The 122,056-nt window shown below is 36.0% G+C and overlaps 5 protein-coding genes and 2 long non-coding RNA genes across 12 annotated transcripts; 2 read left to right on the top strand and 5 right to left on the bottom strand.

Moving 5' to 3' along the window:
• Window positions 1–2,542: 2,542 nt before the first annotated feature.
• On the bottom strand, window positions 2,543–8,022 carry LOC121325197 (enoyl-CoA hydratase, mitochondrial-like). Its single transcript, XM_041267539.1, has 8 exons — window positions 7,833–8,022; window positions 7,067–7,264; window positions 6,398–6,525; window positions 5,904–6,003; window positions 5,285–5,389; window positions 3,716–3,835; window positions 3,346–3,413; window positions 2,543–3,247 (listed from the first exon to the last, which is right to left on the bottom strand). Exons 1-8 carry the CDS (start codon window positions 7,921–7,923, stop codon window positions 3,182–3,184), a joined length of 876 nt encoding a protein of 291 aa, XP_041123473.1. The 5' UTR covers window positions 7,924–8,022; the 3' UTR covers window positions 2,543–3,181.
• Window positions 8,023–14,057: 6,035 nt separating this feature from the next.
• LOC121325495 lies at window positions 14,058–18,058 on the bottom strand. 2 transcript variants are annotated; one of them, XR_005951346.1, is made up of 6 exons: window positions 16,904–18,058; window positions 16,525–16,581; window positions 16,124–16,214; window positions 15,638–15,699; window positions 14,814–14,916; window positions 14,058–14,309 (listed from the first exon to the last, which is right to left on the bottom strand). It is a non-coding gene; the product is annotated as an uncharacterized LOC121325495 (long non-coding RNA). The 2 variants fall into 2 exon arrangements; XR_005951345.1 differs by having other exon boundaries at window positions 16,525–18,058.
• Window positions 18,059–19,376: 1,318 nt separating this feature from the next.
• LOC121325794 (peroxisomal N(1)-acetyl-spermine/spermidine oxidase-like) lies at window positions 19,377–30,327 on the bottom strand. Its single transcript, XM_041268839.1, has 7 exons — window positions 30,068–30,327; window positions 23,809–24,298; window positions 23,359–23,558; window positions 21,302–21,557; window positions 21,017–21,129; window positions 20,480–20,634; window positions 19,377–19,977 (listed from the first exon to the last, which is right to left on the bottom strand). The coding sequence occupies exons 1-7, from the start codon at window positions 30,225–30,227 to the stop codon at window positions 19,822–19,824; spliced, it is 1,530 nt and encodes a 509-aa protein (XP_041124773.1). The 5' UTR covers window positions 30,228–30,327; the 3' UTR covers window positions 19,377–19,821.
• A 2,198-nt stretch (window positions 30,328–32,525) lies between these two features.
• Window positions 32,526–71,607, bottom strand: LOC121325615 (ras association domain-containing protein 4-like). 5 transcript variants are annotated; one of them, XM_041268428.1, is made up of 12 exons: window positions 71,463–71,605; window positions 54,405–54,487; window positions 52,273–52,348; window positions 42,425–42,570; window positions 41,470–41,490; window positions 39,313–39,407; window positions 38,650–38,822; window positions 36,721–36,792; window positions 36,226–36,277; window positions 35,319–35,440; window positions 34,799–34,896; window positions 32,526–34,165 (listed from the first exon to the last, which is right to left on the bottom strand). In XM_041268428.1, the coding sequence occupies exons 2-12, from the start codon at window positions 54,461–54,463 to the stop codon at window positions 34,096–34,098; spliced, it is 984 nt and encodes a 327-aa protein (XP_041124362.1). In that variant the 5' UTR covers window positions 54,464–54,487; window positions 71,463–71,605; the 3' UTR covers window positions 32,526–34,095. The 5 variants fall into 5 exon arrangements, 4 of the variants coding, with proteins under 4 accessions (XP_041124362.1, XP_041124359.1, XP_041124360.1 ...); XM_041268425.1 differs by having other exon boundaries at window positions 36,691–36,792; window positions 71,463–71,604; XM_041268426.1 differs by lacking the exon at window positions 41,470–41,490 and having other exon boundaries at window positions 36,691–36,792; window positions 71,463–71,603.
• On the top strand, window positions 65,170–68,451 carry cxcl18a.1 (chemokine (C-X-C motif) ligand 18a, duplicate 1). The gene is made up of 4 exons (XM_041268430.1): window positions 65,170–65,275; window positions 65,362–65,494; window positions 67,081–67,158; window positions 68,184–68,451. Exons 1-4 carry the CDS (start codon window positions 65,209–65,211, stop codon window positions 68,263–68,265), a joined length of 360 nt encoding a protein of 119 aa, XP_041124364.1. The 5' UTR covers window positions 65,170–65,208; the 3' UTR covers window positions 68,266–68,451.
• Window positions 71,608–77,170: 5,563 nt separating the features above from the next.
• tmem72 (transmembrane protein 72) lies at window positions 77,171–87,559 on the bottom strand. Its single transcript, XM_041267880.1, has 5 exons — window positions 87,079–87,559; window positions 82,082–82,148; window positions 81,343–81,414; window positions 79,619–79,764; window positions 77,171–78,705 (listed from the first exon to the last, which is right to left on the bottom strand). Exons 1-5 carry the CDS (start codon window positions 87,146–87,148, stop codon window positions 78,275–78,277), a joined length of 786 nt encoding a protein of 261 aa, XP_041123814.1. The 5' UTR covers window positions 87,149–87,559; the 3' UTR covers window positions 77,171–78,274.
• A 3,538-nt stretch (window positions 87,560–91,097) lies between these two features.
• Window positions 91,098–98,515, top strand: LOC121325198. Its single transcript, XR_005951323.1, has 3 exons — window positions 91,098–91,313; window positions 92,843–92,899; window positions 97,609–98,515. It is a non-coding gene; the product is annotated as an uncharacterized LOC121325198 (long non-coding RNA).
• The last annotated feature ends 23,541 nt before the right edge of the window (window positions 98,516–122,056 follow it).

The raw sequence follows: 122,056 nt of genomic DNA, 5'->3' as shown, positions 1-122,056 counted from the left end.
ACAAACGCGATTAAAGCAACACTGCAGTTTGAGCACAAGAGGAGTTGAATGCTCCACTTGATTTCAATTGTTCCTGAAAGCGTTTCCAAGAGAAACAATCATTTGGGATAAAGTGAAAGTTGCATTACTGATAGGGAAATCAAGAAGCATTTAACTTTTGTATGTCTTAATTCATCTTTATAAAATCCGTGGTCCGAAATCTAAAAGAATTCAATTTGTCATCCTGTTCTGCTAACATCAAGAAATTGCATTACAAAAAAAAACAAAAAATGACACAAGACAAGACAATTAAACGGACACTGTAGACAACAGTTTCAAACTTTCAACTTCATCGAATAGCTGATGGAGTTAAAGAAGAAAATACACGAGAATAGGAGTTCGAGGAATATTCCACGCAGTTTATTTATTTATTGTAAATCCACATTTACAACCCCCCCCCCCCCCAAAAAAAAAAGTCCTAATTGTCCGTACTATCTATCGATTACAACGTTTTAAGCTATTGCAGGCGGTTATTAATGTGCCTTATTGAAAATTCCCAAACCTTTGGAAAACGGAATTGACGATAATAATAATAATAATAATAATAATAATAATAATAATAATAAATACTGGTGGGGCACATGCAACTTTCAGTTTCAAAACAAGTGCAGCACTTGAGACAGATACTGAACTTGCAAGTTTAGACTCTGAAAAGAGGTCCGTTCATAAATACTATATGACAGGTCTACTCTTAATTTACCATCTAGAGACAGAACTAAGAAACACAACACTACAGGGGCGGATCCAGGAGCGGTTAAGACCCTCATGAAGGAGGGGGATACCCGATACGAAACATACCGTTACAGTAAACAGCATCCGCCCATAATTCTACGTAGTATTTCATAAGTAAACTCACGTATTTTGCTATTTTTTTGGTATCTGATTTTTTCCACCCCCTCCCCAAAAAAAAACGAATTAAGAAATATAAACTAATTTGTTGTATAAGTAATGTCGCAATCTCTTTTTTATTATTTAAATTTGTTATATTAATACCCATGGGATTTTATCTTTCCAAAAAAAAAACCCATTTGATTACAAAACAAAATTAACGCTATATATATATATAATGTTTCAAACATAGCCTGTACACTCCCGCTCTTCCCGTCTTAAGTACTGCAAAAGTGTTTGTCAAAATGATAACCAATATATTTGTGTTTTAACTAAATCCTGCCATCTTGTGGTGAACACAAATAACTGCGGTTACAAATGCCAGGCTGCGTATGTCAAGTCATCCGAATCACCAATTACGATAGTTACTGCAAAAATTAAAAGTACAGCTTAATAACCCAACGACAGTATCAGCTTTACATACTGTATTATTTTATAAGATCTAAAGGACAATACAATTATGCTGCAAGAAGTCCAAATTTCCTATGCTTAAAATGATAAACCGATTGATCACAAAGAATGTCCCTTGCAGTGTAGTTGACAGATTTAAATTTGGTATTTAAAAAGGCACAACAGAATAATAAAATATATCGATATACAGCAAACACTTATTCTCTTAATATTACAGACACTGCCTTTTAGATACTTCAATATAGCATTGTGGAACATTGGTTCTTAAAAAGCAGTGGGGACATGGTTTGACTGCATTAAGTATAAAACTGCTTATACTGTACAAGACAAGTAAACACATTTAGAATAATAATCTTGCTCCATTAAAACAAAGCAAAATATATCTGGTTAAGAAATTCACAGGGAAAAATTGAGCTCCATGCCTAATTCTCCAATTACTCTGTAATCCGAGCGCAGTAAATGAGAAAAACAAGATAAACATGACATTAAAACCACGCTGAGTAACAAAACTTTAATCAGTGAAAAAGGCTGGAACCTTGCTCTGTATTCAATCTGTAAGGGTTGAAATGAAATCACCTTCAGCCAATAACCAAGGACTCTGAGTAATTAAGAATCTAAAGACCTTTAAAGGTACAGTCATGATACTGAATTCACTCTGAAATACTCATCTTTAGAATGTACCACCACTCGTTAAAATACAAGAGACCCCTTTAAGCAGTACAGTTCTAAAGCAGCACTCTTTATGTCTGTATAAATGACATGCATTATTAATTACATACCTTAATAAAGGTGGTGCTTTGGTGGCAGTAAAATAAAAGCTGAGAAAAGTGCCTTTGTCATAAATTATAGAAAAATATAATAAAACAATTACTTGACAGGACATGCTGACTTTTAATTTGGGGGATTTATCCTATCAATAATTACTGAGCCCACACTTTCATACAAAGATCTGTTAGAAAAGTTAAAATATTGCTGTTATAATTTGATTCCACTTATTCCATTCCATAACCTGAACTTTCTACCATCCACTTCATTCATTTTATTCATTTTTTTTTACTGAGAGTGCTTAAGGGGAAAAAAAAGGGACACACACATTTTTACTCCTTCAGGTTACAGATTATTGGCACAGTTAACTTCCGGCATTTGACATCTGGGACTAGGGAAGGGTTCTTAAATATGCAGACAGAAACCAAAACATTTCCAATGAGGTGTTGTCACAATCTTTATTAATAACTTCATCATCTGAAGCCAGCATACATTTTACATTGATCAATATTCAAATTGTGCGAGTAAAGTCCCTCTAATTAGGGAACACAAGGACTTGGGGCTACGCAACTATGACCACATCTGAAAGTGAAGGGTTTAGTCCTGAATTAGCCTAGAATATATGTGTTAGCCCTAAACAAATGCTCTAGTGCAGACATCAGACAATTTTACCATGGGGATCCTAGTTGACAGCTGGCTCCCAGGCTCTGGAGAGCTGTCCAGCAGCAGTGAAGAACACTGTCAATCAGCTTGATCAGAGAGGGGGACGCAAAGAATGAAAGCCATTAAAACTGGTTAAGTCTAACAGTTTCATTAGGATAATTTATATAAATAGAATACAGTTTTTAAAATGAGTCAGTTGTTAAGCAATAATCAGTTCTAATATGTATTTTTGACTGAAAAATAAAAAAAATGTAAAATGTGTAATACTGATTTTATTATTATTTTTTCTTCTGATGGGAAGCAAAAACAAACCTAGAAGTTTAATTCAAGGCCTCTGAAGTCCACTTCAATGACTGCTTTGGAACGGCTCCTCGAATCTGAAGGCTCTGAGGAAATTTTTCAATGTTGATGGACTTTACTTGTCAGTAAAGGCAGCTTTTCTCTTTTCCACAAATGCAGTCATTCCCTCCTTTCGGTCATCCTAGAAACAAATAATAATAATAATAATAATAATAATAATAATAACAACAACAGAGGATTAGGTCGCCTTAATTAAACTGGGCATTGTAATCTACTTACTGTAGCAAAGGTTGCATGAAATAATCTCTTTTCCATTCTATTTCCTTCAGCTAATGTCAACTCAAATGCTGGAAAAGGAAAACATATTACATTTATTTGACAATGTGGAATGTGCTTAAAGAGCACAGAATGTTGGTTCTAGTTACAGTGTACCAGCAGCTTGAGCTACGATTACAGATAACCATAACCTGAAATAATGATTATCTTGTAAAGTTGTAAACTTATGTATATTATACATAGCCACAGTAAAAGGCTTACGACATCTGACCTTAGCAGCGTGAAAAGAATGCAAAGGACAAAAATGTAAAGGCACATAGAGCAACAGGTTTTACTTATTTAAAAAAAAAAAAAAAACAAGATCCTTACTTACCAGCATTGACAGCTTCCTTCGCCATTATACAAACAAGTTTAGAGGTGCCAGCAATTTTTTCCCCACATTTGATTGCTTCTTGTACTACCTGGTCTGCAGGATACACTTTACTTACAAGACCTGAGGATTAAGTTTGCAAATAGTAAATTATGTTCAATTTTAAGGATTACCACCCCAATTCATAAGACAAAAACACTGTTACCTGTGTTATTCTCCTGACCACATGAGCTCCAGAGAGCTAACTAAAAAAGTAAATATCTAATAGGGCCCATCCCAAGCACTTACATTAAATATATGTCACAGACAGACAGGCACAGTATAATCCCAGGTGACCCTTACAAACTAAACCCTGATTTTTGTTCAACTTTTTGAAGCCAGAGGTTTCCATGCCACATGTGGAATTAGTTTAGGGAAGACAACCATGATGTACAAATAATCTGACTAATATGTGCTATAAACTGTTCAATTTGGAAAGGTTCCTCTAACCTGAAGACTCTCAGAAAACTAGAATAACTTGTAAACATAACTTGAACGAAGAAAATGTACTAACGAAGTTGGGTTTCAACGAGTATGCATATTAATTATTTTACATGCAATGTCATTTAAAATACAGCATGAATATTGCTTAGATAAATGGTGTTCTAATATCAAAATGTTTAAAATGTTTTGAAATGTACACGCCTCTTCATGTGCACCTTCACATGTGCCAGTCTGGTTTGTGCTGCGATACTCTGCAGGAGATGCCATCTGATCTGAAGCACAGTTATGGCACAAAGGGTATAGCCCTGTTTCTATGATGGAGATGTATCCAATTACAGTCAAGCCCTCTGTTGATAAACACAAGCTTGGCTCAGTCTCCACCAAACTGCCAATGCATAGAAGGCACAGAACAGACACACTTATTTTAGGTTTAACTATCTTTAGTCTGTCAGAGAAAATACAATCAGGCCAATAGTGCCTGTTCCTAGGAAAAATAGAAAGTTAGATGTGCAACATATATGAAAATATTTACATATACATACATACATACATATATATATATATATATATATATATATATATATATATATATATATATATATATAGAGAGAGAGAGAGAGAGAGAGAGAGAGAGAGAGAGAGAGAGAGAGAGAGAGGTGTGTGTGTGTGTAATAATATATATATATATATATATCATGTACCATATATTACACTGTGTAACAAAAAAAAAATTTTTTGTTCCTGGGTAGTAAGTGTTATTTCCTAATTGCTCATGCCTCAAAAGTATAGAACATGGCTATTATTCCCTACAAACTTTGCTTTTGTGACCAGGACAGTGATATTTCAAAATATCACTATTTCCAATGGGAAAATGGGCAAATGTGTGTCTTTTCGTTCACATAAAGTCAGAAAAAAACAACATATGAATCCAAATTAACATGTATTTATACTAAAGTAATACAAATATGACTACAAAAGATTTAGAAGCGAGTAGTTTTTCGAGATTTACAATTATACTGTATTTACAGTATAATTGTAAATCTCGAAAAACTAAAATTGTGTTACATAGTGTTATTAATCAGTCCATACCTGCCAGCTTAGCTTCTTGAGCAGATATCCGGTCGCCAGTGAGGACCAGTTCCATAGCCAAAGACTTGCCTACAGCTCTTGTTAGCCTTTGAGTTCCTCCAGCACCTACAAATAAACACTATTGTAAACCAAACTGCAAATACTGTATGTTTCATATATATGGATACATACTCAACAATGAACATCCGATGTGAACTTTTACCATCATTTCTGCCTCTGTACATTTTACAGTGGAAACTGATTTAGTACTCAGTAATAATTATATTCTGTCAGGACAAACATACATCAAATGAACTAAACATGCAGTCTTTAAAATTCATACAGCAATGGAACACTACAGTTTCCAGGGTTTATAAATTTTCCATTACACAGTGACACCTAGTGTTATTTTGTGATACTACATTCATATACAATATCCCTTTCTCTGTAATTTTTGAAATCGCAAGACACATCACTAAAACAGATTTTCAGTATTGTGCTATGGTAGGACATTCCTTTGCACTGAATTAGTTTTACTGAGCATTTGCAGACTAAGTTCAATATGCACATATAATATTATTCATGAAACCATCAGGACAGCAAAAGCATCAAGAAAACTCATATAATTATAATCATTTACCTGGAATGGTTCCCAGAAGGATTTCTGGCTGTGCAAACTGTGCCTTCTCCCCAGCGTAAATAATGTCACACATCATAGCCAACTCACAGCCTCCACCCAGCTATGGACAATAACACATCTTAAATTAAACACTTAAATACAGTAAACTAAAGACTTAAAAACCCTTTCTGACATGACATCCTGTTATTTTGAATTTGAATTATTAAAACACAAAACTACTAACCAAAAATAACTTAAGGTAAAACTAAATGACAATTTACTGCAAGGCTATTTAACATTTGGAACAGTATAAAAACCTGATACAAGGTAGAAAACATAACAGTGAAACATCTTCTCACTGCCCAGTCTATTGCAGTTCCAGGTCTTTCAATGGCTGGTTGCTGTCGTATGTTTGTTTTGTATTATTCTGCCCCCAAGTGTCTAAAATGATACTGTATTTTTAGAGAAGACTGTTGTCATTCCTGTGGATAAGACTGTTCTTAAGACACATTTACCGCAAATCCATTCACAGCTGCAATGACAGGTTTTCGAACGAGAGACACTTTGTTCCAATGAGCCAGGAAATTACCAGCATAGCACTCCTGGAAATTTCTGTTCTGCATCTCCTTAATGTCAGCCCCAGCTGAAACAAATAAATCACCCACTTGATTTAAATGACTTGTAGCATATTACATGATTGTTATTATTTGCAGAGCACGACTACAGAGTTAATACGAGGCAAGTGCAATGCGGAAATGAAACCTACCATCGCGTGACTTATCTTGGTCCATTTAAAGTGTGGTGAAACACAGAGGGTGAAGGCACATCCCAAGTTTTTAAAACATAATCCAATTAAATAGATACAGGGTAGGAGCTACCTTTTTCAATTTAAAAAGCATGCAATGAAAACACAATGTAAAATATCTCTGCTTTGGTAGTAACCAAACAACTATCAAGAAGTTTCAAATCCAGAACAGCAAAACAGCAGCAACCAGCATGTAATGTGCAAGAAATTTTAACATATGTAGGTCACTGCAGGTACATTCCTATGAGATAATACATAAATTAAGGTTAAAAACATTTTTAGTAGTGGTATATGCAATATGTCAGAAAAGAATACTTTGTTGCTGAGACACTATTCAGGTCTAAATTAATATGGCAAGTTTCAAGTCCATCTACAGTACCTGCAAACGCTTTATCGCTGCCAGTAATGACTATAGCGCCAATCTGCTTATCCTCGTCAAAAGCATCAAGCGCCTGTCCCATCTCCGTCATCAGTCCATCACACAGGGCGTTCAACGCCTTCGGAAGGTTTAATTGAATAAACCCCACATTCTGTTTCTCCCCCTTCTTGTCCACAATGATGTATTGGAACTGCCCACCTGGATACAATTACATGTATAAAAACAAAAGTTAACTATTTTCTATACTGTAATGTACATTTACAATAAGTTTTTTTTTTAGTTTTTTTTAAACACGCCTTTTCTCAGTTCACGTGCATGTTTGTGAGTGACACGACACACACCAAGATTGTAGACAGCCTACATGACAATGTTTTTGTTAACTCAGTAAAGAAAATGGTCATAATGAGGTTGGGAAATGATGATATGTTTGTAAATGTTGTATTGTAAAAGATTGATTTGGGTGGTAAATGTATACATGCAAATATCCTGTGACTTTTTATGTTAATCACGTAAACTGATGACATTACATACATCTAACACGTTGCCGCTGTTCTGGTTATCCCTGTGCAGAAACAGATCATTACACCTACGAGTTGCTTAATGAGCTAGAAAAAATACATACAAGTAATTTCCAAGCGGTACTCCTCAATAATTTTAATGCAGACCGTAAGGGGATACAGAAAAGGAACTGAAATGCAAGTACAGTGTTGACATTGCAGGAACAACTAGTGCAAATGCCCTGGGAGTGAGTGTACGTAACCCTTACCTGAACTATATGTCCTTGCAGCAATGCGGCTACAAGGCGAGGTATTTGTACGTTGCAGGAGCAGCGCTGCTGTTCTACAAAACGCCGCCATTGTATTTTAAAGCAATCTCTATCAATTTGTGAATTTGACTTTCGAACAAACAAACTCACGTCCTACAGACAACCTAAGATCTCGCGATATTTCTTTTTTGACGTGGCTGAGGGGTGTGTTGGAGGCGGAATCTGAGCATGCCGCTTGTTGTCCAGTGCAGTTGAGCAGGAGTGATGTTTGACTCATGCATAACATATCAAGGGTACTGATAAACAACAGTAACTGACCTTGGTACAAACAAAGTGCTCAATCTGGGTGTCATATAAAATTGCAGAGTTCCACATGCACAAATTGAAATGTTGACATAGTTTAGCTTTCCATGCACTAAACTTTAATATAGTGGGTTTAAAAAAAAAAAAAAAATTCCAGATAATTTACATTACATAAAAAATATAGGTGCGTTCTACATTTTTTCCACACAGAAAATATTTTCTCGGAAATACTGTTTTTATAATTGCAGCATCCTGTCCACCAAGAGTAAATAAACACCCGCACACTAAATAAACTCCAAAATAAATAATTGTATTTATGAAAACACCATGCCAACAGGTCAACTCCACATTTCGACCTACGAGAAACCATCAATTGTGATGAGTCTAGTTTTTTTTTTTTTTTAATTTGGATAACAGTGCTGTAACCCACAAACACACCATTTGCTAAGTCAGTTTCAACATCAGGGACGCGGAGTAATAGCGAAATGAGCCTCGGTAACATGCTCAGTTCAGTTGAACGAAATTGACTGCTTGCTTAGGCCTGAAGAAATATACAAGAAAACACATGATACTTGTGAATGTGCAGTTTTACATTTTCATAGATTACCGCTTTCAGTGCAGTTGTCCAGATTAAGAGAGGAGTGAACACACACACCGTTGGAATTGATCGTTGATGCTCAGGTACGGTTCTTGTTTTTATGTTCGGTGTAAAATTTTCAAGGCGTAGGAGGGTAAACGCACTGTTCAAAAAAATGTAACTCTTTTAGGACAAAAATAAAATAAAATAAATACCAATAGGAGCTGTAAACAGCGTTGGATTTTATAAAGCCACCAGGCGGTGAGGTGAGTAATACATTACTGAATTATTAATACAGTAAAAAAATAAAATAAAAAAATGGCTGAAGTCTTGTAATTTTAAATTGTATGGTAATTTGTGTATACCCAATGCTAAATGTTATATTATTAAGGTTAAACGTATGTATAATTAGGCATTCATATGCTGAGTAATGCAACACCCACTAAACATATGTATAGTATAGCCTTTCACACTGGCTATTTACAAATGGTACATTTGTTAGACGGTGGTCCACATCTATCATTTATAAAGGTTAATAATGCACGAGTTATGTACATTCAGCACAATTGCAGGGTTTGTTCCTATATAACTGTATACTAATATATGCATCTTACTGTAATATATACATATGACAGCCTGATCACAAACCATTATTAATTAAAAAAAAAAAAAAAAAATTATCAATCTTACAAGTCGAGCTACAAAAAAAAACAAAAAAAACACTGGAGGTTTTTTTTTTTAATCACATATAAATTAGGCACGAGACTCTGCCGATGAATATTGCATGTTTTGACCTAAAAACCAAACCAGGCAAGCTGGGAATGAAGACTTTTGCGCTACTAAATGAAATTGTTGTAATTTAAAGCATCTCAACCTGACATGCATATTTGTAATTATAGACAATTATAGACTGAATTTGAGTCTTATTGTGGAAGACTGTTGCCAGAGGATAGTGGGCAATAATGCACAAAGCCATTCCTTCAATTCACTGCAGTCCACGAATGACTAGGCCATTTTGGATGGTACCAAACAGGTTAAAATTTAAAATTTAAAATTAAAAAAAAAAAAAAAAAAAAAAACTTCTCAAAACAATTGCTGTTTTAAGTGATTTTGGCAGCATGACATATGTAAGCAAAAAAAATATAGATACCTCTTTAATATTACATCCTTGCCTCATCATCCAATTGTTTCTGTTACATTTATGAATGTGCTTATTATGTTCTGAGGTGGGTAGTTGTATTGCCTTGCATACAAAAAAATGCAATGCTTAGTGTATCTTTCCTCAAAACTTATGTTATCTGGTTGTTTTTTTTTTTTTTTTTTTTTTTAAACCATTTAGATATTCAAGTTCTTCACAATGAACAGAACTACAGCAACCTGCTGGATGGTTATGCTACTGGCGGCTTTCTTCTGTGAAACTGTGATCTCAAAGGGGGGAAGGGGAGGAGCCAGGGGCGCTGCCCGGGGTACTGCTCGTGGAACGCGGTCTCGGGTGAAGGCGACGAGATACAGGTCTTCAGGGTCAACTCTGAGGGTGGCGGCCGCAGCGGCAGGAGGGGCTGCTGCTGGCGCTGCAGCTGGGGGATGGCTGGCATCATCTCGCTACCGTTCGGGCGACAGCTCTGAAATGTATGGCAGGCAGTACGGGAACAGGACGGATGGTGACTACAGTTACAGTGCCAGAACATCCACCTCGGTCCAACCAAGATGTTCTTTCACCACCATTACATCAGCCCTCTGTCTGATTAGTGTCTTCAAATATGTCAGCTTCTGAAAGTCTTGCATTATTAATGGCCTAATCTCCCTCGTGGAAAAGTATCTTAAGGACTCTGAAGTTTTTTTTAAAACTAGTTGAGCATATCTCTAGACAAGTACACTGATTCCCAGAACAGACCTCAAAAGATCTACATATTTTGTGTCATTCTGTAGCTAAAGACACATTACTCTGCCAACAAGTCCAAATCCTGCTTCAGACTGGACATTGTGATCTTTGTGCAACCCCCTTTGTCCAAACTCTTTAAAAATGAATCCAAGACCATTTTTATTATAAAAGAATCCTATACGTACCTAGTATTCTGATGGATCTTTGATAAACCATTATAAACTGGCTTGGGTAAACAGAGCACTAAGCTTTTGTTTTCTTGCCCTACTCAGGTTTTTCTGCTGGATAATCGCAATAAAACACTTCAAGGTGTATGTTTCCGTGACATTATTACACATCTAGGTGATATAGTGAAGTAATTTCACAACAATGCATACCTTGTCTTTCTAAGTAATTCTTAAGAATATTTCAGTACTGAGCAGGATATTTCATAGCTGTTTCTTTATAAGATAGTTTTAGGATTCTTGAAGGATTTTGATACCAAGCTTTTAAAGCTTACTTTTCATTACCTTGCTTGACCAGGAAAGTAGAAGCCTTACACCTGAAACATGTCCCATTCATGTCATGTACATACTGAGTCACCATGCAGACACATACACTAACCAGTGTTTAAATGTTTCTGTCTGTTGAGCACAGGGAGGTTTTGTATTTGCTATACAAGAAAGCCTGTATAAAGCATATATGCTTGCAACATACTGCAGATGGTAATGATCAAAGATTTAAATTAAAGGTAGTAAAATGGCTGAAAGGATACAACTGTATTTCTTATATTTCATATAAAGTAGCTAACTTTATTTATTCTTTAAAGAATCGAACGGGCTCCTTAGACATGCAATATCTGGAACCCTGAACCCGTTTTCCACTAGGGCTGGTTGCAGTTGTGCTTCATCATTTTCTTTTTAAAAGTAGTCTATGAAGCATTCATTTTGAAATCAACCTTTGTATTTCTTTATCATTAAAACAATCTGTAAAAAATATTCTGCAAGTAACAGTGTTTCGATGTAGGGTAACATACTACGTGAAAGTACTTTATATTTAGTTTTAGATTTGCAGTTAATTGCCAGAAGTAGGTGTTGCATGGAACAATTGTGTATGTTGGTTGTACTGAAAATATTAGTTTACCACTATTTAACATAATCTTTTTAGGGTCATTTATTGCTAACTGTAAACTAAGTTTAGTAAATTACTTGTGCACAGGTTAAATATTCAATAGTATCACACATAATTTTTTATTTTGCATAATAATGTCAAGATGCTGTTAACTGTAGTGATGTATTATGTGCCTACTGCAGCTTATACATGGAGATATATTTGCTGTTACAATCACATTTTAATGTACCTCTAAAGCTGGTATATGTTTCTTTTAAAAATAGCTCCAGACATCTCTGCATCACTTAACCTGGTATTTTAACCACAGTACAGACTAAATTAGCCTCCTTCACAAGTATTGCATTACCTTCACTCCCACATAGAGGGCAGCAGTATCCATAATTACTGTAAAACACAGAACATTGCCTGTTACACATTTTATAGACAGTCCATTAAATTCCATGTGGTGCTAACAGCTACAAACTGACAACCTTGCACTTTGCATATACATGTATACGTGATACCTGCACTAGTCACTAGGATTTATAATAGCAGTGAATTTCTGTAAGAACCACAGGAATTAACTGTTTCAATCCTTCCAGCAGCGTTCCCGCATAAATAAAATGAAAACGTGAACTACCAAGGCTTTCAAATTGCTATTTTTCTAGATTCTAGATAAGTTATCCTCATAATAAAATGACATTCAACTGTAAGTTTATCCCTTTTTTAAATTATATCTAATAGAATACTGTAATTCTGGGTGTTTTTTTTTTTTTTCTGCTTTATAACAGCATGCTAAAATATTAAATAAATATCATTGAACATTTAGTGTGTTCAGTAACACACTGCAAAAAGTGGCAAGGCCAAATTATGGCTAAATAGTTTATTTGGGAACAAAAATGCAGCCGAAATGCACCGATTACTTTATGCTTTTTAATCTCACTGAAATATAGAGGCTTTTTACGAGGGAGCTAAGATCAATGACACAAATATTAATCTATTTCTATAAACATTCAAAAGTAATTGTATTCGAATAATGATAGCAGCACATTACGTGATACCTTGATGAAGTTATTTTCTGTCAGTTGTTTGGTATGAAGTCTTTTTCAGCTGAATGTATGTGCGTTCAGGGTCAAGTTGTGTATAGACTCAATTACAATTTTGTTACATTTATAACTAAAGATATGTACGGTTGTGTAAACAGAAGTTTGCTATTGCATTTTAAAAATGTGGTCAATATTTTATAGCACCCAATGCCTAATAAAGTTAATATAGTGTAAAATATATTGTGTATATTAATACAAATAGAGCAACAAACTGGTAAATACAATTAATGTGCCACTTGCCATACTTTATTCTTCAGTGGTGTTGTAGATAAATGGTTATTTCTGATCACATGCTGGAACATTGATCTTTCTCCAGATCTTTTGTTTATCAGAACAATTTTAAATATGTATCTATTTTAAATGATGTGTTTTGTTGTTTGTATGTGATTATAGTTTATATAGTTGTAAAAATAAATAAATAAATAAATAAATAAATAAATAAACAAAATCTTAATTTCTTGTATTTTTGGTTTCTTTTTCTGAAAACGTTTGGGCTCTATAGCACTGCTGGCATTAAAGAGATAAACGATTGCATGCATGTAACACGCTGAGTTTCACAGAACAGAGAGCGTGAGAGCGAGCGTTGTTATTAAGATTAACCACGGTGTGGATCATTACAATAGGACCCTGGATATGCTAAGCCACAATTGTGTTATCTTTTATACTTTGTTTTTTAAATCTAAAAATTACAAAAATCTAAGTTACAAAAGCTATCCTTTCTAGATTATAAATGCAGCTTACGTCGAGTTATAAACTAGTATGTCATAATATATATATATATATATATATATATATATATATATATATATATATATATATATATACACACACACACACACACACACACACTGGCAGGCACAATCCATCTCTAATAAATATGGCTTAAGAAGGCATTGAAGTTCAGCAGAGGGAAAAAAAAAATCTTTACCAGATAAAATAGGATAAACAGGTTAATCTTGAAATGTAGAGTATGAAACAACTGTTGTTATTTCTGGAGTAGAATCAGATTATCTCTTGTGCATCACATACAGACTAGATCACACTTAAAATAGCTGTGTTAAAATTTTTCCAGTGAAAAAGACAAGTTGATTTCTGTGCTTATCTGATGCAAACGAATATTGCACATAGATGGACTTATCTACTCATTTGACCCCTCCCCAGTCCAAAGTACATGGCTAATAGATACACTAAGTTCTGAAGGCTACCTTACTGTATTCTACCATCACGTGAGAAAGAGAACTCTGAAAATGCAATACAACAACTGGACATGACATTTAAATAATTATTGTTTACTTTATGCTTTTACATAAAAATAATTCTATTTGCAAGAACTCTGTTATATACAATGACTTGTATATAGTTGGTTCTCCAGTTTGTTTCACGATGTAGACACAACAGCTTATCTTGGTCCAGAGTTTGGTCAATCAGTCCATCATCACCCTACCTAGTTCTCCTTTCCTGAAAACTCGGACAGAATCATAGGCTGCAGCACTAGTTTGGCACTGTGACAGTGATATCCCCTGAAACATAAAACGAGATATGCTATGACACAGCAATTCAAAGCTCAGAAGCCTCCATTTCAAAAGATTTGTTTTTTTACAGTTTAAATATACACACACAGCTCGCTGTTGTGGTGTTCATATTAAATGCTAGACCACTTTTATAAATCTTATTCTGCAATTACATTATAAAAACTACGCTCTCAAACCCCCTTTCTCATTATTTGCTCTGTTCATTAGATTTCATACAGTAGAACTTAAAAGTTAAAAACACACAGGGAACTGAGGGTGTCCATAAGTCTGGAATGTCTAGAACTCTGAAACCTATTACTTTCAAAGATTTACTGTGTCCTGTATTAATAAAAGCCTGAACTTGAGGAAATATAAGAGCTATGTTGAACTGGAAAAAAAATAACCAGTCTGACTTTCACATCATTTACAGATTCCCTGTTTGGTGTGTGTTTTTGGTTGATCAGTCATGTAAAGGATGTTCTAACAGAGCCGACAAACAATTCAGTAACTCACCTACTCCAGTGATGGCTTTAACTCTCTCCAAGTTTAACTGTACTCTTTTTCAAAACATGCTGAATGTCATCACAAGGCTCCCCAACTCATACTTATCACATAACTGGAAAGACAGTAAAGTGTTAACATTAATAAAATCAAAACTGAAACTGTAATATATATAATCTCATATTTATAGATTTACCTTAATTTTTCACGTCTATTCAGTGTATAAAGAATATATTCTGCTATGACATCTTCACCAACTAAATGGTCTAATACAGTTCCCGTGTCAAGAAAAATAAAATAAAAATAGAAATTCACATCACATACATACGCAACAGAAATGAGGTAATTAGTTATACAAATGTATACATATTGTATGTGGGTGGAAATCTAGATTTTCACAAACCTGTCCTTTTCAGACTTTTATTACATGTTAAGATATACAAATTCTGAGAAAAAAATTTGGTTTGATTAAACACATAATAACCTGTAAAATGTACGTACGAATGATAATATTCATAACATTTATTCCACAAAAATATCAAAATACAGTAAAATGGTCTCCTGCGCAGAATGCTGCTGCTGTACAATCATATTGCAGTTTGGCATACTTTTTAGATTTCAGGTTTTACAACATTTTTGGAGGCTAATTGGATTGGTATTATTAAAAACCCACTGTACAAAGGATAATTTTACAACTACTTCAAAGACAAGGAAATATATATATATATATATATATATATATATATATATATATATATATATATATATATATATATATATATATCACACACACACACACACACACAGAGTGCTCATAGACACCAAACTGTGTTTACCTGAATTTTAGACACGCTAGCTTTAGTTATACCAGGGTCCCCTCCAACTTTGGAAGCCTTTCCTTAAAAGAACAAAATAAATGATGTGCATAAATTGATAATTTATTACAATAAACCCCATAATAACAACTGTGATATGGCTTAGCTTAGTTTATTCACTGTGTGCCCGCCATGGCCAGCACAGGTACATCTCCACAGTGCAAGCAGAACTACTACAAAGAGAGACCTCCTTTGTCCATAATCAAAAACAATAAATAATTCCACAAAGGTTACTTACTATACAGCCCTGTGTTTTAGCCCTGTGTATGAATAGTATGACTAAGTTACTGCCGGTATATCAAATGATATGTAAGAGTAAATAATGTAATTGTGTCAGTTCTTTTAGAAAGCAGTCCCCAAATGTTTTGTGTATATCTATTTCTAAGGCTATCTCATTCACTCTGAATATAGTTAAGTTTCTGAAGTACATGAAATTAAAGTAAATACCTTTTTATATGCGTTCTTCGTAAGGCATTAACAAAAGAATATTTCCCAACATTTGGTATGCCTATTACCAATATCACAAATCCAAATCCACCTGGAGATAGTAAAGAAAAGAAAATTGAAAAAAATTACCAGTTAGCAAACACACTTGTATACACTCTTTTTGCGGTTAAATAAAAAATAAAAACACAAAACAAACAGTTTGGTCATTTTACATTAGTTATGAAGTAAAAAAAGGCTATGTATTTTTTTGTCCCTAAATGTGTGTCTTGCCTTCTGATTTAAAACACAAACTCCTCATCCTGTGGATGATTAGCATGTTAGTAATTACAAATTGTGACCTGGAAATACAAGAATCTGATAAATTTATCATTACAAAATACAGGTCAAACTGAATTACTGACCTCTGTCCTGTGAAATTGGGGGCTGCTTTCAATTAACTCTCTAACCACTGGAACCACCTCAAAGAAAGAAGAAAAAAAGTGTATTGCATGAGCTAGGTCTGTTTAAAGCACATTTAGACTCTTTATAATTGATAAAATAATTGTGTGTTTATGATCATCTAGACATTATAATATCACAATTTATTTTATTTTATCAAATTATGTTTTAAATTATATAGCTATAAACTATATACACTATAACACACTATAAGAAACAATTCTTTGACAAAGGTTTTGACTAGAAGTCTCTCAATGGACCTTTCTTTTAGTGTTCCTATTCAAAATGAAATAACTCTCAGTTAAAGCATTGTTAATCAGCATGGAACTTCAATATTCTCACCTTCACACTCATCTCTCTGTGTTAGGCAGTCAGCAAATAGAACATTGCCCACGCCTTCCCTTTTCAGTTATTTGAGAATTCTCTAGAACATTAACATAAATATTTAAAGTATAACTGTACAAAAACTGCAGAAATGATGTGTGATAATATACAACACTGGTCAGCACATATAGTGTCCCCCATGTTTTCTTTGTTGAACTGAGATACAGTAATTAGCGTTTTATCATGACTTAAATTATGCGCTGCTTGTTTAAATACTATTAAAAAAATAAAACCACTTACTTGCTTCTCTGACAAATCTGCTAAATCTATTTTGTTCAGCACTAGTAAATGTGGCTTAAAATCTAAACTTTCCTGAAAGACAGGATTACGGCCAGAGAACGGAATGTGATCTAGTTAAAGAAGCACCAAGACAAACGAAAGCAAGTCCTGTCTCTTAACTAGGAACAATGTCCATACAGTTTTATATGTACACACGTTTATATCTACTTGCCCTTCTTCCAATGTACTGTACATTACTAATACTGCATGTTACCCTGTAAAAGCACAGCTTCTTCAAGATCTTAAAAAAAGGATATTCTGGCATCATAAACTTCTATTATAGTTAATAGAACTCACCTTCATCTGTCTGAGTCCTAGTACAACAAAGTAAGAAACCAACATTTAAGACAAGGCCTAAATATTCGTATAGGACAGTGCTTTAATGTAGGATTATTATTATTATTATTATTATTATTATTATTATTATTATTCTTAGCGATGCACAGTGTGTTCACTCGTGAACAGTACTTAAGGGGTCTAGTACAGCCTTGCGGGAAGTTACATCTGGACTATATTTTTATGTAGCAATTTTTCAGAGCTGTGGTACAACCCTAAGCACTAAATGCATTTGAATTGTATGTTCACTGATCAAAGTCCCTGTTAGCAGCAAGCTATACAGGCTAATATAAACAGCTGGCTATAGGTTGTATAAATGTACTTCAATATACTTGTGTGTGTGTGTGGGGGGCGGTCATGAACAGTAAACAGAGCTCAGTAGTAGTACATTATGTGCATGCATTACATTGGAGGTGTCTGACCAAAACAAATTCCATGTTTTAGAGGCAAATACAATTAGCAACCAACAATGTAAGCACACTTGTTTGGCTGCTTGTACAATCCTCACTACAATTTTATATATATATATATAGGGTGATATATATATATATATATATATATATATAATATATATATATATATATTATAGCGGCTATTGAGCTATATATATAGATATATATATATATATATATATATATATATAATATATATATATATATATATATGGAACTTGCCGAATATACCAGTAGATTTGAAACACTTGTTAGGAACTTCCATAATGTTGGTCCTGTTTCAGGAAGATACATTTGAGGAACAGCAATCTGTTTATTTATATTGAATGAAGGCGGTAAACCACTGTGACAGAAATAGAATGAGTTCTTGGTTGCAAACCTTCCTCTCGACCTGTGAGGGTGCTAAATAGCCACAGGAAAAGTATCTGGACGGGCTGGCCTGGCAGTTCGTTTGCGAGGTCGGGAAGTCGATCAGCCTGGATGGAAGCGACTCTGTTGCAGGAATATATTGACCCGGAAGCTAAACGACACAGCTGTAATAGTTTACCAAGGGATCATGCGGGGTAGCATAAAAGGGGCCAGAGAAACGCTAATCTTTTGCTTCGCCTGGGTTATACACATAACCCTGGAAAGACTGAGAGCTGCAGTAGAAACTGCCGAGGAATAATCATGAGTGTTTGTTTGTTTCGTTAGTAATTGTCTTGTTTACTGTATCACTAGACGGCTAAACACGTTCTGGAGCTGTCGCTTTTGGGCCAGCACAAGCCGGAACTGCACTGCATGAACTGTCGCCAGAGAACCTGTTATCACCCACCACGAGAACTACTACACGCAACCGGGACTTGTGATCGTGCTTTAGTATTGTGGGGCGGATAACGTTTATTGTTTGGGACTGTAAACCCGTTTGTTTGGCTCCGCGCATTACATTGTTGTGTATTGCTGGAGCGTTTTTCTTTTTGGTCACCAGACCCGGATTATAATTAAAACCCCCGTTTCCTACCGGATTTCAATTGTGTGTGATTTCTTCTGCACTGCATCACCTCTACACCTCTTCACAATCACAAAGCACACAAATAAGGTGTGCATACATATACATAAGCATGTTGCTTGAAAAGTGTGCACTTCCCTCCCATCTTGTCAAGATCCTTCAAACAACATTACCTACTGGCATCACCTGCTAAGAGGTTCGATTGGAGCAGGTGTTACATACTTGTAATGTCACAGCCAAATCTGTAAGTCTTTAATTGGCTGAAGGAGGGCACTCTAAAATCTGTAATGGAAACCATCCTGGAAATTACTAAAGAATATCACCCTGTCTTTGGTATAAATAAGATTTTGGACAGACCACAATCTTTTGAACAAGATTATAGATGGTGTTTTTCTTTATTATTGTATAGCATTTGTGAATTACCAAGGATAAAAAAAGCAGTGCAGCCTGTTACAAGAACAATGTATGAAAGCATATTTAAACGTGTGATGCTAATAGAGATGTTTCAGTTTTTTTGTGTGTGTTTATTGTATTTAATAAAAATCACATTTACTGGTATATGTTTAATAAAATGATATCTTTAAATCAAATTCTTCAAACCAATTTGGATTATAAAGCATACTTTTGAGTTGCTTGTGATTTATTTATTTGACAATGCCCTTAAGATTTGTGGCAGAATACAAAAATTAAAATAACAATACTAATTATTATTATCATTATTATTATTATTTTCAGGCTTAAGGCACTGGAAAGCATCCTGCATGTCTCATTCTTCATTCTCTCTCTGCCAGTAATTCATTGGATATGGAAAGTATAGGTGTTCACAGCTTTGAAGTGAAGCTTTGAGATATTAGAGGAGATTGAGTGTAATGAGAGATCAGTCTGTCCGCTTCTCTCCAGCCAGACAGCAAGGCACCATGGGTAGTTGAATAAAATGATCGATGTGTGGCTTCTCCAGCAAACAGAACCTGTAAAGGCTAAAGGGAGACAATGAGGTTTATTGTAAAAGGTTTCAGTGTTACATATGTATGAATCAATCACTTTTCACAGGTCAAGAGGTCCAACTTGAATTTAGAAGACATTTTTCTCAGGAAAAGATATAAATGGGTGCAACCTACTGTTAACACATTTTTTATTAATTGGATGAAGACAGTAGACTGAGGATACTGTTGTATTGGTACCATAAAAATCCACTAGAAATGCAAGTTGTTACAGTCTACAAGGGATATTCAATATGCAAAACTCAGTTAAAATCTGAGCAGATACAAGAGTGTGATATGTACATATGGACGGACAGATTCCCAGATTCTGATACTCAAAAACTCTCTGATATAAAGAATTTCATACCTAAGTGGTTCTGCCATTATAAGTAAAAATGTAATTCTGAAATATGTACTGGTTACTCATCTAGATATTCAAACTTGGTATTCCAAACAGAAATGTGCTCTTGCCGTTCAAGGAAAAACAGAAACCAAGTACCTTTGTATCTGTTTCGTGCAATGGGAGCGGCCGTGCAATGTTTTCTATGTCACTTCCTGAGCACCCGACTGCCACATAGCTGTAAGAACCTTTAGTGTATGGGTCGCTGTGCCATTTCGACTGAAGAATCCTCTTTACAGTAACTGATGGATTTCCTAAACAGTGGATACATAAAGAATGCTCTGTTAGTGGACATCTTAATGGAAGTATTTAATACTTTACATACTTCTTGGTACTCTATAACCTATTCACTACAGTATTCCCTTATCATTGCCCTAACCATGAATAAACTTAATTTCCAAAGTACTGAATCATGAAATACCAAGGAAGCACAGATAATGAACAATGCATTAACCAGCTAGCAAATCAATGGATGAGGTTATGCCTAAAATCATTCTACTGCTTGATTAGCAGATGTACTGTAAGAAAACAGATTTAAGGTGGAAAGCTATTCATCTCAATAAAGCCAATGTATTGGTCAAACTTTAAAATAATAATTCAAGGACCAATGCAAAAAGAAATGAACCAGTAAGTTACCTGTACATTTGCGAATGATCTGAGTCAAGGAGTTTTTAACTTCTGTATCAGAAAGGGTCTCCATGTACTCTGATTCATGGCCTGCAATCCAGCCACAGAGAACATGACCATATCTAAGTGAGGACAAAAAATTAATAAATAAATATTATAATGCTGTGTTAATACTAAGATTTCTCACAAATGACAAGAAAAAGAGTTTTCTCCAACCAAACAAAAGTAATGTGCATGTTTCTGGTTAAAACAGTCTGTGCCAGAGTGTTTTCCTGTGCCTTTCCACATACTTGCCTTTCAGGTGGGTGCAGGACTGTGAAACCAAAGAGTTTCTTCATCCAGAACTGCTTAACATCAGGATTCACATCAGCTAGGGAAGTCTCATCCTCCCAAATCAGATTAATCACCTCACAGCTGGGCTCCCAGAAGGGCTCCTCAAACTCCAGAAATATTTTATTATTTGTCCCAAAGCCCATCCTTTGAATAGAGTGCACTTTACTGAGAGGTAGAGGAGGATTTATAAATGTCTCATAGTGCTCTTTGAGATAACCTAAAATGATGGAACAGGTTTTATTTATTTTTTTATTAAAACAGGGCAGCATATTATTAAGACTGTCAGTCAGTTTAGATGTTAATTTAACTAATAGAAAGGATTCAACTGCTGTCTTGGTTGCATTGCAAGACATTTAGTTTACAACTTTAGTTCGGGAGGATGGACAAACCCCCACACAATTATCACGTCATCGAATTGAATCATATCATCTAACGAATCCAAAATGAATAATTACCGCCACTATAAATAACCTGTTTACTAGCCCTTCCTTTCGCATTCGCCATGGAGGTAAACTGGAGCTCTCTCCAATTTGCTGCAACACTCGTCTTGCTACTCACTCTTCAGCTCCAGACATCAAGAACTGGACAGTTCCAAAACTCCAGCAACAGCTTTGCAATAACAACATCCCTTTCAGCGCCTCAGCACGCAAACAGCAGATATTCAACATTTACCTTACCTCTACAATCAAGTCTCAGTCGCTCCCACTATCAGTTCTGATCGCGGCCTCCCAGGACCTTCCTGCCATACAGCTTTCACTGCTCTCAGCCACCATGGGCGCAGACATCCTACCCTCCCTATCAGGTTCATCAGGCGCTCAAAAATTCAGTTTATCAGCAGGTGTTCAGATGGCTTCTGTAATGCTCCATTCCTCTTGTCTCTTCCATGGGCGTCCAACAGGCCCACACTTTGTTACCTCCATCTTTTCTGTCTACTGTATGCATTCAATAGGCCCCCACCACGCTCCCTCCTTCTCGTCTGTCCTCTGTGGGTGTCTTACTGGCCCCCACATCCTCTCCCTTTCCCCCCCCCATCCAATGTGGATGTCCAACAAGCACTTGTAGCCCTCCTCCTGCTTTTCCATCCTCTGTTCAACAGCCTTCCTCAATCCTTCAATCCTTCCAGTCCTTCAATCGTTCTCCTCTCACGGCCGGCTTCCTCCAGGTTTTTTCTCAGCACTGCTGTTCCTCAACGCACTTAACTCTCTGTTCACAACCCTCTCTTTAGTTCCCAGATTGTCTGCCTGGAGGAAAGGCAATTCACTTAGCCATGAATTCCCAGAGGTTTATTTCCCCTGAATAATTAAGGGTTTTGTTTTCCTCTCCTGTGTGCTAAATGTTTCCTTGAAAATCCAAGTGTGCACTTTAAATTCACCTTTCACAGCTTTGAGCCCGCACTCTTTTCTTTTGGGGGTCTCTGCCTCGTCCATTGGCCAGGTAGCAGATCCCAGTCTGAGCTAGGTGTTATGCCACAACCTGAGCTAGGTGTTATGCTACATTGTTTGTTCACGTTCATTGCTGTGCAATAAAGTCTTTGCTTTGCATACTTATCAATAAGGTTTGTTTAGCTAAATTAATGCATCGTGTGGTTTGTCCTGAACTACTGAAATTTAGTTTACAACTTTAGTTCGGGGTGACGGACAAACCTCCACACAATTATCACTTCATCTAATTGAATCATATCATCTATTGAATCCAAATGTAATAATTACCGCTAGTATAAATAACCTGTTTACTCGCCCATCCTTTCGCATTCATTCTTTCGTAACACACCACTCACCCGCATCTCCTGCCTTAAAATCCTAAGTATAAAATCTGTTTCGTCCAATGGCCAGGTAGGGGATATCTGATCTAAGTAAGTGTTATGCCAAATTGTTTGTTCATTGCTGTGCATACATCATCAATAAAGTCATTGCTTCGCATACCTCAGCAATAAGGTTTGTTTATCTAAGTCATTGCGTCGTGGGATTTGTCCTGAACTACTGAAGTCATATTTAATGTAATTGTCCTAAATCTCTTACCTAATGGGACAGTGACAATGACATGGTTTGCAGGGACAGTTTCTCCATTTTCACATTCCACCATCACAGGGAATGTCTGTTCCGGAGAGTTTGCACCTCTGAATGACCCGTTCCAGTGGACACATTTAACTGGGTTGTTGTATGACACAATGCCTTCTGGTAGTCCTTTCATCATGGCATCTATAAGACCTTCATAGCCCCTGGAAGAAAAGGATATGCATAAAAGATAGGTAATTTAGTGTCAAAGGGATAAAGGCACAAACCAAAACATTTGTCTACATGATTTTCTTATAAGTTTCACCTTCTTTTATTAAGTGTTTGAAGTTATGGAACGATTGTTTTAGCCCTCTGCTTAAATTATTAATTAAACAAATAAAAAATTTGTTTGGAAGCTTTGGGAATTAAACCAATTGGTCCCACTAAAACAAGAGATTCTAATACGGTACTTACCCAGGAAAAGTGCAATCCAAGCCAGGCAGTGTTTTGTAACCCCCAAAAGCTCCAAGTCCTACTAGATCCATACTATGAGTTCCATTGACACAGCACTCCAATTTCAGCATCATGGTCAGCAAGGCCAGTTTCAGTTTTTTGGTTTCCGCATCGTCTTTCCATTCCACAGCATGCTTCACAATTTCCTTCCTTAGAAACTCCCCAACACTGGGGTAAGGCTCCTTTTCAGTTTGGAAAAACACTTGACTTTTTTCCAAAAGAGTTAAGAAAAGTTGACTCACAGGCTTTGTTAATTCTGGTGTGAGTTTCTTCCCAGAACTCGAGTAAAAAGAAGATTGGAAAGAGGGGTGACCCCCTACATGAAGCGCCTGGTTTTCCTCTGACATGGCTTGGGCGTCCAGCAGCCCATGCTCACAGGCCAGCTGAAACACAGGGTTTGCTTTTGATGGACCATGGATCCAATTGGCTCCGATCTCCACTATCACATTTCCTAATGAATAAATAAATAATAGTAACCAAAAAAAAAAAAAAAAAAAAAAACATCACACCCAATCGTAATAAAAGGAGATTCCAGATTAATAGGTTGCGCAGCATCCATCCCACGTGACAACCTACAGCTCTATTAATATAATGTGCTTAATTTGGTGTAGACAACACAGGCAGAAATTACTCTGTAATCGGTTTGACCTGGTTTTAAAAATAAAAGCCTTGTTAAGGTGAAGTGCTCTGTCACACGTAGATAGTCATGTTAGTCTTTTTCTAGTTGAATACTTTCTAAGAGCCAGATTCCTGAGGTTAGGCTGTGCTATGTTACCGTCACCTGCTGGATTAATTATGTCCTATAAACAGGGGTTCGCATAACTGGTACGCATTTAAACCAATTAAAAAAAATGAGGATTTCCATTTGTTTAAGACGCAAAGGCGTACCATCTGTAAATTTAACATGAAAGCATTTTTCACAAAGACAGCGAGGGTGCTCACGCTTGCAAGGTGAGCCATACCTGCCTAAACTCTTGATTCTTCGTCGTCTATGCCAACGATCTCTGGGAAGATTTCAATTTAACTACTGTCCCTCCCTGCTAGCGCTATCATTGGCTGCTTCAAGTTTTTATTAAAAAATAGAGACTGATAGGTGGAACCACTCCAGTTCATACATATGATCAAAATGTTTTATTTTAATGGGCACTTGAAACCACCAATGATAGCAGGGACCTCCACTAAGCCATCCACTCAGAGAAGCTAATGTGTTCAACAACACTAATAAAGTGTCTGGGCTTTTGCTTTTGAATCCCAAGAGCGGCAAGTTGATTGTTGTTAATCTTCACCTTATTTCCACTCTGCTCAGCGGTGACTTGGTGGGTAACTCGACAGGTAAAAGTTCCAGTCTTTGGCTCTGGGGTTGTTTTAAAAAAAGCTACTATGGATTTTTAGTGTCCAGTTTCATTTATTTTTTCTTTAGTATAGTATGCACTTCCGATGATAATACAAAATAACGGTTTGAAATGCAGCAACTGAATGACGTTGACTATTTGATTTCCATTGGTTAATTTGCCTTGCTACTGTGTGTAGAGCACTACTGTTGGATGACAATGACGGGTGAGTGGAATCCGAGCCTGATCCACTTTATACAGCCGAACTTCATGATCCAGCTCCAGTGAAACCAAACTCCATTCCTTTTTTTAAAAAAAAATTGAAACTCATGTTAATACAATGTGCCACTTAAGTGTTAGACCAAGATTTTTTTTATGTCAGTTTGCGTAAAAATGATGCAGCACACATTTATAATTTTAAGTATGTTTAAAATTTCCAGAAGAAATCATTGTAAATTCCGGGGAGGACAACTGAAAGTGCAGTCCCAGGGGGAAATAAAAGCAGAAAAGAGGAAATCACTCCATTCATATCGCACCCTGTTCTTACAGGTAGGTTTATATAGCACAATATGCTTTTTCTGGCATGGCAGGGTGAAGCAGGAAGGGCTGAGGAGAGAGCGGGAAGGATTGTGGAGAGAGTGGTGAGGAGAACTCTGATTGGCTTGCTGGGCGCAACTTTTGAAGGAGAGAGAGAGAGAGAGCGAGACAAACGTTATCAACAGGATTTTTCATTTGCAAAATATTATTTTTTACTAAGGTATGTAAAATGTCCCGAACATGCGTCTAGATCTATATCGTGAGTGCAACGTGAACCTCACAGTAATGATGTACCTACTTGGAAGAAAAGATGTTTGTATATGTTTCGTTCTTGTGCCTGAGCCATACGTCGATAGAGCTACTCGATATTTTTTTTTTTTTTTTTTTTTTTTTATGGGCCCCTAGGTGGAGAACGTTATTTCTGTTTACTCTCGTTTTTTTTTTACTGACATTATCTAAAATGTGTTTATGTCTGTGTATTAGCGAAATCAAATAAATATTAACAAAAAAAAACAAACAAAAAAAAAAAACAAACAAAAACAAAAAAAAAAAAAACTACAATGCATTTAAGCAAAATAAATAAATTTGCAATAAAACTCAAAACAAGCAAGGGACTGTTAGAACGCTACTATACCAGTGTTTCTCTTTTTTCATCACATTGCTACTTTTGAACCACTACGTATGTGAGTGCATGTTGGTTATATAAATTATATAAATGTGACTGGTTTATTCGGGTAAAAAAATTTAAGAAGCAAACATAAATGAGTGGTGTATGTACATACAATAATATACAACCTTAACTCTACAAACACAATATTGAAAATTAATGGGTTTATATACCTATGCAGACCTAAAATGCGCATAGGCCGTATGCAGCCTACTGTAAAAGAAAAGAAAAAAAGTGTAACAGAAATGTGTCCGTGTACAGGTATATAATAATAAAAACAATGACAACAATTAATGAGTTATTGTTTTCTTTGATCTCTCCTAATGCTGTCATGCTATGTAAATTAAGGCAAAAAACAAAAAACAACCCCAGTCATATTTTAATCAAAATTCTACATGACTTTGCATAGCCACTTAGATTTGCATTATCTTCAGTGAATACAACTATATCGTAATTTATCCTACCCTTTCCTGCAACTCCGGTTGAGAATTTTATTTTGCGTCGCTGTATTTGAATATGTATAATATATCTTTCATACATGCATGTGAATTTATTATTAATTGACTTACAGCCCACATCGCAACCAAGATATGTAAAATATATATTTCATGTATATGCCTAATCAATCTACATACCACGTCACATACTGGAGTGCTCAGAAAAGCGTTTCGCCACGTGGATTCTCTTATACAGTACATTACTAAAGTCCTACCTATTTCACTGCCGTGAAAAACGTGACATGGATCGTGAAATCCATTCTTCACCGTGAAAACTGTCTATTCTGTATACTATTATCATGCACATAAATCCAATTAAGTTGTGTGTATTGGTCCAGGTTCCTGATGTGATTATACGCGTTTCAATTTCAAACGGAAAACTGGACAGGACTTATTGATTGACGCTTAATAGCAGCCAATAACCACTCTGGGCTCTCCTCACTGATTGGAAGATATGGGCATCTAGGGCGGGTTCAGTATCCTAGGAGATCTCAACTGATATTGTTAAGCTAGTGAACATTTTGCGAGTGTACAAAATGAATTTAAAAATCTACAATAACAACTGCAGCGGATCGTGTACAATAATTTACCAATCTACTGTTGGCAAACTATTGTGTACAACCTGTAATGTTTCATTGGATCACATACGTCGAGCTACGATTCAGCGGCATTTAGACTGAGACAGCTATCAAAAACGAACAAGGTTGCGGATAGTGCATTGCTTCAAAAAACACGTGACAGTAGCAACGTTAAATATTATTAGTTTCGCTCAAGGCAGACGGCTACAGTTGGGACTGATTTAAAACAAAATAATATGTATAAAATACATTAACAAAGCAGGTTACTGTTGATCTCTGCATCATCATCCTGTATTTGTTCACAGACGCATATTCTCAGTAACTTTTCGAAGCAACAACAGATTACAAAACACATTTTTTATTTCATGGAATATTCGATTTCATTAAAATATTACATTTGTAACTTAGTTTACGGATCTGGGCGGGCTCACAGTCGCCTTTGGGCCGACTCAGGGCCAGAACTATTTTGTTGTCTGGGACACTAAATGCATTTTCTATTTAGGGTTTATATTACAAATATATGATTTGGATTAGATATCCGACTTCAAATATGTTGAGTTTTTACATTATTGTAGTGTTTTGTGTTCTTTTTGGGACAGAAACGAGACTCCAACAGAGAGCAGATTAAGGCTGAAGCTGTTTATTTATGTACAATGAAATAAAATCATAAAGTAGGGGAACCGGGAGTCGAAAATGAAAATATATTATTACAATTGCTGTTTCCTTTTCCCTATACAGGCCCCATGTCCATCTCTTCACACACCCTTCTCTCATTCTTATTCAGTGTTGCCAAGTCTCACGAGAAATAAAACGGCACAACCCTTCAAAACAAGCCCGTACAGGTGTTTATGCAAATTCCAACCGCGACTGAGTGATTATTCTAAGTGGACTTGGCAATGTGCTCTTATTTTCTTGAATCCTCACCATCTTTCTCGTCCATGCACCCCCTTATATACCCTCGCTTCCCCCGCCCCCCCTTCCTCCTCCACATCCTTTGCGCCAAACGTGCACCGCAATCCCGCGACACACAAATTCTCACAGATTTATTTATAAATAGAGACGATAATTTCTTAAAAATAATCCAAAGATATTTGACATACAGTGTATTACCTCTCACCAGAATCCTCGTAATTTTCTGCATTCCCAAAGCATATGTATTAATTTTCCATGTTCACTGTAACATTTCCAACAATTTGAGTTCTGTTTGAGATTTGATCTGTATATTTCATATGGTATATAATGGCAGCGGTTTACAATTTTCAATTGAATGGAGCGAAGCTTAGCAAATTTCAATATTAGAATTGATATGGCTCCAAGCTTCCTGCGAGATTTCAACCTGCATATCGTTCTCCCATTTAATTTTAACAGACTCTTTATTTATTTATTTATTTATTATGTGTGAAGCAATATAAATTTGTAAAAAACGGATTTAACAATTTATTGTATGGGCATAACACATTGTATAACATACATACACACACACACACACACACACACACACACACACACACACACATCTATATATATATATATATATATATATATATATATATATATATATAACTTTCTGCTTTCTGCATTCAGAATGCTTTAGCTGCACATAAATACTTCTGTCTTAATTATTGGAAACTATATTAGCCTTGCGATTTCCAACCCTGCCTGGAAGTTCATTTTCTTTGACTTGCTTGTAAAACATTGTCCATGTCACAAGAATTCTCAGATATTTTGCCAAACACAAAACAGACACACAGACTTGGTGTAATTCATCACCTAATTAGCATGCATTTTTTATATTAAGAATGGCGTTTTTAATATCAAGAATTGTATTTTTGATATAAAAAACGTGATTACAATACTGATATCAAAAATGCAATTCTTGATATCAGCAATTGAGGATTAAATGTTAAAACGTCTTCATTTTCAGTTATAATTCGTGTGCACGATTCATCCGTTGACGGAACTGCTGAACGCTGCTGCAGGCATCAAAATAAACTACAGCAAATCAACATGCCTCTACCTGATTTAAAAATAATAATTATAATAACAAATATATTAAAAAACGGTTTCCTATGTGAGACCATTTCTGCAAATGTCTCTGCAGAACTGTGAATTCTGTAATAATTTCTGTGATCGTACAATTGTGTAATACTGGTAGGCTTAGTGATTAAACATGTTCGTTTACAATTAGAAAATAGTCTAGTGTGGTATGTAATTATGTACGCATAATAAAATTAAAGTAGGCGAGTAGAAAACGTCTTTATTACCCGTTTCATACATGCTAACATTCAGACAATTAAATTGTTAAACATTGAACACCTGATTTGGTATGTTTAATGTTTATAAATAAGGGTTAAACTAACGTTTGGGAAGGGTGGCCCACAAAGGTCGTGCACCGGGGCCCATCTTCCTTTTCCTCCGCCACTGCTCTGGGCGGTATCTCACACAATATCACATACAAATACAGCCCTAACTCATTTTATTTGAGCAAGTTTCAAGCGTAGCCATTTTAAATTAAAATAATCAATTAGCTGTAAATATAACTATTGAATTTGGTTAGCACTTTCTAGTCCTCGGGGTTTCAGACGAGCCCTCACCCTCCCACACACTCACCGAATGTAGTTGTTTTAATCCTTCCACCACTTCTTCCGGTAGCTTCGATTATTTTAATGTTTTTAAAACCGTACTTGGTGAGTTTTTGGGCAGCTCCTATACCCGATATACCACATCCAATAATCACAATAGGCAAATCTGTACCCAGGAGCTTAACCATGATGACTGACTCAGGGAGCTTCTGTTCTGTACTAGTTACCTACTTCAATCGCAGTTGTGACAGATGAGCAATTTTCCGCAGTAAAAAGAAAAAAAAAAGAAAAAAAGAATGACCTGTAGTTACCTACTTCACATTGAGACAAATAAGTAGGGGTCGTAGTTTTCCCCAATAAAAAAATTAATTGTTCGATTAAAACAAACAAACAAATACATAAATACAATAAATACATACAGAAAGAATAATAATAAAATAAATCACCGTTATTCTGCGATTAAAATAAAAGGGTAAAATTGTCTCCGCCCACTCCCCCCCTCACCAGTTAGCTGACACACACACACACACAAACAGGACTATTAATACAGTTTGTTTTTACAGGAAGTATTTATTGGTACACTTTAGATTCGTAGGAAGTTATAAGCTCACCAGAGTACCATATGGTTTCATATACCATATTATATATTAAATCAATCAGTAATATAAACAAATATACGTACCATTTTACTTTAAACATTACTAATACGTCTGTGTACTAATAAATAGTATTTATATTAGCTGATCTCGAGTTACATTGTTACTGTAATGTACACTCAGTATCCAGTGTAAATGTAAATTTGTTTAATACATTTGAACATAGGCACAACACGCAGACAGCCATGTTAAGTTCTCCTGCTATTTTCTGTTTGAAGGACCGTCTAACAATTACAAACCACTTAGGGACCGTCTACATTTTACAAACAATATTTGAGCAGTATAATACTTTTAATTTAATGCTAAGTATACCACACTCACCTGGAAGGTTATTGCCAAACTCATTGATCCGATGTTTAGGGGTGATTTTTTAATTATCGTTTTCGGCATCTTTAAACAGCTTGTTGAGTAGTACAAACGCACTGGATGAAGTAAACTACAGCTATGTTTTAGCATGAATGTGACGTGAATGTGTCTCGTTCACCAGAAGCAGTTTTATTGACCCAGTATGTTCACTAAATTTAAAATTCCCTTTATCAAATCACGTGTCAGCATTTATTGCAGAGTTGATGTCAATTATTCTGGCCATTGACAAAACAGAAGAATTTAAAGAAACGGATATTGTGATTTGTACAGATTATATAAAATCAATACACACATAATCGGAAACAGCAGACGAAATTATTCATAAGTTTGTATGTCTCAATTTTTTACCAGCTATGTCGAATTATATACATATAATATATATATATATATATATATATATATATATATATATATATATATATATATATATATATATATGGCGTAAAAGTTAATCTTTCCATGTGGAAAGTCCCAAACTACATTGGATAATAAAGATGCTTGTTAGCCCACAACGTGTTAAAATTCCTTTAACACATGCTTATAGATTGAAGGCCAGATACTTCATTCCACCCGAAGCATCTGTAGCAGTTCATCATCACCAACTGCTGGTGAAGGTTGTGTGGGTTTGGTGTGTGTGTGTGTGCATCTTCCTGTCCATCCCACATTGAACATATGCCAAACAGGATTTAGTTCCAAGGACTTTAATTCCCCCTTCAGTGACTGTTGCATACATCTGGTTTTATGGAGTGTCACAGTGCTGTAAGCCATGCCTCAGACCAGAACAGCCTGTATGGTCCCCTCAATGTAATTTTATAATCCTGCCCAGTGCTGCTATACCTGCCTAGAGCCATCAGGACCATTCTGTGATCATCTTAATTCTTTCAACATTCATGTTATAGACAGACTCTGTACATGGGCATACCTGACCCCAGTTTAGATTTTTTTGAGAGGATATATTTCATACATTTCTACGCAGGCCTGCAGTATTTAATCGATATATACGATTCCAATAGCCAAGATGTGTGAGTTTATAAAACATGCCAACCCATTTCAAGAGGGGACCATGAGTGTATCATCTTTAAAGCAGCCTAGTCAATGGGAAAATATCTTCCAATATTTGTGCTTAAGAATAAAATGCATTGGCATCAATGCTATAACACAAACATATTTTTTTAAAACTGAAAGAATTATAAAATCAATGTATGCTAATAGTACCACACAATAAAATACAGATTTGGTGATGTAATGATGTAACATGTGAGTAAGTGACCACCTTTTTCAACACTTAATTTCAAAATCACTTACCCTTTTCCCTTTACAAACACAGAGGCGTATTAGCATTTGTAAACACATTTCCCTTCAAGGACAATCCATTTTAGTATGCATTGCAGTTTGCTGAAGAAACACAACAGTCAGTGATATCTGTATAGAGTATAGAGTACAAGGAATGATACAAAATGTAGGTACATAGAAATATGGAGGCTTTATTAAAGTACATTGTTAAAAAGATGTACACTGGTATTTAGTCAAAAATAGGTATGCAATATTTACATTTAGAATACAAGTAAAAGCAATGTTTATAAAAAAAAAAAAACTTTATTAAACCCTATTAGATACTCAAAAAGAGTGGCATTTCCTATGTTTTGGACAGGTGCTCAGTTAATCAAACATCTATATCTTAACTTTAAATATTGCTGCTTTAATATTACAACAATTTACACGAATTAAGATTTTAAATCACACAAAGCAAAGTTCTTATCAGACAGAAACATTTAAAAAATGAACACGTAACCCTAGGAGACAGGTTCCTAACCTCATTCCTCAAAGACCTGTAACATCCTGTTTTTCGTTCAAAGTCATTTCTTTTTTCCAAAGTTTGTATTGTACTCTAGTGTACATATAACAATACATGTATTCACAGTCATTACATACTGTATTTATATGTGCACCGGAAAGCAATGCAAATGTAAAACATAATTTAAGCTTCAGTTTGAAACAAAAACCTGCACTGTTAGGGTTCCTGAGGACTCAGGCTGATAAACTAGGACAACAGTTTACTGCAGTTTACCATCTAATACACATATATTATGCCAGTACATTAATCTTACACAAGTGCATTTAAATGACAAAGAGCTGACAAAATATTTCCAGTAAAGCTGACCTGATATAATTTACTGACATTTTCCTATATGAAAGATGCACGCATTATGGTGAACCTGTATTTTCCTTTAAGGACATATTTTCCTAGGAATTAATTAACAAAACACTGACTAAAGCCTTTATACATTTTTCGTTGATTTCCCTTCAGTTACATGATGAACTCCGCGAGTCGTAGAAAAAGCAGTGATTGTTTACTGGGATGCAGAGCCAAAGCGTGAAGACCAACTTCCGGAAGCAAACTCATTTCATGCTTTGGCTCTCCTAAGAAAATATTTGATAGCTGTATTTCCTAAAGTGAAGCACTTTTCTACCATGCATTTTAGCATACTCTTAATTATACACAAATGATTACACCCAAAATGGACAATTATAATTTTACATACAGTAGTTTTAAATACGGTTTACATGTTTAAGTAATTTGGACAGTAACTCCTTTCAAAAGAAAGGCACATTCCCCATTGAAACTTTGGTTTGGTCTGGTCTGTACATCTGCTCTCCAGAGCTACTGTTACAATCAAGCTGTCAGATGTATTCCATTTAATGATGGCTTGTCTTATACCTGTTGTGTGATGTGTAAAAAAAAAGCAAAAAAAAAAAAAAAAAAAGAATCCAGCACTGAGCTGGCTCCCTGTTGCCATTTCATATTTTGTGTCCACACCTGAATTAGGACAGGAATTACGGTTTGAATTACAATCTGTTTGATTTAAAAATTTACGTTTCTGACAATACAATGAAGAACTGTAATAACTCAGTGAGGCTCCAGATTTGTCTGTTATTGGGTGGATCAGACTACAGAAAGTGAAGCACAGACACACTCAACCGTAATTTTGGAGTTTGTAACGTTCAGTGTTAACTGTGTTTAAATTTAATCTGCTCAGAAATGATTGCCTTTCTCAGCTATGTCCTCCAACTGCTGCTGGATCATGGATCGCAGTGCACTGTACCTTCAAACAAAGTGGGGAAAAAAAAGGTTTAGTAAAGAAACTTAGGAGTAAAAACAAAAGTATTCCCTGATAGCCCTATCCACTGCTATAAAAACAGTAGCAGTCATCCAAAGCTCATTTTATTTACATTTATTCATAATTTGACATATTTAACAAACTGGTCAATCCGGTATTCAAAGTGGGAGCTAACTTGAATGTAATAGTTGCAATGTTACAAGCATAATCTGAGCCAATCAACAGGCTTCTTGTCTTGTGCGCAGTCATGTTTGGTATCAGATCTCACAACAGGTAATTTTGACCCCCTGCTGGCGAGATCTGATAACATAAACACAATGAACCTACTGTTAACATTAGTGAATAAAGGAACTGTCATCACCCAACATTACATTTTACACTAGCAAGGTGCAGTTAATGAGTTTTGCTCCTTAATTGCATGCATTGTCCACAAATATTGGCTTACTGCATTCTACATACAAAATCTGCAAATGATGTGACAGTGAAACACTTTTGCAATTTCTGTTGCAAAAACAAGAAGTCAGTGTCATGCATTTAACGTCCGACATGCGCTAATGTAAGACAATAGAGTTTATTTTTTCAAGAATAAGGATTCCTATTTTCAATTAAATATCTTACTTCCTTGTTAATTTTGTAATTTCTCTCTCCTCCTCTTCTTTTAATTTTTCAACAAAACTGTCAAGTAGAGGCATTTCAAACTTTATATACTGAGCAACCTAAAGCAGAAGTCCAACAAAAAAGCAACACTGTTAGAACTACTGATTATTAATCTGTAAACAAGTAATTACATAATTTAGTTGCATTTTACATTTAGAACACTTAACACAGTAGCATCTCAAGGGCATGGCCGAGTACACTGAATGCAGCAGGTACATGCCTCACCTATGGACTATAATACAGCTGCAAAACATTTGATAAAATAACAGAGAACTCTCTCCAGGAATGAACTGAGAAACAGAGACAAAGCCAGTGCTAACACCATAAACTAAAATTGTGAAACTAAAGCTGAGAACTTCTTTTTGTGGGATAAATGCAACTGAAGGGATTTCTAGTTAATCCCTTTATATAAAAAAATAAAATAAATAAATAAATAAAAAACCCTGTCCTACTGAACATTTTAAACAATCATAAAACTCACATCATAGGTGACTTCTTCTCCCAGGTCTGTTTCCATTAGGAATATCTTTGCTATTTTTTCACAGGGACCATGAAGTATTCTAGATATCAGCGGGTATTCTGTGTCTTTTAGTTTGGTTCGTTCTGAAACATTGAAAAGTATTTAATTAAATGTTAATAATATTGACAGGTAAACGCATATAGTGTACAATGTCTTTAATGTTCACAGGGACAAACTGATTAATTTATACACCCCTGTATGCTGAATATATTTCCCCTTTAAATTCAAAACAGAAAAAGCAAAAGAAAACAAATATGATTTACAGAGCGATTACAGGTGTGACAGGATTACGTTCATTTTATAAGTTAATATTATTTGTTAACCCAAAGAGTTATCCTTAAATAGCTGTTATTACGAACACAGCTGTCAAGTTATCTGGCACTGGTTTTTCACACTGATATTATTTCTTTGTGACTCACAAGTTATTCACTGAGTACATTGCTTATTCCCCTGAAGTGGAAGAATAACTCTTCTCACGTCTACTCACCACCTATCAAATTCAGATAGAGCACTGGAGTTAGGTGCATACGATAAGAAATGTCATTTGAATCGAAAATAATTAAACTTGAGGTGTAGTCACAGTTTATGAGACTGAACATCTGTAATCTTGTTTAATATATTGTACCTGAAGAGCAAAACTGGAATCACTGTCGCTGGGTTTGTCCTTTCTATTGTCTTATACTATTTATTGCAAACATGTGGTAACAGCATTAGTACTTCTGTGTGAACGGTGCCAAACATCAAAAGGCATTTCCACAACCAGTATCAAGCGTGAAGATACTTGCTGGTTTACATGCACATGAACTTTTTAAAACGGCATATTTGGCACTGGTCTTGCATCCTGAGTCGGATAAAACACAGAACTTACCTCCGGTTTCATGAAGCAAATACAGTGCAAATTCATCAGACGTATTTTCAACCTGTAATCGTTAAACATAGTTGTGTACCAAAATATAAAATTCAAAAGTAATACGTAAGAGCAATTGTTTCTTCACTTTTTATAATATTAAATGCTGAAATACTGACTGCAGAGCAATGACAGTAATAGTAAGGACAGTCAGATACTTCAAAGAAAACATTAATTCAGATATGTACTAACTTCATCACAACAATATAACAACATTAAGAGTTTGCATATGTATTATTAATTATAATATTTTTAGAATTAATTGGCAAAAAGTTTATTTTTAATAGTCATAGGTTGGTTTCAAAACTGATGTTAGTATTTTTATGAATCTAAAATTCAAAACTAATCACTTGTTTAAAATAAATAATTCTATATAGTAAATGTTAAAGATCTAAAAAAAAAAAAAACAAACAAACAAAAAAGTACCCGGAATTTGTTAAGAAGTAAATTCAGTACTTGTGGTGTGGTCATAGTACTGTTCACTCTAACATTTGTCATAGATCCATAGGCAGGAGTGAACACTGAAGTCTGTAAAACAAGAGTACATTTGGTTGCTGTAGGTCAATGAAATAAAATGGGAAATGTGTGCATAGATACTGTATACACAATGTACATCAGGCTTTATTATTCTTGATTCATCCTGATAATTACTCACTGCAGTACATGGATCCACAGATGAAACATGTAACCTGGTAAATATTTCACATGTGTTAAAAATATAAACAGTGCCTTCTGTGATCCTTCAGTACAAAATCAGTCACTAAAGAGGCATTTTCAAAAGGATAACAGTATTAAAATAATAATGAAGAATGGCAGGCAGTGTTTTGCGTAACTGCAGTGTTTTAACATTCAAAACCACAAATCCATTTCACACACTATCACCTACATATCTTGATGAAGTCATTTAAAATATTGTTTGTAATAATGGCAAATATATGACTTGTTTTCTTGTTCAAGCAGGAATCAAATAGTTTATCTGGCTGATATTTCAAACAATAAGTTGGAATGATGATCTTCTTCTACAGGAGATCTAGTGTGATTTAGAACTCAACCTGAATAAAGCCAAACCAAATATTCTTTTGGAAACTTGAGCTTATAATCATGTTTTGTTGCGTAACTATGTCTTCTTTGTTTTCTTGTTGTGTCTTGACTTGTTGCTTTAACTGGAGTTTTACTTAAAAAGGTAGCGACCAAATTATAATTCTTGTAATCAGGAGTGCTAACTGATGCTTTAAAAGTCAATTTCTTATGCATTATTATTAGCTTTATTAATATAATGTCTATTCCTCATTTATTGTGTTGACAATCTTTTGGGTTTTCTCTGGTTTTAATTGAGGATTTGCTAATATTTTGAATACACAGCTCTAGCTAAACTGCTGCTCCATCATCCTGGTTCCTTTTCTGCAGGTTACGTAGTCTAGACCATCGAAGTGAGTCTAAACTGATTCTGTCTTGCATAGAGCTGCAAATGTCAAACTGCAGTACAAAACACAAACAAAGAACCCAAAGATCACCAATAGAAGAACAGTGTAACCAGTGACAATATTGCTGCTGCTGTTAAAAGGTAAGAAATTGATTTTAAAATAGGCATGCCCTTTGCCTTACAGCTTTATTCTGTGAGACAGCTTGTCTTCCACACCAAAAAGAAACACTGCTTCCTTTCTGTTTTTTAAACAAGTGTTTTAAGACCTCTGTGTACTCAATGAACTTTGCAACCTCAGATATTATTTATGGCAGTGTCAAGTGATCTCTCTGTATCCGTGTTTATTCTAGTTGCACTGGTGGTGCACCGGCGTACATGAAAAGCTGCATCCTGACAGAACAAAACATTCATACACAAATACTGTTAATACCAGAAATGTCTGTTTTTGTGAGAAAAAAAAAAGACAGCATCCTCGGTGTCACAACAAAGTGAATTTACTCACTGTATGGCCACCACATATACACACATTGGCAAATGACTTCATCATTTGGCAAATTAAGACGAACAACCAAGATGTGTGACACAAATGAATGGTTGTTTTGGAAAAACACATAACTTAGATTAAAAGACAAATATAGTGTTGTTGGAGACAGCTTTGTTTTACATTAGCAGTTACCAAGACAGAGGTACGATATGTGTCAGGCAAGTGGATGGATAGGCACATGCGGTATATGCCTGCCTGTAAGAATATATATAATGGTCAGATAATCAGCATTACTTCCTTTTATAGTAGCATTACTGGACACAGTGGTAGGCGTGGACACAGTGGCAACAGAAAAAGAATGATTAGGTATTCATGCAAGCCACCTATAATGTCTATAATGTCATGGTAAACCAAGAAAGACCAAAACTAGCGTGAGTAAGATTATTGACTTGTAAACAAATGATATATTCCTCTTTACCTTGTGGTTATAAAAATGACCATTGATGGAAAACCTATGACGTTTAATCCTCTGCATTTCTCCTGAAGTTCGGTATTTGGATCTTCTCTGTACATTCATGAAACTTGCATCACTCTTTGTTCTCATTAGCTGAGGAGTCTCCTCTTCTGTGTTGGTCATTTCGGAGTCTAAACCTGTGCAAATAAAGTGATTTAAGGCTACTGTACAACACACATTTTAAAACATTCTTAAAAACAGCTAAATCTACTACTATATTGCTACTAGAAAAAGTAAACTTTTTCCTGGCGGTTAAAAATAGAACTATATACTGCGCTCTTAAGGTGAAAAATAAGTACTGCCTCAAGATGGCTTCCCATGTACATGGACCTCTCAGAACTACATTTCCCTCATGCTCACTGGTAAATCCATCTCAGCTACATACGTGAGCAGGAGGATGATGGGAAGTGTAGTTCTGAGAGGTCCATGCAGGTACATGGGACGCCATCTTGAGGCAGGGAATGCAATTTAAAAGTTAAAAACAGGTCAAAATGTAAAATAAATAAATAAAACATTACACACACCTTACGTAAACAGTTGTAGCAACACATGGGAACATGTAACACAAAATAAAATGGTCTATGTGCTTTTTAACTATTCTAACAAGTGCTAATGTACAGTACTTACTTGTAAGATTCGGTGAAAATATTTCAGTGTTAACAGAATTGTTATTGGACTCCAGCATATTTTCTTTTTGAACAGTCTGTGCAGCCTTTTCATTTCTGAACAATAAGAACATTACATCAGGGAAAATCATATCTGTAATTTGTCTGTTTATTATTGATTGATTGATATGACAACAAAGACATTGAACCATTATCCTGCCATAAACAGATTACATTTTGTGTTTTACTAATAATGGAATCTCAGTTCACAACATGCAATCAATTGGTAACCTTTAAAACACTAAGAGTATTATTATAAACGTACCTTTCATTTTAAACTACTTTTGATCATTTGCTTTCTACAAGGACCACTGTAAGCTATCTTCTGACAAAATAAAATGGTGGAAAAAAATCCAGATTCTAGGAACCTTGATGATTTCGCAAACTTTCAAAGCATTCCCTTTATCTGGCTTTTATGTTGCACCTCCCTTTAATCTTTATGGCTTTGATATTGCTTTCACTTACATTGAATGAGCAGTTCCTCTTACATCCTGGCACAGCACACTGTGAAAAGGCCATATCTTGAATGCTAACAATCTTATCAAATGATGATACAGCACCATTTTAGACTGCATGAAATGACCTTCGTTTTTTATTCTGATGTGCAACTGACAGGTTTATACTTGTCAATTAAACTTACACTGGCTTGACTAGCACTGTAGTTAACCAGAACTGCAAGAAAGCAGCACAATGTGCTATAAACACATTTTTACTATAGACAGATAAATAAATGCAGTTAGAAAGAATGTATTGGATTACAATTATATTTAGGTTCTTAATTTATCTTATTCCTATGGAGTTCCATTGCATGTTATATAGTTTTTTGACAGACATGTAGCATTAAGGTTGCATTTGTCAAATTTATTGAATAGGTTAAACACTCAGCTAATTGATGCCTGGCAGACTAATATAATGATAACAAATACAAAAGATTTAAAGTGAACTGATTTTCTTTCTCCACAGAAAGTAAATGCATCCATTTTTTCATACTTTAAGAAAAAAAATCAAATAGCTGATTAAATCAGTTCTAGTTTAAAAGGACTAAATGCGACTGACCCAGGTGCAACATGAAACAGCAGCAGGTACTGAATCTGCATGAACAGCCTGAGGGTTTTGTTGGAGTTGTATCCTCACAAACAAGCACTGATAAATCCAGCCATTAATCACACATGCTTTTGTAAGTAAGCTTGTACAAGAGACACACAATAACATGCAAAAACACAAGTCAGCTACACAAGACAGATGTTAACAAAGTCTTTTGAAGAACAACCAATTTCTTCCGTAGTTTTGTTCGAATTAGATGGCATTTGGTTCCATAAAATCTTGTTTTTTGTTCCAAATGTTTAACATTGTTTCGGAAATGTTCCCTAGTCTATTCTGGAATGTTATTATTAAAATCAGAAAAAAAACAGTGTTTCTCATTGAGGTTGACGGACATGCTGTACTGCGGTAAAGGTCTTGCTGTTGCTATATGCTTAACTAAGCTTGAGTTGAAAGTCTTCATGGAAGACATATGGAACACAGATGTTACACAGGATATTTTAAAGTACAAATGATTTTGTTAAGGGATTTCCGCTGTAGTGCTGAAAACACCAGAAAGCATGGCAATCTATCATTTTTTTGGATTCCAGGTGGCCAGGGCAAAGGCAAAGTGGACAGCTGTGTACTTCATAATCAACGTGTTATTTTGGGACTTACTGGCAATATACTAGCCACAATGAAACCGTTTACCATGCATGTACAGTTTGACTTCTTTCATTACAAACTGTGTATGCAGGTATATCATTTTTTTTTTTTTTTAACCCTGCACCCACAACATTTAGTTCAAAATTAAAATTAGTCAAAACTATTCCTGAACTGGAATAGGTAAGTGAAAGGATCTTTGTAAAGCAGTCTTATCAAATTATGTTCTGGAAATCTATTTCCATGTTGCTAGAATAAACTATGCTTTCAAATATCAACATAGTTTTTTTTTCATGCACAGCTTGGGATAAGTACAATCTTAATCATATGCTTTTGTTCAATGAGATTAGGAGGCAGAATTGCAACATACATGGAATCCCAGGGTATTAATTAATTCACCCATCTACCACCTGCAGAAACCAGAAGATCTACTTACCCATCATCCCAGTCCATCTGGCTGTGGGCATGCAAAACGCATCAGAATATATTTAAAGAATAGACCATAATCTGTTCAAACTGAAACATACAAATTCTATCACTGTGAATATCAGATTAACTTTTGTCAATGCCTTCCCAGCAATCAACTGTGGTGTGGTAAAAACTTGGGAGGGGGCAATGGGGATTCTCACTAACCAAGTCTAAAATATGATACATCAGGGGTTGTTTTGCCAGTAGTTTGTCACTCGGTTTTCCAGGTCATGTTAAAAATATAAAAATTCTGCTTAAAACATGTGATAAGAGTTACTGTATACCATAAAGAAATAGGACACCCTGTGTGTCATGAAAGGATTGACCTTGACAGTTTACAACATTTCTAATTTTATGCTGTTTATGACTCGTCTTACATTTAACTGCCCTTGTAAATCAGATAAGCCTTGCTTCAGCAAACATCAGGTGACATTTGTTTACCTGGTGAGTCACTGCATGTTACCTTACTTGTTGTAAATAATGGCTTATATATATTCTACATAGATGCAATGCAGGCAACAAAAACAGTGCAGAAACAGCTGAAGTGTGTTATTAAACTAGAGTGGATAAAGATTAAGCAAACATTAAAAGCAACATCTAGCTTTGGTTATTGATAGATTTTTTTATTAGACAGATTCAATAAAATAACAGAGCTGCTAAAATATTTTCTTCGATGGCAGAATTCAATAAGTTGTAAATTAAAAACTAATGGAAGGTTACAAACAGATTTGTGCTTTGTTTGTTTACACAGTGGTGTGTTGAGGACCTGTGCACCAGTGTCTGAAGGTTTGATAGAATAGCAACATAGAACAGGGACATTTCATAAAAAGTATTCTTTTAATTCTGAGATAAAAAAAAAAAAAAAAAAAAAAAAAAAAAAAAAACAGCTGCATGTTTAATGCGTACCTCACCCTGCTACTCACCTGTTTAAACCAGTCTGGTCTAACCTCCATGGCCCAGTACATGAGAAATGGACTCGCTCATTGTCATCATGCATCTGAAGTCTGATTGGCCTTCGAAGACCCCAGGAGATGTTAAGCAAACCTTCAATGATTAATTCACCTTCTTCCTGCAGCAGTACAAAACATGAATTCAGAATTAATAATACGAAAGCCAGGAAATCCTGCTGGCTGAAGTCCACTCTAGTTGCAGCGCAGGTCTACGTGCACAAGAGCAGTTAGGCTGATCACGCACTCACATTTTAGAATAGGAGTGGTCTGGAAACCTGGGCTCAATCAAATTCACATCGACCAAAAGCTAATAACTGTCACTTCTATGAGGGAAAATGAAGATGAGACTTGTGACGTCGCAGACTACAAAGTGGTGTCTGAGGACATGTAGGCCTTGTTGAGGTTTCTGAACTTGGTATTAAAGTTGTTTTTTATCTATTATATACCAATTGTAAACCGGCCTCACTCTCTGCGGTTCGTTTGCCCCTTTTAAGACCCAGAACTTGAATTTTCAGCGCATAGACAGACTTTTAATACTGAGAAACAAACAAAAGTTTAGCTCTTACTACACATACAGCAGGTCCCTGTCTGACTCGCAGGACAGATAAGCTGTTTACCTGCCATAAAACAGAAAAATAATACACAAATGCACAAACAAACACTTTGCGGTACTATGTTTGAAAACCTTGATTACCTTTTGAATACCTTTCTCTCTACGATTTACGACCAGGCTCTTCCTTCGTCAGCAGCCCTGAAGAGACTGTCTGCTTTCTTTAAATACCCTGCACCTGGCTCAAATTTACAATAACAGCCAGGTGCAGGTGATACTAATTACATAATTAAATAAATAAGTACATGTTTCTGGCATGTGTAGTCCTTTGCTCTCCCGGACTACATATATACACACACACACACACTGCACAAAAGAAATGCAACACTCCGATCTAATGCATTTAATCAGACATTTTAAACATAGATACCAAACAAAATCACAGAAAACGTGAACAACAATTCAGATCAAAGAATCATGTTAAGTTTTTGTAAGCTGTCAAAATTAAAACAATACAAAGTTAGTATCGGGTTTGACCACACTGAGCCTTAAGCGTGGACCCACAGACCTGGATAGACTGCTGTGGGATCTTCCGCCACTCTTCCTGTTCAGCTGCAGCCAGCTGGCAAAGGTTGGCTGGTTGCGGTTGCCTCCTGTGAATGGCACTGGTGATTGGGTCCCACAAATGTTCTACTGGACTCAGGTCAGGAGAAAAAACTGGCCCCGCCAAGACCTTGACATTGTTTTCTTGAAGTTTTGCAAATGTAAGCCTAGCACTGTGTAGTCTTGCATTGTTCTGCTGGAAAATCAACACTTCCAGATTGGCTTGTAGGAACGGAAAAACTGTTGCCTCAAGGACTTCGTCAATGTATCACTGAGCAGTAAGGTTGCCCTCAATCTGCACAAAAGGCAGTCTTGTGATAAAGGAGATTCCTCCCCACATCATCAAACTTCTACCGCCCTACTAGTTGGCTTGAACAACGCAACAGTCAGCATAACGCTCACCACAACCCTTGTCTCCAAACACACGTTGTCTTCTGTCAGGTCCGTCAAGGGCAAAAAGACCTTCATCGGTGAACAAAACGCCACTCCACTCTCTGCCGCCACCTCGGATGTTCTTTGGCCCACAGAAGACGACGATTTCATCTCTCAAGTGTCAACAAGTTACCCCTGAACAGTCTCCAAGCATGGAAATCATTTTCATGTAGACAGCCAGCTACAGTTATTCTGCTGATGAGCAGCTTATTTCTTCCTGGAATTTCTCGTGCTGTAGCCACTGCAGTCTGAAAACGATTATGCAGATAGATCAGTCGGATATGACAGTCCTGGGCCGATGTGGTGACCCTCTGCCTTCCATGACGGGGCCTGTCACTCACAGACCTGGTTTCCTGGACTAGTCTGCTGATTGTTGAAGGAGAACATCTCATTCTCCAGGCAACTTCTCAGACAGGCTGCCTTCAATCATGCCGACACAACCAACCAGTCTTTTCAAATGACTAGTTATACAGATTCTTAAATCAACTCATTTCTCACTTTAATGAAAAATGAACAAAAACAAAATAAACTCCTAGCTCCTTTGGAGCGCTAACTAAACATTTGTAAGGAACCTATTCTACTATTGAACTGGACAGCTAAGCTGTTTACCAGCTGAAAAAACACAGTTTTTAAAGAAGACAACAACATTTTATAATAATATAAATGTTTTGGTTTTTTTTTGTATTCAGTCGATGAAGGATTTATAGTCTGAAACGTCCTGATAATTGATTTGTAATCAATTATTCTGCCTTTTTAAGTACCTAAAGTATCATTTTTTTATATATATAAATACACACACACACAGAGAGAGAGAGAGAGAAAGAGAGAGAGAGAGAATCACAAAATGGGCCTTATTTTGAGCTGATATACTGCCAACACCATCACTGCAACTGAAGTTTGCATTATTGCACAGAATCCCCCAAAAACTTGAGTTGAAAATGAATACTTTATTTATACTCGTAATCCCCAAGGTCAGTTCATCTGGTATGGAAAAATCACCAGCTCTAGTTGTTGTGTTGATAACCAACGCAAATCAAATCCTGAGCTTGAGCTACATTCAAATATGAAAAACACTTTAGCAGATTTGGCAGACTTTCCTAAATCAATTTAACTTGAGATAAACTTGAGCTGGATGCCTCATGAAATATACTATAGTATTACATCCCAGTTTAGTCTCTTGGGAGATGAACTACATTTTAATCTTTTCTTCTAAATTGGATTTTCTTAAAACGGCATACAAAAGTATTAGTATTACTTGGTATTGAGGGGATACATAAGTTGGAGTAGTACAGTATTTCATTGTTTGAAGTGATAAAGTGTCTTTAGTGCTTGCTTTCCAATAAGCTGCAGACTTTACATTGGATCAGTATCATGGCTAGTAGTGATAATGAAGAAGAGGACTGTATGCAGAACAGCACATTTCCATTGAAAAGGACAGGCCTGGCATTCAGACTTCTATTCATGCTATCACTTTTGTCCTGATGATATACTGTAGGGACTTTTAGTAGGACTTGGCGCCTTCAAAAGGTTATAACACTGCACACTATCAGTATCTTGCTGTAAGGCCCTATTTCAAGTACAGTACACGCCAAAGGTATTTCATTGTGTGGCAATGATTATTTCACTCAAAAGTGTGAACTGTAGACATTCTTCCTGTTACATAACATTTTTATTAGTTTTCAGATTAACACACCCAAACAAATTATTTTTTTAAATATACTGCTGCTGAAATTTCCATATATTTTGTATAAAATGTGTAATATGCGAAAAAAAAATTATTTGGTGGTGGATTCCTCAAAATAGTTTTCACTCATATTTTGTCATTCATGTCTGCAAATAAAACACATCCAATTATGCACATGCCGTCTTTAGAGCAAATATTTGCAAAACTGATAAGCAGGAGGTAAATGAGACAATAACTTTATAGTACATTAAATTCAAAAGAAATGCAAACTCTGTAACAGCTGTTGAAATGCTGAATCCATGGTCAGCTTCCACACCAGGTTTTGCTTGGCACGCACGCACACACACACGCCCTCCTTCTGTGTTCTGAGGTCAGAGGCACAGCTATTTTTGTTGTCTGTTATCCTTGATTTAAAACTCGTCACTGGGGTAACAGTATAAAAAGCTCTGCCATTCACTGTTGTCCTGAGAAAATATTTCTGTCTCTAACAAGTACAAGCTACCTCCACCATTTACAAAACACAAGCTGTAAAAGGACTGCATTATTTGGGCACCACAGTATCTCCAATAAGGTAAGCATATTTATATTCTTAGCTGGTTATTTTTTGTTACTGATCAGTACAATGTTACATCACTGTCATGTTGTACAGCCTAAATATAGTCATTTTAAACACATTTTTAAAAAGAATACTGAATGCTTTCTACTTCTACAACTAAAGACTGTAGTTCTTTTTATAATTATTGTACATAAATGGTTATTAACCCAAATTGTTCAGCTTCCAGTCAGTGTTTCTGGAGAAGCTTGGTAAAGGTAACAGCTAAATTCAGAGCATTATCTTTTATAATATTTTGGCACATCAGTTTAGCCTGAATCAATAAAATAATAATATGTGTTGCTATAGTCCAATAAAAGTGAAAACTTCAGTTCCCCAAAATAATGTGCATCCTGGTGCTCCCGAAGGGCGCATTCAGTAAAGGCGCTCTATATCCTGGAGGTCAATTGGCGACTACTAAACGTAATTTAAAAAAAAAACAAACAAAAAAAAAACCTTAGTTAATCAGTTTAATACAATATATAAAAACTGGTTTGCCCATGGCTTCATGTATATTTATTATAATGGCAATATTAAAAAAAAAAAAAAAAAAAAAAAACAACAACATTTCCTCATGCGTTATTGATTATTTATAGATTGAAATATACGTCCTACTCTCTTTTGACCAGTTGCCTACAATCAGTGAAATGTATGAGGAGAAGTCTCAAGGAGGTGCCGCTCCCTCTCGCAAGGAGGATGCCTATCCCCTTCGCACTCATCCCAGTCACTGGATGAATATTTCATGTCCATTCGTCAGCTGGCCCAGCCCACGTCTTCATCAGGGAGCAGCAATCCCCTCAAAATGCAGAGGCCTCTGAAAACAAAAACCAGCAGCAAGCCTCTAACGAAACATTCCAGCTCAGCAACTCTACCAAGAAGCAGCACACGGGGTAACAATGCTCTCATGCCAGTGTGCTTGGACGATGTTACATTTACAATCGGAAATCACACGGAATGTAAAAGCCAAGTGTTTCTAAGCACAAGGGACCCACTGGATTGGCTGTTTGCACAATCACAAAACAATTAATCTTCTCTTAAAGAAAATATTCCTGCTGCTATGTGTCTCCTCCGAACAATATACCAAATATACCTTTTTTGGTATTAAACGTTTCAAAACGTTGGCCACTGTGTCAAAAGCTAGAGGACAATCCTGACTCGAAAGTGCACTCAGAGAGCTTGAACACTCAATTATTTATGTAATAAGATTTGCTATGCAAATGTGTTTGCATTATTAACCAGTATTATATTGGAATAAACATTGTAGAACAACCTTTATTGTTTAGCTATATATTATACATAGGCGTATATATATATATATATATATATATATATATATATATATATATATATATATATATATATAGAGGAACAACATTATGGTAATCATGTCATGCCCATGCTGTCAAACACCTACAAATACCTCCAATGTTTTGATTATAGAACCAATGATTTTATATTTGTTAATAAAATATTATAATTACATTTTTGTAAATACTATTTATTATTTGAGTAAACCTACACTGGCTCAATGCAGTGACTAGGGGAGGGAATCTAAAATTACAAACTAAATTCCATTCCACAGATAATCCCCATTGCATAGTAACTTAATAATTCAAAATACCAATAGACTTTGTGTTTCACATACTTAATTCAAACGTAATTCATAACCAGAAGGGTATGGCGTTGTAATATTTGTACCATTCTATGCAGGTAGCAACACCATAACCTTTTGTTATCCCCTAGGTAGCACCATTCACTATTTGGGCTATTATTATGACAACAGTGTATTTTTATTGTTCAGTGTTTTTTCCTTATCTAACTCTGGAAGATCATATGATCACAAGAAACACAAAGACGACCGTGTTCAACAACCCCTGAACAAAAAGGGTTTGTTTGAAGTGGCATACATGGTGTGGGTAGAATCTATTTATAATTAAAATCCAAGCAATTTTAAACTGTCACAACACTCATCATAATGCACTTCCATCCTTACCATTACATCACCCTGTTATAATGCCAACTTTGCATTCCATCAGCTATTCCTTCTAAAGTTCTCTAATATAAAATACGGCTATCCTCACAATCCGCTATCAGTCAATGCACTTACATTAGCTAAACAAATGTACATGAATGCATTACAGTCTCACTCGCCAACAAGATACTGACGACCAATTAAAAAGTAGAAAAGCACTGCTAAACCTTCAACATGTTCTCCTCCATATTGTTTACTCTACAGACATTTTTTGTTTAATTGCTAACATTTTTGGGATCGTTAAGTTCCCCTGTTTTATTGCCACCCTCGCTAGTTTGTCTCTTGTCCCTTGAATGGAGGTTCACAAGGGTGGAATCAGAAGTTGAAAAATAAACCATGACATTTTGTTTTCAAAGTTAACCTTGAAATGGACAGTGGAATTCAGGAAAATGTTGACATACGGCACCAAGACCAGATTTCCATTACATGAGAGTAGATATCAAAACTTCATGCTGATTTGAACTCGACTCTTGCCAAGATAAGCACCAACTAAGATGTAGCTTTACTACTACTAGTAGTTGGTTGTTTCCTAATTTAAATAAAATATGGAACAAGTCCCAAGATTTGTTCTGATGTTCAGTCTGCTAGATACCAGATGCCATAGACAAGAGGTAACTGAGTGACATGCCCATCTTTTGATTTCTAGAATCCTTAGATGCAATTCTAAAACTGCCATATTTGATAGCTTGTCTAAAGTCAAAGTTGCACAACAGTGTAGGACAACTTTTTGGTTTATTAAACACTTCCTCTCTCTCTTGTATGACAGTTCAAGTTCACTTCAGACATCGCCACAGCTGTGTCTTAAATAAACAAACAGGAAAGGAGGAAATTCTGTTCGCTTTGCAAGGACATCCTTACCCTGCTGTGGTGGGCAGAGAGACAAGGAGCACCTTGTTAACAATGCTTATTCTGGCTTCAAAAATACTTCAAGATGTGGCATTTGGAAGCACTTCCATGCTTAGATGTGGCAAAGAGCTCTGACTACAGGATATGGCACTTCAACAACAGAGCATCTGCAAAAAACAACTCCATAATGCATTACTAATAGTTTCAAACACAATTAAAATGCACATATTTAAAAGAAAACACACACACACACACACACACTAACCCCTGCATGAAATGTATTTCTAACACAGCTCTGCTGCCATCCACTGGCGAGAACAATGCGCTGGATTTGGATTCCAACCAATGTAAGGTATTGGGAGTCAAAGGCAAGAAGAAACTGATGCAGGTCTGTTTTTGAGGTATGCATTGAGATAATACCATGGTCCAGAAGTAAAAAAAAAAAAAAAAAAAAAAAAAAAATATTAAAATAATAATTTTACCTTTTGGATCATCAAAATAGATGGACTTTAGACCATGGGCTCTATTTTCATTATCTAAACAGGAACCGTTCTCAAACGTGCACACCTGCTCTATTGCAGACCTCTGGCACCTCAGTTTGTTTTTGTATTTAATGATGCTGGGAAACACTACCAGGATTAATACAGCAGTGTTTTCATCAGCCACTGATTCTATCGTTTAAACAGACTGCTGTGCGTTGTTGGTCATAATAAAGCTGTGGATCTGCTTCTGTGCTTTTAGAACCACTACAGCAGTGTTTCTCAACCCTGGTCCTGGGGGACCGCCTAACCTGCTGGTTTTTGTTCGACCTGAATGGAACTAATAAATTAGTCTAATCTGAGTTTTTCAATTATTGTAAACACTCAGGGTTTCAAGTGAAGTATAAAATTGTATAAGGAACATTAATTCTCCAACTTTCTACAGTTTATAGAATAAAAAAAAGCAAATCATTGGTTCAATTGAGCTCTCAACTACTCAACTGAACCCTTAGTTGGAACAAAAACCAGCAGGGCAGAGGGTCCCCCAGGACTAGCATTGATACCCACTGCACTACATTATCTGTATTGTGCAACTGCTGTGAAAAAGTACAGAAAACAGCAGGAAACAGGGACATCATCTTTGTTTTACATCTACAGTATCTGATATTACACAAACATTACCGACGGAATTAATAAATCAAGAGGATGCTAAACCATTCCACAGGGATCAGTACTAGGTCTTCTGCTATTCCTAATCTACATTAATCACTTAGATTCTGGTATAGTAAGTAAACTTGTTAAATTTGCAGTCGACACAAAAATAGGAGGAGTGGAAAGCACCGTTGCAGAGGCAAAGGTCATTCAAAATGATCTTGACAGCATTCAGAGCTGGGCAGATACATGGCAAATGAAATTTAATACAGAAAAGTGTAAGGTACTACACGCAGGCAAATAAAAATGTGCATTATAAATACCATATGGGAGATAATGAAATTGAAGAAGGAATGTATGAATGTCCAATATGTTAACATAACATTATTCAGCTGGTTTCATTTGACTTTATGAAGCCAAATGTGTTCATTCTCTAGGATGATGCAAAACGTTTGGTCACAGCTGAAGAATGTGTTCTGGAAATGTCCACTTATTTGAGTCTTTTGGAGACATGTGACCTTGGTACTGTGTCTATCAGGATAGGCCAAGCAGAGGATTCTCTACCTGGGCTGCCCACCCGTGGTGTCAATGGGGTGGTAACAGAACCCACTATGGGGCACATGCCCAGTAATTCATCTTTTTTTTTCATTTTTCTGTTGCATTAATTTAATTTGTTTTTGCCTTTCATATTTATATTATTACTGTCTTACAAAGTACAACAGTTCCCCCAAAACTATAGCTAATACTTCCTATACAAGTGAAAAATGGCTTCAAAAGTTAGGTCTTTGGATAACTGCATGTAGTTAAAAATCTACTAGAAGAAATTGGCAAGTATTCAAATACTCTTTAAAAAAAATCTAGGTTGTCAGCAAATTATTTAGTATTATATAGAGGCTCTTTTCAAAGTAATATATAAAAAACCTAGACAAGACATTCCTTTTTGCAATAATGGAAAATCCCAGCTGGATTGCCCTTGTACTGCAACGAACTGCAATCACCTCTGTGACAAATTTTTTGGCAAACAAAGCTGGGAATGTCCAAGGAATTGGTTAGTTTAACATTACATTGTTTAATATTACACCAATGTATAATATAATTGTACAGTATATAGTAGTAAAACCCACCAGATAAATGAAAACATATAGAGGGGCTGTGTAAAAGATTTAACAACATCAGTCATATGTAGCGCATACAAAGCACTTAATCTGGTCTTGGCTCTGAACTTCAAAAACATAGATGGTACTTTTTCTACCAAAGACCACAAAAAACAAAATGCATATGCTACAAAACAACTCAATGAGCACATAGGTTCTGTAAAGTTTATATATATATATATATATATATATATATATATATATATATATATATAGACACACACACACACACACACACACACACACACACAGTTCCCGTTGAAGCTAAAATTGTTACGTGCAGTGTTATTATAGGAATTCCACTGAACTATAAAATCCTGATTGAATCTATTTATGTGAAACCAACTAGTACCCCTCAACACACAAATAGATAACATAGAAAAACATAGATTCAATCAGGATTTTATAGCTCAGTAAAATTCTTGTAATAAATAAAAACAGTGGGATCTGTTTAGATGGGTTTCTCTTTGCCCAGGCAGGATATACTGAATTGCTCTTATTCATTTATTCACTTTCAGCTAAATTCAATGTGAACCTGGAATTCTATCTGACCCTTTTTATTTGATTCCCTCATGCCAGAAAGTCACATGAGGTTGTGAGCTCAAACTGCTTGATGCAATACTACTATACAGCATAGTGAATTAAGGTTCAAATACTAAATTACCACGTTTAGTCTATTGTAGTTCTGAATACTTTCAGGATGCAGCACAAACCTTGAAACTAGCATTTTTTCAGGATTTAGTATCATAGACAGAAACATAAAAATAACTATAGCATCTATCAAACTTCATACTGTACCTCTCGGTTCCTTAGCTGGAAACTTTTACCTTCATGATAACAGTTGTATGTTTTCAGCAGTGATAAAAGATCTGACCTAGAATAAGAAAAAACAATTTAAAAAAGGGCAGGAATGAACTCATCTTGGATTTCCCTTCATCATCTCACATACAGAATCTATACAATAACACTTCTGTTCTTTTATCATCAATAGGGATCCAGGTCATAAAACAAGTGGGATAACACTAGTAACACCATAATGCTTTACATCTTTAATAACTTTCAGTGCATTAAAGCAGCATGTAATAAAGAACAGTGCAAAATAATATCACAGGTGAGCCAATCACTGGAAAGTTCATTGAGATTTATGTTTGGACTGTGTTACTGCAATGGGTCTAGGAATTTTTGCATAGACATTCAATAAAAAATAACCCACTGTTGTAATCATTTAAACTGATTTTTGTCTTATTCAAACACTAGATTTACTTTTGAGATACAAATTCTTGTTTTGCTATTGAGATGATTGTAACCATACCCATTAAATCCAATACATTATGCAAGTTGTATGGTTTGCCAGATGTATTAAAGAACTATTGAGGTATCGATGTTTTTTCTCTACAATCTTTCATTACAAGTTTAAATTCAATTTTAGGGAATGTATACCGAGTAGCTGCCCCAGTGGTAAATAACTGGATCAGATAAGTTAAACACTGGGAGGAGTTTCCATGTGTGTTCTAATTGTACTCGAGACATTGTGCTCGAGCCGAATGAAAAATGGCCCTATACATTTCAGGTTTCCATTGGATCAGTTTATTTTACTGGAGAAGACCCTCTTTTCACCCGACGTCATTAAAATGAAGCGGAAAGGAGGAGGTTGATATACACATCAGCCGTGCGTAGAGTCCTCATGCTGTTTTCTCAGACAGCCTCGGGAAATTATGGTTTCCATGCACAGAGAATAGGTACATGAGACAATCTCACCTGGAAATCCATGGTTGTCAGGTGACATCTTGCTTGAGTGAAACTGTTTAAAGCACAGTGTTAAGCTCATGTAACACAGCTGCTATTTGTAAATGCCTCCTGCCTGGTGTTTAATAATCTGTTTTACTGCTCTTGTCCAAATTGTTTTTCAGATGTCCATTGGTGGGGTGGTATATCATTAGTAGTGAATAATATTTCAACTAATTTATCATACGATTTATTCATAAAGGAAAAAACTAAATAATTAGCTCTGAGTTATGTAGAAACTGTCCAACCCATGTATTGCAGATCAACATGGGTGAAAGCCAGCGGAGACATAAGATTATAGAGATCTGTGCCAGACACCTTCCACGTATGCTCACAAGGCTGTCTGGATTGGGAACAGTGGACATTATCATGTGAAATGCAGGTTTCCATGTGAAAATAGGCGTGGATTCCACATGTTTTACATCATGCTCATGAGTAAATGAGATTTACCCTGTTCTGCTCTGTGGCTGTTATTTTCGGCCACAGACTTGGTCATCTCGAGTTGTTCTCCCAAACGTGCACGTGCATCGCCGCTTCACGTGTAAATAACCACACATGGAAACTCCACCAATGAGTGCACGCTGACAGGCAGCAACAACTGGCCTGTCCCAGTACCCACCTATACCAGCAGATGTCACTATTACGCTAAGTACACCATCCACTAGATATATCACGGGTGTCAGGGATCAATATAAATCTGTATATTGTTGCTAGGGAGCCGACATCACTGCCTTGTGGCTTTTTCTAGTGCATTGCTGCCACATGTGAACACCTCGTTGGCTAAAATAAAAACGCTTCAGCAAGTAGATATTTAATTTGCTTTGTGCAATACGTGTGTATATAATAACAGTACGATATTAATGCTTTGTTTTTCATTGTTTTGTATATTGTTGTTTGTGATGTGCAGTATGAAATAAAACAAACAGTAATTCCCAGTGCTTATGTATATTGCAGATAAGGCATACGTAGTTAGACAGTAAAAATAGGGAGCCAACTCCAGGACCGTGATGTATCCAAACCTGCAGTATAGCGAGGGACGATATAACGAGGGGTGGGTGTAATTTGAAGGATTTAACATAGGTCTAGGCTCTAAATGTCAAAGATCTGTTATCTTACTCTACAGCAAAACAAAGACCAATACCCACTTTGAAATGGCTTTATCTTCACTGATTTTCACAAATGGAGCTTGCTGGTAGTTGTCCATCTTCCTTTCTTCTTAAAGAGTCAACTAAAAAACAGAGCAAAGAAATGAATAAGAAATGAACTGCTACAAACAGGCATTTGTTTTAAAACTAGCAGTTAATTAACAGTTAAATTCAACCTTTGTCAATGTGGCCCTACAATGGTGATAGTTTGCAACAGTCACTCCTGTACAATTAGGAATCTTGTGACGCAAAGGCATGAATCAGACTGAACAGTCTGGGATTTCTGAGGAGGCATGGATCCAATGTCCCAAAAACTTGTGTGGTTTATAGGAAATCACAAGACAGATTCTGGAATGTATCCAGATGCTCTCGTCATATAAATCATGCCGGTGCAACAAGCAGTAGGAGGAAAGTTCTTAACTGTAGGTAACTGTCAGTGTTAACAAAACATGTTTGTGGTTTTTTTTTTTTTTTTACATTCTTTCAACATTCAATCACTTAGTCAATTTAATTAGGATCTCTTATAAGTAAGGCTTCTTTAAAAATGCTACTAAGCTTACCATTATTGCCAGGGCTGTGTTTTTGTTACAGTAAAAATGGCTTTTTTCATTGTATTTCACGGTCCAAAAATTGGTATTTCAAGACATTTCACGATGACTGGGTTCTGTGAAGCCAGCTGTACATATTCATAATTGCTTCATAGTATTAAACATATCATTATGTGTATTCTCTATCATTATTCATTGTTGTTTCTACTATCAATATTTACCATGATAACTAAATATTCTAAAAATACGGGATGCTACACTTAACAGGCTACAGTAATACAGGGTTCATAAACTATGTAGATAGGACATTAGAATTACTTTACATGATATACTGTATATGATTTTTTCTACTATTAATTTGTCAGTAAACTTGTATTGTAATAACCTGTTATTCCTTACTGATAATCAGCTTTTTAACATACATCCTCCACCAGCGCTTTGAAAATTAAAAATTAAAGATAATAATGACATACATCTACAGTATGCATAGAATAAAGAATAAGCAATGGCATTTTAAATTAAAGTTTTCTAAGTAATTCTACACATATATACAACAACATAAGTGTGACAGTCTGACAGATGGATGTACAGATATATTGCTATATCCCCAGAATATAGTACTCTCAATAACCTCAGTTAAATAATGTTGATACCCTTATCCCAAGTTGAGGATAACATGTTTGCAGAGGTTCTATAAAACAATCCTTAACTACTGTATAATGTGTCCAAGTGATTCCCATTCAGAACAGGATGTAAGATTAGATGCTCACAATTTTATTTATTTTATAATAAAGCTGTACAATAGCAAGAGTGCAATGCAAGCATGTCTTAAGAATGGGAAATATCAATCTGAGTGCACCCTTAAAATGGTTTAAAATTCTCGGCAAATCATATCCTGCCGTCATTTGATCCAATAGTCTGGAAATTCCATTTATGAAAACATCTGTCTTTTTTGGGAATATTCCCAAATCCTTCAAACTGAAACAACTTTGGAATTTAGAACTAAAAAGTGAGGAAAATCTAGTTATCAGTGTTAACCCTTTTTGTTTGGACAAGTAGCGTTTTATGTTTTTGTGGGTTTTTTCCTCATAAATTAACTATATATATATATATATATATATATATATAATATATATATATATATATATATATATATATATATATAAAATACACAAATCACACACACACACACACATAGACAGACACACACGTATATATACATATATATTCCTGTCAATGTCGGCGATGTCAGCAGGGCCAGATTAACCTTTTGTGGGCCTGGCTCCAAACAGATTTGTGGGCCCCCATTTTTTCCCCTTGTAGTAGGGGGTTTGTGGAAGCGCTATAAAAGACAGGCGATTGAGACAGAAGTTGTCTGACACACAGGTGCGTGGGTTTTATTTACAATATTTACAAATTTGAGTGGTAGATGCAGGTGGCTGCACCAGCAATGGTAGTCCAAGTGCAGAAGGACATACACATAAGAGTACATAAAATAAATTATACATACAAAAATACAAAACAAAACACTGTGGGTAAAAACAGCTAACAAAGGTCAAAGCTGGCCAAAACACCAGCCGTGAGCTTCTCCCACTAAAAGGGAATCGTCAAAATTCAAGTGAACTATCAGGGCTTGAAATTATTTATATATTTTATATACCAAATCAACTTGATTTAAAACAGCCAACCCTGTAATAGAATAAGACTGTTCACTCTTTCTTGAACCACTATAGCACATAAAGCACATTTCATCCTTTTTAAATGTGAAATAGACCTTTCACCACTGTTTGAGACTGACAGTGTCAGGTAAATGCATAGTGCAAGACATTTGGAAATTCCATTTTTAACTTAAGCATTTCATTATGGTCAGCATTTGCAGTGGTGTAGGCAGAGCTTGTGATGATGGCACGGAGGTAAGCCCCTTAAGAAGTGAGCGCCACTGTAACCATTCATCAAAACTCTCTTCATTGAGGTCATCTGAATAGAATTCGATTTCATTTTCAAGAGTCTCTGTAACTGCAATACTGTCAAGGTCATCTGTTCAAAAAGAAAAACGGTTGTTTATTTCTGAATATGCATGAATTCTTCTGCTGAGATGGCTGACAAGCGAGTCAACTATGACGTAGAACAAGTCCACTTTGAACTTTTCTTCACCAGTCAGCACAACAGCAGGTTCTTCAGTATTGTTGTTTTAACTGGAAGTTAGCTGTAGGACTTAAAGACATCGCAGAATCGTGGCATTTCTCAAAATTGTTCCACTGTAGCCGCTACACTGCTTTCTCGTTGACTGCAATTACCTGAGCTTGTACCCCAGAATAAGTGCTGGACATGTTATTGGCATTGTTGTAGGTTTGACCTCTGCAGTCCGTAGATTGATATTTAGTTAGTCACTTAAGACTTGTATGCGATGTAACTGGAACAAACTTTAAGAAGCGTTCCATGGGTGTATGGTTATTCAGCACTTACTGCACAGTAAATGTCAGCTGATCAGTATGGCTAATATAAGGTGTGGAATAGACGCTGAAGGAAAAGTATGAAGCTGTTTTTAGCTCATCAACAATGTCCTGATTTACTTGTCTGGACATGAGCTTGATGAACTTGATGAACATTGGTTTTTACTTCTGCAACTTTGTGGTGAGCTTCTCATTTTGTCTTGTTCGTCGTGAATTGTTTTTTCTTTTTAGAGAAATTGATTGTTTCGAGTTTAAGTTTGCAAAAGAATAATGTATAATTAATGGTAAATGTACCTTTGTTTGACAATAGGAAAACACATCACATTGCAATTGATGGCATCTGTACCAAACTCCCTCAGCGTACCACTTTCTAACATTACACAGGTGAAGTTTGGGTACAATGTACCACTTTATAACACCACGCCGGGAGTCTCTGCAATACATCAATCGAAGCAGTGAGCAATGTGGCAGCGCAGTTAACAAAGTACCTGCTTATATGAGTCAGTTGCACCAACTTCAGCTTAAGGTTTACGCTTCAGCACGGCGCTTAAAAGTTTTGTTTTTTTTTCACGATTTTGTGCAAATCACTTGCTCAAGGCGATGATTCTTCATCACTTGCTCTCATCCCTGTGTGTCAGGCACTGATGAGGCTGACAGTGACACAGTGATGTCACGCGCCTGTAAATGACTAGATTGCGCAAGAAAAACATAAGATAAAACGACAGAATGATCTGTGGTACTTAAACGTCTTTTCATATATATATAGTATATATATATATATATATATATATATATATATATATATCACCTTCTTCAAATATACATATTCTCTATGGAAATGTATCGCAATGTGTACAAAAAAAACAAAGTGGTTATGGGCCCCTGCCGAGTGTGGGCCCGGCGCCACGGTTAATCTGCTACTGGATGTCGGTGTAAAGACACTATATTAGTGAATCTATATAATGACACTACAATAAACATTATCAGAGTGATTATGTGCGTAACTTGACATGTTGCATGTCTTGTTTTGTTCAGTTTAGTAAATGGTACATGATATGTTAGAAGTAGTATGTGCTGTTGTGTCAGAGCTGGCAGCAAGTTTGCAAACTCATGTAAGCTCCCCTTACTCGGGTACCTTTTACATTGACTCAGCATGTTCCTCATTAGCAATAAGTAGAAAGAGAAATGTAGCTTCTTCCAGTAACAGTCTTGAGGCACTAAAAAAGCAGCCTGTCAAAATCTCCAGATGGTTTATCCACTCCTGCTTTTTTTTCTCCAAAAGAACGCTTGATAACTATCCAAGAAAAAAAACTGGAAATCCCAATCTCTTAGAGGAGGGGAATACCAGGAAGCCATGTGACCCAGTGGGATAGGCTGAGTGCAGAATAAAAAGGTTCAGTTAACTTGTAGTGGAAAAGAAATTCATTTCAGCTTTCTGATTTTACCATGGGCTTCACACTTCAAACGTCGAGCCTTGTATTGGCATTAATAGCTTGCACTCATCTTTTTAAAGGTAAGATTAAAAAAACTGCATTTGGTAGAATAAAATGTTTTACTTTTTGTATTCATATCAAATCACTTAACATGTACAGTGCAAAGAATGAAATGAGTATTAGTCACAGCTCGTGTATAACAAAACCACTGAAGCTTGAAGTAGAAAGTTAAGCTGGTAGGTTGAAAAAAATGTAAACCATTTCGGACTACAAATAGAATGATTAGGGTTGTAATCAATAATAACATTTAAGTAACTACAGTCATTATGTTCATTTAATGATTTAACTTTTTTTTTTTTTCCATAGCACAATTTGGAGAAGCAGTGTATGTCCCAACAAGATGTCAGTGTCTACAAAACAGAATATCTATCAGAGAACCAATCGTGGATTTTACTATAACTGAAAAGGGAACACATTGCAAAAATGATGAAATCATGTAAGTTTCTATACCACCTGTAATTTCTCTATTGCATAGATCTGAATGCTACACTTTTTTTTTGTATTAAATGGTTGGCACAAAGTCAACTGTTGGTTTAATATCATAACAGTAATATTGGTTTAATATAAATTCTAATGATTATAAATTTTAGGAAATAGCACTTTACTAATACCTTTATATGACTACTTCTATAAAACCAGATGTGTCAAGCTACTCCCTGAACTACGTATTTGATAGATTTAAGAAAACTCCAATTAATGTTATCCAACTTGAAACAAAGTGTGTATTAATTTACCTAAAAATCGTGCACATTGATAATAGGATTTTCTTTAATTATTTTCATTCCATTATGTTTAGATTAACTTTGAAGGAGACGGGTCGTCAGCAGTGTTTGAGTCCAAATGGGAGACAAGGCAAGAGGCTGATCCACTGCTGGAATAACAGGTCAGTGCACTTTCACTGCTCGAACCTGTGCGCTACAGATTTAATAGTTGCATTGCCAACTAATCAGAGTGAGGGTTCAGCCATTTGAGTGAAAGGCTACTTTCCAATTTACAAATGCAATGCTCAAACAATGATGCTCAAATCTTTCTAAAGTACACAGCATATGTATGTACATTTTTGTTTAAGGTGTAACTGGTTTCCAAGAATTATGTTAGATTCATGTATGAAAACCCCAAATTGATGCTACTTCACAGTGTGAAGGAAGAGGGGCTTCCAGTTACTCATGCTGTGCTGTAATAGGCCGAAAATGAGCAAAATAAATACAGAAATTTCCTTTGGTTGTAAAATATGCAATACCCTGCAGTGCAATTGAGACAGCTTTGGGACAGAAGTGTTTCGAATGATAGTCACAGGCTGCTGTAAACTACTATTTATGCTAAAGAACAAGGTGAATACCTAAAACAAAATGACATATTAGTACTAGTGTGTGAGAAGTTCAGCAGTCGTTGCTGAGATCCAGTCCTTCTCAGTATTAACATGCTTGTGTTTCTCTTCTTTCAGAATAAATACAGATGAAAGCAGAAAGAATACATGCATCTTGGCAAGACCACCTCAAAATCAAAAAGATGAAAGGTCATGAATACTCAGCATTCCTGTGGGTAAACTAGAAACCATGGAAGAAGAAGAAGAATGCAGCAGTATACAGAAATGAAAGATGCCAACTGTTGCTTCAAATAGGAAAAGAGAGGCAGGTCTCTTCCATTCAGGGTTGAGGCCCACTGGTGGAGCAGGGTGGACGAGCACAGAGGCAGCCAAATGTGCAGAAAACTGAGTCTCAGGTGTCTATCTGAAGCCTTTCACACACAAAATTTAGAAATGTATTATATGTGCATTACTGGAAAATACGACAGTATGATAAGCAACTGATTTTACCTGCGGGTTTCAGGGGTTTTCATATGAAAATTGTAACCTTTAGGTCATATTTATATTTTTATATTATTTATGTAATTTGCTATGTTATGCTTAACATCTTTTAAAACTGTATGTATTTATGTGTATGTTCAGTTGAAAATAAAACCAAAAACAACTTGATTGATATTGTTTTCTGTACTTACTATGCAGATTTCCAAACACACAGATATATATATTAGTGCTGTGTGATTTTCTGCATTTATGCATATTTTTGACTATGAATGTTATCAGATCTTCAACCAAAATCTAATATTAGATAAAAGGGACCCTGAGTGAACAAAACACACAATTTTGATACTTATGTAATTTATTTATTAAAGTTATGCAACACTCAATGCCCCCGTGTGAAAAAGTAATCACCTCCATAGACTCTATAATTAACACAAATAACTGCAACCAAACGCTTCCTGTATCCTGTATTGATCAGTCTCTCACAGCGCCCTGGAGGAATTTTGACCCACTCCTTTATGCAGAACTGCTTCAACTCAGTGACATTTATGGGTTTTCAAGCATAAACTGCTCATTTCAGGTCCTGCCACAACATCTCAATTTGGCTGGACTTTGACTAGGCCATTCCAAAACTTTAAATTTCCTGTTCTTCAACCATTCTGATGTAGACCTGCTTGTGTGTTTCAGATCATTGTCTTGCTGCATGACCCAGCTGCGCTTCAGCTTCAGCTCACGGACAGATGGCCTGACATTCTCCTGTAGAGTTCTCTGATACAGAGCAGAATTTATGGTTCCTTAAATGAGGGCAAGTCGTACAGGTCCTGATGAAGCAAAGCATCCCCAAATCATGACACTACCATCACCATGCTTGACCATTGGTATGGAGGTTCTTACTGCAAAATGCAGTGTTTGGTTATCGGCAGACATAACGGGGTTCATGTTGGCCAAAAAGTTCCACTTCCAGTTCTAAGTTCCATAGAACAGGTGCTTTTTGGCAAACTTGAGACGATCATTCATGTTCTTCTTAGTGAGCAGTGGTTTCCGGCTTGCTACTCTGCCACGAATCCCATTTTTGCCCAGTGTCTTTCTGATGGTGGAATCATGAACACTGACCTTAGCCAAGGCGAGAGAGGCATGCAGATCCCTGGATGTTGTTCTAGGGTTTTTTGTGACTTCCTGGATGATTTTATGCCTTGCTCTTGGTGAGATTTTTGCAGGACGGCCACTCCTGGGAAGATTCACTACTGTCCCAAACTTTCTCCATTTGGACAATATGGCTCTGACTGTGGTTTGGTGGAGCCCCAGAGTCTTAGAAATTGCTTTGTAACCCTTTTCAGACTGATAGGCATCAACAACTTTTTTTTCTGGAGGTTTTCAGGAATTTCTTTTGATCGTGGCATGATGTGTCTCTAGAACCTGTGTGCTGACAACTTCACTCTGATGGTAAGGGCCAAAGTTAGTCAGATTTATATTGGGAAGGGCTGGCCCAAATCAGGCCTGATTGTTAACCAAAGTATTCAGACAGCTTACCCTAATTATCCCTTTAACTGGGCTGAGTTAACTAGGGGGGCAATAACTTTTTCAGACCTGAAGATTGCATGTTTGATTACCTTGCACACGAAACAAATAAAAGAAGCACCAAACTTTGGTGTCATTTTTTCTCTCAGACTCCCTATACTACACAACCCACAAAAATATCTCACCAAATTCAATGTGAAAAATGTGCAAAAATGCAGAAAATCAGACAGGTGGAAAATACTTTCAAGGCACTGTGTGTATATATACAGTGGCTCTCAAAAGTATTCACCACATTTTATGTTACAACATGTGTTTTATTAGTGTTACAACATCGAATCAAAATGGATTTAATTAGGAGTTTTTGCCACTGATCAACACAAAAAAAGTCCAGAATGTCAAAGTGAAAAATAAAATCTACAAATTGTTCTAAATTAATTAGAAATATAAAACAGAAAATAATTGATTGCATAAGTATTTGCTATGACACACCTAAATAAGCTCTGGTGCAACCATTTGTCTTTAGAAGTAACACAATTACCTGAATGGAGTCCACCTGGGTGCAATTAAGGTGTTTCACATGATTTCAGGTTAAATACACCTGTCTCTGGGAGGTCCCACAGTTGGTTAGTACATTTCCTAACAAAAACTACATCATAAAGATAAAGGATCATTCAAAGCAAATCCGGAATAAAGTTCTTCAAAAGCACCAGTCAGGGGTAGGATATTAGAACATTTTCAAAGCACTGAATATCCCCCGGAGCACAGTAAAGTCAATTATTAAGAAAGGGAGAGAATATGGCACAACTGTGAATCTGTCTAGAACAGGCCGTCCTCAAAAACTGAGTATCCTGGCGAGAAGGGCACTAGTCAGGGAGGCCACCAAGAGGCCTATGGCAACTCTAAAGGAGTTACAGCCTTCCACGGCTAAGCTTGGAGACACGACAACAATAGCCCGGGTGCTTCACAAAACTGGCCTTTATGGGACAGTGGCAAAAAGAAAGCCATTGTTGAAAAAAGCTCACATCAAATCTCGGACAGAGTTTGCGAGAAGGCATGTGGGAGACTCTGAGACCAAGTGGAAGAAGATTCTATGGTCTGATGAGAATAAAATAGAGCTATTTGGCCTCAACACTAAACGCTATGTTTGGCGCAAGCCTAACACTGAACATCATCCTGAGAACATCATCCCTACCGTGAAGCATGGTGGTGGCAGCACCATGCTATGGGGATTCTTCTCTGCGTCAGGGCCTGGAAAGCTTGTGAAGATAGAGGGCAAAATGGATGCAGCAAAGAGAAATCCGTGAGGAAACCCTGCTTTAGTCTACAAGAGACCTGGGACTTGGGAGAAGATTCATCTTAAAGCAGGACAATAACCCAAACATACAGCCAAAGCCATACTGGAGTGGCTTAAAAACAAAAAGGTCAATGTCCTGGAGTGGCCCAATTAAAGCCCGGACCTCAATCCAATTGAGAATATGTGGAAAGAGTTTAAAATTGCTGTTCACCAAAGGTCCCCATCCAACTTGACGGAGCTTGAGCAATTTTGCAAAGAAGAATGGGCAAAAACTCCCAGATGTGCAAAGCTGGTAGAGACTCAAGGGGGTGAATACTTATTCAATCAATTATTTTCTGTTTTATATTTGTTATTAATTTTGAACAATTTGAAGATTTTATTTTTCACTTTGACATTATGGACTTTTTTTGTGTTGATCAGTGGCAAAAACTCCAAATTAAATTATTTTGATTTGATGTTGTAACAAAATAAAATGTGGAAAAGTCCAAGGGGGGGTGAATACTTTTGAGAGCCACTGTGTGTGTGTGTGTATATATATATACATATACACACATACATACATATATGCACATATACTCACACACACTTGCATGGACGTTATCTATCTATCATGCATCTATCTATCTAGCACAAATAAGATTTTAAGAAGTAAAACAAGTACAAATCTGTAAATGTGCCATCAGATAGGGTGTGTGCATTCACTGTATAAGATGGCACAGTGATAAGTGTCATCTGTTATATGATTGTAATGTGTTGAAAATATCAATTTCTGTGGAGTTGGCCCTTTCAACCCAACACATTGTCTCTGGTTCTAATCTTACAATCAACCTACTCATGGATTAAATACCTCATGCACTAACATGATACACATGAACCCAAATGGTATGACACCGCCCTTCGTGAGGTGAGCTATGTCTCCCTACAGTCCACACACATTTATTCAATAAATGATTCTGTGAGCACTCCTCTTGTGTGCTCCTTATCTAGCACCCTCATTCTGTAATCAGTGATGAGGTGAATGGATTGCTCTGAAGACAAGCTTTGCCTATGTGACAAGCCCCCGCTACCAGTACAGTGAATGCTTGTGATGTCTTTAGTATGTCTGAGAAATGCTTTTTGTTTGGCATGAATGACAAGTTCATTGTGCTACATATAGTGCAAGTTCCAATTACAATCCAATTTATACAGTATTTAGGGTTACTCAATTTTTTTTTACAATCTATTTCCCATAAGATAAGAGTGTTTTATAGTTAATTATTTAAGGCACATTTCCATGACAGTATTATGCTTGACAAGAGAAAGCATGGTGGAAAACCAATAAAAGGCTGTGGGCCAAGGTTTTTACATTCTGAAGGAACAATGGTTGCTATTGTGGCCACTTCATATTATTGAGAAATATGACATGAACAATTTAGCATATACAGTTGACATGGCATAGGGGCAACCCAAATGTATCAATAATCACCCAAAACATGTTTCTTTAAGTAGGATTGGTAACTGTTAATAAAAAATAAATAAAAAAAATAAAAAGTTAAAATGACCTGCTTTCTGAAACATTTGCCAAACGTAATAAGAAAAGCTCTCAATTCCAGTAAATCATGTGATTATGAAATCACTTTATATGGGCATGCAGGGTGCTTAAACAAACAGTACAGACCAAGCAAGACATACAAATCTGTAACACAAGATCGGAAATGTTTTCCAAACTCCCAGCAACAACTGCAACTTTTCTTGTATTCTTAAGCTTGCATATAAGTAAAGGTAAGAGATATATCTAATATGCAATACATTTATTGACATTATATGGCTGCACTTTAATATATGGCTCAAAATCTTTTTGTTCCCAGATCAGATGGCTAATGCAACCTCTATTCGTGACAGATGCGAATGTGTGAATACCATTGACTTTGTTCCCTATAGAAAGATAACTTTTTTCGCTATAACTGAAAAATCATCATTTTGCAAGAACACTGAAATCATGTAAGTAATTAAACCTTGTAACAGAGTTCTATACTGTAGCTTGGCAGTTACCCATGCTTAACCTGCACACAATAAAATGTTAAATATTATAATAAAAAAAATACATTGTACTATACAGTAACTTAAGTATAATGTTTTCAGGGATAGTATTTCTTAATTACTATTTTGAAATACCTGCATTCAGTTGTATTTATCAACCTTTTCAAAGTAATTAATAAAAAATCTGCTTTACTGTAACACAAGCTTAGTCAGAAGAAAATACAATAAATATCTGCAGCCAGTCAATACAATAAAATGTGCAAATCCGTAAAACAAAAGGTCTGCTTTAACCAATGTTAACTGCAGGATAGTAACATGAATTATTTTGAATGCAATAAATGTAGAAATTTACAGAGTTACATGGACAGCTGGTAGCTTTCTCCATGTCAGATTCTAATGACCGGATCCAGTCATCTCAACCCTCCCTGGCTATTTATTTGATTGCAGTCAACTTCGGGAGCTTTGACATGCAAATATTTAGGTCTAAAACTGACTGCAAACTGTAATACGTTATCTGCACTTGAAATCAAAGCTTGTTCGTTTCAATGAGTCATTCTGTTTTGAATAAACGGGAACAACATATTCTGAACAAAAGTCTTGCAACTTTAAATGCATTTTATAATCAAAATAAGTTTTAGCTTTTTCTCCAAATTGCCCTCCATTAGCACATTATCTGTTTATTAAGAAAAGATCTTAATTAGAATCTGTTGTTTTTTTAGGACCTGAACTATTTTTTTCTGGCTAGTTAAACTGCATAACCCTACTATGCTGCAAGAATAAGAAAACAAATATTTTAAATGTATTCACTTTATTTACATTAAGCAATCCTGATTGAATAATTCAATCCTGTATTGACAAATACATGCAACAGACTCCTTTGTTTGCAAACGCAGTATTTAAGGTAAAAAAAAAAAAAAAAAAAAAAAAGATATGCGTATAAAAGCAAAAATAGAATGTGGACTGAGAGCTGAAACTGGAAATTCATATAGGGTTAAATTAGGACCTGTTTGTTGGCGATATGCCGGTAAGGATTTCAATTTAGAAAAGAAATCTGAGTCAATCAACTTATTGTGAATTGGCACAGATGCAGAAAATCATTCTAAACATGAAAATACATGAATAGTATTTGCTGTACAAGTGTGGGGAAAGCGTTTGATGCGAAGGGCATGTTAGAACAATCAGTTTGGCAATGACCAACAAAAAAGAGATAAGAATTTCACCACAGAGGATAATTATGCCTGCCGAATTACACTGTCCATTCTGCTGTTACTGCATATATTATATATAGATAGATATCTTCCTCAACACCTTTAACTTCTAAAATGCTAATCCACTGCCAGCTGAAGAGCTGACGAAAGTGTCAGAATAACATCAGTAAGTGAAGGACTTCACACACCCGTCTTCCTTGTGGACGCACATGCACACAATACCTAGTAGAAGTGATATACATGTGTGCATACAAGTGTCCATGGTGGCAAGAATTACAGCTTTATGTGATGTACTGAACCTTTAAACTGCAATATTGGATGCTGTTATTTTCTTCCCAGACTTCATCAGAGAAATAACAAAGAGGTTTGCCTAAATCCAGACTCTAAACAAGGCCAGGGTCTGCAGGAATGTTGGAGGTTAGTTCAGCACTTCAAAAGCCTACCTTTTTTCTTCCCAAAAATATGTGCATTTATGCAAGAAGCAACTCTGTTATCTGCTACCCCTGGTACATAAGCAGTGCATTTCAAGGAACCCATGCCATGCAGCATTTGTCACAAGTATTGGTTATTCTGTTTTAAATAAAACATGCATTTAACACTTGCATATCTTGAATAAGGTTACATTTTCATCCAATCCAAAACCAATAATTGATATGATATTTATTGATTAACTGACGTTTTGATGTGGATATACAATTACAATCACCTACTGTAATACGTATACACTACACTTACTTTCAAGGTAGACACCTTTTTTTTTCCCCACAATTTAATATGAATACTATTAGTACATAGTCCCTACCTTAACAACCGGAAATGAAGGATCCTGTTTAGAATCCACGTATTGATAGGTTATTCATTAATGAATACAATTCGATTCATGTTTACAGTGAAGATTGCAAAAATAAAACAATAGTGCCATCTAGCGGTCAATGTGAACACAACATATATTAGAACAGGTAATCTGTCTAGGTGCTGTAAATCACCGTGCCCTGCAATTATAGCATGCAGACTATAGTTCAAATACCCCTGGTATATTGTATAACTATTTTCAATAGCTAGAATTCATGAATAAGTGGGACACCATAACCTTGATTCTGGTACCTTCAAGAAAAAAAAAAAAAACATAAATGTAAGTGAACACACAAGCACCTCTATACTGTATATCAGTGGTCAGGAATGCGCCTCCCCTAGGTGCACAATAACAACATATCAATACCTACATAACTGATTTATGTTCATTCCAAGTAATTACCAATCCAACAAGAATGGTCACAGATACATTCAATTACAGTACAATACAGTACAATTATTAAGACCTGTCACTTTTTTTATTTTTTATTTTTGTTGTCTTTTGCATTCAAGATTATCCTAACATTTTCTCAGAACCCCCCCCCCCCCATACAAACAAATTATATTTTGCTTTATAATTGATTTTTCAGAGTAAAAAAGGACCCTGCAAGAATTAAAACATGTATTCGCCAGAAAATCAGACAAGACAGAAAGGTTAAGAAGCAATCCTAATGTGGAGTCCATGGACTGTTTTCATTACATGCTGCATGCTGTCTGAGTATAATGTACAAGTGCATTTAAAACTATATAATATATCCCATGCCTTCATATTTTTATACTGCATAACTATAATGGTCTTTATTTTTATTTCACATTTTACACCTATACCTATAACACTAATAAATTGATTGTATTGTTTTAACTGTCTTTTGGAATATTTTAAACAGAGGTATACAGTAAAATCAACAAATCAAACATATATAAATCAATAGTTTTATTGAATTTATGATTATTCTTCTGTCTGCAAAATTATAACTTTGCTCCTGACTAAGCTAGAGTCCAGTTATAGCTCATTCTAAAAGGTACTTTAACTCCCCTTCTAATGATATAGTAACTGTACAGTTATTACCACAATTCCCTGAAAATATCAAGTTCATGAAGACCTTTCATCTTTGTAACTGTAATTTAAGACTGGCTATAGCTGGTATTTAATTAGGGATTTTTTTTTTTTGCTGTACCGTATCTCCAAATTGTAAATTTAAGGATGGTGTTTTGTAAATAGTTACACACCAACTAAATTACTCAATCTTATATGAATACAAAAATAAAGCAAACTATATATCATTGTGGCATCCTCTAAATGCGAACTGCAATATGTGAGCTACAAGAATTTTAGTGATGGAGTACACCAGAGAAAAATACTCCTCACTCATCCCAGCCATTCTTTTCTTTTACTTTTCTTTCTTCGATTTCCTCTTTCTTTGCTGATCCAAACACCTGCAGTTGTTACTACTTTGCTTTTTAAACTAAATAAACCTGGTTTCAGCGGGTCTTAACACACTGCTCAATTGTCTATTTGGGACCCCATTGTACTCATTTCTTCAGAATGTCATCAGAATCACTTTGGCGAATATGTTAATGATGGGGCAGGTGCTCTAACTGGGCAAGACATGTTTTCAGAATACCATTTCAGTGTAGTATTTAATCATTTTTTTACGTTTTCGCTCCATTCATGCACCACAGAATCGGGGTAAAGCGACGTTCGTGTTTGCACTCGCATTTGCGCTGTGATCAGAATATAACCATGCATGTTTTAGTTTATAGACAGTAAGAGTTTAAGATGTTTGTGTTAATAAAAGGTTTTTAAAACATACTTTTCAAGTCTTTTCCTTGAGAAACTATAAAATTGGTAGTAAAAAAAAAAAAAAAAAATCAAGTGATTTAAATCAACTTGATTTAAATCAGCCAATCCTGCTATTTACAGAGCACGCTTGAGACTCTTAAAGAGCATGCCCCTGAAAGCTAGGCACATGTGAAAGCCAGACAAATAATAGCATTACTTCATCATGGTCTACTTTTAACAAGTGTGAAAGACAACACATGGCCTCAAAAGCAGAAGCTAGGGTTTACCAGGATTACTTGCAGCATGGAATATTGATTGTCTGCCATGGCTAAGACATGTCACCCTTTTAGCACATCTGGGAGATGTCAGTGCACACCTCCACATTGCATTGTACTATTGCTGTAAATGTTGTTGAATAAGCAACAAAGTAACAATCAATACCAAGATTTAGTTGATCATACCCCCCTGGCTGGAGAAGTCTGATGCTTTGTATGTAACAAACAGAAACGTTCTGAACATGCTGTACAAGATGTGTACTCTACACCACTGCAGTAAACACATTTCACTTGACATAATATCTTACACAAGCAGACTTTGGGAAAACGTTTTATCTTCATTGCACTACAACAACATTCTATGTAGCGAAAGCTTGTACAGCCCCAAAATGTAAGCCATATAACCCCCCTTATACAGTGTTGAAATCTAGACTCCCCAACCCCTCTGTGGAGAATTGCACAGCTGCACAAATGAGACTGATACTCCCGAGATAGTCTTCCCCACCTGCTTCATCAGATCATTAAATTGGTCCTGCACAATTATACCTCAACAGCTGTGGCTCGATCTTACTTACCAGTAACACGTTTATCTATAAATTAAAACACATACATGCTTAGACCTGTTAAGCTTTATAAATGCTGGTTTGGTAATATATTCATGTGCCTTCAAGTACAGTAGCTCCTGTACAATGAAAAGTCAGAAGCTAAGCAAGGTTGAGTCTGGTTAGTACTTAGGTGTTGGTGTCTCAGTATAGTGCATGCTTCCTTCGTCCAACACAGTGGCATGGTGCTGTGGGAGGAGCTATGCTTTCCCATAAAGGATAATACTCTGACCTTCTCAAAGACACAGTTCTATTCCCCAGGTTAGTACAACAAATAAGCATCTAATAGGCTGGATATAAATCTGTTATTTTAAAATAAAGAATTTCAAAGGCTTCTAAACCATTCATGCTAAATTCTTCAACACAATTGCTGTTCTACGCAAAGCTTATTATGTCAAATAAAATCCATTAATAAGCAATTTCTGTAAAACTGCAAACTGTGCTTTCCTTCTATTAAATGAAACCACGTGTCTTGTGATCAACTGTGAACAACAAACTCATGAATCCCGTTCTGGAAAATTTATAGGAAAGTCTCTAAGCCAAGGCAGAACACACAGAACACTGTAGATGCAAGTGAACATCCCAAATACATAGATGAACATAGACCAGGGCGCACTAACCTGTCCCAACACAATTCCCTTTGCCAATACTAGGGCATGTCATTCGGATGCCGACTGAAGCCACTGCTAATCCTTCGTGACGAATGAACCTTATTCAACAGTGTTTTCTCACGTGAATTCAACATTTCAATACAGTGCTTGCTGCTTGCACAATCTTGCAATATAATGTCCTTCTGGCTTACGTTCGAGAGAATAATTTAATGCATTAGAATATAACCCTTAGACACGGTAATTGAATACATTATTATCCAGCTCACCGGGTGTTCATACAAGATTTTCAAATAACATGTTTACCGGTGCGACATGTTTTTCTTCTCGCATTTAGATGCCTTACACATTTCTGCAAGTCTGGCCACTCATCAATTTTATGCCTTTCTTTAGTTTAATACAGGTAACATTTTGAAACAAATTATTTTACGAAATTATAAGCTGTATAACAGACATCGACCTGAAACAATATGCATCTTGTATCTCTAATTATGGAAGTTGCCTAATGTGATTTAACATTGTTTGTTTGTTTTAAATAAAGCACACAAATGTATTATAGCGCTTAACAGTACGTATATAAGAAAATGACAGGAATGCTTACCACTTCCAGAGAGTTTAGATTTTTTTTTTCTTCAAAGAAACATCCCAACAACAGATTGTTAAATCAGTTTAATACTTAACCATCTCCATTCATAAACACGGCTTCTGTTGCACTCACTGTTCAATGTTTTGTCTCAGACAATACTTTCCAAGCAGACATCATGATTGACATTTACTCCAAGCAATTAAACGCGAAGTGTTTGACCTAGTAAACACCAATCCTCGCAAAAAAGGAGGGGCTAACAGCCGGCGCTAGGTTGAAGGGTAGTAAACAGTCAATTGCTGCTAAGAGGGATTTTGTTACTTGCCATGTCTGGCCAATATATATATATATATATATATATATATATATATATATATATATATATATATATATATATATATATAAAATAAAATAAAAATCTATTTAGGAATGTTCTTACGCTATTTATTTTCTGTAAAAATTAACAGATTAAAGAAAACGTTTGCAACTGTATAAAAACACGCTTTTGTATACCAATACGTTATATAATATATTAATTTGTTTTTTTTTGTTAATATGAGGTGCCGTGTACACTCTCTTTACTGCACGATGTTTGTACTTGTTGCCGTGGACTTTTTAATGTGACCGAAAACATTAGCAAAACCTTCCGATGGGTGACAGTGGTTACTGTGAGTAAAACTGTGTTTGTAAGGAAGCCTACCAATCCAGCTTCCAAGCAGCTTCCTCTAAGGAAATTCCTGTAGCATTGTTTTAAAGGGATGTGGTACTCATTGATTGACAAACATCCTAAAAAGTAGATCGTTGATGTACATTTAGGAAGTTGCCGGCGTACTTTTACTACTTCACCGATTCCCAAAACGACTTACCTTTCATAATAAGTTATTATTCCCATTTGAAAAATACATATAGTTTTATATATATATATATATATATATATATATATATATATATATATATATATATATATATATATATGTGTGTGTGTGTGTGTGTGTGTGTGTGTGTGTGTGTGTGTGTGGGGGGGGGGGGGGGGGGGGATTGTTGTAGATCTACTACATTTAGCTGAAAAATTCATCACAAGATTGTAACAACTATTAATGTAATAAGCTCCCAGTAATGTAACAATCCTCAGTAATGTATTTGTTGCCTATAATGTAATAATCACCCAATAATGTAATAACTCAACTCATACTGTCATAGAAATTTCTGCCCGACAATGTAATAATTCTTCTGTCATAATTTAATAACTCTGACCTGCTTGATAATCACTTCTAACTGATAACGAAATAAATTACTTAGTCACTCAATTTACCTTTTCTGAGGTATCTGCGACAGCAATATCAACAACAGAAGTCGCATAAAACCAAGAGACACTTTTATTAGAGCCTGCATGCACTAGGTATGTTATAGGACTGAATATGCGACGTCATGTTTACCCATTATTAAAGATAAACAAGCTGACAGTTAATCTGATGGACGCAGATATTGTCTTAATAAATTCTTTGAATTACTGCAGGGCGCAAGTCTTCCCTGTTACTTTATAAACTTTCACATATTAAAATAATGCATCACTTTTTATTAAGTTCACAAACTTATGGAAAACTTTAACTGTGTATGCATATGGGTTATTGATTGTAATGATATGATTGTTGGGATGGATATGTATGTTTTAATTAAAGAAGATATGGTACCTTTCGATATAGCCACCATCTTAACAAGGGGTTTAGAAGTTAAAAAGCTTGTTCAGTCTCCCTAGTGCTTTTAAAGAGACTCCTGTTGCCCCAAGCCTTGCAGAGCTACTGGGTCAATAAGAGCCCTCTCCCATTCAACTCTATAGCAAAGTGAAACGCCATGTATACCATGCCCTCAGGCTCTGAGGCCCAGGGGGCTGAAATTCAGCGCAGATTATCAGGGTGACATGTACAGTATATAATAAATCCAAAAGCTCAAGTGCCTGGCTCTTTTGGTTGCCATGCAGGAGGTATGCTTAGACAGCTGACAATTAAATTTAACCCCCCCAAGACATTTAACTTCATATCTAAGCAATCCTAGGGTGTAGAGCCACCGTTCAAAGTTCTCAGGAATGGTCCAGATCTTGATTTTCAGAAGGATCTATTAACAGGAACGTACATTACATCCCAAAACGTTGACTTAGGAAGTGCGTTAAATTAACACTTTCAGCTGGTTAGCACCCATTGGTTTTTTTCAGCATTTCTCGGGCTAGGAATATCGTAGGAAGCTCATTCAAACAAAATTTTGAGCTTGGCATAACCTGCTTGACAAGTCTGGTCACAAGTCTTTTGGTTTGACTGTGCGCCAAGAAATGCCTCCAGGTTCCCAAAAGTTTTCATACCAGTGTGTGTTTTGGGGCTGAAAAAGTAATTTTTTGAAGCGGGTGGCACATTGTTCCCCTTGTCCCCCAATGCCCAAATACAAAATTTGGGGGTCCTATGACTTACCCTATAAAGGTTAAGGAGCAAACCACCCGATTTGCGTCATTTTGCATGCTACATAGAGCCTCAGGTAGAAGGGTTGAGATTAAAAAAATTCACAAGGGCAAAGAGTGGGGTAACACCTAATAGTAGCAGCAAACCCCGGGACTGCCTTTTACCATTTACTCCTGGGTAAATGGTAAAACCATTAAGCACTATTAAGTAGCGATTAGCATTGACCTTGCTTTCAAAGGGAATGAGTGCACTCAAACCATGCCAGGAAAATACGTCCACAACATTACGGAACCACTAGAACCCTTCACTGTTGAAACCAAGTACCCTCATCCATTTGTCAAGAACATGGTGAAGGATGATTCATCTGAGTATATCACATTTCTTCACTGCTTGGTAGTCCACTGCCTGTGCTCTTTGCCCACTGGACTTGTAAACGTGCATTGCCAGGTGTGATGAGCGGTTTGTGCACTGCAACCTGACTATGGTATCCCGCTCTGTGGAATTCTTGGTGGACCGTTTTTGATGAAACTGGCTGTTCACGCCCCAGGTTGAAATTTGCAGTCAATTGATCTGCAGTTGCTCGCCTGTTTTGCCTTGCACTTCGAATTAATGCATGTATAGCTCGATCCTCGAGTATGCACTTCTGCCCACTGTTGCCCTTTGCTGATGATGTCTTTCCCTCGGAGTTCCATGCCGACATCACCTTAAACACTGTTGCTTGTGAAACATCAGCAATTTGAGCTGTCTTGGTTACTGAAGCTCCTGCCAAATGCACCCCAACAATCACCTCTCTTTCAAGGTCACTGAGGTCTCTTCTTGAAGCCATGCTAGCCATAATTATAGGCAACCAGGCCTGTCCAGCATTTGTATACATGACCCTAAGCATGCTGGGATGTTATTTGCTTAATTAACGCATGACCCACACCTTCACTCAGAGCTTCAGCACTCTTCCATTAAGCACACACTCCCTTGATATATTACATATATTTTGAATAAAACAGATTTAGATCTTTAAAATAGGACCATCTCACATTTTTACAGACAGAAATACACCAAAGATGCACACAATCACGGTTTGCTGTTTGATCTAATACGCAAAAAGCTTATATGAATGATATAAACATTGGCAGTATCTAGATCTGCCACTTTTTGGATCAATTGAATGTAAGCCATTATTTTAAAGTCATGTCAAATAAACCTGGAAAGTTCTCATATCCTGTTTTTAAGGCAATTAGTACATTGTCTGACCTCCAATTCCATGACTGCATCCTATTATTTTCACTCTGACTGCATGCATCTCCTTCTTTGTTAAGAATAATGAGAAACATGTCCGGGCCGTCAGTCTATTTGTAACTTCCTGTAAAATGCTACTCGATAAAAACTAACACAAGGCAAAGATACAAAAATATATATTTTAAACAAACCAAATAAGTAATCCTATAGAACTATGTGTATTGTTAATTTTAACCAGGTAATTATATTTATACTGTATAGTATAATGGTGTGCATGACTATTACACACATAATGGTATTGCAGCACTTTTAGGAAAATATTATAATAATAATTTGTATTAAAAGGGGAGCACATGAGGCTAATAAAATCATAATACAAAAAATATTATAAATATTAATAATTAACTGCAAAGGCAGAATATGGCAGTCTCCTCTTACAAAGGGATTGCAATGCTATGCCTTGAAGCATGCTTTTACTACTACAGTTACTACAATTTCATATTCATAGCTGCCCTGTTATAATAGGTGCTATATACTGTACATAAAAATCCAGCATTGGAAAGAGGACTTTCCGAATGTTGCCTCTCATTTTGAATGCTTTGGCAGTTCTCGTCTCTCTTTCCACTGTTAATGGATAGAAAGGTTAGTACACTGGAGACTGTTGCTCAAGGTCAGATAAACAAAAGAATAGCCTGGTTTTTAGAACGTGGAAGTCTTGCCTTAGCAATCAAGTAGACAAAAAGGGTTGTTGAATGGATTGAATATCTAGTTACTCTATTAGGGATTTTTTTTGGATATATGAATTGGATTTAGCTGTGTTTTTGTAGTGTATTACATTTAACTTAATCTAAGAACTCAGTATGTGTTGCTTGATGTTTGTATAACTATCATTTGTTGGTTAGCAGTATAATGTGTAACACATTCTTTCACATACTTCCATCTTTAAACATTGTGGATACTTTTGTAAGATAAGATCTAAATGTTAATGTTAAAGCATTGAATTGCACTGTAGTCAGTCAGGCCTGAAATAATAATAAAAATAAATAAAACATTTAATCACTGTGGTTTAAGCAATGCGGTGCCCATTGCGAGACCATATTTTGCTAGGAATTGGCTTGGAGCCACGTCAACATGTGAAAAGGGTTCTGAGAGTCACAGGGGATTCTGTATATGAAAGCTTATCCCATGTCTTACTAGCTATTAGTAGACTGAGCTGTGGTGGGTTTGCAGGGGTCACTGGGGCTGAGATGGGCAATCTTTTGTTCAAGGTTAAACTAGCAGGACTAAGGTGCTCACTGTGATCCTTGGGTTTACAGTCCACATCTCTCAAGCTTTTTTTTTTTTTTTTTTTTTTACAGTATACCGTATGTGCCAATGATCACACAGCTTATGAATGAAAGAAAACTGCACTTTTGCAGAGATCTTTTTTTTTATATTACTATAGTGCACTAGGAGCACAATCTGGGGGCAAACTCACAATGAAAAATGTAAAATTAACATTCAGAAATAATGTAATTAAAATTGAAATGTTAAAACAGTTCTCACCATCTAGAACGCACCTGAGATGTACAATCAAATGTTCAAGTAACAACAAAACAAATACGAAACATACTGAATTAATTTAGAGTCTAATATATTAGTGCTTAAAGGTTCAGTAGTGAATGGATAAACTATACTGAAGCATTCATACATTTCAGCTTGACACTTCGTGGGGCTAGTAACTAGCAACATAAACACAATTTACGTATTAATGCAATTGCAGTCAAGGAAATACTAGTATGCATAATCAGTGTATTTTACATCTCCCCGAAGAGTGTGTTGTGTGAAGACAGTCCATAATTACATACCTAAAGCAGAATGATAAGTGGATTCACTATGACTCCTCACAATGGCTTATTATCCTTTAGAAAGTTTGCAAATATTTCAAAAAACAACCATAACAAAATTCAACTGCTACAATATTTGTATGATTTCCTATTTCATATTTGCAGAATAAAAAAATAAAGATACAAAAACTGATACTTATATACTGTCTATTTAAAGCCCTGTATAAATGCTGGCCTTTCTTTCCAAAGAAACCCCAGACATGAGTGATATTAGTCACAGTCTCCTCTCTCTTTTGAATTAATAACTTTGGTTGAGCCTTTATTTATTTGGAAACAAAGATAGCCTTTTTCAACAGATAAAACGAAAATCACATGTGTTTGTATCTTGGGAACATACAGTAAACTAGAGAAATATACTCTATGTGTACTGACATGACCAAACACTAAGAAAACTAGTGAGGGGTAACAATATTTGGCGACATACAGCATTGAGATTAATTAAAATGGTTAGCTATACAAAAAAAATGAATAATAAAAAATGAAAACATGAAACTTTTTTTATTGGCTAAAATGCAACTTGTAATAATACTGTATTAAGTCATTCAGCACTGTTTGATCACAGCGTTTAATAGTTATGGACACAGTAAATCCTTTCACCTTTGTTTCTTACATAAAATTGGCACAATAAACATTATCATATTCCATTTTGTCTGCAAAAAATGACTACACCACAGATTTCTGATTGGTGCAGTAAAATAGACTAAACAGAATCAGGAGGTATAGCAATGATACAAAGTGATCATTTTCTTTATGTAATTCAGTGTGCTCTACAAATAGTGAAAGACCCAGGTGTTGTTTGTTGCTTATTCTTTGATTTAACTGCAAACAGGATCATTCATGATAAAACAGGATCTGATTTAATACACAGATTGTTTGGCACCACTGGTACATGTGTGTCCAGATGCTCCCTTATGACTTGCAGCTGGTATATTCAATGCTATTGTGGAGTTCTGTTTTTTCTAGCCTCACTAGTCTTTTGTTTAAACAGTTCCTGGGTAAATTCATTGAAATCTCTTATATCTTGCACAAATGTCCTAGCCGTAAATTATAACTTGATTAGTACGGCTGGAGGTTAAAATATGTTTTGTTTTTCTGGAGCTTTCAGTTTGAACACTAAAATGTTAAACTATTACATTGTTAATGTGTTTAGGAAGTGACTCACTGACTACGTACAGTAGCATGTACAGAATATATTTGATATGTGCTTAATGGTATACATTACCTCCAGTGAATATATAAAGCAATGCCAAAAGAACCACGAATATTATGGTCTGATGATGGGAGTCATGTCTGAAGTATTTTCCTCTAAACCCAGGTCATGATTATACAGGCTTTCAGGCTCAGCTGGAATCATTGTTACTGCATTCTCTTGAATATATACCTGTCTTTTCCTGCCCATGTTTATCGGTGGTTTATTCTCAGGAAAGCTTGGGTGAATCACAGACGACTCAATGTCTTTTGACAGTTTGCTTTTCAGTATGCTCTGAAGGGATGCTAAGGGAGTTGTCTTCTGTTTTTTAACAGGACTGTTGAAGCTGTACGTTTGCTCTGTATCCCCTGTTTCTGTCACATCCACCAACGTAGCAGAAGGGTCTGCATAGCGCTCAGATTGGCTGGCTGGGTCTTTGGACAGCTTTGTCTTTTTCTTCTTACTTATTATGAAGTAGGAAAAGCCAGTGGTAACAAGCATGGTTCCTGAAAAAACATACAAGACAAACTGAAGGCTTTAGTTTGCATCTTAGAAATTACCTACCTTTATGTAGCCTTAACATTTGCATGGATTTTCCTTGGACTGCCGTATTTGGCCTCAGTGTAGAACTAAGTACTTGAATACACAATATACTGTTAAACAGACATAACTGACAGTTTCAACATTCCCAGAAGGTATAGAGGTGCTAGCAATCCCTCATTTGGAAAGACTCTCTCTTATTTTGACATACTGTCCCTCATCAGCTAGAATTTTATAAGCATACAATTGTCATGAATCATATACCTGTAAATAAATCTGTGTGGATATAGCAAGCCTTCTAAATGAGGTGCTGCATCTGAGCTAGCAGTGGCAATAATCTAGACTGCCAACCTGCTCCTAGCCTCAATAATGACTTGATTTCCCTATAGGGTCGTATTCAGCACCCAGGGGTAGTAACTGCTAAGTGCCAGTAGGATGCCTATTATACAGTTCATTTATTCATGTCATAAAAAGAATAGAATGTGTTCAAGATTTAGTATATGTAACAAATACTGTGATACTAAATTATAAGACCTTTATCCAGTTTTAAGACAGTATGGTAGTGTGAAATATAAGTCTATAGGCAACATAAAGTTACAAAACTCTATCCTTACAGTGGCTTAAAAAAAAAAATCCTTATAATGGTTTTTAGTACCAACAAACACAAACTATGATAACTGTGTGCAAATGTTCAATGCTAACACTACATACTGCTGTCTTGACCTGAACACACCCTGCCATTCAACTGTGCCACAACTGTGCGTTGGTTCTGAGGTCTGACTGAGGCCACCAAAATCATTTTACATGAGCATTTTACAGAACGTGTGAATGAACCTGCTGCACCTCTGCCCTGCCTGCTTTCATGATGCTTCACGTTACCTGGAATAGTAGCATGCCACACCAGGACTGGGTGCAGAAAACACACAACAGACATCAGTGTGTAGGCTAAAAACTTTTGAAAGCCACCCAGTCTAGCTGTTTTTTTTTTTTTCCATCGGATAGATAGTGTGGAGTCAGACTTGCAGCTGCAATACAGAAAGGTTATAAGGTTATAAGTTATGTTACCCATTAACCCTGCTTATAAAATCACTGCTCTGTAGAAAAGTGGCTAATCCTGTTCCACAAATTGGAAGAGAGGGCCCTCTACTGAATGAAAAGGATATTGTCTTAATTCAGTATTTAGGACCATTTCCTTCATTTAACTATAAAAGAGGTTCATTACAGCATGTAGAATTAGCACTATACATGCTTAAAACAAAACAGAAACTCCATGTCTCCTTGCTGTTTGCACAATGTAAGAAACTTCATTGGATTTATGTAGATTGTACAATAAATAATTTCTCCTGAACAAGACTTCTTCTCTCAAATTTTACTAGAAAAAAACAGACACTTTGTTTTATATATAAGCAAACATGTTTTTTAAATTACATGGCAATAAGTATGATATTCTTTTTAATAAATGTGTACATTTTCACATTTATAATCTCTACAAACTATGGAAATGGTAAAGCGTTCAGCTTGAATATGTTATCATGCACTGTAGTAAGTGTGAAACACACCTTAAAGAAAGGAAATTAATGGGAGAATGGTATAGGATTTGCATATATAGGTTAATCTTACTGCATGTTCAAGATATTAAATGTTTCTGCTGTATAGAACTAAAGCAGTTAGCTTCACATTCAGCTTATGTCATTTCCCCTGAGCCTCTCATACAGAAAATGCTTGTTTAATCTATTCTTTTTTCAAACTTAGAAATAGTGAAAAAAAAAACCAAAACAAAACAAAAAAAAACCCCCAAACAGTCAGGGCTTCATATCTTTTCAACAAGACCAAAAAAGAAGTTAGCCATTCCTTTGAAACAAGTCATAGCTTATGTGATGTAGTTTAGGACACATCAGACTGTGACTCATTTGGGAAAACAGAGATTTGTTTTCACTTGTGTCAAATTGTTACATTCTTTAAAAGCAAGAAAGCGATGAAACAAAGTGGTGTACTGTCGGTGAATGTTGTAACTCACGGTAGGGCATTGGTCTGCTTGCTGTTGCTAAGGTCTGTTAGCCTAGCTCAGCCAGTGAATCAGACTGTGACCACGGGCAGGCCACTTGACCTCCTCCCATGTCTTTTACTATTCACTAATGAAGCAGGAACCCTTAGCTGAGTCTCTAAGTTCTAGTGGCAGCATGTCGCTTACTAAACCAGTATGGTGAAAGTATCTCAATAAAGCAATACTTGATACCCAGGCTAGAGCGCACTTTTTTTGTGGTATCCTGGATAATAATAATAATAATAATAATAATAATAATAATAATAATAATAATAATAATAATAATAATAATCTCTTTATTCTTTCTACTATCTTATTATTTTTTAAATTAAGAATGTTCAGTCTCATTGTAAGGATAACTGCATCATAATAAAATGTGTTTTAATTGACTACCAATAGCATTTCATAGAATAGATATAAAAAAAGAGTGTTAATGAGGACTCTAATGCTCGTTTAGTGTGTGCTTGTTACAGTGTGTGATTTTAAAAGTAAACAGTTTGCAAGATAAATAAATGCATGTACAAAACTCCTTCGCAATAATAAACAGATATATACTCACGGGAAAAATGGCCCCAGCAGTAAGTCAATGAAATAGGATAGTTCAAAAACACTAATGCCAGCTGCTGAAATACTTGAAAAGGAAAGCATATGTTAAACGAGTTACATATTTGTATATGTTAAAACAACATGCTTATTGGGGTATAATAATAAAGAGATTGTATTTCAAAATAAGATCTTGAGTATTTAATAGACAATCTTTCACTCTGGTGTCAGGTCCTGTTGCTTGAGGTCATTAAACAGATTACTACACTATTTTTTAATCCACTTGACTTCCTCACAGACATACAATACCATCTCTGTTAACCATTTATTGCTGCATTCTAGATAGTACTTCTGAAATCTATCTCTATACTTCACTGAAATCCACGTCAGTCCCCAGATTCCTGACTGTGTCACAAACATCATTTTTTAGGGAAAACATTGAAATCACTTGCAGACTGTATAACAGAGACATGATGGAAATCAAGCTAATTAACACTGCTAAGGGTTTAATAGGTAGCAAATTTGACTCCAGGCCAGAATGTTAAACAAATTCTATTTAACAACCACTCAGCAGGGCGTGTTTTGTATCACTGCAATAGACCTTGGTACTGCGCTTACATAAAAAGATCTTGGGTAAGCTAACACTGTGAAATATCCATGTACAAACATCAGTTATTCTACCCCCCACACCCACTCTGCATTTTAAAACAACCACATGTTTTCTGTATGAACATGTTCACTAAATGAATACTCACAGAAGATAGACACCAAGACTTTTGAATTCTCCCTGAAGGACGGTTTCTATTCCTACTCCCAGAAGAACTTTGTTTAATTCAAGGTGTTTTGGAATGGAAAGGAAAGGGAAATTTATTTTTAAATTATGCATTTTCAATTAATATTGGTCACATATCTAATTGGTCATACAGATCTGATGAAAACTAATCAAAGCAAATAGCAACAAGGAAATTAGGAGATTTATTCAGTAAAATGTCCCTATGGTTTCACTATACTGTAACATTTTACTGAATATAGAGTAAACAATTAATGATGTTGTTCTAAAAGCATTACACTGCTATATTACAGTAATCTGAAAAAAAAATTGTTCAAAAGTATTACGGCTTACGGCAAAACCAATGCATTCAAAACAGGTCAGGGTCTGTAACACTTCAATGTGGTTTGCTGTAGAGTTTATCAGTACCACAGTAAATAATCAGATATTGAATACTTAAACTTCTTTAATGAATGAATCAATTAAAAAAAAAGGATTTTATATTCAACTTAGTCATTATGGTTTCGATCAGGAGCAATAGTGTGGGATAATGAGGTCCACAGTTAAAATAAATAAATAAATGAACCCCATTACCAAGTGGATTACTCAAAACATAAGCATAATAAATTCCAACCTACGTGATATAGGTTAAATTTGCATTGCACAATAAAACCGAAATAGCAAAAGGAAACAGTTTAACTTATTAGATACAGTTTTAGAAAACAAAAATGGGCATTGCCCATTTTCTCCTTTTCCTCTCTCTTATGTATAATAAGCACTTTTGTGTGGATAGCATGATGCTGAGGTAAGTTTGCAAGTTCCACACCATGTTCTGATCCCTTAAACAAAGAACCCTATTCATGAGTAAAGAAAAACACTCTGTACAAGAGATCACAAGAGAAGGGTTTTGTAAAACGATAAGTTATGGATGTGACTCAAATGATGTGACCTCACAAGGTTGGCAGTCAATTTCTATTTTTGGAACCGGGGTTACATCTGTAACCTATCGTTCCCTTTAAATTCGAAGATGACCACCAAACAATACTTTTGGGAAAATCTGCCAAAGCCATCACAAGGGAAAATGAGCGGACCGCATATGTGGGACATCTCGCTACCACCATCTAGTGTTGGTGGTGTGAGAGTGCAACCTCAAGGACCCTAGTGCCTAGTGGAGCACAGGGTGAAAACGTTGCAACACGAGGTGAACCACTTTCAGCTCTAGCGCGGTTGCGTGCAGGGATTTCCAGCGACCCGACCAGGATCCATGGACTCTTCTGCCTGCCCAGACCACCCCCAACCGGAGTTGAATGCATCTGTCGTTACCACCTGTTGGTTATAAATCACTCCCCACCTTAAGCCTTTGCTCAGGTGAGGGGCTTGCCTCCACCAGCGTAGCTCTTTCCAACATAGGTGAGACACTGTCAGCTGACTTGGGGTGTAGCCGAAAGACATTGAGCCATGCTTGAAGTGGGTGCTTGTGAAGTAACACCAGTTGGATGGCTGATGAAGCTGCAGCCATCAGACCCAATCATTTTTGGCATAACACCAATTGTACTCTGGACCCTCGTTGAAACAGGGCCAGACAGTTGCAAATGGCAGCTACTCTGTCGTCCGACAGGTAGGCTCACATCATGAGAGAATCCAGCTGGAGACCCAAGTAGACCGTACTCTGCACTGGTAATTGGTTTTTTACATCGTTGAAGGTGAGACCAGTCAGACCAGGTAGTTCATCACCCTGATCCCTTGCAACAGCAAGGGAGCTAGGATGGCGTCCAAGCACTTCAAAAATGTGCAGGGGGCTAAGGAGAGTCGAATGGCAGCATGGAAAACACAAAGACTCTCCCCTGAAAGGTGAAGCAGAGATATTTCCTGTGCACTGGATGGATATGAACATGAAAATACGTATCCTTCAGGTCCACTGTTGTAAACCAGTCGCCTGGCCGGACAGACTGGAGGATGTGATAGTGTGTGACCATCTGGAACCTCCTCTCCTTCAAGAACATGTTGAGGTGTCTCGGGTCTAGGATGGAGCGAAGGCCGTCATCCTTTTTTGGCACCAAGAAGTATCTAGAACAGAACTCCTCTCTTTGAAAGGTGTGTTCTACGAAACGGATGGCTTGTTTTTGAAGTAGTGTTTACACCTCTTGTTTGAGGGCCAAAACCTGGAGAGGGTTGTTCACGGATGTGACCGTGATCCCTCGAAAGGGAGGAGGTCTCGAGTGGAATTGCAGTATGTAGCCGGTATGTACAGTGGCGAGCACCCAGGAGTTTGAGGTGCAGTTGCGTCAGTATTGCAGTTGGTGTTGTGCAAATGGGTGGGTCTGAGGCCCCAAGCCTTCAGGGCTCCTGCTGGGGCTGCTGACGCTAGGCCGGAGGCTGCCTTGGAGGCTGCCTGGGGCAGTTCCATTGGAACTGTCTTCCTGGGCGCTGGTGCGCTGGGGCCCCATGTTCGAAGTTTTCCCATCTACTTGCTGCAGAGGCCTGGAGGCGGTGCCTCAGGTCACCCTGTGGCGCCATCGGGATTGGAGTAATCCAGGTTACCGTAATAATTGTTAGAAGCCGGAGTCTGCTCTGGGGCAGGAGCTGGTGGTGGAGCTGGGGCAGGCGCAGTGGGGGGAGCCTGCTGCCTCCTATGTGCTCAAGTATTTGGTCCATCGTGCCCTTTAATTCGGCAATGTTCCACACCTGATTCACATTCATCGCTCTTTTTCTACCCTTCTAGAGCAGTTGCAGGACGAACGGGTTGGAGCCAGTGCACAAGATATACAGTGTGCTGGGCTCGAGAGCAGGCATAGGGGAGAGACCTGGGATCTGAAGGCCGAAGATGGCTCTCCCAGGCTAGCTGCAAGACTCTCACCTGTGAACTGCGCCATTCTGTTCTGCAAGGTCTTTCCTTGGATCGCAAATAGTACAGAACGTCCTATATATCAAGGCAGCAGAGGTATGCTCTATGCCCAGGCACTTGACACACCGGGTGTGTTTTTCCTGCGGGGGCAGATTCGACATTGGGGCCGACAAACACTGAAATATCGCGGCATCGAAGCTCTGGAGCGCCGTGTGTCTGTGTCTGGGCTGCTTGCAGTCACACAACCAGAAACAGCACGTAGCTTGCAACACTGTGGAGTGCAGCCTTCAGACAGTTGCAGTGCAGTCACACAACCAGTGCAGCATGAAGCTTGCAGTGGGGTGTAGCACCTAAGATGGAGTCTGGATTTTGTTATATACCTACACACCACTTTATGGGCGATTGGATCAATGTGCTTGTCTGCTCAACAATAGGGCCAAATATCTGGCCTAACGGAGGATGCATACAGTTGTTATTATTATTATTATTATTATTATTATTATTATTATTATTATTATTATTATTATTTTTAAAGTGGTTTTAATTCGTTCCGTAGTAGACCTCACAGACATTCAAAACAGTAAACTGGAGTGTTTTGTGTGTGTGTCGTGTGTGTGTATGTGTATTATAAGTATATTCTAAAATCAAGAAAGTTAGTTTTTATGTGATGGACAATGACTTTTTGGGTTCTGTTCTGACTGATGTCAAAAAGACTGAAGTCTCCGTGTCGTGACTATTTATTACCTCGGTGAGGCGGGACCGAGGACGTCACTCCACGGAGGGGCCTATCGGCAGCTTTGATATAAAATGCTCAGCAAATACCTGACAAGCAGGCATATTCCAAAAATATTGGCAGTCATCTTCGAATTGAAAGGGAACTATTCCACATCTTGTAGGACAGCTGACTCTGATTTGCAATGTTCAAGGATAAGGTTTCCATTAAGATGTTTCATTAACAATATGTCTTAAACAAGTACATTTACAACAGTAAGTTAGTGTGTAAAACAGAGGTTAAACGAACAACATGTTTAGGATTAAACACTGTAAAGTGCTCAAACGTCCCTAATGCCTTCCAGATCTGGATTGCTTGCCAACACGTGCAAGTCATTTGGGATGTTTATTTGTACCACAGTGCAGAAAAGGAATTTATATATGTAAGTTCTACAGGTTTTTTTTTTTAAATCAATTAATAGAAATGTATGTTCTTCCAGTACAAACAAATAAAGTATCACTAAGTGTGCCAACTCCAATCCCCCTTATTGAAAAGCATTTCAAACTGTGACCAGTCAGTTCTATTTCTTGGGAGTTCATAATAACTGTTAATGTTATGATAATAAATGGTTTTGGACATAGTTCAATGGTTATGGCACATACGTTGTGTGACACTTAATTATTTTGCCATCTGGGCTAGTGGTTACAGAGTGAAATCCTGTATTACAGCAGAATTGAAGAAAAAAAGTGAATATAATATGTACTGCTATACATAAACAATTTGAAAAAGAAAATCTGTTGACATGTTAGTAAATACAGTTTAGTTCCTTTTTAACAGGACCCAAATGTTGCATGCACCATAATTGCTTCAGAAAATAGTTGTTTTTAGGTCTAATATGCACCTTGTCTGTGTTTGTATGATAAAATGCTGCTCTGTACCGAGCTGTTTAATAAATGTATGTACTATACACTGGCCTCACAGGCAGTAATGTACTAACCCAAACAACCAAACACCCCCCCCCCCCCCCCCCCCCCCCGCCCCCCCCCCCGCCCCCCCCCCCCCCCCAAAACCCTTAAAAACCAAAAAAACACCCCCCCCCCCCCCCCCCCCCCCAAAACCATTTACATATTTCATTGTATTTAAATAGGCTGTCTCAGTTTATTAATTAAACTAGAATACACCTGTGCATTTATCCAATTGTAAATATCACCAACATCATAAAAAAGTTTTGTTTCACATCCAACAAATAAAAGCTTATGCAGTGTAACATAACTGTTCTGTTACTTTGCTAAATATTTTAAAATTGGAAGTATTATCACAACAATAAAGAATGCATTATACATTTATCACTCACATTTAGTCTAAATACTGTATTTAACTCTTTTTTTTTTCAATCTTGGTATAAATCTGCCTTCAACTTTCCTACCTGCTGCTGTAGAAATGCCAAGGATTCTACAAATGCATTCCACAGCAATCCAGACAGCTGCTCGTTCCATTGTAAAGGACCGGACGTTTTCTGTTGAGCATTAGTTCAGCAATGAAAAAGCCTCGTTGCCGGCCAATGCAAAGCTGGCATATCATGGAAGAAAATCAATTTACAGAATCTTAAATAAGGAAAAAAACAAAACCTGTCTTAAAATGTTGTTTTCTTGCTGTTGGTGATGCGACATTCCAGTAATGGTTGGTTTCTGAACTGTTTTGTAAACAGAGGTCCGACTTTAATCACAGAAAGTTCAGATTTAACCAAACTTAACCAGTTTATTCTGCTTCCAAGTCGAGTGAGGGTGAAGAAAACCAAACTCACTGCAGTGCTGTGTGTGAAAGGTTGTGTAATTATTACCTGCATACAGTTACCCTAAAATTGAGATCAACGTAATTACATTCTTTAGAGCTGAGGTAAAAGATTAACGATATTTATAGACAGATCAAACGCCGTGATTTGCTGGACAAAATCACATGAACGTGCAGAAATAATTATTTTATGCACGGCTAGGGGCGAATCAGCTCTGAGGATGAAAGCGTGCCTGGGTCAATAGCTTTAAACAAAACAAAACAAAACAAAACAACTTACCATACTGGCAGTTAATTAAGAACTTGGGGCCAAATAGAGGTTCATTCATTTCTTTATAGACTAACACTAAATGATAATTAATTGTCGTGAATGTATTTTCATTACAATCTCAAAATCTTGATCTCCTCGACCTCGTAGCAAATTCCGTATACAAAGTTAAATACATTACAATAATTGCAGACACCGTGTATATTATTCAAGCGAGCAGCTTTGTTCAGGTTGACTGATGCGACATTCTGAATGACTTGCCTCTCACTGACTGGGAAGTTAAACCAGTTCTGAGAAACCTAGGTGAAGAGCGCGGTCATTATACCAAGGATTCAGTGGTTTGAAACATCTGCTTTACTTCCAAAGTGTATAAAACATGCAAATAAGCAGTAATATTTTTGCTATTGGCTGACTGTCTGTCAAATCTAATTATTATAGATTGGTTCCACCTATCAGAGATCAACAATCTGTTTTAATGGCTCTCACTATGCCACTATCACATGTGTTACTATGTTTCTGACAGAAAACTAATATATTTAAATAATTTAATTAAAAGGTAAAGGAGCAGACCAATACCAGTACACGTTCTCCAGCACTGGTACTTCAGCTGCTATCTTCAGTGTTGCTACTACAGTTTTATGAAATAATACAATTTCTGTTGTACATCTGTACTTCATTTACACCTTTTAAAGCATAATTTGGTTCCATGTGAATGAACCATAGAATGCACTATGTTTTGGTACAGGAGGCACTCGTCAACTTTAACTAAACTTTACATTTAGAGGTCATCAATATCAAACTTTTTTATTCAGCTTTGGCAAACTTTACAAAACTGAAGTTTGTGAATAGAGCCTGGGGTTTGAGAAACAGCTAATGATCAACTCAGATTGTTTGTTGCATAACGAGGACTGTTTAAACTCTCCTTTAACTGCTTTAGGTGCTAATGCATGAACGTGTTGCTTATTTTCATTTGTTTGGCTTTTTTTTATTATTACACTCTGCTATAAAGTATTGTGGTCATTTAAAACCGCAAGAAAAGACTGTTATGAGAAGTACATGATGCCTTTATATAGACTTGATGTGCCTATTTTTAGCCAAGTATTTGGTGTTGTTTTCCATGTAGTTGCATACTGTAACCGCATGCCTCCTCAAGTATCATTCAATACTTATTTTCTTGTCTGTTGAAAACAAGAACACAATAATAGAAATTGAATGGAAACTGTAGAGTTCACAGTTCCTAGTTCTGTTTAGCATGTGTTTGTTATTATAAAATTGGAGAATTGAAAACTCAGTGGCGAGCACAGTATAGTGTCAGCCATGAACACACACTTCACTGCTTTCATCTGTTGTAAATCAAATCCAGTCATACTTTTTACTGCATCTTTGTGTAGTCAGCTGTGATTTTTTTGCCCTTATTGACAAAAAACGTGTCTCCTAATTCTAAGCATAGGAATCTAACAAAGGCTACTAAAACTAATTTTGACTGTGAAATTCCATGATGCAAAATCATTAGCTGTGGTTTACGACAATGAACAACTGTTAGAAATATACCTGATCGGCAGATGTGAAGCTATACCCCTTTTCAAGAAACAAATGTAAAGTGTTATGCGACAGAGACTTCTGGAATTCCACTGAGAATGCGTAAAGAGCTTTGTCGCATAGTTTACATAGTAGGGAACTAGACTGCTGAAGAACATCACTGTACAATACTTCTGTGGACACTAGGATATCGATGTCCTCGTTTTTTTTTTATATGGGGACATATGGAAGTGCATGGCAGCCTGCATGTAAGGCTGTGTGGTCCAGTGGTTAACGAAAAGGGCTTGTAATCAGTAGGTCCCCGATTCAAATCTCAGCTCACTCGTTGTATTTGTGTTACCTTGAGCAAGTCACTTAACCTCCCTGTGTTCTGTCTTTCAGGTGAGACATTGTTGTAAATGACTCTGCAGCTGATGTGTAGTTCACACACCCTAGTTTCTGTAAATCGCCTTGGATAAAGGTGTCTGCTAAATAAATAAAATAAACCTCCTTTCCTATACCTGTTACACTCATGCTTTTGTGGACAGGTGAAACTTCTCTATAGCTGGTCAGTATCCTTTTTCGACTTTGATACGTGGTGTCAGTTTGTATCTACAGGGACCTTGGTTTGGCTTGTATTCCATGAGCAGAGCCAAGCCCACACAACATTTAGGTTTCAGGCTCTGATTAATAAATATGTATGGGATTTCAAACAACAAATCTCTTCCCCAAAAGCTAGTTTTCTATCTACTGAGCTACTAAAATCCTCTTTGAGATATGATGTCAACCAGAAACCTAAATGTTCAGTTAACCTAATCCTTGTCAAAATAAATCTGAATATACTTGTCAGAGAAGATTATAATTCAGTATATTGACCAGGTCAGCATGGATATAAAATGAATAGGGATGAAGACCCAGAAGAAATGTTTCTGGAGCTAGCAAGCATCTGGAAATGTTAAACATATTAGAAAGTACAGCATGCTAACAAAGAACCATTGACAAAAAGAGAACACAGCTATTTAATATTCTGAATTTACGGGGTATTAATGTGCCAAGAGAGTTAAACCCAATGAATGCGGTCTTGGCATACATGCAGAGAACAACACTTTTTTTTTTTCTTTAATGTTTGTATGAACTTTGACTCTGTTAAGAAAAAAAAAATTACAAAGAACTATTTGTTTTCTATCAGACTGTAATACTAATTGTTGTATACATTCCAGTTCACAACTCCATTACAGTAAATATGTTTCACTGTTTTATCACAATAACTTGTCAGTTATGCTACATACAGTTTATAGAAACTGGCTATAGTTTACAGAAGCCAAAAAAGCCCAGCAATGATCGGATTGTTGCTTGAGGCCTTTAGAAAGAATGTCAAGGTCTCCTTGCCAATTCAAGAGCAGAGATGGAGACCAAAGCAATTTACTTTGATTGTTGTGTTTACCAATTTCCTGATAGAACTCTATCCAGTTACATAGAAAGTACAGCATTCGGCATGCTGGCATGCATGGCTTCTAACAAAGAAGACATTATCCTGACCCCCAGTTCTTCACATTTATGATGTAGGCAGCTACTGGAACAATGGCAATTCATTTAGTTCTGTTGAAATGTGACAGATTGCCAGTACAGAGTTCTGTAGTGCTTTCTCTATCCAAAGAACAGGCACAGCATGTGCAAATACATTGTTAGTCATGCCCGCCTACCTCCATGCCATAAATTTGACCTTGTGTAGGTTGTTTTTTCTTGTTCCATCACTCAGGACTCCAAACATAGTATGTCTATTGTAACATATTCCGGGGTGGTCTTATGAAACCTAAAACTGAATGCAGACTAGTAAAACAGTTACTCCTATAACCTAGATCCAAACTTGTGCGTGCATGAGCTCTTCCAGTGATGGTCTCTTGATAATTCCAAGAATGCGATTAGAAACCTATGGTGTGAGGGCTAATCAGTATTTTAAAATCTAAGCATAAAACATATGTTTTCTTTTATTATTTGACCTTTCTCTAGCGAGTAGTTTTAAGCTCTTTTGTCTGCACGCCCTTGGATGCTTGCACATGATGGACCCTATATAAATGAAACTGGTAAGGCATTATTAAATACAGCATTATTAATTAGTAATTACATAATTACAAAAACAAATTAAGAAAATAAGGTCATACATGTAGTCAAAATTAGCAACTATATTATATATATATCTATATATATATTATATATTATATATAATATATATATTATATATATATCTATATATATATATATATATATATAGTAGATTATGCTTGAGAGTAAGCTTGAGAGTTGTAGGGATGACCTCTTAGTAATAAAGAGAAAGAAAATAGAAAATAGCTAGAAATAGCAGAAATAGCTAGTGTGTTGGCTATGGCTATGACATTTGGCTGGCAGGAATATATTCAGAGCTCAATATAAACTTTGTTGGCATTGGTGTGGACAGTGAGTATATCATCGGCCATGATGGACATTAGTTTATTGTATTGGCAGTTAAATCATTTCTGTTATAAATTTAGGATACCGTGATACAATTGAACTGGACAAACGATCAGACTGCACAAGGTAATGGAATCCCACATCTAACTGGGAGTACTATATTGTAAACCCTGGCATGGTACTGATTTTTAACATCCTGTGAACACCCTTTGTGTGTTAAAGATTTCTGGAGCAATACCAAACCTATCTGGGAATCCTACACTATTCCAACTTTCTCATCCAAGTGTCTATTTTAGCTTTGCAATCATTTTATTGGCAATGGAAGATGGTGGGAAATAATCTTCTGACATTCAGCAGTTGGCCAGAGACTTTACATTTTTACTCTTCGGGGGGTTAATCCCTTAATCAGGCCACTCTATTATTAACATTGTTCTGTTCTGAGCATGCAGTAAAAGTCACTTTGAAGTTTTAATAACTGCCTGTGACAGAGAAAGAATGAATCTTGATTATAAATTTTTCCCCGACCTGTGAGGGCGCTGTGTAAAGGGAACAGAGTACCACGGACTGGATGGTCAGACAATTCATTCCAAGGGTTAGGTGGAAGTCAGCCATCTAGAAAGGGGTAGGAGCTATGGTGCACATACATTTAGTTCAATATTTCATATGACAATGCAGAGAGAGACTACAGCAAAGTTGTGTTGTGTTTTACCTTTGGGAATAAACGATAAGATAATGAAGGTAACCCTTGATACATGGATAGCAGTGCAATTCCATTGTAATGACTGTATAATTATGAATGATTGGTAGTTCACTAGTTATTACTATGGTATTACATTGTTCATACATAAAGAAAACAGCTTTCAAAAGACAAGCAGTATGCAAAGACATGCTGCTGACCAATCAACAATTTTGTGGACATACAGCATATAATATACTAGGAAAGTCAATGTGTCATTTGCTTAGCAACGGGCTTAAGGACCACAAACATGATGAGTGTTTAATCTTAGGATTTTTTTTTTAATAACTTCATGTATGCTGAGATTAATTATTACAGTATGCTATAGTCATACAATGGGGTGGACAGAAAACAAACATGAATGTAGTAGGATAGTTATGCAGACAGTAACGGTGTAAAATGAAATCTGTTACTTCTCACAATTCTCAGATTCAAAATGCATCCAGAGTTCTGTGTTGCCGAAATCCTAATGTGGACTTCAATACAGTAAGTAAACATTTGCATATGTATTCATGAAACATTCATTCAATGGTATGCCATTTTAATAACAGAAAATAACTAGATTTGAACTGAACAAAAAACTAAAACTGAAAAATTCAAGCCCTAGCTATATATAACAAGTCCATTGTATTTAGCTATCTAATATTAATTACATACAGCTTTTGTCCCCTTATGTTTGTTATACATTTTAAATTTTACCAAAAAGCGATTCCAAAACTTGTTAGAAATTTAAAATGTATAATTTAACAATTATAAGGGGACTAAAGTTGCACAGAATTAGATTGTTAGACAGCTAAATACTGTGGATACTTGTTATATATAGCAAAGATCATAGGAGAACTCCAGTTGTTGTTTTTAATCAGATCAAGTACATTTTATCTTGGCACTGTAATGTTTTCTGCAACTTTAGACACCCACTCCCTCAGAAAGCCTGCAAAGTAAATAAGTGTTTATCCTCTGAGGATAATGCACTTTAGCACTAATAGTAAAGGTGTGCATTTGGTTTCATACTACAAACTCCTGAAAATGTATCAGTAAATTCTGAAACAATTAATTTAAATCTTAATATCACATTAACAGTAAATCCTGTCTGATTTAAAGATCACACACACACACACGCACGCACGCACGCACACACACACACACATGCACGCACGCACGCACACACACGCACGCACACACACACACACATGTATATATCCATGACTACCACAGAGCTTTTATTATCTCCTTAGTAACTAAAAATACAAAGAGAAAGTGTTCTGGGTTTACAAGATGTGCCTATTTATTTTATTATTGGAACATATTTTTGGAACAATAGGCATGAAGAATAATACATATGAAAGGAGCTTTGTTTACTGTACATTATATAATGGAAATTATATGATGATATTATAAAACAAAAAGGGTTAGTTACTCCCAGGGCTAACATTTCTATAGAAAACCAATACTCCATTCTTATTAAAGATACCTAATCATTTGCCTAATCGCTTGTCAAAGGATGTTATACTTCTACATTATAACAATTGCTCTTGAAATTGCAGTAATCTTGCAGTTAATGGCTAATTAATGAACAATCAGGCCCTTTTTGACACATACAACTCGATTTCTGACTACTTCACTGGCATTTCAATGTAATATTGGAAACAAATTATTATAACTACATACACCAATGCCATCTGCTGGTATTACTGCACTTCACTAAAAGCAATTATCAGCTCAAATAGTATCAGATAGTAAAGGGAGACAATACTGGTTATGTATAGAAACAAATATCAAATATAATCAAGGTTGAAAAGGGCACAAGACAGAAGCAGAAATATCCCACTGTGTCTTACCTCTATAACAATTAACCATCTTTTTAAATCCAAAGGATTCCCCCATCTTCCTACTCTTTAAATGAACTATGAAAAATAATTTCAATACCATGTGATGGAAGATTAAAGCACATACAGACACACACACACAAAAAAAACTACAAGAATTAACAAATTAAGTTAATCTTTGCATTCATCAAAATGCTCTTTCTCCTGGCATTTTTCTAGTCTAAACACACATGAGGTGTGATTAATTCATGTGTGGGAGAAAACTAAATAGGCCATATCAATCTTCTAATCTCAGATTACTATACAACAGAGTGAAAGCTACTTCATTTGTTTAGTTTAAAGAAATGCATCAGATGAATGACCACAAATATCTCCAGTGGTTAAGAATTCATTGTCGATTACGGTTCCTGACTAAAAAGCGAAGGACTGCCATGAAGAGTGATGCTAAGCCTGATCTGTGCTAACCAGACAGAAATAGGGAGGAAATGAAGCATATTTGTCAAAGCATATATATATTGTAAACTATATACCATTATTATATAAAAACCAAACACTGCTCTTTTCTAGAGGTCTAATAATGGAATAATGGAACGGCAAATAAAGCATAGCTGAGAGATTACATTAATTAATGATACCTGTTCTAAAACTGTTGCTTACTAATAAAACAGTCAAGCCCTGCTCTGAAAAAAATAACTATTTCAGTGGACGACAATGATTTTTTCAAACAGACAAATAAATAAATACCTTTGAAGAGTTGTAGTATAATAGTGGCACCGCTGTTTGTATGTGTTCCTTAGTAATGGCGGAATTGGACCTCCAGTCTCAGGCTTTATTGACTTAGGAGTTCCATTATTAACACAGCAATGCCATTATCTCTTAAGAAACACATACAAAAACATGTGAATGTTCGTTGGACTACAATAGTTGACAAACTAGGCTTCATGAGATTTGTCTTTATGAACAACAATCCAAAAACATGTAACTAGTCTCTTTCAATGTTAATTTATTGACTGACTGTGTAGAATAATGCTTCCCATCAAGTTGTATTCATTTGAACTGTTGTTTACTGAGATTGTTTTTTCCTCTTTATTGACCAGGAGCTATACTCCTGGAAATGATGCCAAGGCTGATCCTGTCAATGTCTGCCATCAGTTTCTCTAAGTCAACAGTAATAAAATTTTACCATGATCAACCATCGTAAATATGTGATCTTCCACTCTTGGGATAAAGTTGCTTATGGCACCACATTTCCAAAAAGATATTTGAAAACTATTTCTATAAGACTAAACACACTGTGCTTGAATGCAGTCTAGTCTAATGGCATCTTGAACTGATATTGGTTAGACTGAAGGTTTGTTTTTTGGTATAATGTGGCTTACTGGCAAATCTTTGTTTTTAAATGTATTTGTTTTTTATCCTGAGAATTTACATTAACAGTTTTATTATCATATTAGTTGTTTTCCCCTAAAATATCAGAAATAGAGTTTTTACTTGTTGGAGAAACTAATAAACCTTTTGTAAATTTCATGGGAAAGTTCTTGGATGAAGGTCTAAAACTGCAGCTTTAATTTATGTCCATTTAAACTTATATACACTCAGAACCTGAGAAAGTAAAAAACAGAGGTTGCCTTTTTCACAAAACTTGGCATTTATTAATTTATTTAACATGGAAAATATTTTATATACAGTATAATATATACTTAAGACTCTTTAGAGCCTAATGCAATGGTTGTGTCTCTAATGATCATTATTTAATGCTTTATGCATATGAATGCAATACTTGTGAATTATATAATATAAGCACATGTATTTAATGCAGCCTTTTCTAATTGAACATATCAAGCTTTTTATAATGAGAAACAATTCCAGAAATGAAAAGCAGTGCACTCCACTTCACTTTTCTGCTACTGCAGGACTGTATTAATGTAAGTGGTCCAGCCTTTGATTACATTATCAGTTTGGTGTCTAACTTCTTCCTTGCAATTAACCTTCAATTTGGTCTCCTGTTTGAGCCTGGCATCCTTCAGAAATAAAACTAAAATAATGTAATCTTGTTCACAATGTCAGTCTTATCTGGTCAGTAGAAACAGTCTCCGTCTCTCTCTTCTCTGAGTATAAATATTATACTAGTTTGTACTGAGGATAAACAGCCTTTGTATAACTAGCAAGACCCCAGTTATATTATAAAACAGCTACATTTTGACATTCTTCGGGTCAGTTATCAGAACTAAGCAGTAGAGGTTAAATACCAAAAGCATACAGCAATCTGTTTTTGTTTTAATACTATATTTAAAGCTATATAAAAACTTTTGTTTAAAATCTTTAACTACACTTTAGAGCTAAATTAAATTTAATATCTAAACATTTATGATTTTTGTTTTTTAAACATTTTAAACTAAGATACAGGTAAATTGGTACAATACTTTTAATCTGCTTTAAGTTGTTAATACAGATTGTAGTCATAGCATTTCTATGGTTGCTACAACCTCATTGTTAAAAAAATAAAAAAAACACCTTCTTATCTTATATGACAGATGTGTCAAAGTATGTTTAACTAAAATACATGCGATAACTTTATTATTGATTATAGTTAGTCCATTACACCATGCTACTAGAATGAGCTGCACACCATTGTGAAACTGTGTCCATAGTACTGCACTTGGATGTAACCAACATGCACTGCTGTCTCCCATTAGCCATATTCCGCAGTTCTCATATAGTAGCAACATCTGGGTATGATATACAGCTGGAGAATTCTGGAAGTCAAACTGCTTCAACACATGCCTTAATGCATTTAAGGCATTTTCTAAAAGAAAAAGTGGGCAGTAATAATTGTTATGCCTCTGAATGATTAATGCAGCTAGCTCCTCCAGTCCTAAATACAAATTGTCATCAATTCATTTTTTTCAGATTGGAAAAAGAGTTTCTAAACCAACAATGTATCCATCCTTTTTTAAGGGGCTTGTAAATAGGGCCCATATGCAGTGAAACAATGTATCTGCTTTTAAAAATATACAATATCTCTGTATCGGTTAATCCCACATTGACTGCCAAACAACAATTACTTAGTCGTGTTTCTTCAGCCATGAACAAAGTTGAAACACAAATGCATTGTTGATTGTCAGTGAAGAAAAACAGATCTTGAGATAAAGTGCCACCTAGTGGTACATATCAATCAGAGAGCCTGTGTACTTTTAGTTAGAGTGAATACATACAGTGAGATTTTTTTTTTTAATGTATGTATGTATGTATGTATGGAAGGATGATTTATTTATTTATTTATTTTTAATTTAGATTGACCAATTATTATTTTGATTTATTTTCCCCCCCAATTTGGAATTAAGTTTTTTTTTTTTCTCCTCACTGCAGCAAGTCCCCACACAGCACAGACGTTCTGAGGACGTGTGAGCATCCTCTAGTCTTAGAAGCTTAAAGCTAGAATCACTTTTACGCCAAGCAATCCAGAGCAGAAGGGGGTGGTCTACTGATCCCGGAGAACAGAGATCAGCCCTGCTTTTTATCCTCTCTGAATGTGCTTGGTGTCTGGCCAGTAGGAGTCGCTGTTGCGTGATGAGGCGACGCAATCCCTGCCGGTTTCCCACCACCACCCTGGGATCGTCAGAGCCAATGTGACGCCCCTTTCGGAGTTCAGCATCTTTGCACAACCCAGACATGAACTGGCGCTGTCCAAGCTGCGTGACTCAACCTGCACTCCCAGCGACAGCGCTTTATCTGGACAGCACTTTATCACTCAATGGATTATTGATCTGTATTTATTTATTCATATTGGAAAATGAAGCTATTATACTAGGAAAATGCTGCTAGTGTTGCCCAAGTGTGGAGATGCCTTGTGTGCATTATTAGTAGATACATACCAGTACTGCTAATTCACACATTTTCATGATTCTTTCATTAGCACTGGGAAAACTAACTGATCCCAAAGGGTAAAATTATGAAAGTTCTGTCTCCTCTGTGGCACCTGCATAAGAAGCAGCTAAACTGAATCAGACCTAACACAGTTCTGTTCGTTATTAGTTGCTGGCTCTATTTACTGCTACATAGACAACTATTCCCACCCCTCCTGGAGCACATCCCTTGGGACTGTAAGCATGAAATGTGTTTTATTCTCCTCAAAAGAGTGAGGCACATTGTATGATGTAGCTCAGACTGAGTTCTATTTATGTCCTTACACATTTTAATCCAGTAAATCAATTTGCAACATTGCTTTGTATACATGCTTAAACACAGTCTTGTTCCCTTGTTATGTAACTAACTTGCACATTTTTATCCATTGTTTATAAAATATATACGTGCAATAAAAATCTTACAGTGTAATATACTAACATATCGTTTCATTATTTTTATTTCTTTACACAAGATAGTACTGAAAGTCAGTAGATTTTTGCCAACAATGTGTCATACGGGTTTATTTTTTATTGGAAATCGCTCCACTACAGTAAATTGTAGAGACAGCTTTGAGTTTCATAAACAGTGTTTGTTCTTGCATCAACTGTCCTTTGCAAACTTTTTCCAACTTGAACAATTGTGATGGGCAGCTCATAACTACCTTACATCTGTACTTCTCAGCTCCAAGGAAACAGCATGTTCCCCTCTAAAGCTGCTTTCTCTCAATCTCAGCTGAGCTCCTTGTCCCAGAGTGTAATATGCACAATTATAAAAGCAAGCAGCAGCAAGGCTAGTGTACAACGGTAACACAGGGAGACATCCCCATTTAGACATCCACATAGCCTCACACTTCATGGTAAAAATGGTAATAGAATATATATGATTTTAAGTATTGTTCCTCTTACAATTGTGTAATGTACACACCATGTTGCTTTTGCGATATCAACATACTACAAGTTGAAGTGTGAAATATAGTAAAGGACCAAAAGAATTGTAATTGGTCACTGAAAGGAAGCTGTCAGAATGCTTGTTAGAGTGCTGGGTGAAAATCAATCAACGAAAGTACTCATATTTTTTGCTGTTATTTCAGCCTTGCTGTTTTACTGGGAAGTGAAGAAACCTGATGCCGCATACTGTCTAACATTGCATGTTGTTTTAATTGCATTATGGTACTACGTGTATTAGCTCAGTTGTTCTGATAGAATCTATTTAAACTATATTTTACTCAAGGGCTATGACAAGGAAATACATGTCTAACCATGACCTGAAATAAAGCAATAGAACATAAATCATACATGCTTGACTTCAGCCGAAATACATTTGGGTAATGGAAGGTCCCTTGGCAATGTGAGCACAGTGGGTATAGTGGGTCAACAAAATTCCCATCCCAATCTTTCAAATAATAAATCATACTGCTTATTAAACATGTACAGGCTGCAGTTAAAAGTTTGGTATACTTTACACCCTTAATTTCCTAGAACAGGAAAATACCCAGAGCACACAGTGGTGAACATACAGCACACAGTGAGTTTCTTGCTAATCGCCATGGGCGCTAAAGCAAATACCATCATTAAATTAAAACAGCTTTGGCAACACATCACACTGTAATGATGACAGTATCAATTGAAAAGCTTGGGAGGTTTCTCTTTTTTTCTGAGTTTTACCCAGTATAAAATATATACATTGTAGATAGATGTCAGATATGGTAAAATATCATAACATATGGTATATGGAAACAACATGGAGCTGTAAAACAATGCCATTGGAAAGTTACTTGGTCAAATCTAGTTTTAAATCTGTTGAATGTAATTCCAAGAGTTCAAAGAGCTTCGGTAAAAGCAGCAGTTTCAAAGCATGGAGTGAATATTCCTTGTACGATACTTTTCTCAGTCATGTTGACTTGTGGATTAAAGCTACTATGCAAGATAACATTAAACAGACACCATGGTGTTTATTTTGGGAAAAATGTGCAGTGGCTTTCAAAGTGCTCTCAAATATGATTTGAATACCAAGAAACAAATGCAACAGATTTCTCAGTAGCATGTTAAGAATATCTATTTGTACTATGCTTTGGATTTTCTCCAAAACTGGGATGTTGGTTGAGGTGAGGGAGAACATTTTCCAGTCCCATTTTTCACATTCCCATTAGTGACCACAAAAACACAATCAGACATGAGTGGCATGTTTACTCAAGTAGATTTTAAGTTGGATATGAAACATGTTATTAACAGAAAAATGTTAATACATTAGCCTGTAGCCCACTGAAATGCAACCCTAAAATCTGTTTTTAAAGATAATCCTAGATTACAAGTCATTTTACAATTCAGTGCAAATGACAAACTATTATTGAAATATATTGGATACAAACAGTAACCAATAGCTTGGCATGTGTTAGAAATTAGAAGGAAGATTTTGGGTGGGCTCATCATTCTGAAAGTATATGTAGGAAACCATGTCTTTCATGCCAATATTTAAATACCATCTTACAAGTAAATACATTTATGTAAACTTAAGAACTCCCTGTAAATAATAATGCCAGGCAATAGACAGCAATGTTTATTACACAGTTTTAAACCACTGGTTACAGTCCTGAAATAAGAGACACAGTATAAACACACACAAAGACACAAACACAATCACAAGTACAGAGTGAGTGCTAAGGTGCAAGTGGCAAAGTACAATTTATTAGTGCACAATGGTGAAGTGTTGTTCGGGTTGGTGCTTAACCATCTAATAAGAACAAACATGTACAATTAGAAACGACAAAACAAACAAACACTAAACACTCACGGTTACTTTTTATTTTCCTTCAGCGGTTCTCTCTCAACCATAACAAAGGAAAAGATCACTTAGCCACATCCCCTTTTGTACCATCAGTCATGCCCCCTTGATTAGCAACTGCAACCGTTTCTCCTCCAATCCGTGGTTCCCACATCGCTTCCTGTCTGGGGCAATGACGTGGTGTACTGTGGCTTTGCCCTCTTTCTAGATGGCCGACTTCCACCTTTCCCAGGAATGAATTGTCAGACCATCCAATCTGGGGCACACTGTTCCCTTTACAAAGCATCTTCACAGATAGGAGGGATATTTATCCTTCCACTGTAGTAGCATGCCCGTAAACATTAACCCTTTAAATATTACTTATCAAAGTAGGCGCCTGAGAAACAAAATAGCTATATTAACTTGTTGATAATTCACAGAACAAAACATGGCCAGTTTTCATTATGAACAAGATAGAAGCCACTTATATAATCTGTGCTTTTTCTGGACTAAAGAAAGAATACCACAAATGCATTTGAGTCTCTTTTTTTATTCAGTTAGGCAGATACAAAAGAAATTGCAATGTGTTTTAAACTAACTCTAAGGGAAGGTTTAAATAGATATGCTGCTTTGCATCAAATCAACAGGGATTAAAAATTGTAATAGCATGGCCTGCCACAAGCCATTAAGATTTCATGTTGACCCTTTCTATATGCATTTGATTATGATTTTAATAATGGCTTGTCCTATACTTATTTTTTACATTCCACTTACATATTTCCTGCGCCTTTTGTAACCTGCTCCCCCAGGTTACCATGACTGTGCACTGCTTGGTTCATACAATGCCCTAGAGATGCACATTACCTTTCATCGTTGTTTCTCAGTGAACCACCATCACATCACAACCTGTCTGCAGAATACAGATGCACCAATGCTGGCTTGAAAAATAAGTCTAAAGATAATAAACTGAGTGGATTTAAAAGCTACAGGGTTACTACAGATTTCTGGGGGGGAACCAAACACTGAAAAGAAAATTCTCTCTGCAACATAAACAGTACTATAAAATGTGCTTCAGATAGATGCATCGATACAATGGCAAGTTAGATTGTGATCAAAATGGTAATTGGTCAGCTGCATTAGCAACAGGCATTTTACAACAATCTATGTAGATGTATTCTCCAGTAAACGGAGATTGCATTTAGCTGTATAGCTGTGAAAGTATTTCTGTGATAATCTCCCAATCTGTCTTCAGTCTTATTTAAACTGCGTAAACCTGGTGTTTTTGCAAAGATTAGATGACATAGTAAATCTTTGTTTTGCCTAAAGTGAAGAGAGATTTTGTAAAATAAGCCTCTTCAGTTATGCCACATGCATTTTGGAATGATCGACTTGACGTTGTAAAAACAGGATGTAATTTTAACCTTTAGGCTAAAGAATGACAGTGTGCATTAGAAAACGTACAGTAAATGTCTATGGCCATGGTATAATGGTAAATACCATTTATATATATATATATATATATATATATATATATATATATATATATATATATATATATATATATATACACAAAACAGCTTCATAACATACAGAACTTAATGTCCTCATCGAGCCAAATTGCCTGTTTCCATATTGTTTCAATCTGGCTTCTCAGCACCACTACGATCATTATGATCTCCTTTTTTTGCTTGACTGTGAGTTTCTTATTTTTTTGGAATCATACCATATCCATGTTCCTAAATATTTTTTTCAAGTTTAAAACACCTGGGTTATCACAAAGTGTTTTCCTTAGAAAATTCTTAGCTCTTAGCAATACTAACCTTATTATTTTAAATTCAAGTGTCTACGTATAGTATGTGCGGTTGAAATATTAATCAAAAGCACATTGTTTCGTGTATATCCATGGTCGTCGCAACAGCCTTTGCTGGCCGCACACTTATAACATGCCTCTTTACTGTTTCACAAATAGAAATGTCTCAAATGCAAACCTATTATACCATGGCCATGGATGTTTACTGTGCATTTTCTAATGCTCACTGTCATTCTTTGGCCCAAAGTTACTTACCCTCAGGTGTCATTATCATATTTCTGAGTTAACCAAAATAAAACCAGAGAAAGGTGATGTGACCTCGCTTATGATCCCAGCAGTATATAAAATAAGTTCTGCAGTATGTCTCTTTAATCCTGTGGTTTATAATCATCTTGTTCATAAATACAGCACAGCATAAGGAATGTGTCTTTCTTCTGATCCTGATGCCAAATCTACAAAGACAAGCACTTATTCAAACTAGTAACGTAATTCTCTGTAGTTTAGACTATGTTTTTGAAAGGTCAAACAGCTTTTAACAACCCTAAGCATGTGTTATTTTATTTTCCCGGTGATTAACTTAACTTTTTTTTTTAATTTTAATATGTATGCTTTTTCAGACTACAAATACATGGAAATGACATTGAGAAATAATCTCTTGTACAGCATAAAGTTCAGAAACTGTTACTGCCAGTATGTGTAAATGACAGTGATGGGTTACGTATTCCTCCATCTCATATTATGGTAGCACAACCTTACAGTGGCACAGTGTGAGTGACGGTTCCCTTATGTAGTTTTGCAAAGCTATGTCTTTCATAGGCAGATAACAGGAAACTGGTTTAAGCACTGACTTCTTCCAATTACCTTCTTGCTTGTTTGTCTCGACTAGTCCAGGCTGTGTGGGTTCAGAAAGATGTGGCTGTAGACATTGACCAAAACACAGCACAGACCAAAAAAAAAAAAAAAAAAAAAGATTTGTAAAAGGAGGTGTAGCAAAGTGATCTGTTCCTTGTTATGGTTAAACGCTAAGCCGGAAGACCTGTATTGTAAATCGTGAGTGTTTTGTTTGTTTGTCGTGTCTAAAAACTGTTTGTTTATTGTTATTAGATGGCTAACACTATCCGGAGTTGTTGTTAATGGCCAGCACTAAACCCGGACAACACTGCACCTTGTTCACTAATAACTGTATTTACACCACAAGCGCTATAGCACTAACTGTGGACTTCTGTTTGTGTTTCATGTTACGTGTGGGTGTTTAGGAAAGGGACTGTTATTATTTCAGGACCAACCCGTGGATTAAAACACGCCACTGTATTGCCTGTTCTCATTGTTATTATTTACTGCTTTTTGTCATCAGACTTTTAGATTGTACAAATAAAACATAATTCCAGCAGGGAGCAATTGGGAATCTCTTTTCATTCTTTATTGTAATCCCATCTCTTCAGAACGGGTGTCCTTGCCTTCACTATATACAGAGATGTGCTATGTTCAGTATACCCAAACTACAGGCAAAAACTGGATTCTTACAAATTTTACATAGTGGATCTATCTGTCAGGTATGGATGGACCATGTATATTGATTATCACAAAATATTTTCAGTAAATGCAGCAGCTATTTCGGCAACAGATCATCAACTAGGCACAACCTGACTTGGACCTATTCAACAGGATTTTCAGTGGCTTCAGAGCCAACGCACGCAGGGTCTGCGATTCCACCGGCCACTCAACGTCTCTGCCTGAAAGCTGCTATAGCATCAACTTCTTCCAGATCTGCAGTCTGCATTACTCCTCCCTGATTTTCAAACAGAATCTCTATCCCTAACTTCATCAAAATGATCTTATCAGCATTCAGAACTGGGCAGACACATGGCAAATGACATTTAATACAGAAAAGTGTAAGGTACTGCATGCAGGCAATAAAAACGTGCATTATAAATATCATATGGGGATACTGAAATTAAAGAAGGAATCTATGAAAAAGACCTAGGAGTTTATGCTGACTCAGAAATGTCTTAATTTAGACAATGTGGGGAAGCTATAAAAAAGGCCAACAAGATGCTCGATATAGTGACAAGTGTTGAATTTAAATCAAGGGATGTAATGTTAAAAACTTTACAATGCAGTAATAAGACCTCATTTATAATATTGTGTTAATTTCAGGTCACCTCGCTACAAAAAGGATATTGCTGCTCTAGAAAGAGTGCAAAGAAGAGCGACCAGAATTATTCTGAGTTTAAAAGGCATATCAAATTCAGACAGGCTTAAAGAATTGAATCTATTCAGTCTTGAACAATGAAGACTATGCAACGATCTGATTCAAGCATTCAAAATTTTAAAAGGTATTGACAATGCCGACCCAAGGGACCTTTTCGACCTGAAAAAAGAAACAAGGAACAGGGGTCACAAATGGAACAGAAAATAGGAGGCACTTTTTTACACAGATAATTGTGAGAGTCTGGAACCAACTCCCCAGTAATATTGTTGAAGGTGACACTTTGGGATCCTTCAAGAAGCTGCTTGATGAGATTCTGGGATCAATAAGCTACTAACAACCCTCCTCTCATTTGTAAACTTTCTTATGTTCTTATGTTCTTATGTTATTAAATCTTTACAGGCAGAATGACACTGCGTACTTGTATGCACTGTTTGGTGTTTGATTATCACATCCTCTGTACACAAAGGGATTAATGGTCTCATTATTTAGATCCACAGTTTATATCAGCTGAATACACCTATTTAATAGAGCATTCAGTTAATGAACGGATTCATGTAGGTATTTGTGGTTAGGGATGATATCTAAAAACAATCATCCCTGCATATAATTTTATTCTAAAAAGAAGAAATTCCTTGGTAATTTGAGATAAGGTTAAATAGATGTACAAATTGAAAATCTTATCCCACCACTGGTTAAAAAAAAAAAATATGGAGTAGTAATATTGGAGTAGGTCACTGTGGTACTTTAATGGTTTTGATACAATGTTATAGCTTGTCATACAGAAGTCTTCTGGGGGTGATGTTGGCATGCCTTTGCATTGTATACATATTAGACAACTGTTCCCGCAAATGAATGGTAATGCATGTCTCATCCAGTTTTTTTAGCAGCGTGCGGTGCCAAAAACAATAAGCAAGCGACCACAGACATCTGCAGTTAAATGTACATTCTGGCTCCAAATAAACCTAAAACAACTTTCAACTTCCAATAAGATTATGATTCTAAGAGGCGTGAAAAATGGTCTGACATAAGTGTTTACTTTTTTTCTATTGTACAAACACTTATTTTTACAGTAATACTCCAAATCATTGTGATTTGAACATTTCATAACTTTTAATCTTCCCTTGTATTGTTTCTAGAGCTTGTGGCTTGACCTGTGGGTGTGTTTTGTAACTAGGATGCAATACAGAATCTATTTTTTCTTAAAAAATGCTGGGATTTTTATGATTTACTGTGTACAGTCTTAAGGATTTTGATTAATTGTGTACAATCGACTTCCAAGAATACTGCATTAGGACAGACTCAACTCAGGATTTATCTTCAAAATGCAAAAACGTTGGATTTTTTTTTTTTGTTAATGAATCCTGTATGCTTAACTGGCAGAGACACATGTAACAGCAGCCATTTATAAAGATATTATTATGTGATTTTATCAACTTTTATCAGCATTTTACAGTGCTGGGAATTCACATTGAAATGCATCAACCAACTAAACATGGTTATCAAAGAATTATCCCCAGAATGCTCTAGATGCATTACCTAATACTGCAAAATGCTCTAGATGCAATACCTAATATTGCAAAATGCTCTAGATGCATTACCTAATACTGCAAAATGCTCTAGATGCATTACCTAATATTGCAAAATGCTCTAGATGCATTACCTAATACTGCAAAATGCTCTAGATGCATTACCTAATACTGCAAAATGCTACCAGATGCATTACCTAATATTGCAAAATGCTCTAGATGCATTACCTAATACTGCAAAATGCTCTATAGGTATGGCTTATCCCTTTTTTATCCTCTTTACTAATAGATTTCTGTTTTCTTAGAAAACACAATATATTATATTGTATTATTAAATGTATTACTGTATTCTAATGCTTGCCACAACAACCATAGACTACTCAATATAAATATATGATTGAAATCACCCCGTTAATCATTGTTCATAGTTGCCAAATTAATATAAAGACCTCATTTATATCCCCCTGTAGTCCCTATTTAACTGTAGTCTAACTACTTTTCAACATTACACACAAGAGAATATATTAAACACTTAATCCAAAGGGGGTATAGTTCCAAGCAGGGAGCTAGTATTGCACATACTGTACATGTAAACATCAATCTCTCTTTCCTCCTTTCACCAGAAGAAGAGACCTGTGAGGTCTTGAAAGCTTGTGATTAATTATTCTTTAGTTAGTCCAATAAAAGGTATCAAATCTCCTTCTCTTTGTCTAACATACTGTACAAAAACGAATGCATTAATAAATCTTAAGGATGAAACGTATGCTCTTGGATGTTGGATGTTGTATTTTTGTGTTTTTAAAACAGAAAACAGGGGTTACCATATACTGTATTTGCGCGTTCCTTATGCTGTTTTTATTTTTCATACAGGGCCTTTTTTAAGGTTAACTAAACAATCACTGCATTATGTGTGCTGAGGCTGCAGTAGCTGCATAATGAACAAACACACTAGTGTAAACACACACTAGCTGAGCATGGTAAGAAAAATGACAATATCACCAAAGGGCATTAAAGGAAACTAACCACTTATATAGAAGTTTCTGGTATATATTCTATATATATACTATATTATATATATAGAGAATATATATAATATATATATATATATATAGATAGATAGATAGATAGATAGATAGATAGATAGATAGATAGATAGATAGAAAGATAGATATTTGCTGTTTTAGTGCCTGTACAGCCCAAGAAATCCACCAGTTAAAACATTGAGAACTTGACTGGCTTCAGTCCTTTGAGACATTAATGTTTAATATTTCACTAGGGATTGAGATGTCCTACTGTGCAGAAAACTTTACCCACCCTGTCAGGTCAAGAAATCTTGCTCTGTGAAAAAATGTTCAAGCATATTTGTTGAGAGAAAGAAAAAGCTGAGATTATTTTAAATCGCCTCACTTTGGGTCACATGAGAAAGCAAATGAAAAAGGGTTATTTAAAGGAAGCAAGAATAATGTAGAGAATTGTTTGCACTATCAGTGAGAAATTGATGAAGAGACTGGACCCTGTGAGTAATGTCACAGTGTTTAGGATAGTTTCTAGATCTATATTGTAAAAGGTAATAAATGTAATTAAATACACTATTATCATACTGCTTTTGAAGAGTTTCAGCTCAATTATAAAATGTTCTATGTAACTTGAACTCTGCAACTTTTTAGGAGCTGAGAACAATTAAAAAGAGCTACTTGTTAGTTCAATTAAGGGTTTATTTAAGTAATTGAGAGCTCAGTTGGAATGAAAGCCAGAAGACACAGGGGTCCCTGAGAACTGGAGTTGAGAGCCACTGCTCTTTAAAAGAAAACATAGCAAACAAGTGTTCTGGCTTTTCTGTTCCACACCACATATTCCTGTGTTATCTGTTTGACAATGTGGGTAATAATCCTTACACTACCAGTGCACTGGAGCGGACTTTTTGAAAAAGCTTTGAAATTAAAGTTAGAAGTGTAAAAATGTAACAATGCATTTTTTGGAACCCCACTATTTACTGTTTAATACTTCTCTTGTGACACAAACAAGTCCCTTGTTCGCTTTTCACATACCTCTTCATAGTCGTGCATACTGATAAATCCTCTCTTAATCACTTGTTTTATCACCAAACTCCTCAATAATGCGATGCAAGTCATTTTTTTTCTCAAAAAGCTCTGCAAATGTCTGTGATATTCTTTGAGAGCTAGATGCGGAAGCAGCTATCGTCTTTGGTTGTGTCCGTGCTATCCAGGGGCTATGTGTATTGCTCAGATACGACCCCCTTTTTCTCAGCTTCTCTCGGCTCCTCTCGGTCTCACTCGGCCATTGAAAGATTTTCTCTGCTTTTTCCAGAGAAAAAACGACTAAAGACCTGTGCTTGACGCGTTTTTGATGATGTCGGACAGGGTCTGAGATTGGACTGGAAAGGGGAAGTTGCAATGTTAGACCTGGTCTGACATAGGACCTCAAAAGGTTAAAAGAATGTTATTCAATTAAATGACAAATGTTTCGACTAAGTCTTTAGGATATCAAGAAAGACTTATTTGTCATTAACTCGTTCATGTATGATATATTGAAAACAACTGAAAGAAAGTTGTTGTGGACACATAATAAATATATATATTTTAATAGAATTTTCTTTTTAAATTTTCAGTGCATTATATGGGAACAAATGGCATCCTGATATGAGATCATTGTGCATTTGCATCTTCTATATCTTCCCATATAAGGAGTAGTAGAGTTTTATTATCCATCCCCATATAAGGCCACCATGCATGGAAGAGTTAAGTATTATTACATTTAGCTTCCACCACTGAGTGTTCAATAGTTATGTATGAATAACTCTTTCAACACTCCTATCAAGAACAAATTGCAGACCACGAATGCAGTCTTTCAAAATCTGTACCATACTGTATAAGGCACTTGGCACGTGTGAAGTGTTTAGTTAATTCTTGTTCATTTTGCCAAACAACTCAATAATATTTTTTGGTTTGTCAGTTGTAGTGCATTAACAGAAGGTTTTAGAAGTGGACAAAGAGGCTATAGAAAGATTATTTTCTGAATAGATGTACCCTCAGGACATCATCACACATAAGAAAACACATTATTACTTGTATTCTTTATTTCCTCCCTGAGAGTAATTGAAAGTGTTTGGAGGATTTGCAATCACAACCTCTGAATAAGTTTTCTGACAAAACCTGTGGAATTTAAGTCCAAAGTAGAATTCTACAAATAAAAAACAACACCCTCTTTCATGGAAACACACAGGTTAACAGTTCAATCTAAAAGATTGTCACATCTTTTTAAATTCCTGATAAACTGCCAGACCACACAACCAGAAACATAATTAATTTCTCTATGCAACCCAAATAGAACAGTCAAATAGAATACTTTGTCCCAGTGGAAATTAGTTCAGAAATATAAAAATAACACACAAATTCCACAGGGAGTGTGGCTAATACATTTCCAAGTATAGGTCTGTAATCTCTGTTAATTCTCTCTGCGTCCAGTATTATTGCTTAAGTAGTATAAAGCAGAGTTGAAAGGTCAATAAATAACATTTTGGAATGACGACTCCAAAGACAAGACAAGCAGTCCACAGCGTACTGTAGTTAAAATGGTTACAACTCAGAGTGACTGTAAACATAATATACATAAAATATAAAACAACAACTAAAACGCATTTGATGCTTTCACTTTCCAAATACATCCCACAGGTATGTCATTTAAAACATTATAATTTATAACGAACTCAGTCTCATAAGACTTATTTTTTACCTATTATTCTACACAATACTGTATACAAGGCATGTGGTCTATCTAAGGTTTCCTCTTATTTGTACAATGTATATTAGAACTGGGAGTCTGTGGTTGAACATATGGAAAATGAAGCATTTTCTCCAGGCTGGAGTTCATTGTGTTTTTGGAGTGTACTGTTTATAATTCCTGGTCCACACTGATCCATACAATCCTTTCTCTACTTTCACAGAAACATATAAGAAAACACGACACCTCTCAGAGCTCTTCAAAGAGCCAATATCTCTCATTGCAACAGTTATGTGTCTGTATGTCTGTGGGACTTAATGTGCTGGACAATAATCATCAAGTTACCTTGGTTCACTATAATTAATCATCATTATCATTAACAGCATAGCTCTGGGAGTTCTACCTGTTCTACCATTACAGTTATATTTGCCAAAGTAACACATTATTTAAACTTAAATTAAACAGGTTCCCATTGAATCATTAATAAGGTTAGCCAGTTGTGGACTGTGCTTCCCTAGTTTCAGCTGGATGAGGACATTTCTTTTTGGGGCAGTGATGGGTTAGAAGGGTAGTAACAGAGGCTTCAAAAGGAGAAACAAGCTTATATTACATCAAAACTGGACTGGTAACAAATCAAGATGGTCCTCTGAGACATGCTCAATTGGCTGCATGATTGGACTTCATTTTACTACTGTTTCCTTCTGTATGGCAGAGGCAGCCTTCTTGGAAATATTGGCTGTGGTCTAGCTTTATTGTAAAGAGATAGAAGTCCTGGCTTGAGAGTCTTGAAGTGAAGCTACGAGGTTACACATGAAGTTATCAGTAAGGTTAATTTATATTAAATATACATATTATAATGTAAAATAATGTGGATAAAATTATGTATTCATCTAAAAAACATGTTACTAACAAAAATAACAATGTTAGTAAATAGCAAACAATAATTATAATTTTTGACATTATTCATGGCTGCAGAATGTTCAGTTTACTTTTTACTTGAAATTAGTTTTAAAATGTCACTATGTTTTTATGTAGTTTGCACAATTCTTATTAAGACTGTCTCCTAATAACTGTTAAGTGGATCCATTAGATGTACATGATCCAGGTTGTGTTGATAAGCATGTCAGCACCAAATTCTTTATGACTTATATTTCCTTAACTTGCACTTATCAAACATTAATTAGAGCCAGCTGCTATTTAATGGTCATACAACATGTGCACCATCACCATGGAAAATAACATGCACTTTTAAAAATGTACTTTGCTTATTTAAAATCAGAGCTCACACATACAATATTATCTAGATAATCTCTGTTAGCGCAAAGAAGTCCCATTTGATGGAACAATATTCATTGTGAATTACTGGATGGCATTTTTCATGGCAAAATGCAAAACTGGGGCTCACACATGCACACAGCAGAATATAAGAACAAGAAACCCATTATTATTTGGAGCCAAAAAAATAAAAAATAAATAAATCCTAGCATATAAAAATGTGGTGTGTCAGCTGTGTAAACAATTGAAACAATCTAGGAACATTATTGGTCACCTGCGGTGTATTCACAAAAGTCAGACACAACCACTTTTTTTTTTTGCCAAAAAAATTGCACTCTGGCAGGAACAGGAAAACACATAAAGAGGAACCCTTTTCATCCTAACCCTAATGCCAGTATCCCATAGCCGTTTCCACTCTAAACATCTCCATGCTTTGGCAAGGCACAAGCCCCTGTTACTGCTACAGAAAGATGTCCAACTCAGTTATTCGGATGGAAAAAAATATGCGGTACTCTTTAGATAGTGGAGTTAGATTTTTCTAGAGTAACAGTAGGTTAGCAGAGCTGTCAATACCCCATAAGCCAAAGAAATACACTGTGTAATGGTACATGTGCAATATGTTTCATAGAAAGAAACATCAAACTTAAAACCAATAGGAATACAGGTACATTAACAACAGTCAAATGAAAACCTGATGAATTTGGGACTGCGTATGGTCTAGGGATTTGATTTTAGAAGCAGGAGGATGCAAGCGATTAGTAAAAACCTGCATGCTGCACTACTGCTTTGCTGCAGGCCCGATTGATAGCTGTCATTGTTTTTCCAGTGATTCTTAGTATTGCATAAGCACAGCTGTGCAATACTAAGAGTGGGTGGAAAAGGAAAAGGGATTTACAAAAGTGCTTTGGAGTTGTTAACCTAATGGCAATACAGTACTTTGCAGTTTAAACTACAATTACTACAATATGTGAGTTGTACATTTACTTTTTAAAAGCTTTTTCGTACCACATTCCCTGTGTGACCTTGTTAACAAAACAAAAGACAATAATATTACATAGCACCAAAAAATAATAGTGTGCCAATACACTCCTACCATGAGCCTTGAAATATGCAGCAATTTCAGTCTACATATACTGTCACTGATCTGTTATCCTTTAAAGAGCTAAACTTTTTGATAATATGCCTTCTTTTGATTAACTGTATGGAAGCGAAAGCCTGGAAGCTCATTCAGCCATCAATTCACTAGCTGTGTTCATGGTAGAGCTCAGTTTATATTTTCTATTTCTAAGTGAGAAACATGAGAATAGTCTTGAAATACCAGCAATGTCGATTTTTGAACTCATATCCCTACCCACAAGGTTTTTCCTTCAAGTTATGTTTTAAGTGTCAAGTTTGTGGTGGTGGTGGTGTATATACTGCAGGTTCTTGTTGAGTGCATTTCTCTGTGTTTGTTGATGTAGTGGTTAGCAGGGGTCTGAGCAGGACAAACCTTTTGCATAGCTGGATCTTTAGCACAGGGAGCAGTAACTGCATGTATTGTAGTTCTCAAACTTGATCATTGTACCACCAGTTTTCCCTCAATTTTTAATAGACCAAGTCCAATCTTGGAAGCATTGCAGGTATCAAACGACCCTTCTCCTAGTTTGGCATATCATGTGATTCATTCACTAGTGTTAAAACAGTAGACAGTTTGGCATCTGGCAATTGTACAATTTCATAACCACTCTCTTCCCTTTCTCTAAATGTGCATATTTAAATGTCTCTTGACAAATAAAGTAAAAATAACATTTCAAGTTCACATTATTTCCAAAATGCAGTGGGAAAGAACCTCTGAACCCTGTTGTGAACATGGAAAAAGCTGGAGGTATAATTAATAGATTCTACTTCTTATCGCTATTATAATACATGCTGAACTTGTAATTTCCTATAAACACATAACCAATCATTAAAAGAAGGTTAGAAACATATTTAAGATGGTTTAAAAGTTCACTCACATTTACCATTTTGCAGAGGGCCCCAATAATTCAATTATTTTCTTTATTTACCAAACATTTAATTACATTTTTGTAGAATTTTTGGTCATTACCTCTGCTTACTTTATGTAGCGTGAACAACACAAGTATGTTTTTTCTTGTCCTTTTCCACATCATTGCACTATTCAATAATGTTTGGATTTTTTTTCACACTGTTTGGAATATTATTTAAATAAATATTGTCAATAAAAGTATTATTTTAACTGTATTCTTTGCTGGTTCACTTGATATATTGGTTTGCTATATGTCAGCAGTTACCACAAATCACTTACCACCTTCCAGGGACCTGGTTATAGTAACGTTTACAAAAACATTTCAAATACACATGCTCACACACACACAAGGTTATGGATGTTATGTCCGTGCACAGCTCAAGCAGTGAGAGTAGTACTGGAACACAATGTGAAATCTATCAACTATTTACATTTTCTTTGTGTTTTGAATTTAAGTACAAGCAAATATCCCTTCTTGTTCCGGTTCACTTCCAGCTCTAAAGCTGTACAAATAGACACAAATAGGATCCTTGGGGCAAAGTGTTGCTGTTGAGCACTAAAATTGTCAGTCTGGATGTATGCTGTTTGACAGACAAACATGTTGAAAGTCCCCTATATTCCAGAACATTCCTGAACATTCTTAATTCATGAAGCAGTGACAATGGGGACTCTATGGTGAAGATACATTCTGTTATGGTCTGCACAAGTGTAGTTTCTGCCTGACTATTCCAGTTTGTTCATGTCTGTGGTTAAAAAATACACCCTCCAATGTTAAACACTCCACAAACCCATAAACTGAAGCACTCATTAACCAAAAGTTATGTCTACTTGATTTAGTTTCTTCTAATTAGGACGATGTGCATTGGAGTTGGAAAACACTGATTCCATTTTATTTATATTTTTACGAGTATCGTTTTTTAACATATTTTTATGACAACCTGAGATATATAATTTCAACACAGAACACTAAAATGTCCTCTCCATTTGATGGACAGTAAGCATTAGGAGGTGAACATGAGGTTACACCTTAAATGATAAATTTTCCCAGTGTCATATTGATGTGCAGTTTTATCATGTAAACAAAACAATGCCATAGATGAAAAGGGGAAAGGCCATTTCCCCTCTTTCCAAGTCAACTGCTGGTTATCTGAGCTTTATTTTGCCTTCAAGACTCTTGCAACAATGATTTAAATGAATGTTAACACAGAGTTTATTATTTATTTTTTGAGTCAACAATGTATTGGTATTAAAACATGACCTTTTCTTTCAATGCACTGTTTAATTGTAAGACATCCAGTCAAGAGACTGCTGAGGTTGGCTGAAAGCATTCAATTCAGTTCCAGCAGCTGAATATTTTTAGCTTTGTTATATTTTCCAATATGTATATTAAAGCCAAAAGTATACCAGTATATAGAACTGAAGGAATTATTTTCAAGTGAAGGAATTATTTTAAACTAGCATATGCCTTTACACTTGTAACCTACCATGGAGGGTACACATTAAATTTGAATGGGAAAATTGAACAACACATCTACAAAATAAACACTAAACTTGTTCACCATTAACACTGAATTAAAACAAAAAAAAACTTTAAATCTAGCCAGGACCATAACCATGCACACGAAATATGTTAATAGTTTTTAAATTAACATTGTTTAGCTGTCCAAATACTAAAAAAATATTCATCTATTTGCTCTGCAGCTGCATAAATATGAATGGCTAACCCAGAGGGAATATACATTTCAATTCCATTTACAAACATAGCAACAGCTAATTATTCTGAAACTCCCTGCTAAAGACGTCTTCAGACTCAAGTCATAAATGGGCTTCCTGAATGTGAGGTAATAATATTTAAAGTATCGGGATAAGATAAAAAAGCTTTTTTGGACTGATATGAGAGAGAAAAACAAAACGTATCTATCTTGCATTTCAACAAATAAATACAGGACTAGCAGGAAAATATATTGAAAGATTCCAATAATGTATGCATTTAATGGCATCTCTGAGCATTTTTGAGAAAGCAATATGAAAACACACCAGGGTGAAGTTATAAGTCTCCCACATTATTATTTACTGAACAGCATATGAAATATGGATTTTCTGTTTATGTTGTGTCTGTTTTGAAGTTGATCATCACACTCGATCCTGCTTCTTTAGTGTCTCTGATTTAAACTGATCTCTGTGACTTTAAGGCTTTGAGGTTCACATCTTTGAGTGATACCACTTAAAAAGTGCTTTTACTGCAAAAACATATCATTACATATAAAAAGGGTTTGTATGTAAAGAAATGAAATACAGAGAGCTTTAATGACCCAAATCCGGCTGACCAGCCCAAGCACTGTTCCTGGTAATGAAAACAACCCTTTGTTCTTTCTTAATAGTCATCTCAATTATTTTAAGATTAATGACACAGCTTTTGAATACACCCAACGGGGCTTGAATACTTTATTTTCTGTATATTTGGGTCGGGTGATTTATTAGCCATGAGTATTGCAAATTACAATAACAATTGTGAAAGCAGAGTAAAACATGATCACATACTGAAATATGGTAAATCATACACTGGTAAACTCTGATAAATGCACAGAACAGACAAGATAAGTAAGGGACACTGAAAAATGGTAATACGAACCATGATAATCTTCCATTAAAAACATAAATCCTCCATTGCTGCTTTCAAAATGAACATTGTACAGCACTGTTTACACTAGTGGTTTCAAAAGCAGTTCTCTCAGATCATTAAAAAGCTAAATGTTTTTGCTTACATCCCTTTATAGAAAGTCAGCCCCCAAATTACCTCAATCAAAACCTTTCCCTGAGATGCCCTTTCTTCCTGAGAGCAGCAAGTTTCTTTCTCCTATCTCCATGGGTTTGACCCATGTTTTATCATTGTCCTGAGACCATTTCTCTCTTTGGTCTCGGCTCAACTCCTTTAAAGGGGCTTTGAGGCTATGTGAATGTGTTAGCACTGCACTTTCTGGCCTTCTAAACTGCCTGTAGTGCAACACGGGGGTGGTCAAAATATGGTGTGTAAAGCCAGCAGAACAGATATAGCAGCCTTTATAAGTGTGGCATATTATTGCAACCCCTGCAGCCCTTGAAAGTAAAACACTCTCATTTCTACATCAGTCTTCACATAATACAATGTAATGGCGCATAGCAAAGATTTATTCACAATACAATACATGTAATTATATATAAAACATACAATTTAATGGGGAGGAAACTTGGATACATCTCAGTTATGCCAACTATTAAAAAAACAATAATAATTTAATCAAAATCCAAATAAACCAAATATATGAACTGATGTAACTTAATTCAACAATGCTCACAGTGGCTCCCAAATCGTTTGACATTGCTGTGGTAAATGTTTCTATGTATTAGTCTTTGAATTTTAACATTCCAGCCACTTTTCAAGCCTCTGGTGTGCTTGTGCTAGTTGACCCATGTATATTATTTTTGTTTTGATTATTTTAAACGTTCAGGTAGAGCCATGCAATTTTTAAACATCAGTTACGAAAAAAAAAGTTTAGTCTGCTAAAATGCTGACTGAAGAAGCAACTAAACTGAGACACAGCTTCGGTAGCCTCCTGCCCATTAAACATGTTGCATGTCTAAAACACAGCATCAGTTTTGCTGCATTTTGACAGTCTTTTCAAACTAAAGCCCCTAAACTGGATACTTCATAGGAGCTGTATTGTGGAGCTCTATGTCCTGAAGATCCACCTGTCAGACAGCCCTGATTTACATGGAAACTACTGTATTGTTCTTTTGTTTATAGTTAAATGTCATTTTATTGATAAAGCACACTACCTGACCTGGAGCCATCATCTCCTGTTGTGTTAGCAATGTTCTGTCAGCTTGCTTTATTATTTAACTGTTATTTTAATTAAATCATTTTTAAAACATTGTCTGCCCAAGGCTGGGTATTGCCTAGTAACTAGAAATGTACTTCTTACATAAACTCTTGTCAGATCTCCTTTTATGATAGCATAATGATGGGATCAATCTCCCTTGTAGAACAGAATCAACTGGCCATCTAATGCTGGGAGGGGGTCCTTAAGAAATAATAAAAAAAAAATATTCATTGCTCTTTCTGTGATTGGTAGATCAAAGGGTGCCTGCAGAGAGGCAAATTGGTGTTAAGTAAACAGCTTCCTGTGGATTACTAGCCTCTCCATCATAGTAAAACTTTAGGAACTTTATGACCGAAGCACACATTCCATATGATCTTGATAGGTTGATTATTTAAGTTAGAATCCTAATTCCACCAAATATCATTGGCTTAATTCATTGATTGATTTTCTTCTCCTAGAGAAACTGTTATTTTCACTACAATGTGTCTTAAAAATAAGTGCAAGCCTCATCATATTTTATCCCTCCTCCCTTCATTATTGTTAGACTAACACCACAGACCTGGGACACCTTTATATATTCTGCAGTGGTCCGTTCGTTTATCAGTGTAACCTCCTGCTACCTCCTTTTGCTGTATTACTGGAATCTAAATTCTGTCCAAAAACCTTTTATGAATTTAGATTGAACTATCAGCTGGAAGATTAAAGGCACCTTTTAGGGTGTTATTTCACTGAAATAATTTATGCAAATTGTTTCATAATTTGTGAGTCTGCAAAACTAATAAGAAACAATTAAAAAGGTAAGTTCACCTAATGCTTTCTCATTGTTTTATTCTATTGTTTATTACATGTGTTTCATCCTGGTGTAAAAAAAGCTTTGATAAACTGAAGCCTAAATACTGTTGCAAAACATGAATTTTAAATGAAAAAAATGAATTGCTGTACTGAGTGGCTGGAAGCAGATAGAAAACAAAGTTAATATAAAATTACACTATATTCAGGAGACAAGCTTGATATGGGGTCCACATCCACTTTTCATTGACTTCATACAATTCAGGAACAGAATAAATGTCAGCTCAATTTAAGTGAAAAGGATAACTCAGTTATGGGATCAATGTGGTCATCCTATCCACAGCCAGGAATAGCCACTACTGGATTTTATTGGCATATTTTACACTGGGGAATGAACAATCTGTTTATCCCTTAAAGTATGTGGTTAATGCAATCCTGGAGGATTATCTAGCGCTATATATATGCTGATCAAATCTACTCCTTATTAGTATGGGAGTAGTACTAAAAGAGATATTCCTGGGATAAACTATATTTATTTATTTGCATACTTGGCCATGAGGCGATGCCATTAATATTCACAGGGGTCCTCCTGAAAGACAGCAGGGTGCATCCTCAGCAGGATTAAACAATATCTGGTAGAAAATAAAACGAAGGGTAACAAACTGGCACTCATATTAAACAACGGCAAAGGCACATTTCTAATTGCATTCGGCAGACTGGTGATTATACATTTCCTGCACACATGTATCTTTAGAGTCAGTGAGCAATTGGATTCCAAGGGGCTTGCTACCCAAACACTAAATCACCATGAAGTTAATCAAGACCAGAATGTAGCTTTTTAGTTAATCAGATCCAGCTTTAAAAACAATGTTTCAGTAAAGCTCCCATCTTGCACAGATGCTGGGTCAGTGCAGTGCACTCCACATGTTGCACAGCAATTGATTATGAAGACATCAATGCACTATCAAAGGACGGTTATCTGTCCAAACCAAACAGCAAGATAGTTGCATTATTTAATTGTCACATAGAATAAAAAATCATGAAATTACATGTTTTTGCCTTTATAGAATGCAAATTTGCACAGTTGATAAAAAACTTCTTGTATAAATACCAGCATACATATGGCATTCAACACGACCCAATGAATCACAGATCATTAACATACAGGGAAAATAAACAGAGACGAAGAATAGAGCCCTGGGGGCCACTATTTCTTAGTAATCCAATCCCTTAGGAATGTTTGTTGATAGGTGCAGTCTTAGATCTACCTGTTAGACGTGTTCTTGCAATCTGAAAGTTTTGTGTGTTGACTAATGAATGTATTTATCCTGCAAGAAACTACTTCCTCAGTTAAGCCAGACACGTTCGGGGTTGTCATAAAAACCATTAAACAGCACCATGAGGAAACTAAAAGATGAGATTAGATACTTTTACAATCTAATGGTACCTGAAAATGAGCAGGGTAACACAGCTGACGGTGCTTACTGACAGGAGTGATTAAAATGTACCATTCCAAGGTGGCATGATTCAATATCTTTTTAAAGGTAACTAAAGAGGCCCAAAACAATTCTGTACACATAGTTTTCAGACCCCTTACTCCTGCACATACTTACAGTAGAATAATGTTTAGTCTAGCTACAGCCTAGTTAATACCTGTATTTTGAATTGTATTCAATAAAAAAAAAAAAAAAAAAAAAACATTTAACTGGACCTTAGCCTATGGTGTATACCAGGCAGCAGTACTTAGCATCTATTGCAGCTTCATTATTTCTTCACAGACATGTTGTTTCTTTGCCAGTTACAATGAGAACATTGTCTTTAAGTGCAAGCACAACTGAATTTAAACAGTTGGCACAGACACAACTTGTAAATAAATCTCAAGTGTCTCCTGGGAAGACTGTGTAACAGTGAGAGGTCTAGCCAGCTATGTGCTGGTACTGATAACTCCCTCTGGGACCATGTCACCTTTCATATCAGATCAGATCAGATTTTAGTCAAACAGCAGTGACTAAAACCAGCCCTTTAAGCTTCCACCTTTCAGAAGTTGTTTTAATTTACACTTCGTAAGGTATGCCACTGGAAATATTCCACAGAGAAATGGCCTTAGACAAACATACATATGGTCCTGACCCATGGATCCCATTCTAGGTCCAACATTTATTTATTATTTGATAACAATTCGATTTACACAATGTTTTGAGTATCAGTCTTTCAACTTTTTTCTATCATTGGGGAAAAAAAAAAAAAAAAAATTATATTGCCATTTATTCTAAATAAATAAATAAATTAGATTTAAAAAAACATAAAATGTAACTTTTACAGCACCTGTTTTAAGTATTTTACCACCATGCTACCAGAGGAGGGCACTCATTTCATTTAAATATAAGCAATTAATTTTTTGGATAACAAATGAATCATGGATAGTAGTCTGGGAACTTGAGCTAGTCCAGCAAAAAAATATCTTATTCAGTTGATCACAACTCTAAAGGTGTATAGTGATAATGAAAAACATTTTATACTGTTTAAGTGGAATTCCACATAATTTAATCAATCAATTAATAATATTTAATAATGACCAGCTAAAATATTATCAACTCAAGATGTAAATTGTTAATTTGATCAATTTACATAAACATTGTGAATTTTTCTTTAGTACTCAAACTTGAGCAATTTCAAATTACAACTTCTTAGCAACTAACTCACACAGGTGTGGAGCTGTGAACTAGTTGCATGATATAAAGAAGCATCTACTTTCAAGTGATCAGGTTAAGCAACCTATAATATTCATGATTGATAGTTTTCCAAATTGTCTTAGCTAACCTAAGTTCTTAGCTGAGGGTCCAGTCTATGGTTTCTACGGATATACATTTGAGAAGAAACCCTGACTTATTTTTGTCATAAGTCCAATTAAAGATGTGCTGTAATGTGTGTTTACTCTAGTATAGCCTTCTGTGCAGTCCACTTCATCAGAAAGCAGACCTTGCTGACCAGTTTGTTTAAAGTGTGTTTGTTTACATTCTTTAAAATATGCATTTATAAAAAATAATAATTAAAAAAAAAACATCAGAAAAAAGAGCAACGGCTAGATTTGGGCTATTTACAATGCTTTGTGAGTCACAGACGCGTGAAGATACCTACTTAAGTGCACTTCTTGTTTGAAATGCTCCTTATTTTAGCAACAGTACATAAACTGCTCTTTGTATTGTCTTGGTCTGGTGGTCTTGTGGCACCTCTGAACCTTTATTTCAGCATCAAGATTACTAAAGTACCCGATGATTGATGAAGGTGAACCAGTGGGTAGACGTTCTTCAAGTTTCAGATTGCTGCCAGGATGTAAGATAGTGTGAGCTCCCTCTTACGTTTCGAAAATCCCTCCTAAACCTGAACTGTTATACAATTTATTACAAGACACGTGTGCAGTAGTGTCACCAAGTGTTGTTCCTAAAACAGTTCCCTGCAGTTTAAAATTTCAGGACCTTATGCAGTGCACTGGTTGATTTAAGTTTGAGATGTATGGTCTTTGCTGAGATCAGAGTTTTAAGGCTAGGTTCAATACCCTTGACTTTGTCTGGATCTCAGACTGGGGAGACAACCACACATTCCCAGCAGCTGTGGTCTGGGAGGTGGTATTCTTATTACTTGTGTCACTTTGCAGGGTTTTACTATAGCTGGTGATACAACTTTGAATTTATCATTTAATGGGCCAGTTCTACACTGTACTAATACGTTAAAGAATCACAAGATATAAATTACTTAATAAAATGGCAACTCCCATGAAGATTGCATTTTATAAACAGAGCTGTAAAAGCATTAACTTGTCTGGATGCAGTACAATTCCTATGAGAGAAGTGATGCTAAAAAAAGTAACTTGTTTTCTTTGGAAACAAGTTTTAAGATTCCTCAGTTTTCTGT

The sequence above is a fragment of the Polyodon spathula genome, chromosome 13 (assembly GCF_017654505.1).
Source record: "Polyodon spathula isolate WHYD16114869_AA chromosome 13, ASM1765450v1, whole genome shotgun sequence".
Classification (NCBI taxonomy): Eukaryota; Metazoa; Chordata; class Actinopteri; order Acipenseriformes; family Polyodontidae; genus Polyodon; species Polyodon spathula.
The sequence above is the reverse complement of the archived record's forward strand: the minus strand, read 5'-3'. Positions and strand labels throughout refer to the sequence as shown.

Bases quoted from the DNA above. Each gene is read 5' to 3' on its own strand.
- LOC121325197 (XM_041267539.1), bottom strand. From the start codon at position 7,923: ATGGCGGCGTTTTGTAGAACAGCAGCGCTGCTCCTGCAACGTACAAAT. The intron at 6,526-7,066 runs GTACTGTAGATG...TATTTGTTTCAG, and splicing joins CAGCGATAAAGCGTTTGCAG to CTGGGGCTGACATTAAGGAG. The intron at 3,836-5,284 runs GTATGGACTGAT...CTTAATCCTCAG, and splicing joins TCAAGAAGCTAAGCTGGCAG to GTCTTGTAAGTAAAGTGTAT.
- LOC121325794 (XM_041268839.1), bottom strand. From the start codon at position 30,227: ATGGTTAAGCTCCTGGGTACAGATTTGCCTATTGTGATTATTGGATGT. The intron at 21,558-23,358 runs GTAAGAGATTTA...CCATCATTTTAG, and splicing joins CATTGTCACTGTCCCATTAG to GTTATCTCAAAGAGCACTAT. The intron at 21,130-21,301 runs GCAAGTATGTGG...GTCCTCACTTAG, and splicing joins GTCCTGCACCCACCTGAAAG to ATATGGTCATGTTCTCTGTG.
- LOC121325615 (XM_041268425.1), bottom strand. From the start codon at position 54,463: ATGGACAACTACCAGCAAGCTCCATTTGTGAAAATCAGTGAAGATAAA. The intron at 42,571-52,272 runs GTACAGTATGAA...GTACTGCTGCAG, and splicing joins TCCAGCTAAGGAACCGAGAG to GAAGAAGGTGAATTAATCAT. The intron at 38,823-39,312 runs GTAAGTACTGTA...TTATTTGCACAG, and splicing joins ATTTTCACCGAATCTTACAA to GTTTAGACTCCGAAATGACC.
- cxcl18a.1 (XM_041268430.1), top strand. From the start codon at position 65,209: ATGTTTTCCAAACTCCCAGCAACAACTGCAACTTTTCTTGTATTCTTA. The intron at 65,276-65,361 runs GTAAGAGATATA...TTTTGTTCCCAG, and splicing joins AAGCTTGCATATAAGTAAAG to ATCAGATGGCTAATGCAACC. The intron at 65,495-67,080 runs GTAAGTAATTAA...TTTTCTTCCCAG, and splicing joins TGCAAGAACACTGAAATCAT to ACTTCATCAGAGAAATAACA.
- tmem72 (XM_041267880.1), bottom strand. From the start codon at position 87,148: ATGGAACGAGCAGCTGTCTGGATTGCTGTGGAATGCATTTGTAGAATC. The intron at 82,149-87,078 runs GTAGGAAAGTTG...AATTAAACAAAG, and splicing joins TGGCATTTCTACAGCAGCAG to TTCTTCTGGGAGTAGGAATA. The intron at 79,765-81,342 runs GTGAGTATATAT...TCTGTATTGCAG, and splicing joins CTGCTGGGGCCATTTTTCCC to CTGCAAGTCTGACTCCACAC.